Below are 144,179 nucleotides of genomic sequence, written 5' to 3' on the forward strand. Positions count from 1 at the left end.
TAATCGAACACCGCGTGGTAAAGTGCGCCATTACTCGATTCCCCTCCCACCTTCCCTGGTGCCTTTTTTGCTCCAATAACAGCGCAGGGTAGGTGGGACAGGAAATACGACACCGGTGACATTGAAAAAAGTAGGAAAAACCCATTGGCTGCCGAAAACATGTGACCTCTGATTTAAAAGAACAGCGCCGCCCAGCTTCGCGTCATTCTGAGCTTACAATTCACCGGGGACGGAGGTTTCCGTCCAGCTAGCTAGGGCTTAGATTCTGGGTAGGCAGGGACAGGCTAGGATAGGAAGGAGAAGACAACCAACAGCTCTTATAAGAGCTAAATTCCAGGGAGAAGCTTGTCAGTGTAACGTGGCACTGACGGGCTCAATCGCCACAACCCAGCTGTCCCAGGATCCTGAATGGAATACACTGACAGTGTATTCCCGTATACCCTATATATACACCCCCGATCCCCGTTCCAACGGTGTGCCCCCCACCTTCACCCCAGAAATACACTGGAAGTCCCCTAGCAATAGAATTGGGGCTATATACACCCACTATGTTTGCTACTGCCATATAGTGCCATTATCTGACTGGGAATGCAAAGAATATATTGGGGTTACAAATACCCTTATTTCTTGCTACTGCCATATAGTGCCAGTTTCTGACTGGGAATTCAAAATGCGCAAGGCTCCCGGAAAGGGACGTGGACGAGGCCGTGGGCGAGGTCGGGGGAATGGTTCTGGGGAGCAAGGTAGCAGTGAAGCCACAGGGCATCCCGTGCCTACTCCTGTGGGGCAGCAAGCATTGCGCCGCTCCACAGTGCCAGGGTTGCTTGACACATTAACTAAACTGCAGGGTACAAACCTTAGTAGGCCCGAGAACCAGGAACAGGTCTTGCAATGGCTGTCGGATAACGCTTACAGCACATTTTCCAGCAGCCAGTCAGCCTCTGCCTCCTCTCCTCCTATTACCCAACAGTCTTGTCCTCCTTCCTCCCAAAATTCCCAATCTTCACAGAACAATAACCCCAACTGTCTCTGCTCCCCAGAGCTGTTCTCCGCTCCTTTCATTGTCCCTCAACCTGCCCCTCCATTTCGCGATTCCACGGACCTAACAGACGAGCATCTGTGTCCAGATGCTCAAACACTAGAGTCTCCTCCATCTCTGTTCGATTTGGTGGTGGATGACCAGCAACCCACCCTCATCGACGATGATGTGACGCAGTTGCCGTCAGGGCATCCAGTTGACCTGCGCATTGTGCGGGAGGAGGAGATGAGACAGGAGTTGGAAGAGGAAGTGGTGGATGATGAGGACACTGACCCGACCTGGACAGGGGGGGTGTCAAGCGGGGAAAGTAGTGTGGATGTTGAGGCAGGTGCAGCACCAAAAAGGGTAGCTAGAGGCAGAGGTCAGCAGCTTAGGCGAAGCCAGGCCACACCCAGAATCTCCCAAGATGTTCCAGTTCGTACCCAGCCCCGAAAAACTCCCACCTCGAGGGCACGTTTCTCGAAGGTGTGGAGTTTTTTCAATGAATGCCCTGAGGACAGATATAGTGTTGTCTGCACAATTTGCCTCTCGAAATTGATTAGGGGCTCTGAGAAGAGCAACCTGTCCACCACTTCAATGCGCCATCATTTGGAATCCAAGCACTGGAATCAGTGGCAGGCAGCAACGGCAGGACAAAGGCCGCCCGCCGTTCAAGCCACTGCCTCTGCCTCTGCCACTGCTCACAGTGCTGGCGATGCACTCCAGAGGACGAGCCAGGACACCACTTCATCTGCCTCCGCCACTTTGTTGACTTCTTCCTCATCCTCCCCTGTTCCTGTCTTATCTCCTTCTCCTGCACCATCAAAGGCACCATCAGGCGCTTCTTTACAACAACCCACCATCTCTCAGACATTGGAGCGGCGGCAGAAATACACTGCTAACCACCCACACGCGCAAGCCTTGAACTCCAACATCACTAAACTGCTGGCCCAGGAGATGTTGGCGTTCCGGCTTGTTGAAACTCCCACCTTCCTGGACCTGATGGCAACTGCGGTACCTCGCTATGCCGTCCCTAGCCGTCACTACTTCTCCCGGTGTGCCGTCCCCGCCTTGCACCAGCACGTGTCACTCAACATCAGGCGGGCCCTTAGTTCCGCGCTTTGCACAAAGGTCCACTTGACCACCGACGCGTGGACAAGTGCATGCGGACAGGGACGCTACATTTCACTGACGGCACACTGGGTGAATGTAGTTGAGGCTGGGACTGCTTCCCAAACTGGCCCGGTGTACCTCGTCTCCCCACCTAACATTCCTGGCAGGGACACGAGAAGAACACCCCCCTCCTCCTCCTCCTCCATCGCCTCCTCCTCCGCCACCGCCTCCTCCTCCGCTGTTAGATTGACCCCAGCTACGAGTTGGAAACGTTGCAGCACTGGCGTTGGTAGACGTCAGCAGGCTGTGCTGAAGCTGATCAGCTTGGGGGACAGACAGCACACTGCCTCCGAGGTGAGGGATGCCCTCCTCGATGAGACGGCAATATGGTTTGAGCCGCTGCACCTGGGCCCAGGCATGGTCGTTTGTGATAACGGCCGGAACCTGGTAGCAGCTCTGGAGCTTGCCGGACTCCAACATGTTCCATGCCTGGCCCATGTCTTCAACCTAGTGGTGCAACGTTTCCTAAAGAGCTACCCCAATGTTCCAGAGCTACTGGTGAAAGTGCGGCGCATGTGCGCCCACTTTCTCAAGTCAACAGTAGCCGCTGCTAGCTTAAAATCTCTCCAGCAACGCCTGCATGTGCCACAACACCGGCTTTTGTGCGATGTCCCCACGCACTGGAACTCAACGTTTCAGATGTTGAATAGAGTGGTTGAGCAGCAGAAACCTTTGATGGAATACCAGCTACAAAACCCTAGGGTGCCACAAAGTCAGCTGCTTCAGTTTATCATCCATGAGTGGCCATGGATGAGAGACCTTTGTGACATCCTACGGGTGTTTGAGGAGTCCACAAGGAGGGTGAGCTCTGAGGATGCGATGGTGAGCCTTACAATCCCGCTCTTGTGTGTTCTGAGAGAATCCCTGATTGACATCAGGGATAACTCAGATCACACAGAGGAGTCAGGGATAGCATCCGATCCGTCACAGCTGGAGAGTAGGTCCACACATCTGTCCGCTTCACTGCGTTTAATGGAGGAGGAGGAGGAGGAGGAGGAGGAGGAGGAAGAAGAGTTGTCCGATGATGTGATGGTGATACAGGAGGCTTCCGGGCAACTTCGAATCGTCCCATTGTTGCAGCGCGGATGGGTAGAAAGGGAGGATGAGGAGGAAATGGAGATTGAACTTTCCGGTGGGGCCAGAGGAGTCATGCCAACTAACACTGTGGCAGACATGGCTGAGTTCATGTTGGGGTGCTTTACAACCGACAAGCGTATTGTCAAAATCATGGAGGACAACCAGTACTGGATCTTTGCTATCCTTGACCCCCGGTATAAAAACAACATCTCCTCTTTTATTCCGGTAGGGGGGGGGGGCAATCGCATCAATGCTTGCCACAAGCAATTGGTGCAGAATATGATGGAGATGTTTCCAGCATGTGACGTTGGCGGCAGGGAGGGCAGTTCCTCCAGTAGGCAACCAAGTTCTCACCGGTCCACACAAACAAGGGGCACACTGTCTAAGGTCTGGGACACCCTGATGGCACCCCCTCACCAAAGTGCCGCCACGGAGGGTCCTAGTGTCACCAGGCGTGAGAAGTATAGGCGCATGTTGCGGGAATACCTTTCCGACCACAGCCCTGTCCTCTCCGACCCCTCTGAGCCCTACACGTATTGGGTGTCGAAGTTGGACCTGTGGCTTGAACTTGCCCTATATGCCTTGGAGGTGCTGTCCTGCCACCAGCGTCCTATCTGAGAGGGTGTTCAGTGCAGCCGGTGGCATCATCACTGACAAGCGCACCCGTCTGTCAGCTGAGAGTGCCGACCGGCTCACTTTGATAAAAATGAACCACCACTGGATAGAGCCTTCATTTTCGTGCCCACCTGTGTAAAGCACCCCAACATGAAACTCCATGTCTGTACTCAACCTCTCCAATTCCTCCGCATCCTCATACTCATCCACCATAAGCGTTGCACAATTCTGCTAATACTAGGCTCCCTCCACCCTGATTTCCCCCAACTCTGCTGGTTAGAGGCTCCCTCCACCCTGATTTCCCACAACTCTGCTGGTTAGAGGCTCCCTCCACCCTGATTTCCCACAACTCTGCTGGTTAGAGACTCCCTCCACCCTGATTTCCCCCAACTCTACTGGTTAGAGGCTCCCTCCACCCTGATTTCCCCAACTCTGCTGGTTAGAGGCTCCCTCCACTCTGATTTCCCCAACTCTGCTGGTTAGAAGCTCCCTCCACCCTGATTTCCCACAACTCTGCTGGTTAGAGACTCCCTCCACCCTGATTTCCCCCAACTCTACTGGTTAGAGGCTCCCTCCACCCTGATTTCCCCAACTCTGCTGGTTAGAGGCTCCCTCCACTCTGATTTCCCCAACTCTGCTGGTTAGAAGCTCCCTCCACCCTGATTTCCCACAACTTTGCTGGTTAGAGGCTCCCTCCACCCTGATTTCCCACAACTCTGCTGGTTAGAGGCTCCCTCCACCATGAATTTCCCAAAACTTGGCTGTTTAGAGGCTCCCTCCACCATGAATTTGCCCAAACTTGGCTGTTTAGAGGCTCCCTCCACCATGAATTTGCCCAAACTTGGCTGTTTAGAGGCTCCCTCCACCATGAATTGGTCCAAACTGGGCTGGTTAGAGGCTCCCTCCATCATGAATTTGCCCAAACTGGGCTGTTTAGAGGCTCCCTCCACCATGAATTTGGCCAAACTGGTGCTTTTAGAGGCTCCCTCCACCATGAATTGGTCCAAACTGGGCTGGTTAGAGCCTCCCTCCACCATGAATTTGGCCAAACTGTGGTTTTTAGAGGCTCCCTCCACCATGAATTTGGCCAAACTGGGGTTTTTAGAGGCTACCTCCACCATGAATTGGTCCAAACTGGGGTTTTTAGAGGCTCCCTCCACTATGAATTGGTCCAAACTGGGCTGGTTAGAGGCTCCCTCCTCCATGAATTTGCCCAAACTTGGCTATTTAGAGGCTCCCTCCACCATGAATTGGTCCAAACTGGGCTGGTTAGAGGCTCCCTCCACCATGAATTTGGCCAAACTGTGGTTTTTAGAGGTTCCCTCCACCATGAATTGGTCCAAACTGGGCTGGTTAGAGGCTCCCTCCACCATGAATTTGCCCAAACTGGGCTGTTTAGAGGCTCCCTCCACCATGAATTTGCCCAAACTGGGCTGTTTAGAGGCTCCCTCCACCATGAATTTGCCCAAACTGGGGTTTTTAGAGGCTCCCTCCACCATGAATTTGCCCAAACTCTGCTGTTTAGAGTCTCAATCCACCCTGACTTTCAAAACAAATGTTGGTGCCAACCTCAACTTACTACAAGGGCCAAATTCACTGCTGGTGACAAGCTCTCCTCACTGCAAGTGCCAAATACACATGTTTCAAGGTGTTTTCCTACTGTCTGAGAGGTGGTATTGAGTGTGTAAAGTGTGTAGTTGTTAGGCTGTGATGTTGGGGTAATAGAGGGTCTTTGGTGTGTTAGATGCCCCCAGACATGCTTCCCCTGCTGTCCCAGTGTCATTCCAGAGGTGTTGGCATCATTTCCTGGGGTGTTATAGTGGACTTGGTGACCCTACAGACACGGATTTGGTTTCCTCCTTAACGAGTATATGTTCCCCATAGACTATAATGGGGTTCGAAACCCGTTCGAACACACAACATTGAGCGGCTGTTCGATTCGAATTTCGAACTTCGAACATTTTAGTGTTCGCTCATCTCTAGTCGTGATTGGTGAAGACTAAAGAACACACTATTATTTGTTGCAGGAATCCAGTGTTTCACTGACACACATTGTGAAACAGTAAGTTTGCATGTTTGTAGCATAAAGTCTCCAACAAGCCAGTGTCCCTTCTCAAAGATGTAAGCTGGCATGGAGGGTTATACACATGACGCCACCATACCCCAATGCTTGGCCTCCCCTTGTGTATTGTGTCACTGTATAGAACCCAGCCCAGCAAATAGATAGGTTTGGGTCAACTGAATTTCATATAGTTTTACTCTTATCAAGATACTGACAAGATATTGCTGTTTTTGTCAATATGCAAATTAGTTATTTGGAGCAACAATGGAGAAGCCATTGCTCCAAAAAGGTAAGTGTCAGTGTCCTTCGTGGTTAGCAAAGACAAAAATGTTGATATCTTGGCAAAAGAAACACTAATATACAAAGTGAATCACCATTTCATTGAGTTGACCCTAACCTATCTATCTGCAGGGCTCACTTTAAAGGATGGGTTCTGCTGACAGACTCCTTCTAAGGCAAACAAAGGGGTTGTTTCCACCACCTTTCAGTTCTGTTACATTCACCACATGTGAAATATCCCATTATTTTCTGATCCATCCACATTCTGGGTCAGATAGAGATGTAATGGCTCTGTAGTAACCAAACACAAAAAGTTCAAAGAAGAACAAACTTTTCTTATTTAACCCCTAATAAATGGAAAGTTAATAGGATTCTATTGAAAAAGTCAATGAAGTCAATGGAGCGAGGGTCATTTCCCCAAGTCGTTTCATATCTACTTAATAGACCTAATGTAATGTTAATAATACAGTAGACTAAACAACAAATACCAGGTACATGTCCAATATCTGGCTTCAGACAATGAGAAAAAGCAGAGAAAGACAAAGATAAAGATATTAAGCAGAATGAGCAGAATATAGGGGACCAAAACCAGAACTGTGTCTGTGGTGGTCAGAGCTCTTGTGGCACCAGCAAACAAGGATTTATCTTTGAGATCTTCCAGGCCATCCTAATATCTTTTTTTTTTTTTTTTTTTTTTAATTAAATGCAGACTGCGAGCCCCACATAGAGCTCACAATGTACATTTTTCCCTATCAGTATGTCTTTTTGGAATATGGGATGGAAATCCATGCAAACACGGGGAGAACATACAAATTCCTTGCAGATGGTTTTTATGCCCTTGGCGAGATTTGAACACCAGGACCCAGCACTGCAAGGCTGCAGCGCTAACCACTGACCCACTGTGTGGCCCCTTGCCCTCCTAATATCAGAGAGGAGGACACCTATAGGCGCCCCAGTGTCGGACTATGATGTCTAGAGCCCACCTGTGGAACTGATTGTAGGGACTCATCCTACCATTCATGGTATACAAGCCATTAATAAAGTCACACCACTTTTCTGGCCCATCAGATTTGTCTCCATTTACACCAGTTTTCTGCTCACCCTCCATACAATGTGCACCACTGCCGTACCTAAACCCATCACTATGCATTGTATGGCGAGCAAGCAGTGTGTCTCCTGGTTTTGGTAACCATCATCATCTTTAGGGGTTGCAGCTGTTGGACCCCACCAGATGTAACATTGATGGCCTATTAGAAAGGTGGATGATCCCATGTGACAGCCAGGCGGTCGTAAAATAAAAAAAAAAAAATATCATACTCACTTTTCCCTGGCACTCTGTTGTCCATTGTCCGTGTCCATTAAGTCTCGTACCAGACACTTCTTGCTCCTGCACCTCATGTGACTGCTGAGACCAATTAGTGACATCTGCAGCCAATGGTGAAACGCTGGTGACGTATGTGAGTGATGTCTCCGGTCACTCTCCAGTGGTCATATGAAGGAGAGGACTTCTAGTAATGAGGAGCTGGCATGAGACTGAACGGACAATGGTGGTGGATAATGGGGCACAGGGGAGAGGTGAGTAACAAGTGTGCGTATTGCTTTCTGTAATTTTACATGTCTCTGGATGCCACAGGGGTAACTCCAATCCATGGCCAACCCCACTAATATTTGCCCCTAATGCCCCACACACTAGAATTATTATTATTATTATTATTATTATTATTATTATTATTATTATTATTATTATTATTATTATTATTATTTATTTATATAGCACCATTAATTCCATGGTGCTTTACATTTGGGGGTTACATACAATACACAGAATATACAGGTAGATATAATGCTAACAATGACTGACTGGCACAGTGGGGTAGAGGGCCCTGCCCGCGAGGGCTTACAATATATGAGGGAAGGGGGGTAGAGACAGAAGGAGAGGGGGAGACTGTACAGATGGTGGTGCGGTGATAGTGTTATTGGAGGTTGTAGGCCTTCCTGAATAGGGGAGTCTTCAGGGCCTTCTTGAAGCCTGTGATTGTGGGGGTCAGTCTTATGTGTCGTGGTAAGGAGTTCCAGAGTATGGGGGATGCACGGGAGAAATCTTGGAGACGGTTGTGTGAGGAGTGGATGAGGGCAGAGCGGAGTAGGAGGTCATTGGAGGATCTGAGGTTACGTGTGGGCAGGTAGCGTGAGATTAGGTCAGAGATATATGGAGGGGACAGGTTGTGGATGGGTTTGTATGTTAACGTTAGTAGCTTGAACTCAATTCGCTGGGCTATAGGTAGCCAGTGGAGGGACTGGCAGAGGGGAGCAGCCGATGAAGATCGGGGGGTGAGGTGGATTAAGCGAGCAGCGCAGTTTAAGGTGGACTGGAGGGGGGCGAGGGTGTTTGCTGGGAGTCCATGGAGAAGGGTGTTGCAGTAGTCTAGGCGGGAGATTATGAGGGCCTGGACAAGCATCTTGGTAGTTTCCTGGGTGAGGAAGGGGCGAATTCGGTGGATGTTCTTGAGCTGGAGGCGGCAGGAGGTGTTGAGGGCTTGAATATGTGGCTTGAAGCATAGGTCAGAGTCCAGGGTTACCCCAAGGCATCGGGCCTGTGGGACAGGGGTAATTGTGGTTCCATTAACTTTGATAGATGGGTCAGGTGGAGGGGCCATACAGGATGGGCTGAAGATGATAAACTCTGTTTTATCCATGTTGAGTTTGAGAAAGCGGGAAGAGAGGAAGGAGGCTACGGCCGCTAAACAATCTGGAACTCTGGCCAGCAGGGAGGTAATGTCTGGTCCAGAGATGTAGATTTGGGTGTCATCGGCATAGCAATGGTACTGAAAGCCATGAGATTCTATGAGTTGGCCCAGGCCAAGGGTGTAGATGGAGAACAGGAGGGGTCCTAGGACGGAGCCCTGGGGGACACCTACAGAGAGAGGGCGTGGTGAGGGGGTGGTGTGCGAGTGGGAGACGCTGAATGTGCGGTCGGTGAGGTATGAGGAGATCCAGGAATGGGCCAGGTCTGAGATACCAAGGGATGAGAGAATTTCTAACAGGAGGGAGTGGTCAACTGTGTCAAAGGCAGAGGAGAGGTCGAGGAGGAGGAGGACAGAGTAGTGGCCACTCACAGGATATTGGCTCCCATCACTACCTCCACACACTATAATGAACCCATCACTGGTCATCACCAGGGTATCACCACAGTGGCTGCCACAGGGGTCACGACCTTAGGGGACCCCAGTGGGCCCAGACTTCTTTTTTTTATTTTTTTTATATAATAAGCTGTTACGTGTTGGAGTAACCTCAGCAGGTAATAAGCCCTATTTACTTATGATCCCCACTGCTGCTCATGGCCACCTCCTCTCCCTCTCTGCCCTCTAGGGGGTCCCATTGACATGATTGTTAAGTGAACAAATACTGCTATTATTATACTTGAGGGTCTCTACAGACCCCAGAGTATAAGGGTTGGAGGGTCCAGCACTGATATCCCTACTGTGCTTGGGCCTCAGTAGGGAGGTCACAGATGTCACAAGTGTCTGGCCAGTGTTGCGACCCATAATGACATGTTTGTAATGTCATTAAAAGACCCGACGGTATAATAATAGTTTGAGGGTGGTGTACCACAAAGATTTTGAGTACTGCTGAACCCAAAATTTAGCTAAATTTGCAACAAACATCATTGAGGCCACCATGGGACATTATAATGTGTGCAGGGGCCACTATGGGGGATAATACTGTGTGCAGGGGCCACTATGGGACATAATACTGTGTGCAGGGGCCACTATGGGACATAATACTGTGTGCAGGGGCCACTATGGGGTATAATACTGTGTGCAGGGGCCACTATGGGGTATAATACTGTGTGCAGGGGCCAATATGGGACATAATACTGTGTGCAGGGGCCACTATGGGACATAATACTGTGTGCAGGGGCCACTATGAGACATAATACTGTGTGCAGGGGCCACTATGGGGGATAATACTGTGTGCAGGGGCCACTATGGGACATAATACTGTGTGCAGGTGCCACTATGGGACATAATACTGTGTGCAGGGGCCACTATGGGACATAATACTGTGTGCAGGGGCCACTATGGGACATAATACTGTGTGTAGGGGCCACTATGGGACATAATACTGTGTGCAGGGGCCACTATGGGGTATAATACTGTGTGCAGGGGCCACTATGGGGTATAATACTGTGTGCAGGTGCCACTATGGGACATAATACCGTGTGCAGGGGCCAATATGGGACATAATACTGTGTGCAGGGGCCACTATGGGACATAATACTGTGTGCAGGGGCCACTATGGGGGATAATACTGTGTGCAGGGGCCACTATGGGGTATAATACTGTGTGCAGGGGCCACTATGGGACATAATACCGTGTGCAGGGGCCAATATGGGACATAATACTGTGTGCAGGGGCCACTATGGGACATAATACTGTGTGCAGGGCCACTATGGGGGATAATACTGTGTGCAGGGGCCACTATGGGGTATAATACTGTGTGCAGGGGCCACTATGGGACATAATACTGTGTGCAGGGGCCACTATGGGGGATAATACTGTGTGCAGGGGCCACTATGGGGACATAATACTGTGTGCAGGGGCCACTATGGGGGATAATACTGTGTGCAGGGGCCACTATGGGGTATAATACTGTGTGCAGGGGTCACTATGGGACATTATATCGTGTTATGGGACCTCTATGGACATTACACAGTGTGAAGGGGCCTCTATGGGATGGTCTACTTTATGGAGGCAACTTTGAGATATGATAGTGTGTGTAAATGGGGCATTATACTGGGGGGGGCAGTAAAACAGTCCCTATGTCATAGGGGTGTACGTCAAAAGTTTGCTATGGGGCTCAGTCTTTGAGAGCAGCAATGGGAGTCATACTACTAATAATAAGAACAATATGATTAATGATGTAAATGATGAAAACAATGATAATAAATTCCATGGAGATTCTATCTCTGTCTCTCTACATCGGAGCTCCGGGGATGTCTGTGAGTCTCTCTCAGGACCTATCAGGTATGAAAACAAGAAAAGTGAAGCTATAAAATACCTGTTTATGGATATAGTATACATTATATATACAGCAGGACTCCGTATACTGCCATATACTCTCCTAATATTACCATATAACACACAGGATTATACACAGCTGTCACACATAGAAACAGATATGGGAAACCTCCACAACCAGGAAAACCCGGGAGTAAGTACTGAACGTGTTCATTAATGTACAGATATAGCAGAGCTGGATGTATCACATACGTAGCAGGGGATTCCACCATTCATTGTAACCACAGAGCACAGGGCAGTGCCCACAAAGTCCTCATGGCAGAACCAGTGCTGGACAGACTGGAGGATACTGGGACCACTTCTTACACGATGTCTCTTACTCACAGCTTACACCACAACTTCTCAGTTTTTCTTTTTTTGGCTTCCATCCCATTGGAGGATTAGTGAGAATTGTCGCCTTTAAAGGTTTTTCTTAGATTGCTATGACTTTACAATGGGTTGGGAAGACTTTAACCAAACTAAAGCTACGTTAAGGGAGGACACATCTGTACACACAACGGTATCACCTAAAGGCTTTAGACACGTTTTGGTTTCTTCCCATCTATATTTCTTTCTTTTCCGGAAATCCCTGTCTCTTTGGCCAAATAATACATTTATTTGGGTTTAATATATTTCAATTATCATCATGTGTGACATGGTGGAGCGTGGCTGGCTGTCATCCGCCTACCTAATGTGGGTTATGTATCCTCTATATAAAAATCGGAACTTCCTTGAACTCGAGGCCTATGGATTCTCTCTATTCTCCTTATAGATCCTATGAATGTTGTGTCACATCCACGTAACACCATTTATTACGGTGTCTTATTCTTGTATTTATTACCATGTTTTCAGACAAAATATTTTTAACTATTTCATTTCTGAAGCAAACCTGTCCTGTATCCTCCTACATTGCAGGCTGCTCAGTGCCATTCAGATGGCTGAGGCTGGAATCCTCATCTCTGCTCTTCTGAACAAGGCTCTAAGATGACGCCTCTATAATCTAGTAACATAAATGGAGGTTAGCTTTGTGAACATTCATCAGATCAGAGATGTGGACTGTAGGCCGAGCCTATTGTTGTCACCTCTGTAGACACGTATAGTATAGTCAGTATATCCCCTTGCTTTAATGTATCAGTAGATCACGTTGCTTTACAAACTCTCCTAACATGTAACAGGGTCTACAATGGTTAGTCTTACGTAGTGCATGGGAGGCTCAGCCGTACTCTGTTGGGACCAGTCCAGTAAAGGAAGGTAGGGGTAACAATATGGCATCAGTGAGCTTAAAATCTGCCAAGGAGGCATGCTGGGAATTTCTTGAGCCTGCACATATGCCAGTGCTAAGGATGTCAGGGAATGTAATCAGATTGCTACGAAATGCCGCAGACTGTAAGTTGACAATACCAACAATTGGTGTCAGATTGGAAAAAAAAAATTGTCTTGTCATGAAATTTTGTTTCTTTTTTTTTTGGTTTCAGACAACGCTTATAAATAACGTCACCTCCGTTATTCTCCTGGGATTGACAGATTTTCGTGGTTTCAGGATCCCGTTCTCTTCACTGCTGGCTCTTATATATGGTGCAACCGTTTCTGGAAACCTTTTAATCATTCTCCTATTTCTACTGAGTAACTCCCTTCGGGCCCCCATGTACTTCTTCATTACTCAGCTATCCATCTTTGACCTCCTGCTGACCTCAGATATTGTCCCCGTCCTGCTTCACTCCGTCCTGTATGGCGGGAGTACTATGACTCTCATCGGCTGCATTGTCCAGTTTTCTTTCTTTGTCATATCAGACTCCTCGGAATGTCTTCTCCTGTCGGTGATGTCTTATGACCGGTATGTGGCCATCTGTAACCCCCTCCGCTATCACTCCATCATGAGTTACGGGTTCTGTGTGACGTCAGTCAGTGTCATTTGGGTGATGGGTTTTATGGTGATGTTGATGTATGTGCTTTCTATCAATAGTTTACATTTCTGTGGACCTCACATCATTGACCATTTTTATTGTGATTTCCAACCCATAATGCAGCTCTCCTGCTCCGACACAACCATCATTTATGTTGAGATCTTAATCATTGGAGTCATAAATGGATTTTGCCCTTTCATAGTCATTGTTATGTCCTATGTGTACATTGTCCTCACCATCCTGAAGATCCCATCCAATACCGGAAGACATAAAGCCTTCTCCACCTGCAGCTCCCACCTCACTGTGGTCTCCATGTTATATGGAACATTACTTATCGTTTATATGTTTCCAATAAGAGAAAATTCTCCAACCCTGAGTAAGGTCTTGTCTCTAAGTTATACTGTGGTGACCCCACTGCTTAACCCCGTTATATACACCCTGAGGAACAAAGACGTTAAGGAAGCTGTTCGTAGGATTAAACTCGTCTCCTTAATTGGCAAAGACTTTTAAAGTATGGATAGTCCACATTTGCCTAATCCTGGGAGAGTCCATTGGATTCAAAGTCGGATAATAAATAGATATCAGAGGGTTGTTGTTAATGATGTGAATTTCGAGGACAGATGAGTTATGTATCTCAGGAGTCTCAGCATGTTATTTACAGTATAGGTTTGGTGGGGGTAGATTTGTGCTTTGTCAATGACAAAAATAAGTCTGTAATAGAGTGGAAAGACCTGAAGAGGTCTCCAGAGATGAACAAATTATCCATATTTTCCAAAAATTTGAGGGTTGGCCAAATACAAAATTTTGGGATTTTGTCATCTTTTACAACCCTGGTATCTTCCAGCCTTCAGCATGCTGTCAGCTATGTAAGGTTTCAAGAAAAATGATTGAAATCCTAATCCCAGTATCTAAAAGTTCAAATGATATTTCTAACCAAAAAGACCTGAGATAGACCACCAGGGTATCCTATAGTGTAGGGAGTGATGCAGATACCAATGATTTATTAGTGCATTGGGAAGGTACGGTGGCAATAGGGTTATGAGGTATTAATCCTGTATCCCTTACATGCTTGCGGGCACAAAAAATGAAAACCAGATCCTCTTAACAAGTGGCTATATATGGAAACCAGTGGGCCCTATAGAATAGGTTGTCTGCTGGTTTTCCACCAGAAAAATGCAGAGAGAAAAGTCCAGCTCACCATATTTCTCAAGCGGAATGGTGGACGGGATCCCTGAACAGAAACCGAGCACTGTTGTGAATCCAGCCTGATTAGGTATGTGTTAGCACTGTGCGGCAGGTGCAGCCAAGGTATTAGGGCCGCAGCCTGTTCTGCTGTTACTGCTCAGTCCAGCTTAGCAGGGGTTAATCCCTTTGCATCCGGTGAGTGTGGTCGGTCTTCTGACTGACAGTGGTGTCAGCCTATGAGCACCTGGCTTGGGCACCTGGGCTGGCTGTTCAGGCTTTCCTCCATTTAAGGAGGCAGGGTTGGGCAGCCCGATGCTCTAGCAAGTGCCATATGGTGCACATCTGTGCAAGATCCTCCCTTTAGACAGTATGGTGGGAATCTCCGACCTTGGGCAGGCTGCTACCTGTGTTGCTGTACAGCAAGAGGCTGTAGTGGGTGCAGCCCAGAAATCTACTGGGAGTATATGGTCATAGTTTGTTTAAGTTTGTCTTGCAGTGGAGTAACTGCAAGACTTTTGTATTCATTTGTGGCTGCTCTCTGCTGCAGAGATTTCATCTATAAGTTACTTTGTGTACCCAGATGGTGGTGTAGTGCGGCAGTGACATTAACTTTTGGGGTTTGTTTACATCAGGGAAGCTCTGCGGTTCAGGGCCCAGTTGGACTCCGCAGGATATTATTGTTTAGTTTTTTTATAGTATCCTGCTATTCGTAACAGTATGTTCATGGGAGGGGAATTGCCCTAAAGAGCCCAAAGGTGCACAGGATCATCTTGGATGAGACTGTAAGGTGTAAAGATTCTTAAAGGGCCAGCATACCCAACAGGTAAGGACTAAAGTATAGCAATCTCAACAAGGGAGAACAGGGCAGCAGGCAGAGAGAGGATGTCATTGGCCACAGCCAGGTGACACAACTGTGCAGTACAAATATACAGTTTTGTCAATTGTTGGAGTATAGCCATATCATTCGTATGAACTTGTGATTCTCGCTCATTGAGGTGATCCAAGTGTAATTCTGACGTGTAATACAGATGAAAAAAGGTGCTGTGGTAAGCGAATAGAGATGAGCGAACACTAAAATGTTCGAGGTTCGAAATTCGATTCGAACAGCCGCTCACTGTTCGAGTGTTCGAATGGGTTTCGAACCCCATTATAGTCTATGGGGAACATAAACTCGTTAAGGGGGAAACCCAAATTCGTGTCTGGAGGGTCACCAAGTCCACTATGACACCCCAGGAAATGATACCAACACCCTGGAATGACACTGGGACAGCAGGGGAAGCATGTCTGGGGGCATAAAAGTCACTTTATTTCATGGAAATCCCTGTCAGTTTGCGATTTTCGCAAGCTAACTTTTCCCCATAGAAATGCATTGGCCAGTGCTGATTGGCCAGAGTACGGAACTCGACCAATCAGCGCTGGCTCTGCTGGAGGAGGCGGAGTCTAAGATCGCTCCACACCAGTCTCCATTCAGGTCCGACCTTAGACTCCGCCTCCTCCGGCAGAGCCAGTGTGTGCTTAGCACACACATTCAGCTCTACTTCATCAGGCTAATAGAATACATTGGCCAATCAGCGCTGGCCAATGCATTCTATTAGCTTGATGAAGCAGAGTGTGCACAAGGGTTCAAGCGCACCCTCGGCTCTGATGTAGCAGAGCTGAGGGTGCACAAGGGTTCAAGTGCACCCTCGGCTCTCCTACATCAGAGCCGAGGGTGCGCTTGAACCCTTGTGCAGCCTCGGCTCTGCTACATCAGAGCCGAGGGTGCGCTTGAACCCTTGTGCACACTCTGCTTCATCAAGCTAATAGAATGCATTGGCCAGCACTGATTGGCCAGAGTACGGAATTCGGCCAATCAGCGCTGGCCAATGCATCCCTATGGGAAAAAGTTTATCTCACAAAAATCACAATTACACACCCGATAGAGCCCCAAAAAGTTATTTTTAATAACATTCCCCCCTAAATAAAGGTTATCCCTAGCTATCCCTGCCTGTACAGCTATCCCTGTCTCATAGTCACAAAGTTCACATTCTCATATGACCCGGATTTGAAATCCACTATTCGTCTAAAATGGAGGTCACCTGATTTCGGCAGCCAATGACTTTTTCCAATTTTTTTCAATGCCCCCGGTGTCGTAGTTCCTGTCCCACCTCCCCTGCGCTGTTATTGGTGCAAAAAAGGCGCCAGGGAAGGTGGGAGGGGAATCGAATTTTGGCGCACTTTACCACGTGGTGTTCGATTCGATTCGAACATGGCGAACACCCTGATATCCGATCGAACATGTGTTCGATAGAACACTGTTCGCTCATCTCTATAAGCGAAGCAATCCAATGGCCAACACAAAATCACATCAATTATGTTTGTTTGGATATGTACTATTGTGTGCCTCAGAGTATATAGATGTTTTGTTAACTCGTAAATTGTCCTATTAAATGGGCTGATCCACTCTTTGTGATCAAGTGTTGGTTGAGTGCAGCCTGCAAGTCCGGGACTTTTCTTCCAACTTCCACAGAGGAAAGGTAGAGATATTAACAAGAACACAGCCACTGTACTCCAGCCATGGGAATAGAATGACTAAAACCAGAGAGAGATTTTGAGTTAGAAAAAGTGCCTATTGTAAAGTCTGAGACCAAGTGTACCCGGGTCTCAGAGCATTGACCCCACTCAGCCACAGGATCGATAAGGACTCTGGTATTGAAGGATTAAGAGACTGCCACTTTGAGACAAAGGAGATTTCTAGGCACAGGATCCTGGACCTACAATCCACCAAGTTCAACCCATTCTCCCAGGACATTATGTGAAAGCTGTTGTTACCTTACTACAATGTTGATGCAATAAATTTATGTGACCTGTTTTCATGCCAGTACAACACCATGGGCACTCCAACTCCCATCTGGATCAAGAGGGCAGGAGACCATTACGGCACGCCTCGGAAGAAGACTTCCACTACCATTAGGAACATCATGGGTCCTCTAATCTCTACATTACTCCAAGAGGAGAGCTGGAGGAGTTAATCACCTGTGTGACAACTGCGGTTTCTACCACTACTACTCGCTATGGGAGTATACAACACACACATACAGTTATAAACAATGGTGTAGCAGAGAGTTATTAGTTCCCTGCCCCGTCACCTACTCCAGTACGTCTCAGGCTAGTTCAGGCTTGTGGCCTAACAAAGGTTAAGAGACGACAGACGGACCAATGGTGACACTACATTGTTTTAGAAACCTAAATTATGTGGGGGCCACACATAATACAATACAATGTATGGGGTGACATAAAAAATAACAAAAAATAACTTTTTGATGATATTCTAATTTTTGAGATGCACTAGTGTGTGTGTGTACAGTAACAGAAATCCTGCTCGTCTGAGCTGGTAACTAAACAAAGGAACCCTAATTGTATGTGTGGCTTGCTTCAACCACATGGTCCACAAAAAAGGCAAAAACCAAGGCAATAGTTAAAGGGATTCTACCATTAAAGCAACTTTTTTTCTAATTACCACATCGGAATAGCCTTAAGAAAGGCTATTCGTCTCCTACCTTTAGATGTGGTCTCCGTCGCGCTGTTCCTTAGAAATACCGATACTTACCAGTATGCTAATGAGGTCTCAGCAGCAATGGAGGCGTCCTTCTTCTTCATCTGACTCCTCCCCTTGTCTTTCGTCTTCTTTCTTCATCATGTCTGACGCCTGCGCAGTCGACTCTGACAGCAAGACCCTGTTAGAAACGACTGCACATGCCGGCGGCCGTTTTTCCAAGGCTGTAATGGCGCGCATGCGCAGTACGCTCCTCATGTCTTCGCTGAACAGAGTGTACTGTGCATGCTCAGTAAGGTCCGTACAGCCCTCCGACACGCGAGTGAACTCATTCAGGCTTCGGAGGGCTGTACGGACCTTACTCTGTCAGAGCCGACTGCGCAGGCATCAGACATGATGAAGAAAGAAGACGACAGACAAGTGGAGGAGGCAGATGAAGAAGAAGGATGCCCCCATTGCTGCCGAGACCTCATTAGCATACTGGTAAGTACCAGTATTTCTAAGGAATGGCGCGACGGAGACCACATCTAAAGGTAGGAGACGAACAACCTTTCTTAAGGCTATTCTGACGTGGTAATTAGAACAAAAGTTGCTTTAATGGTAGAATCCCTTTAACACTGGCCTCCCACCAGTTGTCAGGGTGTTAGGACAGAACCTGGATTCTCTTCTCTCTCCCAGGAACTGCCCAGGACTGAGGTTTGACAGCCTTTTATAGGCCTCATAATGAGGCTCAGCTCCACCTGTCCTTAAAGACTCCTTCTTGTGGTAGGATAAGAAGTAGTTAACAGAAAGACTATCTCACAGCTGAGGTTCTGTTACAGATCTGTGTTGTGACCTTACTTACCATACATAAGTGAGGAATCTGGGGGAGATATAGCGACCTTACAGAACTTTACTTGAAAGAGGCTCAAGAAGAAGCCCATTAAGGTCATGGAGTGGCCTAGCCGGTGTCCAGACCTTAATCCCACAGAAAACCTATGGAGGGAGCTGAAGCTCTGAGTTTCCAAGCAACAGCCTCAAAATCTTAATGATTTAGAGATTATCTGCAAAGAGGAAAGAACCAAGATTCCTCCTGACTTGTGCACAAACCTCATCATCAACTACACAAACCTCTGACTGGTGAGCGCGCCAGCAAGGGTTTTGCCACCAAGTATTATGTCTTATTTGCCAGAGGGGTCACATACTTATTTCTCTATGCAAATAAATTTATAAAATTTTTACAATGTGGTTTGGTGACTGTGAGTGGATGATCACTATACACTTTGATACACTAAGGAAAATATACAAACACTAAGGCTTGGTTCAAATCTGCATTTGGTATTCCGTTTGGGGGATCGCTTGGGAACACCCAATGCATTAAAAAGCAGTGAGCAATGAAAGAACACAGACCCCCATTGACTATAATGGGGTCTGTGTGTCATGCAAAGAGGAAAGTAGTTTTTGAAGTACTTTTCTCTCTGTATGATATATGCGGACACTGCACTGAAAACACACAGACCCCATTATAATCTATGGGGTCCGTGTTTTTTCATTGCTCACCACTTTGTAATGCATTCTGTATTCCATTCGGATGGTCCCCCAGCGGACTCCCCAAACAGAATACTGAACATAGATGTGAACCAAACCTCAGTTTCTTATCTTTACACCATACATCCTAGTTATCATGGTATTTAACTCTATCTCTCTACTTTACCATATAACGCTTTATTATGTGTCTATGTTTCTGAATCTTCTCTCTCTTCTCTTCTACAGTTTCTTCTTTCTGGATACATGTTCCATCCAGCTTTTTATAAGTTTCATCAGCAAAATCTTACAGTTGCACCAACTTTGCCTGCCAAGTATTGGAGTCAGTTACAGCAATAACAAACACATTACGGGTTCACCCAATTGTATAGGATTCCAACACACATGCAGACCAATTGGGAGTCAATTAACACTATACAGAATTCTAAAACTTACAAACACACATGACTTGTATGCGTTTAAATTAGTCGCTAGCAAACAGAGCCATCCCACATCTCCTGCAGTTTTTTGTTATTTAACAGACATCAAGTTAACAGTACCGACTGACTGGGGTCTGCCAATCGGAATGGTGCCACGACATCTGAGTATTGAGTGTCCATTGTCACAATCTAAGCACCCAAAAGGGGACTGGACTTGTTTTTTTGTCATCTTCCCCTACACTAACCATCTTTGCTAACACAGACATGGCAATTTCTCTATAACACTCTTAAAACACAACAAACAATTCCCACTTCTGACACCAAGTGTAGGCAAATGGATCTTTCTTTTAACTATTTAACTAAACAATGGACAAAGAATGAGAATAATAACCAGAATATAATAAAATAATAAGTGTTTAATAAATGAAAAGAGATAATACTTAGCTGAGGTTACAGATGATGTAATAACTCACTAGATGGGGAGCCCCCCCTATATATTATGCACTGATATATACCCATAGTTCGATGACTTCCAGAAGTGTATGGCACACATTCATGACCCAATGCCGAAGCTAAGCTAAAACCTTAATTTCAGAATCTTTATACCACTTTGAACTATGGAGTGGGCTTCCAGCTGTCTGGACCAATGGACAAGAGTGACAAAGAATTAACAGGAAACCTAAGTACGGCCATATAAAGAGTGACAAAACCATCAGCAGGAAAAAACCCATACCCAACATTTGTCCAAGGATTTTGTGCATTGAGGAAACCTGGGTAAGGCCACAACAAGGAAATGTGGTCAAAGGGTCACAATACATAGAGATTTATGAGTAAGACATTAACCCTGAGATATCACATCAGTAAAACCATATGATCTTATGGAAAGATATGTCCTATTACAATCATGCTGAGTGAAGGCAAAGTTGCTACATCTGTGCAAGTCTCTTCCTCTCTTCTAACCATGTTTCAGTTTATGGAAAGCGTCTTTAAAGTCTTTGTTCCTCAGGGTGTATATAATGGGGTTAAGCAGTGGGGTCACCACAGTATACATCAGGGACAAGACCTTATTTACAGTCAAGGTTTCCCCTTTTGTAGGAAACATATAAACAATGATGAATGTCCCATAAAGTAAAGAAACCACAGTGAGGTGGGAGCTGCAGGTGGAGAAGGCTTTGTGTCTTCCGGTATTAGATGGGATCTTCAGGATGGTGAGGACAATGTACACATAGGACATGACTATGATGATAAAAGGGCAAAATACTTCCAAAACTCCAAAGATAAAAATCTGTATATGGATTATGGTTGTATCGGAGCAGGAGAGTTGCATTATGGGCTCAAAATCACAGTAGAAATGGTCAATGATGTGCGTTCCACAGTAATACAGGTTATACATGGAGATAACATATATCAGCATCACCATAAAACTAAATAACCAAATACTACTAACAGACATAAGACAGAATCTCTGGCCCATGATGGAGTGATAGCGGAGCGGGTTACAGATGGCCACATACCGGTCATAAGACATCACCGACAGGAGAAGACATTCCGAGGACTCGGGAAAAGTGAGGAGGGAAAACTGCACAATACAACCAATCAGAGACATAGTAATTCTTCCATTCAGTATAGTGAGGAGAAGGGTCGGGACAATGTCTGTGGTCACCAGGAGGTCACACAAGGAGAGCTGAGTAAGGAAGAAGTACATGGGGGACCGAAGGGATTTACTCACTATATACAAGACCATGATAAGGAGGTTTCCAGAAATGTTCGCACAGTATATAAGAACCAGCAGGGAGAAAAATGGGAATTTGAAATTATAAAGATTTGAGAATCCAAGTAAATTAACAAAAGTAACATTATTTGTAAGTTTTTCCTGGGGAGAAAATGTAATTTACAATAGTTACTAATTTTGCTAAATATTTATGTCTAAGAATATTATTATTATTATTATTATTATTATTATTATTATTATTATTATTATTATTATTATTATTATTATCCCATTAATTCCATGACTCTTTACATTTGAAAAGGGATTTACATAGTACAAGTACAATAAACACAAAGTGACTTATAATATCAGGTCAGTAATATCTATAATGTAAAGGTTGTGGGTGGCTTTGCATGTCGTAACTAATATCTTGAATTGAATTTGTTGGACACTGGGTAGTTAGAGAAGGGATTGGCAGAGGAGACACAACGGGAGAGGGGGATCACCAGAAAGTGGTCGGATTAGAGGGGAGTAAGAATAAGGGTAGTTAGCTGAGAAGCCAACGAGAAGGATGTTGCAGTAGTCTAGACGGGAGATGATAAGGGCCTGGACTAGAATTTTTGTAGATTCGGGGGTGAGGAGAAGCGGATACAAGAGATGTTTATAAGATGTAGGTGGAAGGAATTATTAAGTATTTCAATATGGATCTAAAGACAGGGCAGAATTGAAGGTCACCCCAAGCATCAGACGTATGAGACAGATGAGAAAGTGGAACCATCACCTTGAATGATTGGTCAGGTTGTGGGGCCTCAGTGAGATCAGGGAACGGTGATGAATTCTGCTTTATACAAGATAGAATTTAGGAAGTCAAGGATAAGGAGGAGGCCACAGCTGATAGCAGAGCGGTAATATCTTGGCCAAGGGGATACAACTCAGTGTTACCAGCATAAGAGTGATATTGACAACCATAGGGTTCTATGAGCTGCGATACAACCAAGGTACATACAAGGCTTAACCCAAAAAAATGTTGACATTTTTATGCCCAATAATATCCCATCACCTCCGCTTTGTCTTGTAGGATCTCCATCTCTATGTCCACTTAGAAATAATATATAGCCAGGTGTGTAATCCTAGAATATGGCAGGGACAGCGACACTACATGGTTAGAGCTGTAGACACGTCCAGACGGTATGACAGGCATCTTATAATGTGTAGGATGACAGTCATTGTCTCGCTGCATTTATAAAGCTTCTGATACCGGCTAAATCCAGAGAGAAATCCAAACACATCCCCATGTGATATTCTAGTGAGAGATAATCTGCCGGGACTAATGTCATTAGTTACACGATAATTACTTCAGTTATTCTAATATAATGTGAACAGAACAAATTGTGAGAAAAGATAAACTAACAACAGAGAATCAGATTGTATCTTTCTTAAACAAAGTAAAATTATAAATTGCTGAATTAAACTTGAATATGAAATATCTGAGTTATCCTTAGTATAATTCTTAAAACACAAAACAAAAACAAAAAAAAAAACAAACCTACATTTGACCTTAATTTTTACATTTTTTTTACATTTCTTAAAGTGATCTCAATAATTTAGCCAAGTAACATTCATCTTCTGAAGCCCCAGAATATCTGCTTAGAAGCTGATTCACACAACAATGTAAAAATATACACTGTCTGGACGTGTCTATATGCCACAACCCAGCGGAGGAGAGCAGAAGTTGGGAGTTGTAGTGGCGTTGACTGTGCCACCTGCTAGGCCGAGCACACTCCTCATGCACCCCAATCCCTATCCAAAGCTGAACATAATCAAGGGGGTTCCTGCAGCTCTACCGGATGGTGGTGTTGGTAGTAGTATTCCCCCGGGGCACTTCTAGTTGGAGGGGAGACTTGTCTCAGCTGCTGTGATGATTTTTTGAAGAGCCCTGATGGTAATGCAGGCATGACGCAGGAGTCCAGGATGCTGTGAAAGCCAGGTAACTGTTTATTAACTCAGATAAACAAAAAAAACTGCAGCTTGTTGATGGAGTTGTAGTACACAGTCCAATTCCCCACCTTGGTTTTTAGGAGTCTGCCTAAGAATGTTACTACTACTACTACTACTACTACTACTACTACTACTACTACTCCTCTCATGCCACTCCCAAGGATGTTGAGGGTAGTAGTGGAGCAAGAAGTCACGATAGGGGTCTGGTTACCTGGATTCTAGGTCCGCATAAGTTCTTCCTGTCAGATGCACAGAAATATTCCCTGTCTCAGAGTAGTCTCTGAATGAGCCTGGGGAAAATAACTAATCCTCCTACAGGCTGCACTGGTGGCCATGGAACTCCAGTCTGGGTATTCTCCCTGCACAGCCCAGCATGCACTGAACAGGGTGACTTCTCTCTCTAGACTGACCTTCAATGGTCACCGGGGAGACAATTGTCTCCCAGAACCCCACCCAGTCGCCTGTGATAAGCCAGGGTTGAACCAAGGCAAGGGTTTTGTACTGTGAAGGGGGAAAAAGGATGGGAAAGCTACAAATAAAACATGTAACACAGAACATAGAAGATGGGACATACCAACATAACCTCTGCCAGGGTTCTGCACATCTAAATGCACATCATTACCATGTCTACCTTTTAGGGAAAGTGACAAGGTTAGGACAGAAATTAATAAAAAATTATGAATTATGCCTTGTACAACTGGCCCTATCACGTGCAGGGTGAGGGATCTTGTCTTGCATCTGTGCAGTGTACAATGAAATATCAAGACTATCAAGGAAATCTAGAGAGAAATGTGCTGCCCAGTGTTATAATCAGCAGGCTAACTAAGAAATAAATAAACAATAACCTGCAGAGCCCAATTGGGTCCTGAACCGCTGAGCCACCATGGTGTGAACAGGACCCGATAGTTAGCATCACTGCCGGACTACACTACTAACTGGGGGTTTCTCTGTTAATTTTACAGAGGCGGCCTCTGCAGCACAGAGCAGCCGCTAATGAACCAGAGTCTAGCTACACGCCTGTGCTAGACTGAGACTGTGCGCCCTCAGTTGCTACACTGAGCAGCACCTAAACGCAGCTACCTGCTATAGCTTATTAGCCAGGAAAACCTGCAGATAAAGGGATAGGGTAAATTGGGGAAGGGAGACCCACTTCCACAAACATAAAGACATAAACACACTTGTTGCAAGGTCAAACAAGCAAGACACAATTACAGCTAACACCACTAATTGTGGGACCAGTGCTGCACCCACAGTCATAAGGCTAGGGTAGCGGGCTGACAAACTTGCCTCCTTAAATGGAGGAAGGACAGTTCCAATCAGCCAGCCTAAGCCAGGCGATCATGGGCTGACACCACTGTCAGTCAACAGACTGACCACGCCCACTGGCTGCAAAAGGATTAACCCCAGCTATGCTGGACTGCCAGCAACAAGGAGGAGGTGACAGCCAGCAAGATCCTAAGACGGAGGAACGGGCTGCGACCCGATCCCTCGGCCGCACTTTCCGCACTGTCCTAGCACTGTCCTAACACTACCCATCCGCAACAGTGCATCAACGACATATATCTCGGGTTTTGCTTAAATTTCGCGTGAACCTGATCTGTGGGCTCCCAAGTGCGGCCCTCCGGGCCATAACGTGCCCAGTCTATCAGGTAAAACAATCTGTTCCGAAGTTTCTTGGCTTCCATTATTTCTCTCACCTCTAAGCAGTGGCGTAACTACCACCATAGCAGCGGTAGCAGCTGCCACAGGGCCCGGGACATTAGGGGCCCGGTGACAGCTGCTACCGCTGCTATCATTATTCTCGGAGGTCTTTTCGGACCCCCGAGTATAATGATCGGGGCCCCCTGTTGGTGGAATACTTTCCACCAACAGGGGGCCCCGAAGCTGCAGCAACGGCTGAGACACAGGAGCTGCAGCTCTGGCTCCTGTCAGCGCTTCAGGACGTTCCCCCTCTCTCCCCCCTCCCTTTCTCTGCTGTCCTCTGCCCACCAATGAGAGGAGGAGGCGGGGCTTATCCCTGCCGAGCTCCTGCCGTCCTGCACTGGAGGAAGAAAGGAAGAAGGAAAGTGAAACTAAAGCTACACAGGTACGTACTGGGGTTACTTATTAATGTCAGGCATATGGGGTGATTACTTGTGTTTTAATAACTCCATGTGCCTCATATTAATAGCAGTTAACCCCATCATCTCCCTCACATTAACCCCTGTGTGCCTCACCATAAGAGTTACTGATATGTGAGACATATGGGGGTAATAATAATGAAGATACTTTATTATTACCTCCATGTCTCTCACATATCAGTAACTCTTATGGTGAGGCACACAGGGGTTAATGTGAGGGAGATGATGGGGTTAACTGCTATTAATATTAGGCACACGGAGTTACTAAATTGTAATGCACATGACCAGATTTTTTATCCACAATTTGTCCTGGTATAGCGGTCAGTGGGTGACGTGACAGTATTTAGTCCTGTAGGGGCCACTAAGGGACATAATACTGTGTGCAGTGGCCACTATTGGGTATAATACTGTGTGCAGGGGCCACTATGGGAGATAATAGTGTGTGCAGGGGCCACTATGGGACATAATACTGTGTGCAGGGGCCACTAAGGGACATAATACTGTGTGCAGGGGCCACTAAGGGACATAATACTGTGTACAGGAGCCACTATGGAACATAATAGAGCGCGCAGGAATGCGTAGGAGGGACTCGGTCGAGATCTTCGGTGTCGGGGGGGCCCCATGTCAAAAGTTCGCCACGGGGCCCCGCCATTCCTAGTTACGCCACTGCCTCTAAGTCATCCTGAGGGGACTCAGACTCCTCAGGAAGATGCCTAGAACATTGCGTCAGGACTAGAGGTTTAAGAAGAGAAATATGGAAGGTGTTGTTGATCCACCAGGTAGTTGCAATTTAAATGTCTCCTGATTCACCTGGGACAGGATTTTGAATGGGCCCACAAACCATGGAGAAAACCGCAGAGATGGGACTCGGAGATGGAGATGGTGGGAAGAGAGCTAGACACAATCCCCCCGGGGACAATTGCATCCCTGGCCTATGTCTGATGTCAGCTGTCACTTTCATCCTGCCTTTGGCCTGACTCCTGTCTTTGCGCCTGATCCCAAACCTCCCGTCACAGAAAAAGAGGAACCTGAGTCTTCCCAGGTGGCACCTGACTTAGATTCATCAGATTGACCACTACATGCTTCCTGGAGGGAATGACAAGCATGGCCTCAGACTCATCTTTAATATAAGCCAACATGGCCTGAGTCTCGGGAAGGGAGAGAGGGTAAACCCTGCCCTGAGGTGGCATTGCCCCTGGTAACAGGTCTATAGTGCAATTGCATGGCCTGTGCTCTGGCAGAGTCTCAGCAGCTTTCCTAGAAAAGATGCCTGAAAACTCTGCATACTGAGGAGGCAAACACTCCACTTCTGGAGGTCTCATTGGAGAGGTAGCTGGTGGTATGGGTACCTTACATCTCTCCTGGCACTCTGGACTTCATCTAATGATCTCCTGCTGCCCCCAGTCTATGACCGGGAAGTGCCAATGCGACCACAGGAGACCTAACAACACTGCTTCTGCTAAGCCCTCCATAATGTAAAAGGAGAGCTGCTTAGTGTGCAGTACCCCACTCCACAGAAACTCCGGTGGTGTCTCAAACCGGATCTGCAACCGGAGCTGGGAACTGTCAAGTACTGTAATGTCAATGGGGTCTCAAGAGCTCTCTTGGGAATGCCACTATCCTGGGCCCCAGGCCCCAGAGTCTACAAATGCTCCTGGAGGGCTCCTGGAAACCAGATACGAGCAAAGGATTTTAGTGTGCCAAATAGCCCCCCCCCCCTCGACGGACACTTGGAAAGCTTGCCTCTCGGTGGGACTCGACCATTGAGGGGCAATATGTCCTGGCCTGTTTCAGCAGTAACAGACCACCTCCCTTGTTTTCCTTCTCCTGCTGCCACCAGAAGAGGAAGCCCGGGAGGTGTATATGGGCTCCATGGACCCTGCAACCGATGGGGCAATGGATGATTCAAAGACCCCCGCTCCACTCTCCTATTGGAAAGTCTGCCACTGAGCTCTGGCCTTGCAGCAACCGCAAGAGCTGAGAGGCGTAAGTGGACAAGGGCACAGGGCCATGAAACACCAGGCGTAGTGCTTTAAACAGTGAAGCTAGCGTAGCCAACTCCGCCGCTCCATGTTCTTTTAAGGGGATGACCCAAGCCAATGTTCTTCCAGTGAGCAAGGAAACAACAAAGGCCATCTTAGATTTCTCATCTGGGAAGAGACTGGGACAGGCCTCTATGTAGGTGGTACACTGATGGATGAATCCCCGACAACCCCGCGGCTCACCCACGTACTTCTCCAGGGGCAAAAGAGGACACGGTGACGCCGCAGGGGCTGGCAGACTACCAACCAACTGAAACATAGCCTGAACTAAGCCCTGAGCCAGAGTGGAAAGGTCTGTGGGGGCAGCCGAGGGGGAGATTACTGCGACCGACTCTCCACCGTGCTCGGGTACAGAGCAGCCACTAAACAAACCAGAATCTGGCTACACGCCTATGCTAGACTGAGTGCCCTCAGTTACTTCACTGAGCAGCACCTGACAGCAGCTACCTGCTATAGCTTATTAGCCAGGTATACCTGCAGATAAAGGGTTAGGTTAAATTGAGGAAGGGAGATCTCTGTGTTAAGCCCCAACCCTTCTCCTGTGTAAGTGAATCCATGCAGGCGCACTCAGACATGGATCCAGTATGTGGTGCTATTTTGGTTCTGACTTTTGAATTAGTAGAGCTCACAAACTTCATTATAGTCAATGGTAGATATGCCCCGCCTCTGCTCATGCTAAGCCCAGCCCCCTCCCCTGTTTTAATGAGCCCATAATGGTGGACTTAGTTGGTCTTGCAGATATTTCTATAGGGATGGGACTAAATAGCCTTCTCCATAATGACTTAGACATGGACCCAGTAGGTGGCGCTGTCTTAGTTCCAGGCATGTAAGTCCTTCATCTTAGTACAGTTCATAGACTCCATTATAGTCAATGCTAGTTAAGCCCCGCCCTTTTCCCCTTTTTCAGTGACTCCATGCTGGTGCCCTTGGTTGGTCTTGCAGATGTATCTATGGGGTTGTGACTACATCCCTTCTCCATAAGGACCTGGCCATGGTCCCAGTAGATGGCACTGTCTTGTCTCACACCTACACAATCTTTACCTTGTGTGTTATCACAGAGAGAGGTCCAAGTCAAAAAAAGTAAAAAGTCATCCCTGACCTGGCTGACGTGACATGGACACGGGTGACCTGAGATCTTCTGACATCAGGAGGTCCCTACTATGTCTGGTATCTAATCTCTGCTGTATCTAAGCTGGGGATTTATTTATATAAATTTGTTTATTTTTATTTTGTAAAAACTGCTATGTCAAATTCAACTCTACAAATAAATGTGACTTCTCCTTTAAGATCTAGAACTCAGTAAGTGTCGCCTCCCAGGGGGTGGAACGTCTGGGCAGTGTTCACACCAGGAAGTGGAAGACAAGCATGTCAGAGAATGTGCAGGAGATCCAGTGGCGGCTCCGTCAGTGATCTGTCCTGGAGATCCCTCCTGATCAGTGATCGACACCAGGACAAGAGGATGTAATAAGAGGGCGGCGTGTAGTGTATAATACAGAGGTAAAGAAGGAAAGGCCTGAGCTGCAGCGACCACCGGGGGCAGCGACAACTTCTGGGAGAGAATTCTAATAAGTTACAAAGTAACAAAACTTTAGTGAAGTTCTACAGAGCGAATATCTCTATATACAGTATCTCTATGTATGTTTATGTATCTCTATGTATCTCTGTGTATCTCTGTGTATCCCGAAAGATACTTGTTACATTCTTTATACATTGTTTCTCTCTATCAAAGCCTGACTGCACTCACTGTATATAGAGGTCTCATGTCCTGACTGCACTCACTGTATATAGGGGTCTCACGTCCTGACCGCACTCACTGTATATAGAGGTCTCATGTCCTGACTGCACTCACTGTATATAGGGGTCTCACGTCCTGACCCCACTCACTGTATATAGAGGTCTCACGTCCTGACCGCACTCACTGTATATAGAGGTCTCATGTCCTGACCGCACTCACTGTATATAGAGGTCTCATGTCCTGTCCGCACTCACTGTATATAGAGGTCTCATGTCCTGACCGCACTCACTGTATATAGAGGTCTCATGTCCTGTCCGCACTCACTGTATATAGAGGTCTCATGTCCTGACCGCACTCACTGTATATAGAGGTCTCATGTCCTGACCGCACTCACTGTATATAAAGGTCTCATGTCCTGACCACACTCACTGTACAGTCCTATGAAAAAGTTTGGGCACCCCTATTAACCTTAATCATTTTTAGTTCTAAATATTTTGGTGTTTATAACAGCCATTTCAGTTTGATATATCTAATAACTGATGGACACAGTAATATTTCAGGATTGAAATGAGGTTTATTGTACTAACAGAAAATGTGCAATATGCATTAAACCAAAATTTGACCGGTGCAAAAGTATGGGCACCTCAACAGAAAAGTGACATTAATATTTAGTAGATCCTCCTTTTGCAAAGATAACAGCCTCTAGTCGCTTCCTGTAGCTTTTAATCAGTTCCTGGATAAAGGTATTTTGGACAAACAATTCAAGTTCAGTTAAGTTAGATGGTCGCCGAGCATGGACAGCCCGCTTCAAATCATCCCACAGATGTTCAATGATATTCAGGTCTGGGGACTGGGATGGCCATTCCAGAACATTGTAATTGTTCCTCTGCATGAATGCCTGAGGATTTGGAGCGGTGTTTTGGATCATTGTCTTGCTGAAATATCCATCCCCGGCGTAACTTCAACTTCGTCACTGATTCTTGAACATTATTCTCAAGAATCTGCTGATACTGAGTGGAATCCATGCGACCCTCAACTTTAACAAGATTCCCGATGCCGGCATTGGCCACACAGCCCCAAAGCATGATGGAACCTCCACCAAATTTTACAGTGGGTAGCATGTGTTTTTCTTGGAATGCTGTTTCTTTTTGGACGCCATGCATAACGCCTTTTTTTTATAACCAAACAACTCAATTTTTGTTTCCAAAATGAAGCTGCCTTGTCCAAATGTGCTTTTTCATACCTCAGGCAACTCTATTTGTGGCGTACGTGCAGAAACGGCTTCTTTCTCATCACTCTCCCATACAGCTTCTATTTGTGCAAAGTGCGCTGTATAGTTGACCGATGCACAGTGACACCATCTGCAGCAAGATGATGCTGCAGCTCTTTGGAGGTGTCTGTGGATTGTCCTTGACTCTTCTCACCATTCTTCTTCTCTGCCTTTCTGATATTTTTCTTGGCCTGCCACTTCTGGGCTTAACAAGAACTGTCCCTGTGGTCTTCCATTTCCTTACTATGTTCCTCACAGTGGAAACTGACAGGTTAAATCTCTGAGACAGCTTTTTGTATCCTTCCCCTGAACAACTATGTTGAACAATCTTTGTTTTCAGATCATTTGAGAGTTGTTTTGAGTAGCCCATGATGCCACTCTTCAGAGGAGATTCAAATAGGAGATCAACTTGCAATTGGCCACCTTAAATACCTTTTCTTATGATTGGATACATCTGGCTATGAAGTTCAAAGCTCACTGAGGTTACAAAACCAATTTTGTGCTTCAGTAAGTCAGTAAAAAGTAGTTAGGGGAATTCAAATCAATAAAATGATAAGGGTGCCCATACTTTTGCACCGGTCAAATTTTGGTTTAATGCATATTGCACATTTTCTGTTAGTACAATAAACCTCATTTCAATCCTGAAATATTACTGTGTCCATCAGTTATTAGATATATCAAACTGAAATGGCTGTTGCAAACACCAAAATATTTAGAACAAAAAATGATTAAGATTAATAGGGGTGCCCAAACTTTTTCATAGGACTGTATATAGAGCACTGATGTCCTGACTGCACTCACTGTATATAGAGGTCTCACGTCCTGACCGCACTCACTGTATATAGAGGTCTCATGTCCTGACCGCACTCACTGTATATAGAGGTCTCATGTCCTGACCGCACTCACTGTATATAGAGGTCTCATGTCCTGACCGCACTCACTGTATATAAAGGTCTCATGTCCTGACCGCACTCACTGTATATAGAGCACTGATGTCCTGACCGCACTCACTGTATATAGAGGTCTCACGTCCTGACCGCACTCACTGTATATAGAGGTCTCACGTCCTGACCGCACTCACTGTATATAGAGGTCTCACGTCCTGACCGCACTCACTGTATATAGAGGTCTCACGTCCTGACCGCACTCACTGTATATAGAGGTCTCACGTCATGACCGCACTCACTGTATATAGAGGTCTCACGTCCTGACCGCACTCACTGTATATAGAGGTCTCATGTCCTGACCGCACTCACTGTATATAGAGGTCTCATGTCCTGACCGCACTCACTGTATATAGAGGTCTCAAGTCCTGACCGCACTCACTGTATATAGAGATCTCATGTCCTGACCGCACTCACTGTATATAGAGATGTCATCTCCTGACCGCACTCACTGTATATAGAGATCTCATGTCCTGACCGCACTCACTGTATATAGAGGTCTCATGTCCTGACCGCACTCACTGTATATAGAGGTCTCATGTCCTGACCGCACTCACTGTATATAGAGGTCTCATGTCCTGACCGCACTCACTGTATATAGAGGTCTCATGTCCTGACCGCACTCACTGTATATAGAGGTCTCATGTCCTGACCGCACTCACTGTATATAGAGGTGTCATGTCCTGACCGCACTCACTGTATATAGAGGTCTCATGTCCTGACCGCACTCACTGTATATAGAGGTCTCATGTCCTCACTGTATATAGAGGTCTCATGTCCTGACTGCACTCACTGTATATAGAGGTCTCATGTCTTCACTGTATATAGAGGTCTCATGTCCTCACTGTATATAGAGGTCTCATGTCCTCACTGTATATAGAGGTCTCATGTCCTCACTGTATATAGAGGTCTCATGTCCTCACTGTATATAGAGGGTCTTTTAACGTCATAAGTCCATACAGTGCATATGAAAGGGTCGGAGCAACAATGATTTTGCTACTGAGAGAAAAACATGTGATTTATACTAAAATAAGTGCGCTGATTCCAAATATGAACTTGGAATTTGGCTGACACCTCTGGACTTTAAGTTATACATGTAAAGCTTATTCAGTTATAATATTGATGCATTATATGTCAGATATATTCCTGGGCAGCCTGAAGAAGGAGCCGTCGTGTGCTGTGAAATCTACAAATGGAATGTATGGTTAGCCAATGCAGGTATCGGATATGCGTGACTTCTGCCCTCTTCACACACTAGTATCCCATATCACACGACTTCTTCTGGCTAACACGATGCTATGCTCTTCTTCCCTAAGTGATATCCGACCCGCACCGAACTAAAGATGGGGCTGACATTGCAGAACGTCCTGGTGAGGGCTCTGAAGAAGCTGACGGAACTCGGTTTCCAGAGATTTATAGAGAAACTGAGTGTCTGGAAAGTGAGAGAAGAATATAAGAGTATTCCTAAAGAGGAGCTGAAGGGGAAAGATCCAGAAGAAGTTGTCAGCCTGATCAATGAATATTATAAGTATGTCTATGGGGCGGAGGTGACCCTGGATGTCCTGGAGGACATAAAGGAGATAAAAGTCCGTGAGGAACTCCAGCGTGACCTGCAGGAAGGTAAGAAGTGATAATCTGATACTAAACAAAATCCTCACATCTAGATCCAGAAGTAGGGTTGAGCAGATCTTGAGATTTTAGGGTCGATTTTTAAAATCCGATTTCCGATCATTTTCCAGCCGATCCTGATTATGAAGTTTGATTGATCGCCAATCGGGATCTGATCTTTCCTGATCCCGATCGCTCAACCCTAATTGTATATTATATATACAGTAAGGTTGAGCCAATCGTGAGATTTCAAAATCCGATTTTCAATGATTTTCCAGATCATTTTCCAGCCAATCCCGATCGTGAAATTTACTTGATCACCGATAGGGATCCGATCTTTGCCAATCCCGATCGCTCAACCCTACCCAGAAATCTACCATATCTTCCTGATCTGAGGTCATGCCGGGAATGACGCCATCCTCCCAGTTTGTGACTTTGGATATAAACTGCAGCGAAAAAAGTTCCCCGTGAAATTTAATGCAAAATTTGTCAAAAAATTGTCTCGCTGGATTCAACCAAAATCTTCCAAAAGTTTTGGGCTCAATTAGAGCTCAGATTTCTGGGGGTTTGTTTCTCACAGTCGCTGTTGTGTACTGGTGTCTCTTCAGTGGTTTATGGAAACCCTCACCTGTCCTGGCCAACCTCACAGCATCAGGCTGATCCTCTGCCAGCCTCACCTGGATGACATGGCCGCCTCTGGGGTATGCTGAGGTCAGCGATTGGGCCTCGGTGGTCAGATGGGGCGCATTAACATCATGACGCTTGTTGAAGTCAATAGACATGTAATACCGTCACTCACCACTATAGGGACCCCACTAGTGAATATTTGTTGTATTTCCTGGGTGTGATTTATTTAGTTGTGGGGTGCTATGCATGGGCCACTGAATGTGGTCATAGATAGGCTCGGACTGGGGGCAAAACAACACAGTCTCATTATACTTGGGGTTCCCAGTGGTTGGATCCCTCCGAATTGCATCTTATCCCACATTCATGTACAAGGTTCCTAATATATTAGTCTGATACCTAAATCCATATTCTGGTGGACTAACATGTGACTTTCATTGTTATATTTTGGCAGTGGATGTTGCTGGACATGGACTCGGAACGGTGATGTTCACAGGTAGGAGGATCATAGTCACATAAATGTCCAGGTTTAGGGCTAAAGGTGAAAGGTAGGTCTGGGTCATGCTCTAAATACTTGAGGATGTCGATTCTGATTCTTACCTAATGGTGACCAGGAACTATTGGAAAATGGGTGGGCTTACTCTTCACTATTACATATAAGGGGCAGCGGTCGAGTGGTATCTGTTCTGACAATCTACTAGTCACAGATTTCATCAGGACCGGAACAGAATTCTACCAAGTGATTGCCATGTATTATAATAACTACAATAATCCATTCTTGTTGACCCAGCTGACCCAAGAGTGAGGCCACAAATTCATTTTTTGTGGTGTGATATGTGGACATGGCAGTGATTTCTACTGGAGGGAGGATGAGCTAAGACTGGTGTTCAATAAGCCAACTTTAATAAAGTCCCCGACTACTGTGTGCCAGAACTCAAACAGATTTCAGATATAACTCCTATCAGCTATCTGGCATGAGTTATAGTAACTCTGATGGAGCGGAGTGTCCCAACCCCAGCCCAATAACAATAGGAAAGCCACTGAATGTTTCATGAAAGTTTTTGGAAAGTCATGAGCTAGTTCCTCATGAAGAAGGTGGCCATGCTATTGTGTCCTTCTAGACTTTCTCGGGTGATGGTCAACTTTACAGTGCATGAAATACATTGTTAAAGGGAGTCTATCCCCAGATATATCCCCCAAACCTGTAAATAGATAGGTTAGGGTCACCTGAATCAATCAGTGTCTTCCTCTCGTGAATCTGTGGCTCCCTTGCCAAAATATCCCAATTTTTGTCAATATGCAACTGAGCTCTTTGAAGGTTTTGTCACTTACTGCTTGGAGAAATGGTAACTTGGTCCAAAGAGCAAACCTATCTATCTGTAGGGCTGGATTAATATTCTGGATTATGGTGACCCTAACCTATCTATCTACAGGGCTGGGTTGATATTATGGGTTCTGGTGTCACATTCCCATTAACTACATTTCCTCTGTAGATAGTGAAATGGTGTCTGGGGCCATTCAGTTTATCACTAATATTATTATTATTATTATTATTATTATTATTATTATTATTATTATTATTATTATATTTTATTTCTAGAGCGCCAACATATTCCGCAGCGCTGTACAATTTGTAGGGTTCAAATACAGACAGAAGGTACATTACAAAGAAAATCATTTCACACAATGGGACTGAGGGCCCTGCTCACAAGAGCTTACAATCTATGAGGTAGAGGGGGCGACACAAGAGGTAGCAGGGGCGGCATTGCTTATACAGTGTTCAGACACTTCTGTAATAGAGGTGACTGTCATTACACAAACATAAAACTGTATGAGCCATCACCAGTCGTGTCCTGTAACATGTGGATGGAGCTTGGACAGATAAAGTTATCCTGAGTTGACATCATATCATGTGGTGAAATGTGGGAGCGGGGACAGAGGAGGGTTAGATTTTGGAGATTCTAATTACGGTATGGAAGGGATTATATTAGGAATTGTGATCGGCTTGTCTGATAAGATGCGTCTTTAGTTTGCGTTTAAAGCTGTAGAAATTGGGAGTTAATGTGATTGTCCGGGGTAGAGCATTCCAGAGAAGTGGTGCAGCTCGGGAGAAGTCTTGTATACGAGCGGGGGAGGTTCTGATAATAGAGGATGGAAGTGTTAGGTCATTGAGTGAACGGAGAGAGCCTAGGAGTTATAGTAAGGCCTGAGACTACAATGGATATATCAGGGACAGATCTATTAGATGGTGGAAACAGTAGTAGTTCAGTCTTAGAGCGAGGACATGATATTAGAGACAGCAGAGAGACACCACTACTCTAGCTGTATAGGTGGATCCTCCCTAGAAGTACACTTTACATGTAGGGCTCTAAATTTCCCATATGTCAGATGTTCCTGGATGTAATGACAATATGCTGATATGTCTTACTCTCATGAGTCTTCCTTCCCTCTACAGACAGGGTAACCTTTATAGAAAATCACCGGTCTGAGCTTGTTTGTAAGATAACAGAAGTAGATCCAGTTCTACGAGATCTCTGGGACCAAGATCTACTGAGGGAGGAACAGTACAAAGATGTGATGGACAAGAGAAGATCCTCGGAGAAAATGAGAGAGCTGTGTGATGTTATCAGACACTGGGAGGATACTGGAAAGTATACGGCTTATAGGAGTCTCAAACAACACCATGAAGAAGTCATCAAAGACCTTGAAGCAGAAGAAAGGAAGAGCAGAAACCCTCCATACGTCTGGTGTGAGTCTACAACATTAACATTAACTGAACCATCAGTAAAGCACAAGAGAGGACCATTTCAGGGATTATGGGATATAATATTGACTTCCCCTTCTTATCTATGTGTCTCGATGAGCCTGGCTAGTATAGCACCCTTGTTAGTGTCACTATACACCATCCCCTGCTCTACGGTATCACCACCTTTTTCCACTTTTCGGGGATCATTACTTTTCGTTTTCCACCCTAATAAGGTTTAGCCAGTCTTTTACCACATTTCTCTTTTCCCTTTAGGTAGAGATCACTTTGTGAACAGACACCAATATCACCTGATTCACAACATTAGGGAGGTGAATGCAGTTATTGATGATCTCCGATCCAACCACCTCCTGACTGCAGAACAATGTGAAGTTTTACGAGTGATGACCAGACCTAAAAACAAGATGAGATACCTATGGGATATTTTCCGTCATCAGTCTGACACAATGAAGGATCAATTCTACATTTCTCTCTGGAGATACAACTACACGGTCATCAATAACCTGGAAAGACCATCTAAGGAACCGAGACATGAAAGCCCTTTACCTGACTCCACACCATATGGTAAAAAGCAAGAATGGGTCTATATATCCATAACTCACTGTCTAATATTATGTATGTCCTTCACACTCCAGCAGAGACTACTTAAGACCTACCTGCATGTCACTTATTCCATTTGCGTCCTTTAACCTCTGCTATTTGCCATCTTTCTTCCATGGGCTTGCTCTACGTTGTGCAGCCATAATGGCATACAACAACTTCCATCAGTTTCTCTTACCTCAGGCACTCTCACTGGCCTCTTCTTTCAGTCCGGCCACTGATGCTGGACCCAAAATGCCCCTGATGTCACCTGGACCCAGCTTCTGTAGACTTTATGTTTAGGCCTTGTCTACTAGACCACAACTCAAGCTTGAGGCCTAGAAAGGAGCAAGGAAGTACATGGCACTTATATCATAAAGCTCTCTGCTCTCTGAGGATAGGAAAACCTGATGTAGCTGTTAAGCTGAGATCACACAGGGTATTTTGGTCAGGATTTTGAGACAGACTTTGCCTCAAAATTCTGACCAAAAAACCCATCTCCCATTGAAATCAATGGGAGCCGGTCAGTTCTTTTTTCCGGGAGCCGTTTGTTCCGGCTCCCCGAAAAAAGAAGCGACATGCTCATTCTTCAGGCGGATGCCACGGTCGGACGTCTGCCTGAAGACACCTCTCTCCCAACTAGGCTCATTCATTTGGGCCTAATCCAGGAGTGGAGTGCCGTGACCCGTTTCTTAAACTGAAATCTGATGCAGCCTCCGCGTCAAATTCCATTCCAAAATACCCCGTCAGAATCTAGTCTTAGGAGGTGTTGAGAGCTATAGTTATGTGAGGGTGAACACTTAGGATGAATAGACTCCAGATGACCAGAAAAATCAACAACAGAGATGATTGTCTGATCTGGCAACAAGCACAATCAACTCCCACACTTTCCTTGTCCAACATCCAGGCACAGAGGGCGCCACTGCATGGCAGGCAGAGGGAGGACAAATATAGCCAGGTGACCAATGGTGTGACCCTCAACCCCCCCCCCCCCCCATCAAGAAAGTAGTAGGTGCCTCTTCTAAAGCAAATACATTTTTAGTTAATAATTAGGATTGAGCGAAAAGATCGGATCCTGATCGGCGGTCAAGCAAATTTCACGATCGGGATGGGCTGGAAAATGATCTGAAATCAGAATTTGAAATTTCATGATTGGCTCAGCCTTAAAAGTGACTTTTCCCATAGAGAATAGGGTTGAGCGATCGTGTTCGTAAAAGATCAGATTCCGATCTGCAATTGAGAAAATTTCACAATCGCGATTGAAATTCCGAACACGATCTTTTTAGGTGGGATCAAGATCGGTGATTATTTCCCACAATGCTTTGCTACTGGCCAAGCATTGTGGGAAAAGCTAACAATGTTAGCCTTCACACTGAGTATACGCTCCACTCGTTCTGTGAAGGCTTCACTGCGGTTCCATAGGAATGAATGGAAGCAGCCGACACACAGCCTTAACCCCCTACGTGCCGGCTGCGTCCATTCATACTAATGGGAGACTAGCTACTAACTACTTACCTGCAGAGATGGCTGGTCCGGTGCCCGGTGTTCTCGTTCTTCGCCTCTCTGCCCCTGCCTCCCAGGTTAGTATTTAAAGAACTAGGAAGAAGGCAGGGCTTGTGGCTTAGGAGAGTGTGGGCGGGTACAGGGTCCAGTACCCGCCCACACTCTCCTAACCTGGGAGGCAGGGGGCAGCAAGGCGTAAAAGAACGAGAACACCGGGCACCGGACCAGCCATCTCTGCAGGTAAGTGGACACCAGGGGGGACTGAGGAGCCAGAGGATTAAAAAAAAAAATCCTCTGGCTACTTAGTGATTAAAAAAAATCACTAAACGGCGTGGATTCTAACAATTAAAGCATTCAATTGTTAGATTCCATGTTGTAAAGTGAATAGGATTGTTTTCAAAATCCAATCTCCGATTAGTAAAAAAAAATCCCATTGACTTGCATTGGGATCGGAATTGGGATCGAGATCGGGTTCAAATGAAAAATGATCGGAAATCGGATTTCAAAATCGATCCTGAAAAGTCAAGATCGGCTCAACCCTAATAGAGAAGCATTGACTAGGGATCTGGAAAGATTGGATCCCGATCGGCGATTGAGCAAATTTCACAATCGGGATCGGCTGGAAAATGATCAGAAATTGGATTTTAAAATTGATCCTGAAATCTCAAGATCGGCTCAACCCCAGTGATGATTAATAAAATGATATCTCTGCAGGATACAGAAATACAATGTGAATCCAGGCACAGAGAAGAAAAGGAATAAATTCTGCAATGTAAGTGAACAAGAATAATCCCATCTAATAATATAATCCTTATTTTCTTAGTACAACAAAGAATACCTCCACATGAGGAACCAGCCAGCCCTGATATAAAGATGGCGCTGATGTTCCATGAGGTCCTGGTGAGGGCTCTGAAGAAGCTGGAAAATTCAAGTTTCCAGAGGTTCCTAGAGGAACTGAGTGTCTGGGCTGTCAGAAAACAATATAGAAATATTCCTGAAGATGATCTGATGGAGAAAGATCCAGAACACGTCACTGGACTGATTATTGAATACTATGGGTGTGCCTATGGGGCGAAGGTGACCCTGGCTGTTCTAGAGAACATAAAGGAGAAGAAAGTCCGAGAGGAACTCCAGGAGGATCTGATTGGAGGTAAGAAGTGAGAATCTGCGTCTGAGCCGTATATTATGGCTAGTTATTATAATTCTGATCATATAGATCCATAGGTCTAACATCTCCTCTTCTACATGCAGAGTAACATCAGGTCATTATAAGATAAGATAATCCTTTAATGGTCCCACCATAGGGAAATTCAATGTGTCCAGAATCCAACTATGCTATTACAACCCTGGGATCATGATCAGCATTGAGGTCTACTGTGTAGCCATGTAAGGTCAGCTGACTGAGCAGGTGCAGACAATGAAGGGAGGAGTCCTGGATAAAGTGTCCTAAGTATCTGATATAATGGAAGTGTCATTTTTTGCAAGAGATGTAACAAAATACCCAGGGCTGGCTGTAGGTCTTTGTCGGGGCCTTAGGTGACAGAGTCTCAGTGGACCTCCGGTCAGTCATGGTAAAGGCACAATGAGGTAAACCCAGTTAGAGCGGACATTCATACAGGACATCACATCTACTTGTTCTGCTCAGAATTTGTTGGAGGTGAATGCCAATGGAGGGTGCGCCTTACTCATATAGTACTGTAAGCACTGGTCGGATGTATACAGCCATACAATTACCATACATATAGAACACTTTGTATACAAATCTTTAATTAGTGAACCAATTCATTACCCGAATATTCCAAAATCATGAAACTGAATACATTGTGATTCGTCTTGGTCAAACTAAATTGGCTGTCGTAGCATTGTGCTGTGAAAGTACAGAGATGACACCTAATATCACCTGACAGACCTCAGCCAATGGTCAGTGGTAGGTGGACATCTTACAGTGCTGATATCATCATTCATAGTTACATAGTAGATGAGGTTGGATGAAGACATCAATCCATCTAGTCCAACCTATAACCCTACAGTGTTGATCCAGGGGAAGGGAAAAAAACAAACAAACCATGAGGTTCATGCCAATTGCTCCATTTCAGAAGAATAAATTCCTTCCTGACTCCAATCTGTAATATATAAGATACTATTGGAAGGAACACAAGTAGGGTTGAGCGATCGTGTTCGGAAAAGATCGGATTCCGATCGGCGATCGAGAGAATTTCACGATCGCCATCGGAATTCCGAACACGATCTTTTTATGTGGGATTGAGATACGCTGTATACTCAGTGTGAAGGCTCCACTGCAGTTCCATAGGAATGAGTGGAAGCAGCCGGCACACAGCCCAAACCCCCTGTGTGCCGGCTGCCTCCATTCATTCGAATGGAGGGCTAAACTAAACATCTCTAGCAGCTACTTACCTCTAGAGATGGCTGCTCCGGTTCCCTCCTTCTTCTTGCCTCGCTGCCCCGCCTTCAAGGTTAGTGTTTAAAGCGCTAGGTAGGCGGGGCTTGTGGCTTAGGAGAGTGTGGGCGGGTACAGGGCGGGGAGACGTGACGTCTCCCCTCCCAGTACCCGCCCACACTCTCCTAACCTGGCAGGGAGGGGGCAGCGAAGAGAGAAGAGAAGTGTGGAGCGGCAGCGAGGACAAGAAGAAGGAGAAGCAGCGGAGCAGCCATCTCTGCAGGTAAGTGGACACCAGGGGGGACTAAGTAGCCAGAGGATTAAAAAAGAATCCTGTGGATACTTTAGTGATTCACTACACAGCTTGGATTCTAACAATTAAAGCGTTCAATTGTTAGATTCCATGCTGTATAGTGAATAGGATTGCTTTTAAAATCCGATATCTGATTAATTAAAAAATCCCATTGACTTGCTTTGAGATCGGAATTGGGATCGAGATCGGGTTCGAATGAAAAATGATCGGAAATCGGATTTTAAAATCGACCCTGAAAAGTCAAGATCGGCTCAACCCTAAACACAAGACGTCTCAGTGATGGTGGAAATAGGACATAGACATTTTACTCATCAGTGCATGGTCCAAGGAAATGACTCCATTTACTTCTGGAAAACAAAAGCAGAAACCGTTTTGATTTTCTGCCTGAAGACACCTCCCTCCCGACTAGGCTCATTCATTTGGGCCTAATCCAGAGTGGAGTGCCGCAACCCGTTTCTTGGACTGAAATCTGAGGCAGCCTCCGCGTCAAATTCCATTCCAAAATACCCCGTCTGAACCTAGTCTTAGGAGGTGTTGGCAGCTATGCTTATGTGAGGCTGCACACTTAGGATGAATAGACTCCAGATGACCAGAAAAATCAACAACAGAGATGATTGTCTGATCTGGCAACAAGCACAATCAACTCCCACACTTTCCTTGTCCACCATCCAGACACAGAGGGTGCCACTGCATGGCAGGCAGAGGGAGGATACCAGCAAATATGGCCAGGTGACCAATGGTGTGAGCCCCAACACCCCCCCCCCCCAATCAAGAAAGTAGTAGGAGCCTCTTCTAAAGCAAATACATTTTTTTGTTAGTAATAATTAGGGGTGAGCGATCGGGTTCGGAAAAGATCGGATCCCGATCAGCGGTCAAGCAAATTTCATGACCGGGATCGGCTGGAAAATGATCGGAAATCAGATTTTGAAATCTCAAGATCGGCTCAACCCTAAAAGTGACTTTTCCCATAGAGAATGGGGTTGAGCGATTGTGTTCTGAAAAGATCGGATTCCGATCGGCGATCGAGAAAATTTCACGATCACCATCGGAATTCCGAACACGATCTTTTTAGCTGGGATCAAGATCGGTGTTTATTTCCCACAATGCTTTACTAATGGCCACACATTGTGGAAAAAGCTAACAATGTTAGCCTTCACACTGAGTATACGCTCCTCTCATTCTGAACAGAGTGTATACTCAGTGTGAAGGCTGTGCTGCGGTTCCATAGGAATGAATGGAAGCAGCCGACACACAGCCTTAACCCCCTGCGTACCGGCTGCGTCCATTCATTCTAATGGGAGACTAGCTACTAATTACTTACCTGCAGACATGACGTCTCCCCTCACAGTATTTCGGATTTCAAAATCGATCCTCAAAAGTCAAGATCGGCTCAACCCTAATAGAGAAGCATTGACTAGGGTTGAGTGATCGGGATCTGGAAATATCGGATCCCGATCGGCGATTGAGCAAATTTCACAATCGGGATCGGCTGGAAAATGATCGGAAATTGGATTTTAAAATTAATCCTGAAATCTCAAGATCGGCTCAACCCCAGTGATGATTAATCAAATGATATCTCTGCAGGATACAGAAATACAATGTGAATCCAGGCACAGAGAAGAAAAGGAATAAGTTCTGCAATGTAAGTGAACAAGAATAATCCCATCTAATAATAAAATCCTTATTTTCTTAGTACAACAAAGAACACCTCCACATGACAAACCAGCCAGCCCTGATATAAAGATGGCGCTGATGTTCCATGAGGTCCTGGTGAGGGCTCTGAAGAAGCTGGAAAATTCAAGTTTCCAGAGGTTCCTAGAGGAACTGAGTGTCTGGGCTGTCAGAAAACAATATAGAAATATTCCTGAAGATGATCTGATGGGGAAAGATCCAGAACACGTCACTGGACTGATTATTGAATACTATGGGTGTGCCTATGGGGCTAAGGTGACCCTGGCTGTTCTAGAGAACATAAAGGAGAAGAAAGTCCGAGAGGAACTCCAGGAGGATCTGATTGGAGGTAAGAAGTGAGAATCTACATCGGAGCGGTATATTATGGCTAGTTATTTTAATTCTGATCATGTAGATCCATAGGTCTAACATCTTCTCTTCTACATGCAGAGTAACATCATGTTCTGTAGATCTCTCTGCTCCCAAGACTTATCTTTGCTGTTTTATTGTGAGGTCAATATAAGATAATCCTTTAATAGTCCCACCATGGTGAAATTCAGTGTGTCCAGAGTCCAACTATGCTATTACAACCTGAGGATCATGATCAGCATTGAGGTCTACTGTGTAGCCATGTAAGGTCAGCTGACTGAGCAGGGGCAGACAATGAAGGGAGGAGTCCTGGATAAAGTGCCCTAAGTATCTGATATAATGGAAGTGTCATTTTTGCAAGAGATGTAACAAAATACCCAGGGCTGGCTGTAGGTCTTTGTCGGGGCCTTAGGTGACAGAGTCTCAGTGGACCTCCAGTCAGTCATGGTAAAGGCACAATGAGGTAAACCCAGTTAGAGCGGACATTCATACAGGACATCACATCTACTTGTTCTGCTCAGAATTTGTTGGAGGTGAATGCCAATGGAGGGTGCGCCTTACTCATATAGTACTGTAAGCACTGGTCGGATGTATACAGCGATACAATTACCATACATATAGAACACTTTGTATACAAATCTTTAATTAGTGAACCAATTCATTACCCGAATATTCCAAAATTATGAAACTGAATACATTGCGATTCGTCTTGGTCAAACTAAAATGGCTGTCGTAGCATTGTGCTGTGAAAGTACAGAGATGACACCTAATATCACCTGACAGACCTCAGCCAATGGTCAGTGGTAGGTGGACATCTTACAGTGCTGATATCATCATTCATAGTTACATAGTAGATGAGGTTGGACGAAGACATCAATCCATCTAGTCCAACCTATAACCCTACAGTGTTGATCCAGGGGAAGGAAAAAACAAACAAACCATGAGGTTCATGCCAATTGCTCCATTTCAGAAGAATAAATTCCTTCCTGACTCCAATCTGTAATATATAAGATACTATTGGAAGGAACACAAGGCATCTCAGTGATGGTGGAAATAAGACATGGACATTTTACTCATCAGTGCATGATCCAAGGAAATGACTCCATTTTCTTCTGGAAAACAAAAGCAGAAACCGTTTTGATTTTTCTTTTTATTGTTTGCCCTGGGCCCATCAGCCGTCTTCAATATGGGACAAGAATCGGCTAGGCATCTTCATTCCAGCTGAGATCTAAGTGAAGGCGGATACAAGCTGTTTATTAAGTCTTTACACTCCTATGGGCCTCCTCTTACGATGTTCTGGGGTTTAAACAGATCCCAGATGATATTAATAATCTCTTTTGATTTTGATCCCATTCAAAACTTGTGGGCAAACTTTTTGAATAATCATAAGACTCTTTCCAGGTTTGTCCATCACTAGAGACTCTTCTAATGATGAAGTCTCCGAAAATGTTCTCTTTATGGGAGCAGAATGCAGCACCACATAGGGACAATTACATTGTATGAATAACTTCTGAACTGGAAATGATTTTCTGATCGTAAGAACAGATGATGAACCAGAAAGAACCTGGATGATCCTGTAAATTATCCCTGCATGGGAGCTCATACAGCAGCAAGGTGTGACAATTTGCAGAATTTCAGAAAGCCTTTGTGGCACATCGTCACTGTGACTACCCTTCCAGCTGAAAAGTCGGGACTATCTTCCAAGTGTTCCATCTTGCAGTGATCTACTTCATTGTTTCTATGGTTTAACCCATTAACAATTCTTAAGTGGTGTTGAATAACCCAAACCAAAGCCCCTATATTAGTGTGCTCACCTGGATTGGCTGTATATATACACAACCACTATGATAGCATGGATATGACGATTCAATGCCCATTGGGTTCCATTCTTTGGATAGCCAATACCGTATGGTAGCCAATTCCCATTGAGATCGGACACACAGATAACAATATCCAGGCTCTGTGCTGCCCTCACGGGGTTTCCAAGGGATATATCAATAATCCATCTGTTTTGGGATAAGACTAACAAAACCCCTTTGTCCGATCAAATAATTGGTAATGTAATATTCCATTTTAACTCTTTCTGTGCCAAGATCTTTTTAATATTAGCTCCTCTACTCCCCTATGTAACTTTATCCACCTTTCTAAATGTTTGCAATTTCCAATGACCTTGATGATGTTCCCTATATAATGTGAGATTTGGGTAATATTGCTACTATTGTCTCATGTCTCTTCTATCTACAGTCAGGGATCACTTTGTGACTAGACATGAAATGGAGCTGATTGATAATATAGAGGAAGTGAATGACGTTATCGATGATCTCCAACCCGTCCGTCTGCTGAGTAAAAAACAGTACAAACGTATAAATGTGATGACCAGTCCGAGGGACAAGATGAGACATCTATATAATATAATCAGACACAAGTGTTACACAATGATGGATCAATTCTACTTTTCTCTTCGGAAATACAACTACTCGTTCATCAATAAGCTTGAAAAAAGAGATAAGGAACCAAAATCTATAACTAGTCAGACACCAGAAGGTAAAACTTAGTTATTAGTAATGTAGATATTTGTGAATTTACAGATTTATTTGCTTACAGTGTGATAAGTGTAATATAAACTCCTTCCTGACATCTGCCATAATAGTCTTCAAATATGGTGCCCGCTGGGCTGGGTTATACAACAGACACCCGGAGGCGATTCCCTTTCTTTTGTGACCAATAATCCCCAATCCCCTTCCATCTGCCACCCATTGACTTTCATGTTCTAGGCATGGCGAGATAGTGAGAGCCTCCTATCTCCATGACCGCTCCGAGACCTGGTCTAGTAGTGTATTTATTAAGGATTGCCCTAAGGCGGGCCCCTATAGATACATGACCTAGGACAGAAATAAAAATAATTACATGATAGACATCACTGTATCCAAAAATGTCCAAATGATTAAAAATCTAATAAGATTGATCCCATATGGTCAACTCCATAGCGATAAAAATTTTTTTGAAAGAGTCAAATCGCAGTTTTTCGCTATTTTGCTCTGCTACACAAGTTGAAAAAGGTGAGAAAAACATTCCCAAAAGTGGTATAAATAAAAACTATATCTTGTGTCACAAAAAGCCAGCTTACCCATCTTAGGGCGGGTTCACATCTGCGCCTGGTCTCTACCTTAGCCTATCCGGCAGGTTTCTGTCTTCTGCCCCAAGAAATCGGACAGATGACGGAAACCCAGAGGTCAGTTTTCAAACCCATTCCCTTGAAAGGGTTTGCAAAGTGATCGCCTGTTGTTTTTTTTAACCGGACGCAAAGACTTTGTTCCCGGCTAAAAAAACGGTTTTGAAGACAGAAGATGCTCACAGGCAGAACTTTGCAAACCCATTCAAGTGAATGGGTTTGCAAACTGACTGCCGGGTTTCTGCCCCCTGTCCAGTTTCTCGGGGCAGAAGATGGAAACCCGCCTGATTGACTAAGGTGGAGACCGGGCGCAGATGTGAACCTGCCCTTACACACGGTTTACCAAATTTTGTATAAGTACAATCCCAACGGTCTTGATTATCTTAATATATTGAACAAGTCATCAACCAGGTAAGGACATCACCAAAATGAATGAACCCCGCTATATAAGTGAGGCGGGTTGTAGATCTTGAACTACTGGATGGTATTTGGATCCACAAGATCTCCAAGATGAATCTGGGGAACCTTGGGGTATATATAGGAGCTTGTGAGTAGACGTAGGCACGTAAATGCTCTGAAGTACCTTGGGAGAGGCAGGTGATCTTGGCTGCTTTTTGCCATAGATGGGTTGACTATAAGGGGGCATTACATGGAGGAAGTTGGTGTTGATTCTGCCACGATAACTCACAGCAGAATCAGCGCTGAAAAAAAAAGACTCCCATTGACTTCAATGGTTTTCGTCTTCTGCGTGGACCACATCAAAATCAATGGGAGGCCAACTTTCTCCGTGTGAATGCCCCTTAGATATCTGCTGCGGACCTCCTACTGGAGATCCATCCTGTGTGACCTTAGCCTTGGTTAGCTCATGATCTTACGATAGGTTTCGGATTTTATGGGTTATGATCAGCGTCACAGTTTAGAGTCGTAACTGTTAATTTCCATGCAATGTTTTTTACATTCACAGTTTGATCGAACAATGAAATGGGCCAGTATGTATTCTGGAAGAAAAATCACAGCAAACCCGATAAAAATGCAAAGTGTTTTCATTGTGTCCAGTGTAGAGTCCGTTGTTCTCATTCTCTGAAGGATCAACGTAACAGATTGTAGAGCGAAACTAGACTAACAGAAATATTCTTCCAACCAGGTCAAAATATCTCGCCGATGTTGTCTACATTGACACAAGAAGGTAAAGAAGCCAATGATCCCCAGACCAGATGTGTGAACATGACCATAGACGACTTCAGCTGTAAACTGTGTGGGAAGGTAACATTACTACTAGGGTTGAGCCGATCTTGAGATTTAAGGATCGATTTTAAAATCCGATTTCCGATCATTTTCCAGCCGATCCCGATTGTGAAATTTGCTCGATCGCCGATCGGGATCCGATCTTTCCCCATCCCAATTGCTCAACACTAATTGTATATTATATGTACAGTAGGGTTGAGCTAACCTTGAGATTTCAAAATCCGATTTCTGATCATTTTCCAGTCGATCCCAATTGTGATTGTGAAATTTGGTTGATCGCCGATCGGGATCCGATCTTTCCCAATAGCTCAACCCTAGTTACTACGACTGAAACATCACCCTATTATATTATATTATATTATTGTTCAACTAAACTTTCCAACTCCTATTGTAGCTTGACTACAATGGGGTCCGCTGGGTCTCATCTGGTTTCTGCCTGAAAAATCTACATTTTTCAAGCGGAATGGGGGACAGAATCCCCGAACGGAAACTGAGCACGAGTGTGAACCTAGCCTTAGTTGGCTTAGTTTCCAAAAAACATTTTGATACAAAAATTGGGCCCAATTTGAGTGCAGTTTCTAATGGATAGTTTATCAGATTAAGCCACAACTCTTTCTACAAGCCCTGCCCACACTCTGGGGAGACCTCGGGAGTGGTGACTACTGAGAATTATACTCTCCGCTTACTCCCAGGCCCTGCTGGTAACCAATGAGGGCTGACATTATTATTGCTAGTCATTAGAGATGAGCGAACAGTGTTCTATCGAACTCATGTTCGATCGGATATTAGGCTGTTCGGCATGTTCGAATCGAATCGAACACCGCGTGGTAAAGTGCGCCATTACTCGATTCCCCTCCCACCTTCCCTGGCGCCTTTTTTGCTCCAATAACAGCGCAGGGTAGGTGGGACAGGAACTACGACACCGGTGACGTTGAAAAAAGTAGGCAAAACCCATTGGCTGCCGAAAACATGTGACCTCTAATTTAAAAGAACAGCGCCGCCCAGGTTCGCGTCATTCTGAGCTTGCAATTCACCGGGGACAGAGGTTTCCGTCCAGCTAGCTAGGGCTTAGATTCTGGGTAGGCAGGGACAGGCTAGGATAGGAAGGAGAAGACAACCAACAGCTCTTATAAGAGCTAAATTCCAGGGAGAAGCTTGTCAGTGTAACGTGGCACTGACGGGCTCAATCGCCGCAACCCAGCTTTCCCAGGATCCTGAATGGAACACACTGACAGTGTATTCCCGTATACCCCATATATACCCCCGATACCCGTTCCAACGGTGTGCCCCCCCACCTTCACCCCAGAAATACACTGCAAGTCCCCTAGCAATAGAATTGGGGCTATATACACCGACTATTTTTGCTACTGGTATAGTGCCATTGTCTGACTGGGAATTCAAAGAATATATTGGGGTTACAAATACCCTCATTTCTTGCTACTGCCATATAGTGCCAGTTTCTGACTGGTAATTCAAAGAATATATTGGGGTTATAAATACCCTCATTTCTTGCTACTGGTATATAGTGCCATTGTCTGACTGGGAATTCAAAGAATATATTGGGGTTACAAATACCCTCATTTCTTGCTACTGCCATATAGTGCCAGTTTCTGACTGGTAATTCAAAGAATATATTGGGGTTACATGCACCCACAATTTTTGCTACTGGTATATAGTGCCATTGTCTGACTGGGAATTCAAAGAATATATTGGGGTTACGTGCACCCACAATTTTTGCTACTGGTATATAGTGCCATTGTCTGACTGGGAATTCAAAGAATATATTGGGGTTACGTGCACCCACAATTTTTGCTACTGGTATATAGTGCCAATTTTTAACTGGGAATTCAAAATGCGCAAGGCTCCCGGAAAGGGACGTGGACGAGGCCGTGGGCGAGGTCGGGGGAATGGTTCTGGGGAGCAAGGTAGCAGTGAAGCCACAGGGCGTCCCGTGCCTACTCCTGTGGGGCAGCAAGCATTGCGCCACTCAACAGTGCCAGGGTTGCTTGCCACATTAACTAAACTGCAGGGTACAAACCTTAGTAGGCCCGAGAACCAGGAACAGGTCTTGCAATGGCTGTCAGAGAACGCTTACAGCACATTGTCCAGCAGCCAGTCAGACTCTGCCTCCTCTCCTCCTATTACCCAACAGTCTTGTCCTCCTTCCTCCCAAAATTCCCAAGCTTCACAGAACAATAACCCCAACTGTCCCTGCTCCCCAGAGCTGTTCTCCGCTCCTTTCATTGTCCCTCAACCTGCCTCTCCACGTCACGATTCCACGAACCTAACAGAGGAGCTTCTGTGTCCAGATGCTCAAACACTAGAGTCTCCTCCATCTCCGTTCGATTTGGTGGTGGATGACCAGCAACCCACCCTCATCGACGATGATGTGACGCAGTTGCCGTCAGGGCATCCAGTTGACCGGCGCATTGTGCGGGAGGAGGAGATGAGACAGGAGTTGGAAGAGGAAGTGGTGGATGATGAGGACACTGACCCGACCTGGACAGGGGGGATGTCAAGCGGGGAAAGTAGTGTGGATGTTGAGGCAGGTGCAGCACCAAAAAGGGTAGCTAGAGGCAGAGGCAGAGGTCAGCAGCTTAGGCGAAGCCAGGCCACACCCGGAATCTCCCAAGATGTTCCAGTTCGTACCCAGCCCCGAAAAACTCCCACCTCGAGGGCACGTTTCTCGAAGGTGTGGAGTTTTTTCAAGGAATGCGCCGAGGACAGATATAGTGTTGTCTGCACAATTTGCCTCTCGAAATTGATTAGGGGCTCTGAGAAGAGCAACCTGTCCACCACTTCAATGCGCCGTCATTTGGAATCCAAGCACTGGAATCAGTGGCAGGCAGCAACGGCAGGACAAAGGCCGCCTGCCGTTCACGCCACTGACACTGCCTCTGCCACTGCCTCTGCCTCTGCCACTGCCACTGCTGACTGTGCTGGCTATGCACTCCAGAGGACGAGCCAGGACACCACTTCATCTGCCTCCGCCACTTTGTTGACTTCTCCCTCATCCTCCCCTGTTCCTGTCTTATCTCCTTCTCCTGCACCATCAAAGGCACCATCAGGCGCTTCTTTACAACAACCCACCATCTCTCAGACATTGGAGCGGCGGCAGAAATACACTGCTAACCACCCACACGCGCAAGCCTTGAACGCCAACATCGCTAAACTGCTGGCCCAGGAGATGTTGGCGTTCCGGCTTGTTGAAACTCCCGCCTTCCTGGACCTGATGGCAACTGTGGCACCTCGCTATGCCGTCCCTAGCCGTCACTACTTCTCCCGGTGTGCCGTCCCCGCCTTGCACCAGCACGTGTCACTCAACATCAGGCGGGCCCTTAGTTCCGCGCTTTGCACAAAGGTCCACTTGACCACCGACGCGTGGACAAGTGCATGCGGACAGGGACGCTACATTTCACTGACGGCACACTGGGTGAATGTAGTTGAGGCTGGGACTGCTTCCCAAACTGGCCCGGTGTACCTCGTCTCCCCGCCTAACATTCCTGGCAGGGACACGAGAAGAACACCCCCCTCCTCCTCCTCCGCCACCGCCTCCTCCTCCGCCACCGCCTCCTCCTCCGCCACCGCCTCCTCCTCCGCTGTTAGATTGACCCCAGCTACGAGTTGGAAACGTTGCAGCACTGGCGTTGGTAGACGTCAGCAGGCTGTGCTGAAGCTGATCAGCTTGGGGGACAGACAGCACACTGCCTCCGAGGTGAGGGATGCCCTCCTCGATGAGACGGCAATATGGTTTGAGCCGCTGCACCTGGGCCCAGGCATGGTCGTTTGTGATAACGGCCGGAACCTGGTAGCAGCTCTGGAGCTTGCCGGACTCCAACATGTTCCATGCCTGGCCCACGTCTTCAACCTAGTGGTGCAACGTTTCCTAAAGAGCTACCCCAATGTTCCAGAGCTACTGGTGAAAGTGCGGCGCATGTGCGCCCACTTTCGCAAGTCGACAGTAGCCGCTGCTAGCTTAAAATCTCTCCAGCAACGACTGCATGTGCCACAACACCGGCTTTTGTGCGATGTCCCCACACGCTGGAACTCAACGTTTCAGATGTTGAATAGAGTGGTTGAGCAGCAGAGACCTTTGATGGAATACCAGCTACAAAACCCTAGGGTGCCACAAAGTCAGCTGCCTCAGTTTCACATCCATGAGTGGCCATGGATGAGAGACCTTTGTGACATCCTACTGGTCTTTGAGGAGTCCACAAGGAGGGTCAGCTCTGAGGATGCGATGGTGAGCCTTACAATCCCACTCTTGTGTGTGCTGAGAGAATCCCTGATTGACATCAGGGATAACTCAGATCACACAGAGGAGTCAGGGATAGCATCCGATCCGTCACAGCTGGAGAGTAGGTCCACACATCTGTCCGCTTCACTGCGTTTAATGGAGGAGGAGGAGGAGGAGGAGGAGGAGGAAGAAGAGTTGTCCGATGATGTGATGGTGATACAGGAGGCTTCCGGGCAACTTCGAATCGTCCCATTGTTGCAGCGCGGATGGGTAGACATGGAGGATGAGGAGGAAATGGAGATTGAACTTTCCGGTGGGGCCAGAGGAGTCATGCCAACTAACACTGTGGCAGACATGGCTGAGTTCATGTTGGGGTGCTTTACAACCGACAAGCGTATTGTCAAAATCATGGAGGACAACCAGTACTGGATCTTTGCTATCCTTGACCCCCGGTATAAAAACAACATCTCGTCTTTTATTCCGGTAGAGGGGAGGGCCAATCGCATCAATGCTTGCCACAAGCAATTGGTGCAGAATATGATGGAGATGTTTCCAGCATGTGACGTTGGCGGCAGGGAGGGCAGTTCCTCCAGTAGGCGACCAAGTTCTCACCGGTCCACACAAACAAGGGGCACACTGTCTAAGGTCTGGGACACCCTGATGGCACCCCCTCGCCAAAGTGCCGCCACGGAGGGTCCTAGTGTCACCAGGCGTGAGAAGTATAGGCGCATGTTGCGGGAATACCTTTCCGACCACAGCCCTGTCCTCTCCGACCCCTCTGCGCCCTACACGTATTGGGTGTCGAAGTTGGACCTGTGGCTTGAACTTGCCCTATATGCCTTGGAGGTGCTGTCCTGTCCTGCCGCCAGCGTCCTATCTGAGAGGGTGTTCAGTGCAGCCGGTGGCATCATCACTGACAAGCGCACCCGTCTGTCAGCTGAGAGTGCCGACCGGCTCACTTTGATAAAAATGAACCACCACTGGATAGAGCCTTCATTTTCATGCCCACCTGTGTAAAGCACCCCAACATGAAACTCCATGTCTGTACTCAACCTCTCCAATTCCTCCGCATCCTCATACTCATCCACCATAAGCGTTGCACAATTCTGCTAATACTAGGCTCCCTCCAACATGATTTCCCCCAACTCTGCTGGTTAGAGGCTCCCTCCACCCTGATTTCCACCAACTCTGCTGGTTAGAGGCTCCCTCCACCCTGCTTTCCCACAACTCTGCTGGTTAGAGGCTCCCTCCACCCTGATTTCCCCCAACTCTGCTGGTTAGAGGCTCCCTCCACCCTGATTTCCACCAACTCTGCTGGTTAGAGGCTCCCTCCACCCTGCTTTCCCACAACTCTGCTGGTTAGAGGCTCCCTCCACCCTGCTTTCCCACAACTCTGCTGGTTAGAGGCTCCCTCCACCCTGATTTCCACCAACTCTGCTGGTTAGAGGCTCCCTCCACCCTGCTTTCCCACAACTCTGCTGGTTAGAGGCTCCCTCCACCCTGATTTCCACCAACTCTGCTGGTTAGAGGCTCCCTCCACCATGAATTGGTCCAAACTGGGCTGTTTAGAGGCTCCCTCCACCATGAATTGGTCCAAACTGGGGGTTTTTAGAGGCTCCCTCCACCATGAATTTGCCCAAACTGGGCTGTTTAGAGGCTCCCTCCACCATGAATTGGTCCAAACTGGGGTTTTTAGAGGCTCCCTCCACCATGAATTGGTCCAAACTGGGGTTTTTAGAGGCTCCCTCCACCATGAATTGGTCCAAACTGGGGTTTTTAGAGGCTCCCTCCACCATGAATTGGTCCAAACTGGGGTTTTTAGAGGCTCCCTCCACCATGAATTGGTCCAAACTGGGGTTTTTAGAGGCTCCCTCCACCATGAATTGGTCCAAACTGGGGGTTTTTAGAGGCTCCCTCCACCATGAATTTGCCCAAACTAGGCTGTTTAGAGGCTCCCTCCACCATGAATTGGTCCAAACCGGGGTTATTAGAGGCTCCCTCCACCATGAATTGGTCCAAACTGGGGTTTTTAGAGGCTCCCTCCACCATGAATTTGCCCAAACTGGGCTGTTTAGAGGCTCCCTCCACCATGAATTGGTCCAAACTGGGGTTTTTAGAGGCTCCCTCCACCATGAATTTGCCCAAACTGGGCTGTTTAGAGGCTCCCTCCACCATGAATTTGCCCAAACTGGACTGTTTAGAGGCTCCCTCCACCATGAATTGGTCCAAACTGGGGTTTTTAGAGGCTCCCTCCACCATGAATTGGTCCAAACTGGGGGTTTTTAGAGGCTCCCTCCACCATGAATTTGCCCAAACTGGGCTGTTTAGAGGCTCCCTCCACCATGAATTGGTCCAAACTGGGGTTTTTAGAGGCTCCCTCCACCATGAATTGGTCCAAACTGGGGTTTTTAGAGGCTCCCTCCACCATGAATTGGTCCAAACTGGGGTTTTTAGAGGCTCCCTCCACCATGAATTGGTCCAAACTGGGGTTTTTAGAGGCTCCCTCCACCATGAATTGGTCCAAACTGGGGTTTTTAGAGGCTCCCTCCACCATGAATTGGTCCAAACTGGGGGTTTTTAGAGGCTCCCTTCACCATGAATTTGCCCAAACTAGGCTGTTTAGAGGCTCCCTCCACCATGAATTGGTCCAAACCGGGGTTTTTAGAGGCTCCCTCCACCATGAATTGGTCCAAACTGGGGTTTTTAGAGGCTCCCTCCACCATGAATTTGCCCAAACTGGGCTGTTTAGAGGCTCCCTCCACCATGAATTGGTCCAAACTGGGGTTTTTAGAGGCTCCCTCCACCATGAATTTGCCCAAACTGGGCTGTTTAGAGGCTCCCTCCACCATGAATTTGCCCAAACTGGACTGTTTAGAGGCTCCCTCCACCATGAATTGGTCCAAACTGGGGTTTTTAGAGGCTCCCTCCACCATGAATTGGTCCAAACTGGGTATTTTAGAGGCTCCCTCCACCATGAATTGGTCCAAACTGGGGGTTTTTAGAGGCTCCCTCCACCATGAATTTGCCCTAACTGGGCTGTTTAGAGGCTCCCTCCACCATGAATTGGTCCAAACTGGGGTTTTTAGAGGCTCCCTCCACCATGAATTGGTCCAAACTGGGGTTTTTAGAGGCTCCCTTCACCATGAATTTGCCCAAACTGGGCTGTTTAGAGGCTCCCTCCACCATGAATTGGTCCAAACTGGGGTTTTTAGAGGCTCCCTCCACCATGAATTGGTCCAAACTGGGGTTTTTAGAGTTTCCCTCCACCATGAATTGGTCCAAACTGGGCTGTTTAGAGGCTCCCTCCACCATGAATTTGCCCAAACTGCGCTGTTTAGAGGCTCCCTCCACCATGAATTGGTCCAAACTGGGGTTTTTAGAGGCTCCCTCCACCATGAATTTGCCCAAACTGGGCTGTTTAGAGGCTCCCTCCACCATGAATTGGTCCAAACTGGGGTTTTTAGAGGCTCCCTCCACCATGAATTTGCCCAAACTGGGCTGTTTAGAGGCTCCCTCCACCATGAATTTGCCCAAACTGGGCTGTTTAGAGGCTCCCTCCACCATGAATTGGTCCAAACTGGGGTTTTTAGAGGCTCCCTCCACCATGAATTGGTCCAAACTGGGGTTTTTAGAGGCTCCCTCCACCATGAATTGGTCCAAACTGGGGTTTTTAGAGGCTCCCTTCACCATGAATTTGCCCAAACTGGCCTGTTTAGAGGCTCTCTCCACCATGAATTGGTCCAAACTGGGGTTTTTAGAGGCTCCCTCCACCATGAATTTGCCCAAACTGGGCTGTTTAGAGGCTCCCTCCACCATGAATTGGTCCAAACTGGGGTTTTTAGAGGCTCCCTCCACCATGAATTGGTCCAAACTGGGGTTTTTAGAGGCTCCCTCTACCATGAATTTGCCCAAACTGGGCTGTTTAGAGGCTCCCTCCACCATGAATTTGCCCAAACTGGACTGTTTAGAGGCTCCCTCCACCATGAATTGGTCCAAACTGGGGTTTTTAGAGGCTCCCTCCACCATGAATTTGCCCAAACTGGGCTGTTTAGAGGCTCCCTCCACCATGAATTGGTCCAAACTGGGGTTTTTAGAGGCTCCCTCCACCATGAATTGGTCCAAACTGGGGTTTTTAGAGGCTCCCTCCACCATGAATTGGTCCAAACTGGGGTTTTTAGAGGCTCCCTCCACCATGAATTTGCCCAAACTGGGCTGTTTAGAGGCTCCCTCCACCATGAATTTGCCCTAACTGGGCTGTTTAGAGGCTCCCTCCACCATGAATTTGCCCAAACTGGGGTTTTTAGAGGCTCCCTCCACCATGAACTTGCCCTAACTGGGCTGTTTAGAGGCTCCCTCCACCATGAATTGGTCCAAACTGGGGTTTTTAGAGGCTCCCTCCACCATGAATTGGTCCAAACTGGGGTTTTTAGAGGCTCCCTCCACCATGAATTGGTCCAAACTGGGGTTTTTAGAGGCTCCCTCCACCATGAATTTGCCCAAACTGGGCTGTTTAGAGGCTCCCTCCACCATGAATTTGCCCTAACTGCGCTGTTTAGAGGCTCCCTCCACCATGAATTGGTCCAAACTGGGGTTTTTAGAGGCTCCCTCCACCATGAATTTGCCCAAACTGGGCTGTTTAGAGGCTCCCTCCACCATGAATTGGTCCAAACTGGGGTTTTTAGAGGCTCCCTCCACCATGAATTGGTCCAAACTGGGGTTTTTAGAGGCTCCCTCCACCATGAATTGGTCCAAACTGGGGTTTTTAGAGGCTCCCTCCACCATGAATTGGTCCAAACTGGGGTTTTTAGAGGCTCCCTCCACCATGAATTGGTCCAAACTGGGGGTTTTTAGAGGCTCCCTCCACCATGAATTTGCCCAAACTGGGCTGTTTAGAGGCTCCCTCCACCATGAATTGGTCCAAACCGGGGTTTTTAGAGGCTCCCTCCACCATGAATTGGTCCAAACTGGGGTTTTTAGAGGCTCCCTCCACCATGAATTTGCCCAAACTGGGCTGTTTAGAGTCTCCCTCCACCATGAATTTACCCAAACTGGGCTGTTTAGAGGCTCCCTCCACCATGAATTGGTCCAAACTGGGGTTTTTAGAGGCTCCCTCCACCATGAATTGGTCCAAACTGGGGTTTTTAGAGGCTCCCTCCACCATGAATTGGTCCAAACTGGGGTTTTTAGAGGCTCCCTCCACCATGAATTTGCCCAAACTGGGCTGTTTAGAGGCTCCCTCCACCATGAATTTGCCCAAACTGGACTGTTTAGAGGCTCCCTCCACCATGAATTGGTCCAAACTGGGTATTTTAGAGGCTCCCTCCACCATGAATTGGTCCAAACTGGGGTTTTTAGAGGCTCCCTCCACCATGAATTTGCCCAAACTGGGCTGTTTAGAGGCTCCCTCCACCATGAATTTGCCCAAACTGGGCTGTTTAGAGGCTCCCTCCACCATGAATTTGCCCAAACTGGGCTGTTTAGAGGCTCCCTCCACCATGAATTGGTCCAAACTGGGGTTTTTAGAGGCTCCCTCCACCATGAATTGGTCCAAACTGGGGTTTTTAGAGGCTCCCTTCACCATGAATTTGCCCAAACTGGCCTGTTTAGAGGCTCTCTCCACCATGAATTGGTCCAAACTGGGGTTTTTAGAGGCTCCCTCCACCATGAATTGGTCCAAACTGGGGTTTTTAGAGGCTCCCTCCACCATGAATTCGCCCAAACTGGGCTGTTTAGAGGCTCCCTCCACCATGAATTTGCCCAAACTGGGCTGTTTAGATGCTCCCTCCACCATGAATTGGTCCAAACTGGGGTTTTTAGAGGCTCCCTCCACCATGAATTGGTCCAAACTGGGGTTTTTAGAGGCTCCCTCCACCATGAATTGGTCCAAACTGGGGTTTTTAGAGGCTCCCTCCACCATGAATTGGTCCAAACTGGGGTTTTTAGAGGCTCCCTCCACCATGAATTGGTCCAAACTGGGGTTTTTAGAGGCTCCCTCCACCATGAATTGGTCCAAACTGGGGTTTTTAGAGGCATGAATTGGTCCAAACTGGGGTTTTTAGAGGCTCCCTCCACCATGAATTCGCCCAAACTGGGCTGTTTAGAGGCTCCCTCCACCATGAATTTGCCCAAACTGGGCTGTTTAGAGGCTCCCTCCACCATGAATTGGTCCAAACTGGGGTTTTTAGAGGCTCCCTCCACCATGAATTTGCCCAAACTGGGCTGTTTAGAGGCTCCCTCCACCATGAATTGGTCCAAACTGGGGTTTTTAGAGGCTCCCTCCACCATGAATTGGTCCAAACTGGGGTTTTTAGAGGCTCCCTTCACCATGAATTTGCCCAAACTGGCCTGTTTAGAGGCTCTCTCCACCATGAATTGGTCCAAACTGGGGTTTTTAGAGGCTCCCTCCACCATGAATTGGTCCAAACTGGGGTTTTTAGAGGCTCCCTCCACCATGAATTCGCCCAAACTGGGCTGTTTAGAGGCTCCCTCCACCATGAATTTGCCCAAACTGGGCTGTTTAGAGGCTCCCTCCACCATGAATTGGTCCAAACTGGGGTTTTTAGAGGCTCCCTCCACCATGAATTGGTCCAAACTGGGGTTTTTAGAGGCTCCCTCCACCATGAATTGGTCCAAACTGGGGTTTTTAGAGGCTCCCTCCACCATGAATTGGTCCAAACTGGGGTTTTTAGAGGCTCCCTCCACCATGAATTGGTCCAAACTGGGGTTTTTAGAGGCTCCCTCCACCATGAATTTGCCCAAACTGGGCTGTTTAGAGGCTCCCTCCACCATGAATTTGCCCAAACTGGACTGTTTAGAGGCTCCCTCCACCATGAATTGGTCCAAACTGGGGTTTTTAGAGGCTCCCTCCACCATGAATTGGTCCAAACTGGGCTGTTTAGAGGCTCCCTCCACCATGAATTGGTCCAAACTGGGGTTTTTAGAGGCTCCCTCCACCATGAATTTGCCCAAACTGGGCTGTTTAGAGGCTCCCTCCACCATGAATTGGTCCAAACTGGGGTTTTTAGAGGCTCCCTCCACCATGAATTGGTCCAAACTGGGGTTTTTAGAGGCTCCCTCCACCATGAATTGGTCCAAACTGGGGTTTTTAGAGGCTCCCTCCACCATGAATTTGCCCAAACTGGGCTGTTTAGAGGCTCCCTCCACCATGAATTTGCCCTAACTGGGCTGTTTAGAGGCTCCCTCCACCATGAATTGGTCCAAACTGGGGTTTTTAGAGGCTCCCTCCACCATGAATTGGTCCAAACTGGGGTTTTTAGAGGCTCCCTTCACCATGAATTTGCCCAAACTGGCCTGTTTAGAGGCTCTCTCCACCATGAATTGGTCCAAACTGGGGTTTTTAGAGGCTCCCTCCACCATGAATTGGTCCAAACTGGGGTTTTTAGAGGCTCCCTCCACCATGAATTTGCCCAAACTGGGCTGTTTAGAGGCTCCCTCCACCATGAATTTGCCCAAACTGGGCTGTTTAGAGGCTCCCTCCACCATGAATTGGTCCAAACTGGGGTTTTTAGAGGCTCCCTCCACCATGAATTTGCCCAAACTGGGCTGTTTAGAGGCTCCCTCCACCATGAATTTGCCCAAACTGGGCTGTTTAGAGGCTCCCTCCACCATGAATTGGTCCAAACTGGGGTTTTTAGAGGCTCCCTCCACCATGAATTGGTCCAAACTGGGGTTTTTAGAGGCTCCCTCCACCATGAATTGGTCCAAACTGGGGTTTTTAGAGGCTCCCTCCACCATGAATTTGCCCAAACTGGGCTGTTTAGAGGCTCCCTCCACCATGAATTGGTCCAAACTGGGGTTTTTAGAGGCTCCCTCCTCCATAAATTGGTCCAAACTGGGGGGTTTTAGAGGCTCCCTCCACCATGAATTTGCCCAAACTGGGGTTTTTAGAGGCTCCCTCCACCATGAATTGGTCCAAACTGGGGTTTTTAGAGGCTCCCTCCACCATGAATTTGCCCAAACTGGGCTGTTTAGAGGCTCCCTCCACCATGAATTTGCCCAAACTGGACTGTTTAGAGGCTCCCTCCACCATGAATTGGTCCAAACTGGGGTTTTTAGAGGCTCCCTCCACCATGAATTGGTCCAAACTGGGTTTTTTAGAGGCTCCCTCCACCATGAATTGGTCCAAACTGGGGGTTTTTAGAGGCTCCCTCCACCATGAATTTGCCCTAACTGGGCTGTTTAGAGGCTCCCTCCACCATGAATTGGTCCAAACTGGGGTTTTTAGAGGCATGAATTGGTCCAAACTGGGGTTTTTAGAGGCTCCCTCCACCATGAATTTGCCCAAACTGGGCTGTTTAGAGGCTCCCTCCACCATGAATTGGTCCAAACTGGGGTTTTTAGAGGCTCCCTCCACCATGAATTGGTCCAAACTGGGGTTTTTAGAGGCTCCCTCCACCATGAATTTGCCCAAACTGGGCTGTTTAGAGGCTCCCTCCACCATGAATTTGCCCTAACTGGGCTGTTTAGAGGCTCCCTCCACCATGAATTGGTCCAAACTGGGGTTTTTAGAGGCTCCCTCCACCATGAATTGGTCCAAACTGGGGTTTTTAGAGGCTCCCTTCACCATGAATTTGCCCAAACTGGCCTGTTTAGAGGCTCTCTCCACCATGAATTGGTCCAAACTGGGGTTTTTAGAGGCTCCCTCCACCATGAATTGGTCCAAACTGGGGTTTTTAGAGGCTCCCTCCACCATGAATTTGCCCAAACTGGGCTGTTTAGAGGCTCCCTCCACCATGAATTTGCCCAAACTGGGCTGTTTAGAGGCTCCCTCCACCATGAATTGGTCCAAACTGGGGTTTTTAGAGGCTCCCTCCACCATGAATTTGCCCAAACTGGGCTGTTTAGAGGCTCCCTCCACCATGAATTTGCCCAAACTGGGCTGTTTAGAGGCTCCCTCCACCATGAATTGGTCCAAACTGGGGTTTTTAGAGGCTCCCTCCACCATGAATTGGTCCAAACTGGGGTTTTTAGAGGCTCCCTCCACCATGAATTGGTCCAAACTGGGGTTTTTAGAGGCTCCCTCCACCATGAATTTGCCCAAACTGGGCTGTTTAGAGGCTCCCTCCACCATGAATTGGTCCAAACTGGGGTTTTTAGAGGCTCCCTCCTCCATGAATTGGTCCAAACTGGGGGGTTTTAGAGGCTCCCTCCACCATGAATTTGCCCAAACTGGGGTTTTTAGAGGCTCCCTCCACCATGAATTGGTCCAAACTGGGGGTTTTTAGAGGCTCCCTCCACCATGAATTTGCCCTAACTGGGCTGTTTAGAGGCTCCCTCCACCATGAATTGGTCCAAACTGGGGTTTTTAGAGGCATGAATTGGTCCAAACTGGGGTTTTTAGAGGCTCCCTCCACCATGAATTTGCCCAAACTGGGCTGTTTAGAGGCTCCCTCCACCATGAATTGGTCCAAACTGGGGTTTTTAGAGGCTCCCTCCACCATGAATTGGTCCAAACTGGGGTTTTTAGAGGCTCCCTCCACCATGAATTGGTCCAAACTGGGGTTTTTAGAGGCATGAATTGGTCCAAACTGGGGTTTTTAGAGGCTCCCTCCACCATGAATTTGCCCAAACTGGGCTGTTTAGAGGCTCCCTCCACCATGAATTGGTCCAAACTGGGGGTTTTTAGAGGCTCCCTCCACCATGAATTGGTCCAAACTGGGGTTTTTAGAGGCTCCCTCCACCATGAATTGGTCCAAACTGGGGTTTTTAGAGGCTCCCTCCACCATGAATTGGTCCAAACTGGGGTTTTTAGAGGCATGAATTGGTCCAAACTGGGGTTTTTAGAGGCTCCCTCCACCATGAATTTGCCCAAACTGGGCTGTTTAGAGGCTCCCTCCACCATGAATTGGTCCAAACTGGGGTGTTTAGAGGCTCCCTCCACCATGAATTTGCCCAAACTCTGCTGGTTAGAGGCTCAATCCACCCTGATTTTCAAAACAAATGTTGGTGCCAACCTCAACTTACTACAAGGGCCAAATTCACTGCTGGTGACAAGCTCTCCTCACTGCAAGTGCCAAATACACATGTTTCAAGGTGTTTTCCTACTGTCAGAGAGGTGGTATTGAGTGTGTAAAGTGTGTAGTTGTTAGGCTGTGATGTTGGGGTAATAGAGGGTCTTTGGTGTGTTAGATGCCCCCAGACATGCTTCCCCTGCTGTCCCAGTGTCATTCCAGAGGTGTTGGCATCATTTCCTGGGGTGTCATAGTGGACTTGGTGACCCTCCAGACACGGATTTGGGTTTCCCCCTTAACGAGTATCTGTTCCCCATAGACTATAATGGGGTTCGAAACCCGTTCGAACACACGAACATTGAGCGGCTGTTCGAATCGAATTTCGAACCTCGAACATTTTAGTGTTCGCTCATCTCTACTAGTCATTCAGGCGAGTGGTAGCCAGCCAGGGACAGGAAGGGGTAGTTATAACTGTGACACTGCCCCCCCCCCCCCCCCCCCGTGTTTGCCCCTGTATATACAGAAAAGTGAATACATCAGAGGCAAAAAGTAAAGTGTTCTCTATCCTGGTATTGCCCATTACTTCATCTTAGTATTGTCTTGGTCAATGTATCTCTTTGCAGAGGACACAGGATTCGGCAGAGTTGGTCACTCCGATTACTACTGGCCACATGTACCGGTAAGTTCTACCTTCTGTATCTTTGCTGCAGTTGGTTTTATATTATCTAGTACGATTGCTGCAATACCAAACGTCTATTTTTTTTGTCTGGGTTTTACTTATTTTTCCACAATATGACAAAAAAAGAGTAATCACTTTGATGTCAACTTTTATTTTATTGGCTGTAGCTCCTGTGATGTGTCAGTGCCATACTTGTACACCCATGAGTAGGGTTGAGCCGATCTTGAGATTTCTGAATCGTTTTTAAAATCCGATTTTTGATCATTTTCCAGCCAATCCTGATCGTGAAATTTGCTCGATCGCCGATTGGTATCCGATCTTTCCCAATTGTTTAACCCTACCTGAGCATTAAAGACGCAGCCTAGTTTGAGAATTAAGACATAGTGGATTTGTTAGTTTGTTCCATCTCCATATTCCAAAATTCATATTTTTTTAATTCTCCCGTTGACGTAGCCATACAAGGGCTTATTTTTTGTAACAAGTAGTATTTTTAAATGGAATTATTTTGGTGTTTTAGCTATTATTAATTTTTTTTTTGGAGAGGGACAGTGTGAACAAATCTGCAGTTCTGTCACTTATTTTTTTTCAGGTTTTTTTTTTCAAATATTAAGTCTGCTTTAAAAATGACATGATAAGGCTTCTTCCTTCAGTGTCTGGCAGGTTTGGGGTAGTCTTCAGTGTGGGTTAGTAATACTGGGGTCATCCTGATGGTCCAGGGATGATATTGCTGCACACATTTGGCACAAGGTTCGCCGTTGCGTCCTTGTTCTCCAGTGTGTGTGAATGTAGGCAGGGCAGACAGGGGGGCAAGGGTAGGGATGCCTCGGACGGACAAATTCATCATAACTCACAACAGCTTTCTAGGGTTAGTTATAATGGAATATAGTGTTGTAATGCAGGAGACACATTCTGCAAATAAAGGATGTTTGCTTTGCTGCCTGGATCTCCATTAAGATAAGATAACCCTTTAATAATTACAGTATGTTACAGCAGCATAGTAATATAGATACAGGATAATACACAGTAATATATTACAGAAGTAGACACACATAAGCGGAGAAGAGAAGATATAATAGGAGTCCATAGCAGCTAAGGAAGAGAAGAAAGAAAGAAGGAAGACTTCAGGATCATTTAGCTTTCTGTGCAGAGTGTCTTCGCTTGGTCTGATGTAGATTATACAGCCTGGTTGGAAGGAATGACCTATGATTGGTCCTTCTCACACTTGGGATAAAGCAGACGGTCACTTACAGTGCTTCCAAGTGTTGTCAAGGTCCCATACATGGGGTGGGATTTGTTCTCCCGCATGGAGGTCACCACAGACAGTATCCTTCTGTCACCACCACCTGTACTGGGTCCAAGGGGCTCCCCAGGACAGAGCTGGCACTTCTGATGAGCCTGTCAAGTCTATTTCTGTCCCTGGTTGATATACTGCTCCCCCAGCAGGCCACTCTGAATGCACATGTGTCATATATCACCGCTTACCTTCCTCTTATAATTTTAGATTAGATCTGACATCCCCCGGCCTCTACCGCTGCCAGAAGACGGGGATCAAGTTCCTTGTGAAATGTCCAGTTATTATTGAATATAAACTTGACTCTTGGTATGATAAATTGAGAAACCTTTCATCCAATGCCGGTGAGGTTGTGGGCCCCCTGTTTGACATAAAGACACGTGGTGACTCCAATGCTGTGTCAGCAGTGTACCTACCTCATTACCTGTGCTTAAAGGGTAAGTCTATTGTTATAATAGGCACTACACGTTTTGCATCCTTCCTAAAAATAAAATAAAATAGGGCCAAGCCACAATAAAAAGTTCTGCTACACCAAAAATACCAATAAGGACACAAAAGACTCTGGAACATATTTATACAAAATATTCACATCCACATGAACAAATCTAAAAGTGGAGAAACACAATATCCCATAAACCAGAGCTACTAAGTAAGTCGGCATATTTACAAGACATTATACATTGAAAGGGCAATAAAAGCAATACATGACCCATCTCAATCCCCCATCCCATTAAGAAAACCCATAACAGGGATCCGTCATACAAGGATATAAGGGAAGGACATCTCAATGGATCCCAGACATACAGACTAGGGTTGAGCGATCGGGATCGGAAAAGATCAGATTCCGATCCTGATCTTTTTTGGCGAGATCGAGGTCTCACGTTAGTTCCCACAATGCTTGGCTACTGGCCAATCATTGTGGGAAAAGCAAACAATGTTATTAGCTTTTCCCACAATGACTGGTGAGTAACCAAGCATTGTGGGAACCAACATGAGACCTCGATCCCACCAAAAAAGATCGGGATCGGAATCTGATCTTTTCCGATCCCGATCGCTCAACCCCAATACAGTCTGATAAGTTGCACTGTGCCCGAATGAGCATTTCGTACCAGAGAAGAGGACATAGTGTAGTCAGTATGTTTTGTATTTTGTCAATATATCGAAATCCTAATTGCAAAATTGTGACATTATTTGTTCAACAAAAAATTCTATTAGCTCCTCCTTCTTCATACCATGTAATATTTGTCTCCTATAGGATTTACTGAAGACACAGCATTGATTAAATGTGCACATTTTAGAGATGGAAACCTGACACTGGAGACTCCGACACAGATCGATCCGATTTACATTACATTAGAGAATCCCACCTTTTCCTGTCTGGGGTCTTGGAAACTACTTCGAAATAAAAAGACCCCAATACATGGAATTGTCCTTATATACTTCAAGATACAGTGTAGAGGTGACCCGTATGAGGAATCCAAGATCCATCTTTATGTACTTCCCCTATATAATAAATGCGGAAGAGGTAAATCCTGACTTATCAAACAGCAGGGAGCTGAGATCCAAAAATTGTTGAAATTTTATTGAAAACTTGTATAAATATTCATTTTATAATAAGTTTTATGCAACTAAAACTAGATAATAATCCTTAAGAGTCTACAGGTTGTCACAATTGGTATTGGCTATAACTGTAAGACTGAGGCCCTGCGTTGCCCCAAACGCAACTTTTTTTGGTTGGAGATTTTGCTAAATTTTTAAGGCCAAAGCCCAGACTGGATTGAGCAGAAGGTAGAAGTATAATATTTCCCATTTATTTTGTAGCCATTCCTGGCTGCGTTTCTGCTCCGAGGGACCTCCGCCTAAGACAAATGGAAACATTTTAATGAAATTTCATCAAAACCTTCATTACAAAATGAGAATTAGGAACTAGAGATGAGCGAACAGTAAAATGTCCGAGGTTTGATATTCGTTTCGAGTAGCCCCTCAATATTCGACTACTCAAATCGAATATTGAACCCTATTATAGTCTATGGGGGGAAAATGCTCGTTTCAGGGGTAGGCTACGTTCGATCAAATTATACTTACCAAGTCCATGAGTGAGGGTCAAGCTGGATCCTCCGAGCAGTCTTCTCCTTGCAGCGTCTTCCGGCTCGTCATTCACTCTGCCAGGCATCGGGCCTGGGCAGAGCCGACTGCACATGCCCGCACTACAAGAGGACAGGCGCAGTCGGCTCTGCCCAGGCCCGATGCCTGGCAGAGTGAATGAAGAGCCGGAAGACGCCGCGTGGAAGCTGCACGGAGAAGACTTCTAAAGGTAGGAGAAGAACCAGCGTTGATTCGCTGACTGTATAGCATTCGGCCAATCAATGTTGGTTCTGCATCAAACTTTTACATTCGAATAGCGAGTGGTACTCGATTGAGTACGAGTATTTTGAATACCGTAGTATTTGATCGAATACCTACTCGATCAAGTACTACTTGCTCATCTCTATTAGGAACCCCTCCTAACACGTCCTGGAAGTGTGCCCCATTTTCTTGAACTTGATTCTGCATATTGCTGAACCAACAGCAATTCTTTTCAGTTTGTGGAGAGTTTGTGTCTTGTTACTGTAAACTTTCCCTTTTAGGAGGTCTCACAAGAAATAGTCTGGTGGGGGTCAAACCAGGTGACCACAATAGTAAAAGTCCCTTCTATTCAGCCATGAACTAACCCAATATGTGTCCACCTGACACCAGTTGAGGTGAAGATGAGGCCCCAAGAACTATCATACCCCAAATCACCCACCCACACACCCTACTCCCATCCATACACACGTCCATTGTCCACATGCCACCAAATGAGAACAACGAGACCCCAAGGACTATTGTACCCCCAAACCAACCACCCTCCGACCCATCCACCCACTCCATTGCCGTCCCTACCCAACCCCCTTTTCCTCCGCCCTACCCACCACTCTCTTCGCTTTGGCAATACTAAATGTATATTCGGACGTTCCAATAAAGCTTTTTTTTATTTGATTCAATTTGATTTGATATCCATAAATTAAAAATTAACATCATGCAAGAGATTAGTGTAGTGACGCAATATGGAGAGTCCAGTTCATGTGTGTTTATCCGAAATGAGTTCTGAAATTTGTTATGAAATTAGCTAACCAGTTCTTAACGGGTTTTGTTACAAATGTTGGCAAAATCTTGGACTTACCACTCAAAAATTAGTATTATACTTTTTTCTATCTTAAGATGCCAAATTATAGTAAGCGTAGGCCAAGAGCCCCACTCGCCCTCCCTCGCCTCTCCTGAGCTCCCTCATGGCATCCAGTGTTCTTCCCTTGCTGTCTTTTGGCTTATTCTAGCCTCCTAGGTGGCGTTGTGACATTAAAAGGGTAAAACCGCCGGGTTTTTTTTTTTAACTGTTTCACCTCCCATAAAAATTTGGATCAAAACAAGTTATTTCCCAAAATGGCAGAAGTAAAAAGTAAATCTGTCCCTTGAGAGAAAAGTATTCATAAATATAAAATAGTTATTGATATCAGAATATGGCATCCTAAATTTTGTTGTTTTTTTTGCAAAGTTTTGGAATTTTTTGATGGGTCAAAATATAAAAAAAAAAAAAACTCTATAAATTTGATATTGGCGTTATCATACTGACCCACAGAATACAATTGACATGTTATTTCGACTATACAGTGAACGCCATAAAAATGAAGCCCCATAAGAAAGTGTTTCCGGCCTACCAGTAAATCGTATGGAATACTAAATGGTATCATTAAAGACTTATCCCGCAAAAAATAAGTCCTCATACAGTATTATCAACAGAAAAATAAAACCTTTTTGGAATGTGGGGAGCTAAAAAAAATAAATAAAAAATAATAATTGCCCGATTTTTTTTTTTTTCAGAGCCTTGACATAGAAAACAAAAAATTTGGATTTCAAAGAATAAAAAAACACAAGCACACCACGGAGCCTGTATATAATGATAGAAAATACCTTGTCAAGGGGCATCCGGGAGTATTGGCTCATCCTAAGGTAGCGTATGTTCTAGGATCTGAAAGGTCTGAATGTTGGTTTACGTGTCTCCGAGAAGTCATAAATGTAGGCGATGTATAAGATAACTAAGGTTGAGCCGATCTTGACTTTTCAGGATCGATTTTAAAATCCGATTTCCGATCATTTTTCATTTGAACCTGATCTTGATCCCAATTCCGATCCCAATGCAAGTCAATGGGATTTTTTTATTAATCGGAGATCGGATTTTAAAAGCAATCCTATTCACTATACAGCATGGAATCTAACAATTGTTAGACTCCTACCTGTGTAGTGAATCACTAAGTAGCCAGAGGATTTTTATTTAATCCTCTGGCTACTTAGTCCCCCCTGGTGTCCACTTACCTGCAGAGATGGCTGGTCCGGTGCCCGGTGATCTCGTTCTTCTTCACCTTGCTGCCCCCACCTCCCAGGTTAGGAGAGTGTGGGCGGGTACTGGGAGGGGAGACGTCACGCCCACACTCTCCTAAGCCACAAGCCCCACCTTCCTAGCTCTTTAAACACTATCCTGGGAGGCGGCAGAAGCGAGAAGAGTAGCGTGGAGCGGCAGCGAGGCGAAGAAGAAAACCAGGCACTGCAGACCAGCCATCTCTGGAGGTAAGTAGCTACTAGAGATGTTAGTTTAGTCTCCCATTAGAATGAATGGAGGCAGCCGGCGCGCAGGGGGTTAAGGATATGTGCCGGCTGCTTCCATTCATTCCTATGGAACCGCAGCGGATCCTTCACACTGAGTATACACTCTGCTCAGAATGAGCGGAGCGTATACTCAGTGTGAAGGCTAAGCAAAGCATTGTGGGAAATAGTACCGATCTCAATCCCACCTAAAAAGATCGTGTTCGGAATTACGATCGCGATCGTGAAATTTTCTCGATCGCCGATCGGAATCCGATCTTTTCCGAACATGATCGCTCAACACTAGGTTAAACTTAAGGTTAAGTTTACACAGAGATTTTTGGTCAAGATTTTGAGGCCATATCCGCCTCAAAATCCTGACCAAAAAGATGTTCAGGAGTTTTTTCCGGGAGTCAGAACAAGCCAAGAAGCGAGGCGAAACGGCCTGAAGACACTCCCTCCTCTGGACTAGACTTATTCATTGGGACTAATCCAGAGCGGAGTGCGCGGCTTGATGCCGGTGCAGTGCACTGGCTTTCAGTTGTGACTACCCGGTTTTTGGTCCGGAACCTAAGGCGACCTCGGCCTCAGGTCCCGGAACAGAAAAACCCTGTCTGAACTTACCCTAAGGGTTTCTTTACCTGTCAGCAGAACCCGGCATATCATCCGAGCCCCACAGATAGATGGGTTAGGGTCACCTGTTTTCCCCTATGACTCACTGCCTCCACTTATGAGATGTACCTAGCTATTTGTAGCAATGAGGCTATTACTAAATTCCCCTCGGGGGCAATGATATCATATAAGAAAATAAGTGATATCTCTTAATTACTGGCCTTTTTTTTTACTTGGATGAGCATATTTTGTTCTAATCGGTGTGTGTGTGTGTGTGGGGGGGTTAAATTAGATTTAGAATAGTAATTTTATCTCTTAAGAAGTTGAATGATAAGAACTTGAATAAAAGAATAAGATTTACTTGAGTCGCTTAGGAATCTTTTTGGTTTTCTCTCTAATTTTAGTATTTTTCCATATTTCAGACTCTGAAGTTCCATTCGGAACCGTTTCAGTTTACGGAGATCAGACTTCTGGAAAAAGATGTGAATGTTTTCTTATGTGTATCTGAAGAGGATAAGGAGGACTCGGTCTGGGACTCTCACCTGACACCGAGTACGCCCCAGATGTTAACCTAATTCTGATTTCTCAGATTATTTATTCATTTATTTCAGATATATTTTTCTTTTATTTTTGTAGGTGATTTAAGGGACATTACACAATTGTTATCTCCTCTCACCATCCATGAAGGTAGAGTAATTGTTACATACTGAAATTCTTCTCTAACATGACAGGGTATTCTGTGATGACATGTCAGGTAATTCCGATCAGCTCGGTTTTACAGTTCATGAGATTTAGACGACTACAGACACCCAATCCATGGTATAATCCTACAGTGATGATGCTGTAAAAGGAGAAAAATAAAATCCTATCAAGGAGTGTCAAATTCCCCATAATGTGTGAGTGTCGGAGGAAGGAAGGGGGGAAGTGGGGTGATTTAAGGTAATTTAATTAGAGGTGTTAGGGACATCAAGGGGTCCCCATAATAGAGTATGTTGCTGAGTTCCAAACTAAATATCAGGCCTGAAGAAAGCATGCCCATTATCAGGCCTGGAGAAGTCACACACACACACACAGCTGATGGTGTATCAAATGAGTTCTAATTTAATGGTGCACAAAGAAAGTTTAAATACAATACAGACAAGAGCAGGTTGGACTATTCTAATAATATAACATGGTTGGCATAACATGATTTGTTGTAGAGTTAGAAGATAAACCTGGCACATGACTATTGGATGAGGTCTAATGTAATCTGCATCTCATTATTACTTTCCAAACTGGAATGGACTTTGTCCTTAAACAAAGAAAGTTTCAAAATACTTATGTGTGAACTAACATGTCACACTATGTCTATATGTATATATCATGGAAAAAGAGATAAGATGTCATATTGGTGCTAAATGACTCTCAGTGACCTCCATATACCATGGAGATAAGAGATATACAAATAACCAGCTGTGACTTACTTATACAGTTTATGTGTGAAAGGTTACAAGATGGCTGACGAAATACAAAGATGGAGGATTTTTACTCTTAACAGAGGTATAGCCAGCAAGATACTCAGCTGTATAGCTAGAGTTATAACCAGTAGGATGCTCGACTGTATAGTTAGAGGTATAACCAGTTGGATTGTCTTCTGTACAGCTAGAGGTATAACCAGTAGGATGCTCGACTGTATAGCTAGAGGTGTAACCAGTTGGATTGTCTTCTGTACAGCTAGAGGTATAACCAGTAGGATGCTCGACTGTATAGCTAGAGGTATAACCAGTAGGATGCTCGACTGTATAGCTAGAGGTATAAATGGTAGGATGCTCAGCTGTATAGCTAGAGGTATAACTGGTAGGATGCTGAGCTGTATAGCTAGAGGTATAACCACTAGGATGCTCGAAGATCACTGAGGGAGTAATTAGAACATAACTTTTAATAGATTCACATAGAAATTTAGATTTAGCAGATAAGTCCTAAAAACAAAGTGTGTAGGCGGGTTGGACCTTAGGATGTATAGCTAGAGGTATAACCAGTAAGATGCTCGGCTGTATAGCTAGAGGTATAACCAGTAGGATGCTCAGTTGTATAGCTAGAGGTATAACCACTAGGATGCTGGGCTGTATAGCTAGAGATATAACCAGTAGGATTGTCTGCTGTACAGCTAGAGGTATAACCAGCAGGATGCTCAGCTGAATAGCTAGAGATATAATCAGTAGGATGTTGAGCTGTATAGCTAGAGGCATAACCAGTAGGATTCTGGGCTGTATAGCTAGATGTATAACCAATAGGAAGAGAGATTGTGATCCTGCTGTATAGAGCACTAGTGATACCACCTGTGGAATATGGTGGACAGTTCTGGAAACTGCACCTATGAAAAGATATAAATATAGTAGAACAGGCCAAAAGATGGCCTACAAAGGACTTGAGCATTAATCATATCTAAAGATGTTGTGGTCAGTATTTATCATTGTATATGAGGATTAATCTGGCACAGATGGTATGACACTTGTAACTGATAACCCCTAAATATTGACCCTCGTTGTACCCCACCGGTCATTGTGATGCAATATGGGTATGTTACTTTGTTGTTAGCTTATTGCTAAATTCTACACTTATTAACCCTGTTTTTTTGTGCCCGGCCATTCCTGATATTGGTGCTGGTGGATCAAGGGTGTTGGGGCAGCAATTTTTTCTACCTACACTGAAAGGCAGCTTTATCCCTAATTCAGGTCAGTGACTAGTGAAACATCTTTTTTATGAAGTCAAAGGTTATCTCAGACGCAAAGCAGAGAATATGCATTAAAGTACAGCGTGGACAAAGTATTTCCTGGGAATACTCTGCCTAGTAGTGAAGTGCCCACTTACTCTCTTTTGCTTTTCTCCTGCAACCCCCTCCCTTATCCACTTAGTGTACAGACTCCTTGTTCCCCTGCAGTAAGGGTCACTCCTATTCCTTTATCTTACTTCTTATTCTGGATTTATATTGAAATAATGGATTTGATTGGCTTTTGTTCTGTTCTGTTATGAGATATCACTCTGTAGCAGGTTATCAGTGACAATAAAACTTTAGTACATCTGTATGTAGCCTGGTCCAGATGTGTGTGGTTTACCTGAGGACCATTGTACGGCTCCTAGGTGCAATGGTAACCGATTAGTGCACCCTATTATGTCACTGGGTGCCAATAGCCAAACATATTGAGTCTCCTACATTTGTGAAACACCTATTGGCCTCTCTTATCTGTAGAATGTAAAGGAGATACGTCTATATTGCCTATACTGGAGATAAGTATAATCCCTGAGCTATAGCTTCAATTTCCATTGACTTTTATGGGGAGTACAGTAACATGCATGGCAGCCATTTGTGTTTGTTATAAACTTTTGAAGAGAGTCTGTCACTAGAGTCCACCATTTCATCCCAGCCCTGGATATACTGTAGATAGGTTAGGGTCACCAGAGCCCAGCATTTCATCCCAGCCCTAGATATAGATTAGTTAGGCTCACCAGAGCCCAGCATTTCATCGCAGCCCTAGATATTGATAGGTTAGGCTCACCAGAGCAGAGAATTTCATCCCACCTTTGGATATAGATAGATTAGGATCACCAGAGCACAGCATTTCATCCCAGCCCTGGATATAGATAGGTTAGGGTCACCAGAGTGCAGAATTTCATCCAGTCCTGGATATAGATAGTTTAGGGTCACCATAGCGTAGAATTTCATCCCAGCCCTGTATATACAGTAGATAGATTAGGGTCACCAGAGCACAGCATTTCATCCAAGCCCTGGATATAGATAGGATAGGGTAACCAGAGCACAGCATTTCATCCCAGCCTTGGATATAGATAGGTTAGGTGCGCCTGAATCAAACAGTGTTTGTCCCTTGGGAATTGCCTTTGTGACTAGGATATTACATTTTTTGTCTATATTCAAATAAGCTCTTTGGAGCAACAAAAAATGGTCCTTGTGCCTCCAAAGTAATCCTAACCCACTGTTTTTTGCCATTTTCCATCCCTCCCTTCTCTGATTGACATGGCCAGGCAGTGTATAACCAATCTTGCCTGGCTTTGGCATTCTGGGCATTTTCATGGTACATGTGACTCGGAATAGGAAGTACTTGCACTTTCACTGAGAATAGGAGCATTGACGAGTGCAACAAAATTCAAGGCCAGTCAAGATTAGGTAGACACAGCCTGGCCCAGTCCATAAGAGGTAGTGACAGAGGTTAGCACAGTGTGGTGGGAGGATTGCTTCTATAGAGTAAAGGGAACACCCTCATTTTGCCAAATATCTCGGCACTAGTTCAACTGACCCTAACCTATCCATTTCTGGTGCTGGGGTGATATGCTGGGTCTGGTGACAGATTCTTTTAAATTTAATTTCAAATAACCTTTTTGTAGTTGCAGGTGCTGGTCCATCTCCGGAGCACTTTGTGGATAGACATCGAGAAGCTCTAATACAAAGAACATCAAACCTTAGTCTAGTCCTTGATAAAATCCTGGGCCAGAGATTGCTGACCCAGGAGCAGTATGACACTGTGCGTAGTATAAGACCGCACCAAGAGGCCATGAGGCAGCTCTACAAGTACATGACAATCTGGGGCGACAGCGACAAAGAGATGTTTTATCAAGCCCTAAAGATGACCAACGAGCCGCTCATCAGAGATCTGGAAAATAAGGACACCATTAAATTATGAAAGCCTACAGACTTAGCCAATATGTCTGGAGTAGAAAAGACAAACAGTTCTAAAAAAAAATCCCTAAAGGGGTAAAAGGTAACACTGCAAATTACCTCAATTGCCTCTTTCATCCTCAAGTTATCACATTGTAGTGCATTGTGGGAACTCCGATGTAACGGAGAGCTGTAACTGAGCCAACGCCGCTCACTGTTTGTTCATGGAGATTAATATTAGAGATGAGTGAAGTCTCAGGATTCTGCCAAACCCAAATTGTTTGAGATTCACTATTAAGAAATCATTATTACATTCTGGTCTCTTCAGCCCTAGTGGAGGCCTAGAGGAGATGTGGACAAAAAGAAAAAACATAATTTGTATTTCTCCTCGCCTCTGCTGTGGCTTTTTCGGCGTCCGATCTTTACCCTATCTTTTGACCTATCTGAGTTCACATGCTCGAGGGTCACTGATAAAGCCTATAATTAACCCAGGGAGTCAATTTGCAACAAACCTTCAAAAGTTTTGGAGTCATCTCACCAATTTCGAAACGAATTTTGCATGTATCACCTGAAATGGCTCCTGCCAAATGAAAGCAAAGTGGTTAAGAGAAGAAGGATCACATGACTTAGAGGAACAAGTCCATGAAGGCATTGCAGGCAGCCCCTTCAGACAGTCATGATGGATTATGGGTCCAAAGTCACTGAGGATCATAACCAATACAACCAAAAGGATGCCATGTTGGGTGAATAGAATACATGATGAGACTAGAGATGAGCGAATAGTATTTAAAACTCTAGTTTCGAATACCTCGCTCCATAAGAACGAATGGGAGCAGCCGGCGCTTAACCCCTTTGCGATCGGCCACTCCCATGCATTCCTATGGGAGCGGAGGTACTGGAATCTAGGATTCAAATACTATTCGCTCAACACTAGATGGGACAGTTTTACTTCCTCAACTGACTGAACTACCAAGTTCTTTCATTCCTAGAGTGAACCCATTTTTGGAAAATACCTTGAACCCATGGACTTATGGTTCACATTGTCCTAGTGGCAGGAGCCATGGAAAGTCTTGTGTTTGTAAGACGTGCGGTAGAATTTCAATGAACTATTTTCTGGTACAATGTATATCAATGTATTTAATATTTAATGTATTTTTATAGGGGGAATGGAAAAAATGGTTTCACTGTTTATTGTGTCATCAGTAGATTATTGATGAATTATTTTATATTATATTTTTGTATACTATTTGTTAGATATATGGATATCATGTTCTGTATATATTTACTGTATGCATACATAACATTGATTTTTATTGATTTTGAAAAAATAAACTGTCAATCTTTTGTCATTTTTCTTATTTTCTTCCTCTTTGTCTCTTTTATACATTTTTTTTTTAAATTTAATTGTGGATGTCCTGAATCCGAAACACACACTGCTCAGTATGCGGAGTTCTATAACGAGCTACAACAAAATAGCGCTTGGAGTTGCGCAGTACCGCTCAGAACGGAGCGGAACCGCACACGACCAAGAATTCAAACGCAGCAGCGCGATCTGGCCGGAAGGACATCCAGAGAGGAGGAGGGTCAGATGGGGCACAATCAATAGAGGGGCATGAATAAAGGCATGATGTGGGGTGGGGGTGCTCGCAGGCCCTGGGAAATTCCCAGTGTGCTTGGTGGGCTCATTTACCCTCTTCGGACCCAATCTCCAATCCTCTCAAGACCTCCTTCTTTGCTCTGCTCGTATCCACCACACAACCACTCCCAAGATGTGTTTTCAACATCCGCCATACTCTGGAACTCAGAACCGTGACACATAAAACTATCCCAAAATTGCGACCTTCAAGAGGTCCCTCAAGTTCCACCTGTTCAGAGAAGCCTATAATCTTCTATAACTCCACTCCACCAACTGAACAGTCTCTACCTACACCTGCTCTCTCCCTTTTCTCAGATTGTAAGCTCTTGCGGGCAGGACCCCCTCTCACTATGGAGAGGACATACATGTCTAGAGGTAATTGAGGAGACAGAGGCGTTCTCTGGATGACAGAGGGGTCTAAGAGTCCATCCACACGGAGGAATTTGACGTAGAATCGGCGTCAGAATCCACACGGAAAAAAAAGCCTACCCATAGAACTCTCGCTCCAGAATCTGCACCAAATTCCTTTGTGTGAATGGAACCTAAAGGGGTTAGAGGGGTCTGGAGGAGATAAATGTTTTTCATTTTGGTTCAAAATTGTTTATTACACACTGGAAGCGTTTTATTATATTTTGCAGTGGAGGTGCGGAAACATAATCAACAGTGCATGACAAACCTCCAAAGTCAAGCACAAAACCTTTCAAAATTCAGCTTAGAACCAGATTATGTCTAGTCATTACATATCTAGAGCAATGTTCTCGGCACCAGACTTTACCTATTAGATACAGTGTTGGCCAAAAGTATTGGCACCTCTGCAATTCTGTCAGATAATACTCGTGTTCTCCCAGATAATGATTACAAGCACAAACTCTTTGGTATTATCTTTATTTAATTTGTCTTCAATGAAAACCACAAAAAGAATTGTCAAAAAGCCAAACTGGATAGAATTCCACAGCAAACATAAAAAAGGGGGTGGACAAAAGTATTGGCACTGTCTGAAAAATCATGTGATGCTTCTCTAATTTGTGTAATTAACAGCACCTGTTACTTACCTGAGGCACCTAACAGGTGGTGGCAATCACTAAATCACACTTGCAGCCAGTTGAAATGGATTAAAGTTAACTCCACCTCTGTCCTGTGTCCTTGTGTGACCACATTGAGCATGGAGAAAAGAAAGAAGACCAAAGAACTGTCTGAGGACTTGAGAAGCAAAATTGTGAGGAAGCATGAGCAATCTCAAGGCTACAAGTCCATCTCCAAAGACCTGAATGTACCTGTGTCTACCGTGCGCAGTGTCATCAAGAAGTGTAAAGCCCATGGCCCTGTGGCTAACCTCCCTAGATGTGGACACAAAAGAAACATTGACCAGAGATTTCACCGCAAGATTGTGCGGATGGCGGATAAAGAACCTCGACTAACATCCAAACAAATCAAAGCTGCCCTTCAGTCCGAGGGTACAACAGTGTCACCCCGTACTATCCAGCGTCAGCGTCTGAATGAGAAGGGACTGTATGGTAGGAGACCCAGGAAGACCCCACTTCTTACCCACAGACAGAAGCCAGGCTGGAGTTTGCCAAAACTTACCTGAGAAAGCCAAAACCGTTCTGGAAGAATGTTCTCTGGTCAGAGGAGACAAAAGTAGGAAAAGGCCTCAACATAGAGTTTACAGGAAAAAGAAAAGAGGCCTTCAAAGAAAAGAAGACGCCCCCTACAGTCAGACATGGCGGAGGTCCCTGATGGTTTGGGGTTGCTTTGCTGCCTCTGGCACTGCACTGCTTGACCGTGTGCATGGCATTATGAAGTCTGAAGACGACCAACACATTGTGCAGCATCATGTAGGGCCCAGTGTGAGAAAGCGGGGTCTCCCTCAGAGGTCAGGGCTCTTCCAGCAGGACAAGGACCCAAAACACACTTCAGGTCAGCACTAGAAAATGGTGGTGAGAGAAAGCCCTGGAGACTTGTAAAGTGGCAGCAATGAGTCCAGCCCTGAATCCCATAGAACACCTGTGGGGGAGGGGGAGAGATCTCTTGGTGGCAGTTTGGAGAAGGCCCCCTTCACATCTCAGGGGGGACCTGGAGCAGTTTGCCAAAGAAGAAGGGTCTAAGATTCCAGCAGAGCCTTGTAAGAAACTCATTGCTGGTTAGCGGAAGCGGTTGTGCGCAGTTATTGTGTCTAAAGGTTGTGCTACCAAGTATTAGGCTGAGGGCGCCAATACTTCTGTCCGCACCAGTTTTGGAGTTTTGTGTAAAATGATCAATGATGTGACTTTTTTTTTTCATTCTCTCTTGTGTTTTTTCATTGCAAACAAAATAAATGAAGATATTACCAAAGAGTTTGTGCTTGTAATCATTATCTGGGGGACAGTGAGGATTATCTGACAGAACTGCAGAGGGGCCAATACTTTTGGCCAACACTGTATTTCTTACATTTAGTTTTACCTTACCTTTTATTTCTTACATTTAGTTTTTTAGTTTTTAACTTTTTTTCTTCCTAAAATTCGAATGCATTTGATAAACTTTTACTTTTTTTCTGAAGATACTTTTGTCATCTCTCGGTAAGAAATAATTATCAGAAGTTTTCTCTCCTTAGTGAGCTGTGACTCAGGGGACGTGGGAAGCAAAAACTTTCTACAGACTTGTCTATTGTCACTGTGTGTATATATACAGGTAGAAACTTGTGGCTCGTGTACATGTCCGGACATTCATGGTCATGTGTCTGATCTCTACACTGAAGGCTGCTGTGTGTCATATAGGATTGGATTTTATTTTTTGCTTTGATTTATTATTAGCACAAAAAGTGAAAATTGTCTTCAATAGAACGGCGGAGAAATGTTTTGACCGGAAAATGGAAACGTCAGTAAGTACAAAATCCTTGTGTGGTGATGATTGTATAAGTGTATAGAAAATAATCTCAGACTGGTCAGAAGTAGGGTTGAGCCGATCTTGAGATTTCAGGATCGATTTACAATCATTTTTCAGCCGATCCTGATCGTGAAATTTGCTTGATCGCCGATCGGAATCTGACCTTTTCCGATCCCGATCACGCATCCCTAGTCAGAAGGCTCCTCACATTGCTTGTACGTCATTATCAAAATATTGGACATGTCCCGACACCTAAAGAAATCTGCTTAGAACTTTTTACATTACTGGGCATTTGGTGGCATTGTGAGGTTGTTACACCTCCCCGACCTCACTCTGCTTCCCAGTCCTTCACCTACAACATTCCCCTTGTCATTTTGGTTATAAGATAAGATAATCCTTTAATGGGGAAATTTCAGTGATACAGTTTCATAGATGGTACAGTAGTATATAACAAGAGAGAAACACATGCAAGCTCATGGCAGATAGAGAAATCCTAGGAATCATAGCAACTAAAAAGAAAGAAACACAGACACACTGCAGGATCATTTAGTTCTCTGTGCGGAGTGATGTTAATAATACAGCCCGACCATGGTTGGAGGACATGAGGAGGGGTCACAGCATGTAGATATAACAGGCAGAAACGTTTTTTTTGCAGACGTGGGGGACATAGGCAGCTATCATGATAACATGTGGCAGTTCCTTTGGTAGGTAGTGAGATCTCCTGCTCACAGCTGATAGTTCGGTATTTTGTATCAGCACTATTGTCCATTAACCACAAAAAATGCCCCAAATATCCTTCATCACAAGCCCTCCTCCACTTCCTCCTCCTTTCTTCTTACCACTGTGTTCTACTGCCCAGACAGGTCTGAAGCCATCCAGGTAGACAGGGTGCTGCTCTCTTGCCAAGCTTCCATAAACACATGGGGTAGGTGGGTGATGGTAAGTTCCCAGGTTGTAGCAGAGTCCCATGTGTCCACAGTAATAGAGAGAAATACCAGTCAGCTGTAGCATCTTCACACATCAGCAATAGACTCCAAAAATCATCTCCTTGAAAGAAGAAGTCCACACTTCCATGTAGGTTTCTCCTCCATGCCGCATGGTGACCGTGCTGTCCTTAGCTCCTGGGGGGATGGTAACAGGCACATGTGCAGGTCTCCAGGTCTTGAGTTTTGTCCATGCTTAACAATAGAAACAAAAGGAAAAAAAAAATACTGCACAGGGTCTTCCATTCGATTTATAGTTGCTAATTCATAGTGCTAGTTTGCTTAGTTAGAGGATTCTTGAAGATACAGAGAAAAAGAGTGAAAAGGGAAGATAAAGGTTGTGCTCAGCTTGGAGCTCTGTATCAAGGCAGCCACTCAGTGCGGACATCTTATGTCCAATGTTGTATTTCTTGTGCTGTACTTTTCATTAGTATTTGACAGGGAACGCTGTGGCAATGTAACGTTCAATTGTTAGAATTCTATGCAATATAAGTTAGGAAGATTCTTGATATGAGAAGATGCAAAAAATAGGACAAGATTATTCCAGTAAGTCATCCTGTGTAGCAAAAAGGGATCTTGCTCTGCTCTAGCACCATCTGTTAGAAGCTAGCCACATTGGCACTAGAGCAACTTCCCTTTTTCCCACCAATCGCACTTATTTTTACATAATCTGGTCTCCTGACCCCACATGGTGACCTTATATCATGGCGGAGACATAGTAGTCCTTCTGACATTGGAAAATGGTAATTTATCTAATTTCTTACACAACTTGAGACCATTTTGAAATGTCCTACACCAGTAAAACAGATTTTTATTGATATTTGATGTACAGAAACATCGTAGTAAGCACAATAGTGTGTATGGGCATGTGTATATGGTGTGGGGGTTCTTTCTGTGACCTTGTACTCCTATACAGTCAGGCTTCATATTCTGACGTACCAAACCTTAAACCAATGTTCATGCAACTCTGAGAAGTTCATTGAACAAAACCATAGACTTGCTACTTGATCTATGTAGAGCCCCAGGACAGTCACATCGGTGGCTATTACATCTTTACTTTGAAGTCTAATTAGGTTTCTTGTACTTTCTTCTTCTACTTGCAGACCAATCTGACGGTGGTCACAGAGTTTTTCCTCTTAGGATTTCAAGGCAGTCAAATATTAAGAAATCTTCTCTTCCTTCTGTTCCTTCTTCTTTATGGAGCAACAATATGCGGGAACCTCCTGATCATCACCCTGGTGTCCACCAGCAAGATCCTCCAGACTCCAATGTACTTCTTCATTTCACAACTCGCCATCAGTGACATCTTGTTACCTACAGATATTGTCCCCAACATGCTGCATATATTATTGTATAATGGGGGAACCATTACTTTTGCATTTTGCTTCACTCAGTTTTATTTCTTTTGTGCCTCGGAAGTATTTGAGTGTTTCCTCCTGACAGTGATGTCTTATGACAGAAATGTGGCCATCTGTAATCCTCTCCGTTACACTTCTATTGTGACAAATGGGTTTTGTGTTAAATTGGTCGCCATGTGTTGGTTGTTTGGCTTTTTTGTTTCATTTACTATCACCATAACTCCATCAAAGCTCACTTTTTGTGGACCCAATGTCATCGACCATGTATTCTGTGACCTTGTGCCCTTCCTAGAACTCGCCTGTTCGGACACCTTCTTTGTTTATTTGGAGATTTATGGTTTGGGAGCTCCAATTATAATCATTCCAACCACCATCATTGTAGTGTCTTATGCTTCCATTGTTTCTTCCATCTTAAGGATCCCATCCAGTACTGGTAGACAGAAAGCCTTCTCCACCTGTAGCTCCCACCTCATTGTGGTCTCCATATTCTACTGGACCATATTCATTGTTTATGTTGTTCCAACAAGAGGACAATCGTTGATCATCAGTAAATTCCTCTCCCTGCTATATACCGTGTTTACTCCTCTGATCAACCCCATTATATACAGTCTGAGGAACAAAGATATTAAGAAAGCCGTACAGGAGCCATTTTCTAAATGTCACACTAAGAGGTTCCCCGGTAGGAATGATTTGTCATAAAACTGATGAGTGAGATAAGAAAGTGCGATGGGATTTACAGCTTGTCCACCCCCCACCAATCTTATTACAACAATGTTTGGCGACTCTCTCCTTCCCGATCTTACTCAACAAGAAATTCCAAAGCCTTGGCCTCAATGGTGACTCAGACAACAAACTACTTATGTGTGTCCTGCAGGATCAGGACCCGGGCAGAGCTGGAATGATTCTAGCGGGGGATTGGCAACATATCCCAGATTTTTATATTTTCTTACACCATGGTGATAACGTTTTTTTTTTTTTTTTTTTTTTTTTTTTTTTTTTTAAATTTACAATAGCATTTTAAGACATTTTATTTTCTAAAATTTGGGGACGACACTCTTGTATCTGTACTACGTTAAACTAGTTTGACAATGGCTTCACTACTCCCAGGTGGTCCATTTTGTTCGCTTGCTCTATGGGTCCCTTACGGTTACTCTTCCCACTGCCTTGTCTACTAGAGGCCTTATCTCCTCCACTTATCAGCTTCTGTCCTCCCACATTGGAGATTCCCCCTTGTGCCACTATAATATATGTCTAAATAGGAGGAGATGGTGGGTAGACCTATCTCTCCAGGACAGTGGCAGATTGTATGGTCTCATGCGCAGAAGTCCTCTCAAAGTGTGAGTTTCTTAGAGACCCAGTATAAGCTGTTGATGCATTGCTATCATACCCCTGCTCGTCTTAACACATTGAACCCTGCGATTCCCCCAGGGTGTTGGCGCTTCCAAACTGCAGTGGGTACCCTTTACCACATTTTCTGGACGTGTCCTCTTATTTTGGGCTTCTGGAGGGACTTAGGACTCTGAAAGCTGCTCTCTTTATTCAGGCGGTCCCTCTTGATCCCCTTTTACCTTCTTGGTCTCCCTCCTAGACGCCTGGGTCAGAGGTCGTCCAGACTTTTTCTATACCTTTGCAAAACAGCTAAGACTCTCATAGCTAAACATTGGATGAGTGTAGCCCATCCCCCTCACTGGTCCTGAATTTCTGGCCAGGATGAAGGATGTGCGGACCCTTGAGTAACTGACTGCAAGTCTTAATAATACCCTTGACACCTTTCAGTCCATTTTGGTCTTATTGTATTCTGCTGGGGTTTTTGAGTCTGTACCTGCCTCACCCCATTCCTTCCTCTTATTCCTTTTCTTTGTCTTCTGTCTTGTTTTTGTCCCCCCCCCCCTCTTTTTCCCCATTTTTTCTTTCCTTATCTTCAATCAGCCCTTGGGCTTTGATTATGTAATTGCATTTTACTGTTCAAAGGTTGTGGATATTTGCCCCTCCCCCCATTTCTGTTTTTGGAATTTGTATTGAAAATATCTTTAATAAAAATTACAGGTGAAAAAAAAAGAAAAAAAAAAACCAAAACAGACATGTGGGACATTATAAATCCCGGACTTCTGTCCTAATACATTTTATATTGACTTTGATCTGCAATTCCTTCTTATCCAATAAATCTTCAGTAACTGTGTTTGGGCCGCTGCATAAATACGCAGGTCGGGTTCAATGGTCAGACGTTCTTGTTTCTTGGCTGAGTACAGTTACAATTATTTCAATATGTCAGACCCACTACAATAGAGAGCGAGCGAGAGAGCAAGGACCTCTCCAGGTCTAATACCTACCAGTACTGCGGTCAAGGTCCCATGTAAGGCCTGAAGTATGTATTGGTATTATGTTGGAGTACGTATAATTTATTGAATTATTTTTAAGAACATTTTTAGAGAACAATACAGCTGGTATGTGTTATAAATGATACAGTGGGGCAGATTTATTAAGATGGAGTTTTGTAAACCAGACAGAATAAAGGACCCTATAGGGCAAGACATCTTATGTATCAAGAGTTTCTCTTCAGATCCCAGAGTGTAATAATCAGAGGAACCAGGGGAAGTGCGGACAAGATAAAAACATTGATCCTGGGGCTCGGAAACACAAGAGATGTACAGTATTAATTGTACCCAAAACATCTACAGTACTATGGCTGTGGCTGGAGAAGGTGATTGACTCCCGTTAATGATGGATCATTCAGGCCAAAGATTTGTATTGGTTTCAATAAATGTGACAAAATAAAAGTGCAAATCTACTTTACACTATAATACATGGGTGTATGACACTGTCAGGACTCCTAGGACTATATATATCTCCCTATATCTCCCTATCTTATAAAAATGAATTCTTGTCTGTCTGTCTGTCTGTCTGTTCTCTAATGCGAACCAAACGACTGGACCGATCTTCACCAAATTTGGTGCAGAGATACTTCAGGTATCCGGGAAGGTTTAAGACGAGACTCCAACTCGCTCGGACGTACCGTTGCTGAGATACAGCATTCCAAACACAGTGCCCCCCCCCCCCTTAGCCAATACAAACCTGCAAGTCTTTCACTCATATTCCAACTGCAATACACACGGTCACTGCACATGCACAATACAACACTGATATCCAACCTGAGATACACGCATCAGAGGATTAGATACACAGATCAGCACACAGTATCACATGCCAGAGGATTAGATACACGGGTCTGCACACAGTCCCACAAACCAGAGGATTAAATACGCACTTCTGCACACAGTTCCACACACTGAAGGATTTGATACGTGCATTTGCACACGGTTTCTTATTCTTATTCTTATGGTAGAGTTGGAAGGGACCTCAAGGGCCATCGGGTCCAACCCCCTGCGAGTGCAGGTTTTCCTAAATCATCCCAGCTATGTGTTTATCCAGATTCCGCTTGAAGATTTCCATTGATGGAGCGCCCACCACCTCCCGTGGCAGCCTATTCCACTCTCTCACTCCCCTCACTGTCAGAAAGTTTTTCCTAATGTCTAATCTGTATCTCTTTCCCTTTAGTTTCATCCCATTGCTTCTTGTACTTCCTTGTGCTAATGAGAATAGGGTAGATCCCTAGATGCCAAAGGATTAGATACAGGCGTCTACACACAGTTCCACACTCCAGAGGATTAGATACGTGCGTCTGCACACATTTGTACACGTCATAGGATTAGATACACGCGTCTGCACACAGTTCCACACTCCAGAGGATTAGATACGTGCGTCTGCACACATTTGTACACGCCATAGGATTAGATACACGCGTCTGCACACAGTTCCACATTCCAGAGGATTAGATACGTGCATCTGCACACAGTTGTACATGCCATAGGATTAGATACACGCGTCTGCACACAGTACCACATGCAGTAGGATTAGATACGCGCATCTACACATAGCTCCACACGCCAAAGGATTAGATATGCACGTCTGCACACAGTACCACACGGGGGGGGGGGGGATTAGATACGCGCATCTACACACAGTACCACATGCCATAGGATTAGATACGCGCGTCTACACACAGTACCACATGGCGTAGGATTAGATACGCGCCTCTTCACACAATTCCACACGCCGTAGGATTAGATATGCGCCTCTTCACACAATACCACACGGGGAGGATTAGATATGTGCATCTGCACACAGTACCACACCAACAAGGATTGGATACTTGCATCTAAACACAGTACTACACGGGGAAGGATTAGATACAGCTTTACTCCAGGTATCCATAACAACTGATCACAGGTTTTTCACTGACATCCAAAATGAGATACACATAATCACATGACGCTTATGGACATACACAGAAACCACATACAAAATACATCAGTGCAAAATTGGACAATTCTTATGGGGCCAGTACACAAACATAACATGTAATATACCCGTGCGAAGCCGCGTCCTCCTCTAGTTATAAAAATGTCCGTCTGTCCGTCCTCTAATGCGAACCAAACGACTGGACCGATCTTCACCAAATTTGGCACAGAGATACTTCAAGTATCCGGGAAGGTTTAAGACGAGAGTCCAACTCGCTCGGACGTACCGTTGCTGAGATACAGCATTCCAAACACAATGCCCCCCCCCTTAGCCAATACAAACCTGCAATTCTTTCACTCATATTCCAACTGCAATACACACGGTCACTCCACATACACAATACAACACTGATATCCAAACCGAGATACACGCATCAGAGGATTAGATACACAGATCAGCACACAGTATCACACGCCGGGGGATTGGATACATGCGTCTGCACACAGTACCACATGCCAAAGGATTGGATACACGCATCTGCACACAGTTCCACACACCAGAGCATAAGATATGCACATTTGCACACAGTACCACATGCCGTAGAATTAGATACGCGCCTCTTCACACAATACCACACAGGGGAGGATTAGATACGTGTGTGTGCACACAGTACCACACTTTGGAGGATTAGATACATGCCTCTGCACACAGTACCACAAGCCAGAGAATTACATACACGTCTCAGCACACAGTACCACACAGGGAGGATTAGATACACGCGTCTGCACACAGTACCACATGCCGTAGGATTAGATACGTACCTCTTCACACAATACCACACAGGGGAGGATTAGATACGTGTGTCTGCACACAGTACCACAAGCCAGAGAATTACATACACGTCTCAGCACACAGTACCACACGGGGGAGGATTAAATATGCGCATCTGCACACAGTACCACATGCCAGAGGATTAGATATGTGCATCTGCACACAGTACCACACAGGGGAGGATTAGATACGCGCATCTGCACACAGTACCACATGCCAGAGGATTAGATACGCGCATCTGCACACAGTTACACACGCCAGAGGATTAGATACGCGCGTCTGCACAAAGTACCACATGCCTCAGGATTAGATATATGCCTCTTCACACAATACCACACAGGGGAGGATTAGATACATGTGTTTGCATATAGTACCACAAGCCAGAGAATTATATACGCGTCTCAGCACACAGTACCACACAGAGAGGATTAGATACACGCGTCTGCACACAGTACCACATGCTGTAGGATTAGATACGCGCATCTACACACAGTTCCACATGCCGTAGGATTAGATACGCACCTCTTCACACAGTACCACACAGGGGAGGATTAGATACATGCCTCTGCACACAGTATCACAAGCCAGAGAATTAGATACGCGCATCAGCACACAGTACCACACAGGGAAGAATTAGATACACGCATCTGCACACAGTACCACATGCCAAAGGATTAGATACGTGCGTCTACACACAGTTCCACATGCCGTAGGATTAGATACGCACCTCTTCACACAATACCACACAGGGAAGGATTAGATACGTGTGTCTGCATACAGTACCACACTTTGGAGGTTTAGATACAAGCCTCTGCACACTGTACCACAAGCCAGAGAATTAGATACGCGTCTCAATACACAGTACCACATGCCGTAGGATTAGATACGCGCGTCTACACACAGTTCCACTCGCCGTAGGATTAGATACACGTCTCCTCACACAATACCACACAGGGGAGGATTAGATACGCGCATCTGCACACAGTTCCACACATCAGAGGATTAGATAAGCATGTCTGCACACAGTACCACATGCCGTAGGATTAGATATGTGCGTCTGCTTACAGTTCCACATGTCAGACGATTAGATATGCACATCTTCACACAGTTGTACACGCCATAGGATTAGATACACACGTCTGCATACAGTACCACATGCTGTAGGATTAGATACATGCATCTACACACAGTTCCACATGCCGTAGGATTAGATACACGCCTCTTCACACAAGACCACACAGGGGAGGATTAGATACGTTTGTCTGAACACAGTACCACACTTTGGAGGATTAGATACATGCCTCTGCACACAGTACCACATGCCAGATAATTAGATACGCGTCTCAGCACACAGTACCACACTGGGGAGGATTAGATACGTGCATCTGCACACAGTACCTCATGCCAGAGGATTAGATACACCTGTCTGCACACAGTACCACACGCCAGAGGATTAGATACGCGCGTCTGCACATAGTACCACATGCCGTAAGATTAGATATGCACGTCTGCACACAGTTTCATTTACTGGAGGATTAGATACATGCCTCTTCACACAATGCCACATGGGGAGGATTAGATACACACATCTGCACACAGTACCACATGCCGGAGGATTAGATATGTACATCTGCACACAGTACCACACCAACAAGGATTAGATACTTGCGTCTAAACACAGTACTACACGGGGAAGGATTAGATACAGCTTTACTCCAGGTATCCATAACAAATGATCACAGGTTTTTCACTGATATCCAAAATGAGATACACATAACCACATGAAGCTTATGGACATACACACAAACCACATACAGAATACACCAGTGCAAAATTGGACATTTCTTATGGGGCCACTACACAAACATAAAATGTAATATGCCCATGCGAAGCCGGGTCCTCCCTCTAATATATATATATATATATATATATATATATATATATATATATATATATATATATATATATATATTACATAGTGTATGACACTGTCAGGGCTCCTAGGACTATATATATCTATAATACATAGTGTATGACACTGTCAGGACTCCTAGGACTATATATATATATCTATAATACATAGTGTATGACACTGTCAGGACTCCTAGGACTATATATATATCTATAATACATAGTGTATGACACTGTCAGGGCTCCTAGGACCATATATATATCTATAATACATAGTGTATGACACTGTCAGGGCTCCTAGGACTATATATATCTATAATACATAGTGTATGATACTGTCAGGACTCCTAGGACTATATATATATATATATCTATAATACATAGTGTATGACACTGTCAGGACTCCTAGGACTATATATATATCTATAATACATAGTGTATGACACTGTCAGGGCTCCTAGGACCATATATATATCTATAATACATAGTGTATGACACTGTCAGGGCTCCTAGGACTATATATATCTATAATACATAGTGTATGACACTGTCAGGACTCCTAGGACTATATATATATATATATCTATAATACATAGTGTATGACACTGTCAGGACTCCTAGGACTATATATATATCTATAATACATAGTGTATGACACTGTCAGGGCTCCTAGGACCATATATATATCTATAATACATAGTGTATGACACTGTCAGGGCTCCTCGGACTATATATATCTATAATACATAGTGTATGACACTGTCAGGACTTCTAGGACTATATATATCTATAATACATAGTGTATGACACTGTCAGGGTTCCTGAGAAGTTATGTAAAATTTAAAGTGATTTGTACGTCTATTGAGATAATGAATGGTTAATCTCTTAGTTTATGCATACATTGCACTGACATCCTCTTTTAGACATTTAAAATTATCCTTTCATTACAGAAATGTTTGTGCCTGTGGTTTTTGAGACTCACATAGTCGTTATATTGAGAATATGATGGTTTATAAATGCTAGGAGTTGAGCACAGGGAACATGTCCAAGATGGCCCCCAACTTAGGTATACCAATATTATGACTATATGATGACCATTATCAGCTCTACACACGGTGATTCCAATTCAGAAACATTTAGTGACTTTCAGGTGACGTCTCTGACTAATCGATAACATTTCCATTCCATTTCTCTTCCATCTGAACCCTCATGGCCACTTCTTCCAGTCTTTGTAAAGTTTGCAACTCAGACATCTTTGACATCTCCTCACTTTTCCTGGCACCTGTTACATTGTTCTCACCTGCACACCCATCCTGCTACTACCCCAAATTAAAAACTTGTGTTCAGACTGCTGACAAGATTCGCCAATTGCGAAGGCGAAGCCATTATGCGGTGGGGCTCTGGCTCTAGCTTACTGTTACGGTCAGCAGGATATAGTAAAAAAAACTAAATAATATCCTACAGAGTCCAGCTCGACTGAGTCACAGGGCACCTTGGTGTGAACAAGGCCGACAGTTAACTTCACTGCCGGGCTACAACACCAACTGAGTGCTGCTCTGATGGCTTCTCAGAGAACGCTCTTGTCATTCAGAGCAGCCACTAGTGAAATATAAAGTCTTGCAGTTACGGCACTGCAAGAAAAACACAAACTTAACCGTGTTCTCCCTGTAGTTTACTGGGCTGCACCCACCACAGCCACCTGCTGTACAGCACCACAGGTAGTAGCCTGCCTAAAGAAAGAGATTCCACAATACTAACTAAGGAAATGGCTTCCCACAATTGTAAGCAAAAGGGTGGAGATTCACACTACTTACCTATATGGGGCAGCTAGCTGCAAACCATGTCTTGCACAGATGTGCACATATGGCATTTGAGGCTAGAGCACCAGGCTGCCCAAACCTGCCTCCTTAAATGGAGGAAAGGCGGGCCCTGATCACCCATCCCAGGTGCACAAGCCATGTACCCATAGGCTGACACCACTGTCAGCAGACCAACCACGCCCATCGGCTGCAAGGGAATTAACCCCATGCATGCTGGACTGAGCAGTTACAGCAGAACAGGCTGCGACCCTGATACCTTGGCTGCACCTGCTGAATAGTCCTAACAGCGGTTTACAAGTCAATTATTTTCAGGATGGGTTTTAACTAGATCGGTGTCTGCAGGTGATGGTAACGTTGATGCGCACCGTTCCACCATGTGACTGCTAACATCCAATTCTCTGAGCATGTATCTCAGTTTGGATATCAGTGTTGGATACACTAGGAGTTACACTGTGTGAATGTGGAGTGACCATGTGTATGGCAAATGGAATATGAGTGAAAGACTTGCAGGTTTGTATTGGCTAACGCCGGTCTTTGTCTTGTGAATACTGTAACTCTGAAACGGTATGTCTGAGCGAGTTGAGGCCTTGTCTTAAACCTTCCCAGACACCTGAAGTATCTGTGTGCCAAATTTAGTGAAGATCGGTTTAGTCGTTTGATCGCACATAAAGAACAGACAGACAGACAGAGAGAAACTCATTTTTATAATATAGAGAGATAAGACTATCCCCCACATTCACTACCTTCAAGAGGATCCTGAAGAATTCATCATTTGATAAATATACATGAAAATTAGTTTCTGCCAACAAGAATGCAAGATTGTGGGCATCACTGTTTGCAGAGGTCGCCTTGTCGGGCAGGTGGGCTTGTCCAATTTATCAAAATGTTAACCAAGAACCTGCTCAGGAGGCTGAGGGCCTTTGGAGTCCAGGGGACACTTCTTAGGGCCTTCTTCAACTCTGTGGTTGCTTCAGCTATCTTTTTCGATGTGGCCTGCTGGGGGAGCAGTATATCAACCAGGGACAGAAATCGACTTGACAGGCTGATCAGGAGGGCCAGCTCTGTCCTGGGGAGCCCCTTGGACTCAGTACAGGTGGTGAGTGACAGAAGGACACTGTTTGTGGTGACCTCCATGCAGGAGAACAAATCCCACCCCATGTATGGGACCCTGATGGGACTTGGCAGCACTGTAAGTGACCGTCTGCTTCACCCCAAGTGTGAGAAGGAGCTATCGCAAGTCCTTCCTTCCAACCGAGACCAGGCTGTATAACCTACATCAGACCAAGCGAAGACACTCCGCACACAGAACTAATGATTATGACGGTGACCATGAGGTCTTCCTCTTTCTCTTCCATTTTTCCTTAGCTGCTATAGCCTCCTAGTATATCTTCTCTTCTCAGCTTATGTGTGTCTACGTCTGTAATATATTACTGTGTATTATCCTGTATCTGTATTACTAGGCTGCTGTAACATGCTGAAATTTCCCCAGTGTGGGACTATTAAAGATTATCTTATCTCTTATTTCCATGTATTGTATATACAGTAAGAATTAGCAGTGATGGTCTTGGTGCTGGATGAGCGCTGGTGAGACTTTTTGTGTTTGCATTTCTATTCCAGATATGATTCCATACACCATTTTTGGTTTACAAGGTTTGGCCATATTGACCATTTCTGTGTGTTTGTTACAACCAGTTGGTTATTAAATGGGTGAATCCAGGCTTGGGCGTGGTAGATCTTCTGCCAGAGGTGCGAGCAGAGAACATACATTATGGATGATAGAGAGGTCTACAGTGGTGGGAGCTACATCTTCTCGATGGACAGAACAGAAGGATATAAAGGGTGCAGAGAGGTCGGGAGAAGACAAAGGTGTCATTATGTGCATGGCCAAATGTCTTCAGCCATCCGTGGAACCACATTCTTACAAATACATACCCCGAGCAGCTTTTACTTTCCTTAACTTTGCTCTTTCTAGAATTATTTGAAAAAGTTTTACTTTTTGCTGAAGAAACTTTTGTTCTCTCTCGATAAAACCTAATTATAAGAAGTTTTTACTCCTTAGTGAAATGGAGCACAAGGGACACAGGAGGCAATGGCAAAAACTTTCTGTAGAGTTGTCAACCGTAATCTATTCCCATCCCTGTGTATGTATATATACAGGTAGTTATATATGTCATGTGCCTGATCCCCTCACACAAGATCTCCTCATTGGACGCTGCTGAATTCACCGCTTTGTATTTATTTAATTTTTTGATAGATTATAAAAGCAAAAGGTGAAACGTGTCTTCAAGAAAATTGTAAAGAAATGTAACAGGAAAATGGAGAAGTCAGTAAGTAGAAACTCATTATTTAGTAATAGTGGTCGTAATCACAATGGTGGTAGTCGTGATGGTGGTAGTAGTCATAGAATTAATGGTAGTAGTCATAGTCGTAATGGTGGTAGTAGTCATAGATATAATGGTAGTAGTCGTAGTTGTAATGGTGGTAGTAGTCATAGATATAATGGTAGTAGTCATAGTTGTATTGGTGGTAGTAGTCATATATATAATGGTAGTAGTCATAGTCGTACTGGTGGTAGTAGTCATAGATATAATGGTAGTAGTCATAGTCGTGATGGTGGTAGTAGTCATATATATAATGGTAGTAGTCATAGTCGTACTGGTGGTAGTAGTCATAGATATAATGGTAGTAGTCATAGTTGTATTGGTGGTAGTAGTCATAGATATAAGGGTAGTAGTCATAGTTGTAATGGTGGTAGTAGTCATAGATATAAGGGTAGTAGTCATAGTCGTAATGGTGGTAGTAGTCATAGATATAATGGTAGTAGTCGTAGTTGTATTGGTGGTAGTAGTCATAGATATAATGGTAGTAGTCATAGTCGTACTGGTGGTAGTAGTCATAGATATAATGGTAGTAGTCATAGTCGTAATGGTGGTAGTAGTCATAGATATAAGGGTAGTAGTCGTACTGGTGGTAGTAGTCATAGATATAATGGTAGTAGTCATAGTCGTACTGGTGGTAGTAGTCATAGATATAATGGTAGTAGTCATAGTTGTATTGGTGGTAGTAGTCATAGATATAAGGGTAGTAGTCATAGTTGTAATGGTGGTAGTAGTCATAGATATAAGGGTAGTAGTCATAGTTGGAATGGTGGTAGTAGTCATAGATATAATGGTAGTAGTCGTAGTCGTAATGGTGGTAGTAGTCATAGATATAATGGTAGTAGTCATAGATATAAGGGTAGTAGTCATAGATATAATGGTAGTAGTCATAGTTGTATTGGTGGTAGTAGTCATAGATATAAGGATAGTAGTCATAGTCGTGATGGTGGTAGTAGTCATAGATATAATGGTAGTAGTCATAGTCGTGATGGTGGTAGTAGTCATAGATATAATGGTAGTAGTCATAGATATAAGGGTAGTAGTCATAGATATAATGGTAGTAGTCATAGATATAAGGGTAGTAGTCATAGATATAATGGTAGTAGTCATAGTTGTAATGGTGGTAGTAGTCATAGATATAATGGTAGTAGTCATAGTCGTAATGGTGGTAGTAGTCATAGATATAATGGTAGTAGTCATAGTCGTAATGGTGGTAGTAGTCATAGATATAATGGTAGTAGTCATAGATATAAGGGTAGTAGTCATAGTCGTAATGGTGGTAGTAGTCATAGATATAATGGTAGTAGTCGTAGTCGTAATGGTGGTAGTAGTCATAGATATAATGGTAGTAGTCATAGTCGTAATGGTGGTAGTAGTCATAGATATAATGGTAGTAGTCATAGATATAAGGGTAGTAGTCATAGTCGTAATGGTGGTAGTAGTCATAGATATAATGGTAGTAGTCGTAGTCGTAATGGTGGTAGTAGTCATAGATATAATGGTAGTAGTCATAGTCGTAATGGTGGTAGTAGTCATAGATATAATGGTAGTAGTCATAGTCGTAATGGTGGTAGTAGTCATAGATATAATGGTAGTAGTCATAGATATAAGGGTAGTAGTCATAGATATAATGGTAGTAGTCATAGATATAAGGGTAGTAGTCATAGATATAATGGTAGTAGTCATAGTCGTAATGGTGGTAGTAGTCATAGATATAAGGGTAGTAGTCATAGTCGTAATGGTGGTAGTAGTCATAGATATAATGGTAGTAGTCATAGATATAATGGTAGTAGTCATAGATATAATGGTAGTAGTCATAGTCGTAATGGTGGTAGTAGTCATAGATATAATGGTAGTAGTCATAGATATAATGGTAGTAGTCATAGATATAAGGGTAGTAGTCATAGTTGTAATGGTGGTAGTCATAGATATAATGGTAGTAGTCATAGTCGTAATGGTGGTAGTAGTCATAGATATAAGGGTAGTAGTCATAGTCGTAATGGTGGTAGTAGTCATAGATATAATGGTAGTAGTCATAGTTGTATTGGTGGTAGTAGTCATAGATATAAGGGTAGTAGTCATAGTCGTAATGGTGGTAGTAGTCATAGATATAATGGTAGTAGTCATAGTCGTAATGGTGGTAGTAGTCATAGATATAATGGTAGTAGTCATAGTTGTATTGGTGGTAGTAGTCATAGATATAAGGGTAGTAGTCATAGTCATAATGGTGGTAGTAGTCATAGATATAAGGGTAGTAGTCATAGTCATAATGGTGGTAGTAGTCATAGATATAAGGGTAGTAGTCGTACTGGTGGTAGTAGTCATAGATATAATGGTAGTAGTCATAGTTGTAATGGTGGTAGTAGTCATAGATATAAGGGTAGTAGTCATAGTCGTAATGGTGGTAGTAGTCATAGATATAATGGTAGTAGTCATAGTCGTAATGGTGATAGTAGTCATAGATATAATGGTAGTAGTCATAGATATAAGGGTAGTAGTCGTACTGGTGGTAGTAGTCATAGATATAATGGTAGTAGTCATAGTCGTAATGGTGGTAGTAGTCATAGATATAATGGTAGTAGTCATAGATATAATGGTAGTAGTCATAGTCATAATGGTGGTAGTAGTCATAGATATAAGGGTAGTAGTCGTACTGGTGGTAGTAGTCATAGATATAATGGTAGTAGTCATAGTTGTAATGGTGGTAGTAGTCATAGATATAATGGTAGTAGTCATAGTCGTAATGGTGGTAGTAGTCATAGATATAATGGTAGTAGTCATAGATATAAGGGTAGTAGTCATAGATATAATGGTAGTAGTCATAGTCGTAATGGTGGTAGTAGTCATAGATATAAGGGTAGTAGTCATAGTCGTAATGGTGGTAGTAGTCATAGATATAATGGTAGTAGTCATAGATATAATGGTAGTAGTCATAGATATAAGGGTAGTAGTCATAGTTGTAATGGTGGTAGTCATAGATATAATGGTAGTAGTCATAGTCGTAATGGTGGTAGTAGTCATAGATATAATGGTAGTAGTCATAGATATAATGGTAGTAGTCATAGTCATAATGGTGGTAGTAGTCATAGATATAAGGGTAGTAGTCGTACTGGTGGTAGTAGTCATAGATATAATGGTAGTAGTCATAGTTGTAATGGTGGTAGTAGTCATAGATATAAGGGTAGTAGTCATAGTCGTAATGGTGGTAGTAGTCATAGATATAATGGTAGTAGTCATAGTCGTAATGGTGATAGTAGTCATAGATATAATGGTAGTAGTCATAGTCGTAATGGTGGTAGTAGTCATAGATATAATGGTAGTAGTCATAGTCATAATGGTGGTAGTAGTCATAGATATAAGGGTAGTAGTCGTACTGGTGGTAGTAGTCATAGATATAATGGTAGTAGTCATAGTTGTAATGGTGGTAGTAGTCATAGATATAATGGTAGTAGTCATAGATATAATGGTAGTAGTCATAGTCGTAATGGTGGTAGTAGTCATAGATATAAGGGTAGTAGTCGTACTGGTGGTAGTAGTCATAGATATAAGGGTAGTAGTCATAGTCGTAATGGTGGTAGTAGTCATAGATATAAGGGTAGTAGTCATAGTCGTAATGGTGGTAGTAGTCATAGATATAATGGTAGTAGTCATAGATATAATGGTAGTAGTCATAGTCGTAATGGTGGTAGTAGTCATAGATATAAGGGTAGTAGTCATAGTCGTAATGGTGGTAGTAGTCATAGATATAAGGGTAGTAGTCATAGTTGTAATGGTGGTAGTCATAGATATAATGGTGGTAGTAGTCATAGATATAATGGTAGTAGTCATAGTCGTAATGGTGGTAGTAGTCATAGATATAAGGGTAGTAGTCATAGTCGTACTGGTGGTAGTAGTCATAGATATAATGGTAGTAGTCGTAGTTGTATTGGTGGTAGTAGTCATAGATATAATGGTAGTAGTCATAGTCGTAATGGTGGTAGTAGTCATATATATAATGGTAGTAGTCATAGTCATAATGGTGGTAGTAGTCATAGATATAAGGGTAGTAGTCGTACTGGTGGTAGTAGTCATAGATATAATGGTAGTAGTCATAGTTGTAATGGTGGTAGTAGTCATAGATATAATGGTAGTAGTCATAGATATAATGGTAGTAGTCATAGTCGTAATGGTGGTAGTAGTCATAGATATAAGGGTAGTAGTCGTACTGGTGGTAGTAGTCATAGATATAAGGGTAGTAGTCATAGTCGTAATGGTGGTAGTAGTCATAGATATAATGGTAGTAGTCATAGATATAATGGTAGTAGTCATAGTCGTAATGGTGGTAGTAGTCATAGATATAAGGGTAGTAGTCATAGTCGTAATGGTGGTAGTAGTCATAGATATAAGGGTAGTAGTCATAGTTGTAATGGTGGTAGTCATAGATATAATGGTGGTAGTAGTCATAGATATAATGGTAGTAGTCATAGTCGTAATGGTGGTAGTAGTCATAGATATAAGGGTAGTAGTCATAGTCGTACTGGTGGTAGTAGTCATAGATATAATGGTAGTAGTCATAGTCGTAATGGTGGTAGTAGTCATATATATAATGGTAGTAGTCGTAGTTGTATTGGTGGTAGTAGTCATAGATATAATGATAGTAGTCGTAGTCATAATGGTGGTAGTAGTCTAGTTATAAGGGTAGTAGTCGTAATGAAGTCAACTTAAATTTCTTTTACAGTTTTCATCTACTTTCAGACCAATCTGACGGTGATCACAGAATTTTTCCTCTTAGGATTTCAGGGCAGTAAACTATTAAGAAATCTTCTCTTCTTCTTGTTCCTTCTTGTTTATGGAGCAACACTATGTGGGAACCTCCTGATCATCACCCTGGTGTCCACCAGCAAGATCCTCCACACCCCAATGTACTTCTTCATCTCACAACTCTCCATCAGTGACATCTTGTTGACCACAAACATTGTCCCCAACCTGCTCTGCATTCTCCTCAATAATGGGGTCACCATAAGTTTTCCAAATTGTTTCACTCAGTTTTATTTCTTCTGTGTCTCAGAAGTATTTGAATGTCTTCTTCTGGCTGTGATGTCCTATGACAGATATGTGGCCATCTGTAATCCCCTCCGTTACTCCTCCAATATGACAAATGGATTTTGTGTAAAATTGGTCACCATGTGTTGGTTGTTGGGATTTTTTGTCTCATTTACATTCACTATAACTCCATCAAAGCTAATTTTCTGTGGATCCAATGTCATCGACCATGTATTCTGTGACCTTACTCCCTTCATAGACCTTGCCTGTTCGGACACCTTCTTTGTTTACTTGGAGATTTATGGTTTGGGGGCTCCAATAGTTATAATTCCCACCACAATCATTGTAGTGTCTTATACTTCCATTGTTTCTTCCATCCTTAGGATTTCATCCAATATCAGTAGACATAAAGTCTTCTCCACCTGTAGCTCCCACCTCATTGTGGTCTCCATATTCTTTGGTACTATATTTAGTGTCTATCTTGTTCCAACAAGAGGACAATCATCGACCATGGGTAAGATCCTCTTCCTGCTATATACTGTGTTTACCCCTCTGATCAACCCCATTATATACAGTCTGAGGAATAAAGATATTAAGAAAGCCGCACAGGAAACAATTCATAAACTTTCACATTAATTGGGAAGGATTTTTATTCCTGACATGGGGCAATTGGCATCAGCCTCAAGGGGAAGATCAATACTATAGGGTTATAAATAAGATTTAATGGATATATAATCTATATGCTGATATATTATATGGCTCTAGTTAGCAATTTTTTTTTTCTTCCAAAAGCCATAACATTTTTAATTTATTTTTAGAATTTCCCCTTTCACAGAGCAGTTCGGGAGTTAATATTTGAGGGACAAATTATATTTATTCTACACAATGTAATGGAAATCCCAAATGAAAGAGAAAAACTGCATTTGCACAAATTTCTTATGGGCTTTGTTTTTACGTTTTTCACTGTGCAGCCACAATGATATGTTACTTGTAACAGCCATGATGTCCTTATTGTGGTCAGGTTATCTTCTCATGCATGTAGTGTCCTCCTGATAACCAGCCATGATGTCCTTATTGTGGTCGGGTTATCTTCTCATACATGTAGTGTCCTCCTGATAACCAGCCATGATGTCCTTATTGTGGTCGGGTTATCTTCTCATACATGTAGTGTCCTCCTGATAACCAGCCATGATGTCCTTATTGTGGTTGGGTTATCTTCTCATACATGTAGTGTCCTCCTGATAACCAGCCATGATGTCATTATTGTGGTCGGGTTATCTTCTCATACATGTAGTGTCCTCCTGATAACCAGCCATGATGTCCTTATTGTGGTCAGGTTATCTTCTCATACAAGTAGTGTCCTCCTGATTACCAGCCATGATGTCCTTATTGTGGTCAGGTTATCTTATCATACATGTAGTGCCCCCTCCTGATAACCATCCATGATGTCCTTATTGTGGTCAGGTTATCTTATCATACATGTAGTGCCCCCTCCTGATAACAAGCCATGATGTCCTTATTGTGGTCAGGTTATCTTCTCATACATGTAGTGTCCTCTCCTGATAACCATCCATGATGTCCTTATTGTGGTCAGGTTATCTTCTCATACATGTAGTGTCCTCTCCTGATAACCAGCCATGATGTCCTTATTGTGGTCAGGTTATCTTCTCATACATGTAGTATGAATAATTCAATAGATATTGATCAAACTTGAGTGGAATCCAGGGAAGGTGATCAAAACAAAACTGTTCTATTCATCTCTCCTGGGCATCTGTGATTAGGCCTCAGTAGTCTTGTGGGCCACATCAACATCATGGCACTTTGACCTTGCATTATTACAGTAGCTACCCTATGTGACTTCTAAAGCCCAATCAGTGGCCTCAGCAATAATCCTTAATGTACATTTCGTCACCTGGAGGCCAGAAGGGGCCTGAAGATGACGGTTCACTAGCTGCCCCCTTTAATGGCCCCCATACAGTATATTGGACTTTTTCAGGCCCCAACACATAATATTACTTCATTGTTTTTGGCCCCGCACATCTGTTGCCTCTGTGGCTTCATGTTTGTCTCTATAGACTGATATGTAGGGTAATGTTTATTATACGATGCCTTGGGATGTTGCCCCTTTTCCTCTTTTTATATTCGCATGACCTTTGTCTCTATGATAATTTATTAATAAAGCTTGAATTGTTTCCATTGGTTAGGTGTGCATCTGCTTCATGTAGGTCATATAATATATGGAAGTGAGGGGGGTAATAATGACAACCGCCGATCCTACCGTGTGGATTGCTCATGGCCGAACATTTCAAGTAAATTATGCAAACATTTAATGGATGTACGAGGGGTGAATCGGATATTTGGGTCCGTTACTAATATTCTGCCTTCCAGACATTAGAAAGTTGTCACATCCTTTGAGTAAATCAGTCAATGTTCTAAACTTTCTGATATTCCTTGTTTTTATTCACTAGAATGAACAGTTGTCTTAGAACATTTAATGTCAATCCTGTAACATTCCGGGTACACAATGGAATGGTGATGGTTGGTATCACATGTTAGTTATGGGGGAACCTTACAAGATTTTGAAGTTCTGTTGTAACATTAGTTCAGCCATGGCATCTTCCAGCCCTCTGTTCTCCTTTCTGGGCCATCATCCATGTTTTCCTACCCCAAGGTCACTGCTGAGACCTGTGATTGGGCCTCTGTGGTCATGGGAAGGACATTGATGTCGCACAGTAACGCTGGAGGATGGCGTGATGGAGCTCACGTAAGCTGAGTGGTTTATTTGTAACATTTTTACACAGCTTTGCTCACCTCTGATTATTATACTTGGGGCGTCTCTTCAATAAACAACTTTGAGGGACTTTTGGATGTGAACCCTAAAATATTGGGCTTGGCTGAACCTGAAATTTTTGGAAACTTTAGAAAATGTATTAAACCACAGAATATCCTCAGCAAAAAATTTTAATTTCCCCAATTACCTGGAAATCACTATCAAGTTTCCCTATTCTGAGACCATTCCTGATGCTCTAGGGAGTAAGTCGGTGTATACAGTATACTACGGTATGATGCTGCTGGGTACAATGGGGGACAATGGGGGACAATGTGGAGCATCACAGGTGCTCAGTCCTATTCTTGCTCCTAAGATGCTCTACATAGTTACTTCTGAAGGTGGCCTCAATGACAAGCTGTTTGTGTTTAGTTGTTGCCATTCTGTACTGTAGGTCAGAGGAGATAACCTGTCAGCTTTTCATTGTTATGTCTGTACAAGGCTTTGTAACAACAGCCTTGAAAGACTAAAATTTCCGCACATACAGACACACATGGGATAGTTCTCATATCACTGAGTGATAACTTGTCACAAAACCATATAAGCTGCTTAACCTCGTGATAGAGATACATGGACGTGTCCAGCCAATAATAATAATTAGAGATGAGCGAACAGCGTTGGATCGAGTACATGTTTGATCGGATATCAGGTTGTTCGAGATGTTCGATTCGAGTCCAACACCAGGAGGCAAACTCACAAAATATTTGTATCCCCTCCCACCTTCCCTGGCACGTTTTTTGCACCAATAACTGCGCAGTGGAGGTGGGACAGGAACTACGACAACGGAGGCATCGAAAAAAAATCAGAAAAAGTAATTGGCTGGCTAAATCAGGTGACCTCCACTTTATACGAATGGTGGATTTAATATCCGGTTCATATGAGACTGTGAACTCTGTGACTGTGAGACAGGGATAGCTGTACAGGCAGGGATAGCTAGGGATTACCTTTATTTAGGGGGTAATGTTACTCACCAGCTCTTTGGGGCTCTATCTCGTCGGGATCTCTGTCAGCTTGCGATATGCGCGAGCTGACTTTTTCCATAGGAATGCATTGACCAGCGTTGATTGGCCGAATGCCATACAGAGTACAGCATTCGGCTAATCAAAGCTTGTTCTGCCAGAGAAGGCGGAGTCTAAGATCAGTCCACAGCAGTCTCCATTCTGGTCCGATCTCAGATGTAGCAGCGTTGAGCGCACGCTGAGCTCTGCTACACCCTCAGATGCAGCAGAGCTGACTGTGTGCTGAACCCTGCTACATCTCAGATGTAGCAGAACTGGCTGTGACTGCAGTATAAGACATGATGTACAGCAGAATAGTGACTGCAGCTCTGTATGTGAGGAGGCAGAGTCTAAGATCGGACTAGAATGGAGACTGCTGTGGACCGATCTTAGACTCCGCCTCCTCCGTCAGAACCAGCGTTGATTGGCTGAATGCTGTACTCTGTATAGAATTCGGCCAATCAATGCTGGTCAATGCATTCCTATGCTGAGATGTAGCAGTGCTGGCCGTGCGCTCAGCACTACTACATTGGAGATGAAGCGGAGCTGACTGTGCGCTGAACCCTGCTGCACAATCTGTGAGGTAGAGGGGGTGACACAAGAGGTAGCAGGGGCAGCATCGGGGGTAGCATTGCTTATACAGGGGTCAGAAAATTTTGTAATAGATGTTACTGTCATTACACAAACATAAAACTGTAGGAGCCGTCACCAGTCGTGTCCTGTAACATGGTGCTGTAGTTGTATGACGTTGCAGAGTGCACAGCTGCCTGAGCAGGGAGCCGTTTGTTCTAAGCATCTGGGCATCCCAGAAAGAAGGCAGGGGTGGATTGGTATAGTTTACATCCTCAGTATACAGCTATGGGAGCTGCCATGATGTGGCTTCCTCTTGACCATGAGATCCACCAGAATCCAAGAGGACACCAGTCAGCTCGGCGATGTAAGCTAGGGGGCTGCATAGCTCCTGTAATTGGGACCAATGGTTCGAGAAATCAGCAAACAAAGTTAAAAATACCCCCAAAGTCTATTATGGCTGTATGGGGGGTACAATATATAAACTAATACGTAAGAGGAACGCCGCTGTCTCTCTGCCTGTCACACTATTAGATAGCAGCATGTCGGGGCTCAGGGGGACCTGCTTATATAATAGTAATAAAGCTTATACAGGGAATGCCCCGGCCCGGACTGTATGTCCCTAAATAACCCCTTCATCTTACGTAACGATTGGTTCTCCATCTGTATATGTACAACATGCCAAAGGTCCAGAGGAATCAAAGGAAACTTGTATTATGTTCTTTTATTAATATCTTAAATGTTTATAACAATGTTTCGGCTCCTTGTATAGTCTTACATCATACATAGAATAAACATCAGGTCCATAGGACAGACTCCAGTCTTTATCATGCCCAAGAGGTTGTGACTGATGTTCATACAGCGACACAATCTCAATGTCAATTTGTCGAAAAGTCACAAAACACAAAATATAGGATACCAAATGTATCAAGAATAAGAAACAATTATAGAAATGTAGAAATAAAGACATTAACCAACATCATTCACATCACTAAAAAGAATAACCGACCTCCAGAGCCGGGACATTGTATAAAGTGCGTCATTTCCATTTCAGCTTCTTTATTTGTATCCAAAATCCAACCTTATGCTACATTGTTATATTATATTATATTACATTCTATATACAGAGGGGGCTAGAAGATGGTTCTAAGTCATTATGAGAGCCATACGTTTCTGGAAAGCTTCCTTAAAGTCTTTGTTCCTCAGGGTGTATATAATGGGGTTAAGCAGTGGGGTCACCACAGTATACATCAGAGACAAGACCTTACTCAGGATCAGGGATCCTCCTTTTGATGGAAACAAATAAACAGCTATGATTGTCCCACAAAATAAGGAGACCACAGTGAGGTGGGAGCTGCAGGTGGAGAAGGCTTTGTGTCTTCCGGTATTGGATGGGATCTTCAGGATGGTGATGGTGATGTACACATAGGACATGACTATGACTATTAGAGTTCCCACTATAACAAAAGATCCCATTATAAGGTTACTTTTATGAATTATGGCTGTATCGGAGCAGGTGACCTGTATTAGGGGTTCACGGTCACAGTAGAAATGGTCGATGACGTGAGGTCCACAAAGTTGAAAGTCATACATGGAGATCAGATTAACCGATGATATGATGAAAAACAATAACCAGATTATACTGACTGACATGACACAGAACATGTGATTCATGATGGAGTGATAGTGGAGCGGGTTACAGATGGCCACATATCGGTCATAAGACATCACTGACAGGAGGAAACATTCAGAAAACTCTGTGGTGGAAAAGAGACAGAACTGGACGATGCAGCCGATGAGAGTCGTAGTACTACCGCCATACAGTACAGAGAGGAGAAGGGTGGGGACAATGTCTGTAGTAATCAGGAGGTCACACAACGAGAGCTGAGTAAGGAAGAAGTACATGGGGGACTGAAGGGATTTACTCACTACATACAAGATTATTATAAGAAGGTTTCCTAAAAAGATCCCACAGTATACAAGAACCAGCAGAGAGAAGAAGAGAAATCTGAAGTTCTGAATATTTGGAAATCCTAGAAATTTGATGGAGGTGACATTATTTCCCGAGATCATCTGGAGAAGAGAAATGATTCTATTTGATGTTAAGAGGTTGTCAATATCTAGATGTTATCAGGGCTCAAAAACTGAAAGCAATATGCAGAGAAAGCGAGAGAAGAGAATATGTCTGGCCGGGAACAGGGACTGAATCCTCAGCCTGGGAAGAGGTCTATAACCTAGACAACCGGGTGCCAGCACCGAGAAGAGAGATGTACTTGTATGTGGTGAGCGGAACAAGATAACTGTAGTCATGTATAGAGTAAAAGACTGCAGCTTTATATGATCCTGGAGATGGTAATACCCCTAAGAGATTCTATACTTTCTAGTATTGTTTCCTCATCTTGGCCGTGCACTCACCGCTCTATTTGGGATTATATTTTGCCTCTTACATGTTACGGCACATTTACATATTCACTTTGAAATTTTCTTTCATCCTTAAAAATCCTCCACTGCAATATAAAGTTTCTCTAATTCCTTTCTTCTTTCCGTCCTTGAACAAGGGAAAAATGAATTGCCAATTTATGTCAAAGAGAGAGACTTGCCCAACTTCTCGGGGCCTGATTCCGGTAAATCAGGTGTTACAGGATTTCTATTATTCTGCAGAAGCAAATGTCAATAAAGTAACATCAAGTTACAAGTAAAGTGATCACGTTTTTCAGATTAAGAAAGTATCCATGTTTATTGCGAGATGTCTCCTGCTGAGGGGATTTGTTCGGATGTTACAATGTTACTGAATTGTTTTGTGATACATTGTCTTAGCTCACTTTCGTTAGGGACAATGTATCATAAAACAATTCAGTAACATTGTAACATCCGAACAAATCCCCTCAGCAGGAGACATCTCGCAATAAACATGGATACTTTCTTAATCTGAACCTGATCACTTTACTTGTAACTTGATGTTACTTTATTAAAGAAACTAACAACAGATTTGAGTGTAGGCCTCCTGTATGCCGAAACATGGCCATGGGCCATCCTTACTTTCTCTTCTGAAGTGAAATGAGTGAGCTCAGTAGTGCAGGAGACAATAAGATCATCTACAATATACTTTACCTTTGTAGTGTCAGAGTCAAAGCCTTAACGTGTCTGCAGAAGACAATAAACTGTGCACATAATATGACAACAATCTACCATGTGGCCAATTTATACCTTCAGTGTTCAATGATCTATATCTGGAGATTCCACCGGGGGCGCTGCCGGGCTCCTCTGTGTGCAGATATAATACACAAATTAAAAGTAATTAACCAATAGAGACAAAATCTTAAAGGATTAAAACATAAAACAATAATGATGAAAAACAACATCTGAAGACATCTCATATGCTCAACATAGATGTAATACCCTGAAAACTCAGACTGAACTTCTGGTATCTTGTGTAGGGTTATTTTCTGTAACAGTGGTGGTGCACTGCAGCGGACATTGCGTCACACCAGGTGGCAGCACCGGTCATCTTACTTCACTGGCATACCCAAACCTCCTCACTCCAGGCTGGCATGCCCTTGCTCTCCTCTGATGACAGTGGTCCCTTAAGGTGCACACATCACCTCTTTCGACCTCTTAAAGGAAAAGCATCACACTGGTAACTATGTCCCTAGAGACTCCTATGTAAGTTTGCTCAGCCTCGCACCCTGCACCTGACCAATAATTCCTGATCACTGAACCCATGATGCTTGTCCTGACCATTTCTGTCCTCACCACAGGTGTTAAAGGATGAATACTGGGGAGATTGCTTAGAAAGGCCCTTAGAGAAGACCCAAAGTTAAACCAGCTTGATATGACAGTAGGTCCACAACTCCCTGACACTGATATTTTCTTTGATCTCAATTCTTGTTATTCTGTTCTCACACAGGGATTATCTGGGATTTTCAAAACTACTGTAACAGTACTTTAAGAGTAATAGATGAACAGCTAAATACTAGAGATAGAACCTCAGGAGTAAGAAGCAACTGTGATCAGACATATGCAGGATTCGGTTCACAGGGGAAGCAGATCAGCCATGGTCAGATGTATGCAGGACTCAGTACACAGGAGCAGTGGATAATCCGTGGTCAGACATATGCAGGACTCAGTACACAGGAGCAGTGGATAATCCGTGGTCAGACATATGCAGGACTCAGTACACAGGAGCAGTGAGTTGGCCATGGTCAGACATATGCAGGATTCAGTGCACAGAAGCAGTGGATCAGCCGTGGTCAGATGTATGCAGGATTCAGTACACAGAAGCAGCGGATCAGCTGTGGTCAGACGTACACAAGACTCAGTACACAGGAGCAGTGAATCGGCCATGGTCAGACATATGCAGGATTCAGTGCACAGAAGCAGTGGATCAGCCGTGGTCAGATGTATGCAGGATTCAGTACACAGAAGCAGCGGATCAGCTGTGGTCAGACGTATACAAGACTCAGTACACAGGAGCAGTGAATCGGCCATGGTCAGATGTATGCAGGACTCACTACACAGGAGCAGGGGATAATCCGTGGTCAGATGTATGCAGGACTCGGTACACAGGAGCAGTGGATCATCCGTGGTGTAAGGGAATTGCTAGGACAGCAATTCCCCAGTAACGGTTTCAATCCTGGGACGGACACAACAGACAGTGAGCCCTAAGCTGAAGCCCCCAACTTTACCTTCCTATTGCCAGGCCCTATCCTACATAATAGGTGGCAACCACAAAGACAGTCCCTACCTGTATAGGTGAGACACAAAACGTAGACAAGACAAACAACAACAAATGGGAGGTCAGCTAGCCAGGGTTCGGTAACAGTTGAGCAATGCAGTACCAAATCAGAGTCCAAAAGAATAGTCAGTAGGGAAAGCCAGAGGTCAAGGATTAGAATGCAAGCAAAAATAGGGACAGTAAAGAGCAAGTATGCAAGGCAATAGCAAGAATTGGTGTGAATGAGAGCCAAGGCTAAATAGGGAGGAAGAACCCGCCCCTGGAGTTGACAGGAAGGCAGGCTGTCAACCACAGGGCAAGGCCAAATTAACCATTAGAGGAGCAGAGATAAACAATGGCAGAAGATGAGTGTGGTGCAAATACTATCACAGCAGTAGAGCCGTGTTCAGACAGTGCGACCAAAAACCCTAAGCCATGAACCAAACTGCACACGCCTCCTGCGCCACAGCACGCGAGCAGAGGATGGCAAAGAGACCCAAACAGGCAGAGATGTTACACGTGGTCAGATGTATACAGGATTCAGTACACAGGAGCAGTGGATCAGCCATGGTCAGATGTATACAGGATTCAGTGCACATGAGCAGTAGAGTGGTGATGAGGATAAGGGCAAACAGGAAGCAGACAGCCAGAATAATCAGGCAAAGATGGAGTAAACTGTGGGTTAATATAGGGATTGCTAAACTGTGCCTGGCCACAGAGCACATGAGATCCATAAGTCAATCACTCCAATGTAAAAGACCAGGCTAAGCAAAGAACAATCAGGTTTCTCCCACAGTGGTCAAGACTGGGAAGTCAAAGATTCAAGACCATGTGACCTCAGTTCCTGACAACTTCCCACCGTACAACACCACGGGTTCGGCAGTGCTTATGTCACCTACATTGTTCCCATGACCACTGCAGCCAATCATTAGTCTCGTGCTGTACTTGCACACATAATCAATGAGGAAAGAGGTTAACAAAATGGTCATAGGAAGTATAGGCAAGTGGAAATCTTTATCACGGGTGACTTAGCTAAGGTGGTGTGAGATTGTGCGCATAAGGAGCACCAAGACCACAAGTGCTATTACAGTCTAAATCAGGGGTGCTCACACTTTGTCAGCATGTGAGCTACTTTATAACATGACCAAGTCGAAAAATCTACTACCCACTTCTTTTGGGTGGGACCGGGGCGGGCATGTGGGTGGGGCCGGGATAGGCCTGTGGCCGGGGAGGGGTGTGTCTGTGGGCGGGGCCTGTGGGCACGGCCGGGCGGAGCGGGCAAGCAGGAGACAGCAGCGTTCTGTGGCCACCCAGGGATCCCCGCTGTCTGCTTGTTCACAGCGCAGGCTGACCGTTATCTCTGGACACTGGCAGGCTGGGGCTGCGGCTGCCCCGCCTGCCAGTGTCTGTAGATGACTCTCAGCCTGCGCTGTGAACAAGCAGCACCCCAACCCCCTCCATCCTTAAGAGCGGCCTGCAAGTGTCCGGAGTGCTTGTTCACAGCGCAGGCTGAGAGTCGACTCTCAGCCTGCACTGTGAACAAGCAGACACCAGGGATCTCTGGCTGCATCCCGCGATCGACCCATATGTCCATTGCGATCGACCGGTAGATCGCGATTGACGTATTGGGCACTCCTGGTCTAAATGATATCAAGAAAGCAAGTGTAGGGGTGTATTTAGATAAACTCTCTATGCCATAGTAAGAAGTGGATTTTGGCAGGCCACCGGGGTCCATCCTTGGCATGGGTGGCAAGGAGCGGACATCCTGTGGAAGCGGGAGCCAAGATGGAATGTCATTCAGAGGAATGTACAGTGCAGCCCATGCTGAAGCTAGATCCTCAGGAACATGTATAATAATTTGTCTGCCTTTTCTTGAGATGAGTGCGCTGTCATTTGGAAGGCAAGCCCTGGGCTCAGTGGAAGAGAGCAAACGCAGAACAATAGTCGCCCGGCGTTGCCGACACTGCCTCTTCCACTGTTTACACCAGCCTGGACACCTACACATCTGTCTGACACATTGGGGACACATTGGGGAGTTCACCCTCATCCGCCCTTTTGGCCTGCACCATCATGCGCCTCTTCCCAGCCACTCCCCATCTCCCAGGCGTTTCATTGCAGGCAGAAGTACAGCGCAAGCCACCCACATGCCCAAGCATTTAACGGCCTCATCGAAAAACTGCTGGCCCTGGGGATGTTGGCGTTTATGCTTCTGGATACCCAGGCCTTCCGTCAGCAGATGGCAGCTGGGGCACCTCCCTATGCTGGGCCTAGCCATTACTACTTCCCTTGGTGTGCTGTCCCTGCCTTGCACCTGCATGTGTCCCATAACATCAGTCGGGCCCAGAGCTCCGCGCTTTGCTGCAAGGTCCACTTGACCACCGACGCATCGACAAGTGCCTGTGGTCAGGGATGTTGCTTATCTTTAATGACAGGCAGGGTGAATGTAGTGGAGTCTGGGCCCTCCCAGTCCAAAATTCATGGCAGGAGTTATCTGAAAGCCTACTGCGCTGCAACCTCCACCCCAGCTACTAGTGGCAAATGCTGTAACACTGGTGTGGGGAGATGTCAGCAGGACGTGCCGAAGCTCATCAGCTTGGGGGACAGTCAGCACAGTGCCTCCGAGGTCAGGGATGCCATCCTGCCTGAGATGGCAATGTGTTTTTCCCTGCTGCACCTGGGGCCAGGCATTTTTGCGTATGTGATAATGGCTGGAACCTGGTAGCAGATCTGGAGCTTGCCAGACTCAAACACGGTCCACACATGGCCCACGTTTTCAACTTGTTGGTGCCATGTTTCTTTGAAACCTACACCATTGTGCCTGATATACTGGTCAAAGTGCGGCCATTTTCGTAAGTGAGAAGTAGCCTCTGCTAGGCTGAAAACATTCAGAGCACACTCCTCTCATCTTCACATCGTTGGCTGGTGGAGGAAGATGAGGGGGATGAAGTGGCATTTCATGTCCCTGTCCCACACGAGGCTAGAGGGTGCAGTTCAGTGCATCCCATTGCTTCACCACAGATGGTGTGAAGGGGAGTGTAAATGGAGGAAATGGAGAGTGACCCTTACAGTTGGGGGCAGCAAAGTCATGCCAAGTAACACACTGGCACACATGGCTGACTTCATGTTGGGTTGCTTTTCAAGAGACAATCGCATAGTCCACATCATGGAGAGCAAACAATACTGGATTGAACAAAAAATTGGATTGAGCTGATATAGCCTGACTGAATTTCTGGGTCGCCCACCTAAGTTTTGGGGTTACACACCATGAAAAACTGAAAAGAGCGGACATAGCCTGACTGAAATTCTGTCTCTCCCACCTAGGTTTTGGGAGTAGACACCTTGGATATCTGGATTGAGCGTACATAGCCTGACCTAATTGCTCTGAACCCTTGTTTTTGGGGTTACACAGCCTAAAAAGCTGGTTTGCTCGTATTTAGCAAGAAGTAACTGCTGTGGATCGCTGCTATTTTTCAGAACACACCAAAATTCAAGGCTTTTTCCAGCTCTATATGAACTAGTCACTGCTGTGGATTCTGGCTATTCTGTGTGCGGACAGCAAAAAATGAAAGCTGTTTCTCCGCTATATATGAACTTGTATCTGTTGTGTATCCCTGTTTTCCACCATCCGGGGACAGCTGGACTGATGTCCCTACAGTGTATAGCTCTGAGAAGAGCTGTTGGTTTTCTTCTTTAGTTCTTCCCTGCCTATCTGAAGCTAATCGCTATCTAGCCCTCAGCGAATAGGGCGGCGGCCGTTCTTATAAATGGGAGGTCACCTGATTTCGGCAGCCAATCGGTTTTTTCAATTTTTTTCATTGCCTCCATTGTTGTAGTTCCTGTCCCACCTCCTCTGCACAGTTATTGGTGAAAAAAACGCACCAGGGAAGGTGGGAGGGGATGCAAATTTTTACTGTGTATGCGGCCTGGTATTCGATTGTGAACGAATACACCGAACGCCATGATATTCGATCGAATACCTATTTGATCGAACGGCATTCGCTCATCTCTAGTCACTAACATAAACTTCTTTTTAAGGAGTAGCTTTCTGCTCACCCCTTGCTTGCTGCTCACCCTGGCTTTAACCTTAATCTAGTGGCTCTCTCAGCTCTGTGAGCGAAGGTTATGTGCCCTTATAGAAGTAAACGTCAGGAAGCAGTGAGGTTCTGAGATATGATTGGTGATTGGGGCCCCTGCAGTGTGACTGAGAAGATAGGGCCCAGGGATGAAGGATACTGAGTGGCCTGACTCTACATGTAGACGTCTTCTCAGCCACCCAGTGTGTCTACTGATAGAAAGTTTCCCCAGTACATTATACTGACACGTAGTCTGGTTGTGATGTGTTTTACACCTGTCATTGTGATCGTATTACATTCTATTCTTTTATTTCAGTATTACATACCTCCCAACTTTTGAAGAAACGAAAGAGGGACAAAATGTGCGGCGCGCTAAGCGGCAAATTTAGCCCCGCCCACTTTTGTGTTGACTCCGCCCACTCGTTAATTTTTCATGTGCCCGCACACAGTATAATCCTCCGACAGTCACCTGTAAATTATATGTCCCCCCTCTATCTCTCCCCCAGTTTCATATACACCCTTCATCTGCCCCCAGTTTCATGTCCCCCTTCCATCTCTGCCCCCAGATTCATGTCCCCACATCTCTGCCCCCAGTTTTATGTCCCCTCCATCTCTGCCCCCAGATTCATGTCCCCACATCTCTGCCCCCAGTTTCATGTCCCCTCCATCTCTGCCCCCAGATTCATGTCCCCACATCTCTGCCCCCAGATTCATGTCCCCCCTCCATCTCTGCCCCCAGATTCATGTCCCCCCTCCATCTCTGCCCCCAGATTCATGTCCCCCATCTCTGCCCCCAGAATCATGTCCCCCATCTCTGCCCCCAGATTCATGTCTCCACATCTCTGCCCCCAGATTTATGTCCCCATCTCTGCCCTCAGATTCATGTCCCCCATCTCTTCCCCCAGATTCATGTCCTCTCCATCTCTGCCCCCAGATTCATGTCCTCTCCATCTCTGCCCCCAGATTCATGTCCCCCCATCTCTGCCCTCAGATTCATGTCCCACATCTCTGCCCCCAGATTCATGTCCCACATCTCTGCCCCCAGATTCATGTCCCCTATCTCTGCCCTCAGATTCATGTCCCCCCATCTCTGCCCCCAGATTCATGTCCCACATCTCTGCCCTCAGATTTATGTCCCCTATCTCTGCCCTCAGATTCATGTCCCCCCCATCTCTGCCCCCAGATTCATGTCCCACAACTCTGCCCCAGTGTCATATCCCCCCATCTCTGCCCCAGTGTCATTCCGTCCTCTCCATCTCTGCCCCCAGTGTCATGCCGTCCTCTCCTTCATCTGCCCCCAGATTCACGTTCCACCTCCACATTAAACTTACCTTCTCCTCCGCTCCCTCGCCGCTCTCTGCGCGCCTCTCTCGCTGACACATATGCGGCTGAAGCGAGGAGCTGACCTGTGTCAGCTCCTCGCTTCGCCGCTGCCGCCGGCTCCTGGTTTGCAGACGCGATGTGACACATCGATGTGTTACATCGCGTCTACAAGCCAGTAGCAGCGGCGAAGCGAAGAGCTGACACAGGTCAGCTCCTCGCTTCAGCCGCATATGTGTCAGCGAGAGAGACACGCAGCGGCGAAGCGAGGAGCTGACCTGTGTCAGCTCCTTCCTTCAGCCGCATGTGTCAGCGAGAGAGGCGCGCAGTGGCGAAGCGAGGAGCTGACCTGTGTCAGCTCCTTGCTTCAGCCGCATATGTGCTCAACTCAGATCTGCGTCCTCTGGATGCAGATCTGAGTTGAAATCGGGACATACCTCCCTCCAACCGGGACCGCGGGACATGTCACCCAAATCGTGACTGTCCCGCGGAAATCGGGACGGTTGGGAGGTATGGTATTATCTTGATTGTATATTTTGGGATTTCCTCTCCTGGCAGAGACATCCAGTCCCCGAGTGACTTATTACTGAACACAAACAGATATAATAATAATAGCCCCGGCCCATCTAATAATTACATGTAACACAATATATAAGGCGTCTTAATACTCGGTATCTCGTGGTCTGCTTATGCCGTGTGGAGATTCTGCCGTCACATTTCTTTCTTCATTTACCATAATAGATGGAAGACATTTTTTGATTATTTTTATATCTAAGAATTTATCTTGATGTTTGGAAAATTCTGTAGTTGAGAGACAAGACATGAGGCCAAGTGTAAGGTCTGATGATGGATGGGAAATATTAACATTTCAATATTGATTACAAAAGTGCTTCAATGTAGCAGCTCTAAAAAAAAAATCTGAGAATATTTTTGTTTTTGCCCTTCTGCAGTTACATTTCTGTTGTAATTTTTGGATGAGAAGAATCAAAGGTGAAAAGAAATTGTATAAGTCTCCACACACCTGAAAAGGTGGTCTCTCCCTAAGGATAGACGTTATCCCCACAATCTGGTCTCTCGGCCTCTCACTTCTACCAAATCAGTTCTCTCTAGACTGTGCTGATGAAGTCCAACCAGACGGAAACAGTGCCGTCCGTAGCTGAGAAATTGATTTGGTTATAACCCCGCATTATGCAGTAAAGACTTCTGGGAAAGTCGGGCATGTTGTTCAGGGTGCTTCCCATAGAGGGCAGCATAACAGAGGCACTGTCTCCCTGTTTACATCTTGGGAGACAGATTTGCATATTCTTCTGACGTTCTTGCAGAATTTGCACAGGTTTCCCAGCTACTAGATCAATGCTATACATCCATGATAACATTGGTCAGGAGTCCTGGCCTAACTATATGGTCACAGCTAAGACTGGGGTCACAAATTGTAAATTTATGACCCCTGCCCTCTGGTGCTCTGGAGTGGTGTATTTATGATACTCATCCTTCCATTGTCAGAAAGGGAGATAGTAACTCTTTCTTGGTAGCTGATCGGTAGCCCAAAGTCAGGAATGGGTTCTCAGTGGGAAGCTCTGGCACAAAAGAGGGCATCTTTACTATATGGGCGCACCAATGGGATGGAAATGATGGGAAGTTTGTCTGCACACTTGTCATGAACAAGTCTTCGGGGTGGTCTAGACCCAGACAGAGGAAGGAAGTGAAATATAAACACTTCAAAATAGCATGTATGTATGATGGTGTGGGGAGAAGTTGTGCAATTTGAGCTTGTGAACACGGGCCCATGAATCTCTAGTTACAACCATGGCCGGCAGAGTGACCATTGTCAAAATGAAGATACTCTTCTTATAGTTTCCAAAGATGATAATTGATCTCCAATTAAATAAAGGATTCTAATATATCTTGAAACCAATTCAATACAATATCATGATCTGCCTACAAAAGCCTTGAAAGAGTGCAATCCCCCCTCCGACACTGGGTAGTCACACGTAGACATACATAGGATAGCCCCTTAATATACAGAGATCTGAAGATGTCCAATCAATAGGACAAGTAAGGGAGGACATATGTACAATTCCTCAAAAACAAAAAGAATTAATGTAAACATAAGCAAGCAAGTAACCAAGAGTTCAATTCACAATGACTAGACCATGGTCCGGGGGTGGTCTGGGCATCACAGCTCTCAAAAATATCATTCAGTAGTTTTATTAGACCAAATGAATACTTGGTGGAGCCTAAGAGATGGACTGAGATAGAACAGGTGTCCTTGGGTCGCACTTCAACCTCTCCCTCAAGTCAGGCATGCCCCATGTACCCCACTGCTAAGCATGGAGGCCTCATGGACGTTCTTCTTCCTAACATCTTCCAGCACCGATCTACTAGGAATGATACTTGTACCACTGGTTTGCCTCAATATATCTACCAGACATGAACATTGATAATTGGATTTCCAATGGATTGGCTTTACCATATATAAATTTACTTCCATTGTCTGAAAATATAAATTATACCCAAGGGTCTAAATATCTGCTAATAAGACGTCATCTACTAATGGGGATGGAGCATTTACTTACATCACTGTGTATATAAAAACACATCCCATTGTTCATGGAACAGGTGGATGAACCTCGTAAATATTCAAGAAATGAATCTTATGAGGTTTCCCATCTCTACTGACCACATGGTCTACTCCAACTCCAGGTATGGAGACCACAGAATCCCTCCTTGTACAGGTGTCTGTATTGTCCTCCCCTTTCCATCAGTTGGATCAGTCTATTGACTCAATCCCATATAGCAGCTGGGGCCATATTGTGTATGTCAGGTCTTTCCCGTCTGAGCCTTTGGCTTTGGTCCTCTACTACATGTTACTATTCTATTTGCCTTGTTGCCCCTGTGTAACTTAAAAAATCTTTAATAAAAGTCTAAAATTAAAAATAAATAAATAAATAAATAATAGAAAGATTCTGAATAATATTCCTTTACAAATTTGAATTCCTTTAAGACGATATTTCAATCGGTTAATTAGAATTATTTTGCGTCTTGTGTCTGTACACCGGGGAACCTCGGGAGGATCTCTATGGAATCCCCAGATATAGCTCCTTCTACACATGAAGGTATAAATGGCTGTGTTACCAGCTTTATACAATTCTTTGCCTATTCCTTCGGCTGCACCGATATGTGTGAGACGTCTTATACTCTAAGGACAATACATTAAGGCTTTGGCTCTGACATTCTAAGACGTACAGGGTTTTATCACCCACACACACGGACATTGTACACACTGCAGATACAGCGGAGGTAAGCCGACCTGCACCGGACATCAGTCTAACGTAAATGTAGTAACGTCTCTATACAACAGACATGATATAAGATGAAAAGGAACCGTTCTAGATGGTCAGTGTCTGCTAAATATTAGTAAATACGATGCTGCACATAAGAGCGTTGGATTGGATGTCAGCCATTATTGATAATGTAGCGTCCAGGTAGAACACTACTAAAGGGTTAATAAGCAGGTACCTGAGCGCTCCACCTTTATTACATGTTACTGCTGTTATCTGGTAGTTTACAGGCTGAGGCTGTAACACTGTGACAGAAGAAAACAGTGACGACCTCCATGAGAGTGTGAACTGGGCATCAGCGAGGCAACAAAAACTCAGCTGAGAATCTATAGTCTGTGATACTGGAGATGAAATGTACCGAGCCCTGGCAAGAACTAACCAAGCCAAAGGGGCCACACAGTGGCTCATTGGTTAGCACTGCAGCCTTGCAGCGCTTGGTCCTGGTGTTCAAATCCCACCAAGGGCAAAAACCATCTGCAAGGAATGTGTATGTTCTCCCCATGTTTGCATGGATTTCCATCCCATATTCCAAAGACATACTGATAGAGAAAAATGTACATTGTGAGCTCTATGTGGGGCTGTATATGGGGCTCACAAGCTACATTAAAAAACAAAAAAACAAAACTAACTGAGCCTCATACCTATGACGAGATCTATCAGGCTCTCAGCTAGGAGTAGCACCTTTATTGTACCAGTGATGGTAAGGTTATAGAACTGAAAAGAAAGATCACATTTTGAGAGAAGTGAACCTGGGAAGGAGAAAGCAATAGAGATGAGCGAACAGTGTTCTATCGAACACATGTTCGATCGGATATCAGGGTGTTCGCCATGTTCAAATCGAATCGAACACCGCGTGGTAAAGTGCGCCAAAATTCGATTCCCCTCCCACCTTCCCTGGCGCTTTTTTTGCACCAATAACAGCGCAGGGGAGGTGGGACAGGAACTACGACACCAGGGGCATTGAAAAAAATTGGAAAAAGTCATTGGCTGCCGAAATCAGGTGACCTCCATTTTAGACGAATAGTGGATTTCAAATCCGGGTCATATGAGAATGTGAACTTTGTGACTATGAGACAGGGATAGCTGTACAGGCAGGGATAGCTAGGGATAACCTTTATTTAGGGGGGAATGTTATTAAAAATAACTTTTTGGGGCTCTATCGGGGGTGTAATTGTGATTTTTGTGAGATAAACTTTTTCCCATAGGGATGCATTGGCCAGCGCTGATTGGCCGAATTCTGTACTCTGGCCAATCAGCGCTGGCCAATGCATTCTATTAGCTTGATGAAGCAGAGTGTGCACAAGGGTTCAAGCGCACCCTCGGCTCTGATGTAGCAGAGCCGAGGGTGCACAAGGGTTCAAGTGCACCCTCGGCTCTGCTACATCAGAGCCGAGGGTGCGCTTGAACCCTTGTGCAGCCTCGGCTCTGCTACATCAGAGCCGAGGGTGCGCTTGAACCCTTGTGCAGCCTCGGCTCTGCTACATCAGAGCCGAGGGTGCGCTTGAACCCTTGTGCACACTCTGCTTCATCAAGCTAATAGAATGCATTGGCCAGCGCTGATTGAAGCAGAGCTGAATCTGTGTGCTTAGCTCAACTACTCCACCGGTGTAGTTGAGCTAAACACACACATTCAGCACTGCTTCATCACGCCAATAGAATGCATTGGCCAGCACTTATTGGCCAGAGTACGGAATTCGGCCAATCAGCGCTGGCTCTGCTGGAGGAGGCGGAGTCTTAGGTCGGACCTGAATGGAGACTGGTGTGGAGCGATCTTAGACTCCGCCTCCTCCAGCAGAGCCAGCGCTGATTGGTCGAGTTCCATACTCTGGCCAATCAGCGCTGGCCAATGCATTCTATTAGCGTGAACTGAGTTTGCACAGGGGTTCTAGTGCACCCTTGGCTCTGCTACAACAGATTGCTACATCTGATGTAGCAGTGCCGAGTGTGCATCAGATGTGTAGTTGAGCAGAACTGGCTCAGCACTGCTAAGTCTCTGCATTCGCATAGGAATGCATTGGCCAGCCTTCGGCCAATCAGCGCTGGCTCTGCCGGAGGAGGCGGAGTCTAAGGTCGGACCTGAATGGAGACTGGTGTGGAGCGATCTTAGACTCCGCCTCCTCCAGCAGAGCCAGCGCTGATTGGTCGAGTTCCGTACTCTGGCCAATCAGCACTGGCCAATGCATTTCTATGGGGAAAAGTTAGCTTGCGAAAATCGCAAACTGACAGGGATTTCCATGAAATAAAGTGACTTTTATGCCCCCAGACATGCTTCCCCTGCTGTCCCAGTGTCATTCCAGGGTGTTGGTATCATTTCCTGGGGTGTCATAGTGGACTTGGTGACCCTCCAGACACGAATTTGGGTTTCCCCCTTAACGAGTATATGTTCCCCATAGACTATAATGGGGTTCGAAACCCATTCGAACACTCGAACAGTGAGCGGCTGTTCGAATCGAATTTCGAACCTCGAACATTTTAGTGTTCGCTCATCTCTAGAAAGCAAGCCTGGGTAGAAAAAGCTTTATTCCTGGTGACTCAGGAATTCCTGTAACCACATCCTTCAATGATTGAGCTAATATGATGCAGAGCTGTTCTCACTATTCTGCTGGTGCAGTCACTGTGTACATACATTACATTACTTATCCCGTATTATACTCCAGAGCTGCACTCACTATTCTGCTGGTGCAGTCACTGTGTACATACATTACATTACTTATCCTGTATTATACCCCAGAGCTGCGCTCACTATTCTTGTGGTGCAGTCACTGTGTACATACATTACATTACTTATCCTGTATTATACTCCAGAGCTGCGCTCACTATTATGCTGGTGCAGTCACTGTGTACATACATTACATTACTTATCCTGTATTATACTCCAGAGCTGCGCTCACTATTCTGCTGGTACAGTCACTGTGTACATACATTACATTACTTATCCTGTATTATACTCCAGAGCTGCGCTCACTATTCTTGTGGTGCAGTCACTGTGTACATACATTACATTACTTATCCTGTATTATACTCCAGAGCTGCGCTCACTATTCTGCTGGTGCAGTCACTGTGTACATACATTACTTATCCTGTATTATACTCCAGAGCTGCGCTCACTATTCTGCCGGTACAGTCACTGTGTACATACATTACTTATCCTGTATTATACTCCAGAGCTGCGCTCACTATTCTGCTGGTGCAGTCACTGTGTACATACATTACATTACTTATCCTGTATTATACTCCAGAGCTGCGCTCACTGTTCTGCTGGTGCAGTCACTGTGTACATACATTACATTACTTATCCTGTATTATACTCCAGAGCTGAACTCACTATTCTGCTGGTACAGTCACTGTGTACATACATTACATTACTTATCCTGTATTATACTCCAGAGCTGCGCTCACTATTCTGCTGGTGCAGTCACTGTGTACATACATTACATTACTTATCCTGTATTATACTCCAGAGCTGCGCTCACTGTTCTGCTGATGCAGTGACTGTGTACATACATTACATTACTTATCCTGTATTATACTCCAGAGCTGCGCTCACTATTCTGCTGGTACAGTCACTGTGTACATACATTACTTATCCTGTATTATACTCCAGAGCTGCGCTCACTATTCTGATGGTGCAGTCACTGTGTACATACATTAAATTACTTATCCTTTATTATATTCCACAGCTGCGCTCACTATTCTGCTGGTACAGTCACTGTGTACATACATTACATTACTTATCCTGTATTATACTCCAGAGCTGCACTCACTATTCTGCTGGTACAGTCACTGTGTACATACATTAAATTACTTATCCTGTATTATACCCCAGAGCTGTGCTCACTATTCTGCTGGTGCAGTCACTGTGTACATACATTACATTACTTATCCTGTATTATACTCCAGAGCTGTGCTCACTATTCTGCTGGTGAAGTCACTGTGTACGTACATTACATTACTTATCCTGTATTATACTCCAGAGCTGCACTCACTATTCTGCTGGTGCAGTCACTGTGTACATACATTACATTACTTATCCTGTATTATACTCCAGAGCTGCGCTCACTATTCTGCTGGTACAGTCACTGTGTACATACATTACATTACTTATCCTGTATTATACTCCAGAGCTGCACTCACTATTCTGCTGGTACAGTCACTGTGTACATACATTACATTACTTATCCTGTATTATACTCCAGAGCTGTGCTCACTATTCTGCTGGTACAGTCACTGTGTACATACATTACTTATCCTGTATTATACTCCAGAGCTGCGCTCACTATTCTGCTGGTGCAGTCACTGTGTACATACATTACATTACTTATCCTGTATTATACCCCAGAGCTGCGCTCACTATTCTGCTGGTGCAGTCACTGTGTACATACATTACATTACTTATCCTGTATTATACCCCAGAGCTGCGCTCACTATTCTGCTGGTGCAGTCACTGTGTACATACATTACTTATCCTGTATTATACTCCAGAGCTGTGCTCACTATTCTGCTGGTCACTGTGTACATACATTACATTACTTATCCTGTACGGACCACACATATCAGCAGCTTCACTACCTCTGAGCACTGGAAATTACTACAGGTGACAGGAGTAGAACCAGCTATGCAATAGGTGCAGCGTTGGAGCTCTGACTACTGTGTAGTGGTGGCCCCAGAGTCCTGCTGTTCCATTGAATAAGGTCACAAAAGGAATGGGAAATATATAGAAAGCTCTTATACTCCTACCTTCTGCTCAATCCATTCCTGGATTTAAAACAAAAACCAAAAAACAAAATGTGCAACAAAAAAAGCTGCGTTTCTGCAACATCGGGCCTTAGCCTCAGTAAGTATAACAGTGTAACTAGTGGACAGAGCAGACAAACACTTCACTGGGGACATAACTTCAAGGGGGCTCAAAGTGGTTACACCCTGGCCCAGGAGCCATTAAAGGGGTTCTCCCATCTCAGCCTTTTAGCCAGACAGCGTGCAGTGTCTGTTTCTCACTTCCTGTATTTCTCTCCCTCCTGCTGAACGGGACAAACACTTCTGCAGATCAGATAATTTGCAGATTCTTGTACAGAGCAGGCTCAGTGTTATCTGTGTGTTTACTTAGAGAGATGACAGACCAGTCTTTATCAGCAAACTGCAATTAGCTGAAGCCGCCAAGAGCAGTGATGTGAGTGATGTGACTTGTCCTATAGGTCCGTGGTTATAGCAATACGTGTAAACATTGGGAGGAATAAATTCACATAACAGGCAAACAAAGCAGAATTTCTAAAGCAATATATTTAGAAAAAGGCTCCAATTTACATAAACTACCAGTGTAGATAGGAACCTTGAGATGGGACAACCCCTTTAAGGCCTGTTTATACTTGAGAAAAGGAAGATAAATTGGAAGTAGACATCCGCACACACACACACACACACACACACACACACACACACACACACACACACACCCTCCCCAGCTAATTTTGTTTGAAAACTGAAGCAGCAATTCCACTGCGGTTTTCTGCTGCTGTTCGAACCTTTTCAGAGGGATGTCTTGCGCTGCAGACTCTGTAGCTTGATGAACCACAGAAATTGCAGCAATATCGTGCAGGGCACTTATATTTTCCACTTCTTGCTCCAATCTCTGCCCCCTATTGAAAACAATGGAACACAAAATCATGGGAAAATCTGCCGCTGATTTTGGGGTGGCAGATTCTACCATGACATCGGGCCTCATGAGATACCTCTTACAAATATGAGTCCAGTACTATAAACAATACATTATGGTTGGGGAGTTGGTGTAGATTTTGCATTGTTGGCCTGGACCTTCATGTTACTCTTCAGTACTTCATCTGTATCTCAAATTTGTTCAGAAGTTAAATGTGATGACAACAATAAGATTCTTGACATTCATTCATCTTCTTCAGATGGTCTCAGGAAATAACATCACCTCCATCGTTCTTCTGGGATTTCCAAGTCTTCAACATTTCAGATTTGTCTTCTTCTCACTATTGATTGTTGGTTTTTTGGGGACCATTTCTGGAAACCTTCTCATCATGGTCTTGTATGCAGTGAGTAAATCCCTTCGGTCCCCCATGTACTTCTTCATTACACAGCTCTCGTTGTGTGACCTCCTGGTGACTATGGACATTGTCCCCGTCCTGCTTCGCACTGTCCTGTATGGAAGGATGACTATGACTCTTGTCGGCTGTATCACCCAGTTTTCTATTTTTGCCACCTCGGAGTCTTCGGAATGTCTTCTCCTGTCGGTGATGTCTTATGACCGGTATGTGGCCATCTGTAACCCCCTCCGCTATCACTCCATCATGAGTCGTAGGTTTTGTGAGACCTCTGTGAGTATAAATTGGTTAATAGGTTTCATTGTATCACTGGTCGATGTGAATTCTGTGAATAGTTCTCACTTCTGTGGACCGCACATCATTGACCATTTCTACTGTGACATAGAACCCATAATGCACCTCACCTGCTCTGAAATATCCATACTTCATAAAGTGATCCTGGGATTTGTAGTTGTTATTGCACCTTTTATAATCATTGTCATGTCCTATGTGTACATTTTCCTCACCATCCTGAAGATCCCATCCAATACCGGAAGATACAAAGCCTTCTCCACCTGCAGCTCCCACCTCACTGTGGTCTCCATATTCTACGGGACATTAACAATTGTTTATTTGTTTCCTTCGAGAGGAGATTCCCTGACCCTGAGCAAGGTCCTGTCTCTGATGTATACGGTGCTCATTCCACTGCTTAACCCCATTATATACACTCTAAAGAACAAAGACTTCAAAGACGCTTTTCAGAAATTAAAGGGAATGTCACCAAAAATGACCTACTTTTGAAACCACGTTTTTAAGAATTTTAGATTTTGTTTTATTTTTTGTGTCGCTGTCTGTCGTTACTTTTTCTCTACTACTATATCCTACAATGTATCAAGGCTGGGATAACATCTGGGTTGTCGTCTACGTTTGGAGACTGTATTGCAGTGATCGCTAAAAATCAAAGGCAAAAAAGTTCTACAAATTTGACTTATTCATCTGTTTCGTTTCAGTTTAGAACAAAGGAAAACTGATGGGCTCCAATAAAGTCCATGGAGGTCGTCCGTCACCATTGCTGTCCTCTTGTTATTACTGTCTAATTTATGAAAATGATAATGGATCTCCAATTAAACCAAGGATTCCAATATTTCTTGAACACAATATCATGACTTGCCAACAAAAGCCTTGAAAGGGTGCAATCCCCCCTCCGACACTGGGTAGTCACACATAGGCAGACATAGGATAGCCCCTTAATATACAGAGATCTGAAGATGTCCAATCAATAGGACAAGTAAGGGAGGACATATGTACAATTCCTCTCCTTTACAAACATATCAAAGTTACAAAGAATTAGTGCAAACATAATATAGCCAAGCAAGTAACCAAGAGTTCAATTCACAATGACTAGACCATGGTCCGGGGGTGGTCTTATCAGACCAAATCGATGCTTGGTGGAGCCCAACCATAAACAAGAGATGGCCTGAGATAGAACAGGTGGCGTCACACTTCAACCCTCCTCCTAAAATCAGGCATGTCCCATGTGTCCCACTGCTAAGCATGAAGGTCTCCTGGACCTCCTAGACATTCTTGCTTATTCCAGCACTGATCTACTAGGAATGATACATTTACCACATTTTTTGCCTCAATATATATATACCAGACATGAACATTGATAATCGGATTTCCAATCAACTGGCTTTACCATCTATACATTAACATCCATTGTCTGTAAATATAGATTATACCCAAGGGTCTAAATATCTGCTAATAAGACGTCATCTACTAATGGAGACGGAGCATTTACGTTCTTTGCTACTCCCAAGTCTACATAATAGCACATCCCATTGGTCAGTAGGAAATGAACCAGGTGGATGAACCTCGGAAAAATTCAAGAAATGAATGAGGTTTCCCATCTCTACTGACCACATGGTCTAATCCAACAAGTAGAAAAAATGTGAAAGGTTCACAGCTCACCCACAATGAAAAGAGTCGGCTAAACCTTTATGTGCACGAAAGATATACCCCCGGCTAGGGCAATAATGTAACCAGAAAAACAAACAATCTTCAGCACAAAAAAAAAAAAAAAAAAAAAAGGTATTTTTTTTAAAACATAATATTTATTTCAAAAACATTAAAAATTAGTACCAGATGTAGAAAAAATAAAGCACTTTGATGGTAGATTCCATAGATAAACGCATGTTTTGAGAAAAGTCAACCAGCCTATGCGTTTCAGGACATCCGTCCCTTACTCATGGCGATGTACTCAATGCCCAAACCCTCAAAGCAATATAAAGTTTAGCACACAGGTGTCAATACTACATGTGATTACCATTTAATTAAAAACAACTAAAACCAAAACAAAACAAGCAAAACCAATGTAAACAAATACAAAATATCAAAAAAATGTAAATAAAGATGATCCTACAAAGAAATATTAACCCAAGAAAAATAGCAGAGTCAATCCACAGCATTGTCCTCGACAACATAAAAGAAAATAAAGAAAATTAAGAAAAAATAAAGAAGAAAAAAAGAAGGAAAAGAAAAAAACGCATAAAAATCGCACACACAATACTAAATAGCCACCTATATAACATATGAGCAATGAGTGGGTGAGCTGTGAACCTTTCACATTTTTTCTAGTGTTGGACTTTCGGTGTGGTTTTCACGAGCTCCCAGGTGCACCATCATTTAGGTGCTGCTTTTTTCATACCCACCTATTTGTGTTTTTTTTTAGAGTCATGGCTTCTTTTTGTACCAGATTGTAGCTTTTCTTGATCTAGTAGTAAGATCATATTTTGGTATTTTCCATTTTTTTCATTGTATCCTGTGAAACATGGAGAGTATATCCAAAAAGGATACGAGACTCAAGAGATTGGCAGAGGCTTTTGACAACATTGATGATTCAGATACAGATGAGGATTGTAAGAATTTGTTGCATAAATACTCCAAGTTTTTGACTATTGAGACCAAAACATGGTGGGATCACAATGCCTTAAAGCTTTACCATGGGAAAGCCATGATTCCAAGGGGCTTAAGGATCAATAAATTCTCTACTACCGTCTTTAACGAGGATTTTAAGTCCAAATGGGAACGCATACTCTCACAATGTTCATTGGATCTTATGGATCTGATTATCCAGGAGGAGGAAAACAGGATGAAGGAATGTGGGATTGAGCTTGCTAAGATCAAGGAGGAAATGGTCAAGTATGAAGGCTCTAAAACATATCTGGACTTATTTCCCAAGATTGAGTCTCAAATAAAAGACTTGGAGGAAAATATTATCAAAACCAAAAAAACAAAATTTGCACGTGATAAACGTGATTACGAGTCAGGAGAAGTGTATAAGTGGCGAAACCCCATGGATGACTATACACCTAAATCCATTTTGAAAAAAGGTAGAGGACGCTATTATCGGAACAAAAACTCCACACCACGAAAGGTGTCATTCAGTTCATCTGAATTGGACTTTCCGGATAATGCCAATTTTTCAAACAATTCTGGGAATTCATCTGATGTATCCATTAATAACTCTCGTACTTCAAAAAACGGAGGGCGGGACGCAAACACCGCTCCCGAAACAGAAAAAAGACCAAGATATTGGACAAGAAAGAAACAACATCCTCATTGAATGAGCAAAATTTGCCGACCACCTATATGGACACTGTTCAGACTTACAGTGTGTTGAACCTGTCTTCATTTGAATTAACGGCAGATATGCTGTCGTTACTTAGTAGGGGGCTCAATTTTGTGCCGACTGCTAATTTCAATTTGTTTGAGACTATTTTAGATTTGAACAAGTTTGTTCGTTCACTCACAGTGAAACGTCATTTTTTCGAACACGATAATTTAGAGGGCTGTGGGGATAGTCTTGTCTCCAGTAGTGGTATTGTGGACAATGAATATGGTAACCTCTTGTTTGCAGAACAAATGTGTTTACTTAATTTGAAAAGCTTGCAGGATTCTTCTGATACATCGCATGTTCTTTATGCAACTAATGTCAAAAAAAACAATCCTTTTTACTATCCCGTTATGTCTAGGACGTCTTGTTTTGATATTTTTCAATATGCGGTGGAAAGGGATTTAAGGGTTTTGGCTAACTCCACCAAACATACACACTTGAAAAATAATCTGTCTAGAAAAGAGAAACTTGCACTTGATCTGTTATCACGTAATGATTCTTTGATTATAAAAATGGCAGATAAGGGGGGTCTTGTAGTTGTAATGAATAAAACAGATTATTATGACAGTGCCATGTCAATATTGGGTGATTCTTCGACTTATAGGGTTCTTAATTCGAACCCCACTTTGACTTTTTCAAAAGTCTTGGAGAATTTATTATCAGAGGGTGTGAAGATGGGGATTATTCGGGAAGATCAGAAAGATCACCTTATTATTGATCACCCGGTAATCCCCATCTTCCATGGCCTACCAAAGGTCCATAAAAACATTAGCCCCCCTCCATTACGCCCAATCATAGCGGGCATCCATTTGCTTAACGAGCGTGTTAGCGAGTGGGTGGACTCATTACTTCAACCTTTGATCCAAAAGATTCCTGGCTATCTGCGGGATACGAAACAAGTTTTGAAAACATTTCAGAATTTTAAGTGGGAATCAGATCTGGTGTGGATTTCCTGTGATGTGGAGAGCTTATACTCGTCCATTCCACATGACCTGGCTCTATCAGCCCTTTCTAGAGATGAGCGAACACTAAAATGTTCGAGGTTCGAAATTCGATTCGAACAGCCGCTCACTGTTCGAGTGTTCGAATGGGTTTCGAACCCCATTATAGTCTATGGGGAACATAAACTCGTTAAGGGGGAAACCCAAATCCGTGTCTGGAGGGTCACCAAGTCCACTATGACACCCCAGGAAATGATACCAACACCCTGGAATGACACTGGGACAGCAGGGGAAGCATGTCTGGGGGCATAAAAGTCACTTTATTTCATGGAAATCCCTGTCAGTTTGCGATTTTCGCAAGCTAACTTTTCCCCATAGAAATGCATTGGCCAGTGCTGATTGGCCAGAGTACGGAACTCGACCAATCAGCGCTGGCTCTGCTGGAGGAGGCGGAGTCTAAGATCGCTCCACACCAGTCTCCATTCAGGTCCGACCTTAGACTCCGCCTCCTCCGGCAGAGCCAGCGCTGATTGGCCGAAGGCTGGCCAATGCATTCCTATGCGAATGCAGACTTAGCAGTGCTGAGTCAGTTTTGCTCAACTACACATCTGATGCACACTCGGCACTGCTACATCAGATGTAGCAATCTGATGTAGCAGAGCCGAGGGTGCACTAGAACCCCTGTGCAAACTCAGTTCACGCTAATAGAATGCATTGGCCAGCGCTGATTGGCCAATGCATTCTATTAGCCCGATGAAGTAGAGCTGAATGTGTGTGCTAAGCACACACATTCAGCACTGCTTCATCAAGCCAATACAATGCATTAGCCAGTGCTGATTGGCCAGAGTACGGAATTCGGCCAATCAGCGCTGGCTCTGCTGGAGGAGGCGGAGTCTAAGGTCGGACCTGAATGGAGACTGGTGTGGAGCGATCTTAGACTCCGCCTCCTCCAGCAGAGCCAGCGCTGATTGGCCGAATTCCGTACTCTGGCCAATCAGCACTGGCTAATGCATTGTATTGGCGTGATGAAGCAGTGCTGAATGTGTGTGCTTAGCACACACATTCAGCTCTACTTCATCGGGCTAATAGAATGCATTGGCCAGCGCTGATTGGCCGAATTCCGTACTCTGGCCAATCAGTGCTGGCCAATGCATTCTATTAGCTTGATGAAGCAGAGTGTGCACAAGGGTTCAAGCGCACCCTCGGCTCTGATGTAGCAGAGCCGAGGCTGCACAAGGGTTCAAGCGCACCCTCGGCTCTGATGTAGGAGAGCCGAGGGTGCACTTGAACCCTTGTGCACCCTCAGCTCTGCTACATCAGAGCCGAGGGTGCGCTTGAACCCTTGTGCACACTCTGCTTCATCAAGCTAATAGAATGCATTGGCCAGCGCTGATTGGCCAATGTATTCTATTAGCCTGATGAAGTAGAGCTGAATGTGTGTGCTAAGCACACACATTCAGCTCTACTTCATCGGGCTAATAGAATGCATTGGCCAGCGCTGATTGGCCAGAGTACGGAACTCGACCAATCAGCGCTGGCTCTGCTGGAGGAGGCGGAGTCTAAGATCGCTCCACACCAGTCTCCATTCAGGTCCGACCTTAGACTCCGCCTCCTCCAGCAGAGCCAGCGCTGATTGGCCGAATTCCGTACTCTGGCCAATCAGCACTGGCTAATGCATTGTATTGGCGTGATGAAGCAGTGCTGAATGTGTGTGCTTAGCACACACATTCAGCTCTACTTCATCGGACTAATAGAATGCATTGGCCAATCAGCGCTGGCCAATGCATTCTATTAGCGTGAACTGAGTTTGCACAGGGGTTCTAGTGCACCCTCGGCTCTGCTACATCAGATTGCTACATCTGATGTAGCAGTGCCGAGTGTGCATCAGATGTGTAGTTGAGCAAAACTGACTCAGCACTGCTAAGTCTCTGCATTCGCATAGGAATGCATTGGCCAGCCTTCGGCCAATCAGCGCTGGCTCTGCCGGAGGAGGCGGAGTCTAAGGTCGGACCTGAATGGAGACTGGTGTGGAGCGATCTTAGACTCCGCCTCCTCCAGCAGAGCCAGCGCTGATTGGTCGAGTTCCGTACTCTGGCCAATCAGCGCTGGCCAATGCATTCTATTAGCCCGATGAAGTAGAGCTGAATGTGTGTGCTTAGCACACACATTCAGCTCTACTTCATCAGGCTAATAGAATACATTGGCCAATCAGCGCTGGCCAATGCATTCTATTAGCTTGATGAAGCAGAGTGTGCACAAGGGTTCAAGCGCACCCTCGGCTCTGATGTAGCAGAGCTGAGGGTGCACAAGGGTTCAAGTGCACCCTCGGCTCTCCTACATCAGAGCCGAGGGTGCGCTTGAACCCTTGTGCAGCCTCGGCTCTGCTACATCAGAGCCGAGGGTGCGCTTGAACCCTTGTGCACACTCTGCTTCATCAAGCTAATAGAATGCATTGGCCAGCACTGATTGGCCAGAGTACGGAATTCGGCCAATCAGCGCTGGCCAATGCATCCCTATGGGAAAAAGTTTATCTCACAAAAATCACAATTACACACCCGATAGAGCCCCAAAAAGTTATTTTTAATAACATTCCCCCCTAAATAAAGGTTATCCCTAGCTATCCCTGCCTGTACAGCTATCCCTGTCTCATAGTCACAAAGTTCACATTCTCATATGACCCGGATTTGAAATCCACTATTCGTCTAAAATGGAGGTCACCTGATTTCGGCAGCCAATGACTTTTTCCAATTTTTTTCAATGCCCCCAGTGTCGTAGTTCCTGTCCCACCTCCCCTGCGCTGTTATTGGTGCAAAAAAGGCGCCAGGGAAGGTGGGAGGGGAATCGAATTTTGGCGCACTTTACCACGTGGTGTTCGATTCGATTCGAACATGGCGAACACCCTGATATCCGATCGAACATGTGTTCGATAGAACACTGTTCGCTCATCTCTAGCCCTTTCTAGTCATCTACGCAAATATTCAAATTTTTCTGTTGAGCTGTGTGAATTTGTTGTTCTTTTGACAGACTACCTATTAAAGCATAATTTTTTCAAATTTGACAGAAATTTTTATTTACAGGTTCGCGGGGCCCCTATGGGGTCCCGTTTTTCACCCACCCTGGCCAATATATACATGGCATGGTGGGAGGAAACTTTTGTTTACAGTAATGCAAATCCATATGGGGGGCATCTGCGCTGGTACGGCCGCTACATTGATGACCTACTTTTAGTGTGGTCGGGCGGTGTGGCGGCCGTACCAGCGCTGATGGAGTATTTTAATAACAACATTATGAACTTGAAATTCACCTATAGAGTTGAAAGATTTTCCATTGATTTTTTGGATGTCTCCCTTGTGGGTGACTTGGAAAGAGGCATTGTCTTGTCAAAAGTTTTCCGGAAAGATTTATCAGGCAATACGGTCCTACACACGACTAGTTGTCATCCCCGTCATACTATCAGGTCAATTCCAGTGGGAGAACTTCTTAGGACTAAACGAGCCTGTTCTCTAGACTCTGATTTTCAAATACAAAAACGGGAAGTCCACACCAGATTGAAACATAGGGGATATCGCAATTGGCAGCTACAGAGAGCTTCTGCCATTGTAGAAAAAAAGCCTAGGGACTTCCTCCTATCAGATAACATCAGTGGTAGGGAGAATGGTAAATTTGTGGATAGTATCTTTTTTTGCACCAGCTATAGCAGGGACTATGATGAGGTAATAAGGATAGTAAAAAAACACCTTCCTATTTTGAGACAGGATGATATAGCCACTAGGATCTTGGAGAGGGGGTGCAGGTTTATTTTGCGTCGTGGGAAATCCTTAGGCAGTGTATTATCTCCGAGCATGTATACTGACTCTAATATGGTTGGCAGTAGGACTTGGCTTGATGTACAGGGCTTCTTCAAATGTGGTGCACCAAGGTGCCAAGTTTGTCGTTTTGCTGAGAAATCTGCCTTCTTTGAGAATATACACACTCATAAAAAGCATCGTATTAAGCACTTTCTTAATTGCAAAACTGATCACGTTATTTATTTGATTTGGTGCAACATCTGCCATTTGTATTATGTAGGGTGTACGATTCGACCTTTAAAGGTCCGAATCTCGGAACATCTGTCAGATTGCAGTAAGACCACTACCAGTAACACCTCTGGGGCTTCTAAGCACTTTATTACTCACCATGGGGGTAACATTTCCTCTTTTCGTTTTTGTGCAATCGAACGTGTTGAATGCCCAGCTCGAGGTGGTGACTGGCGTAGAAAAGTGCTTAAACGGGAGGCTTATTGGATTTTTGAGCTTGGTACAAGAGCACCTAAGGGGTTAAACTTTAAATCTGATTTAATTTATTTTTATTAATGTATCATTTAATTGTGGTGTTCATGAATTTCGGTTTGTTCACACTGCTATTTATTTCACATACATTTTTGAATTTGGTTCTTAGTTCCATTATATTTGTTTCATGATTTTTGATTTAGGAAGTTTCTATTTATTTATTTTTATTGGTATACTCGTCTTGGATGCAATAGTTTGGTTCTGATCATGTGATGTGTCACATGACCGGTTTCATTGGCATACTCCCTTCTGATACAAGGGTCGGGTCCCGGTCATGTGATGTATCATGTGACCGTTGTCTAGGTAACTCTCTGTTTCTCTATCATGGAGGAACTTGAATTGCGCCTTTCTCTCTCTTTGTGGTGTATTTCGGAATTGTAGTGTCAAGAGGGGAATTCTTAGGCGTCTTTCTGACTTCACACGCTGGGGTGAGTACCTCTTTGCGGTTTAACTTTATGGGTTGTTTTTCATTAACATGCCCACGATCACTCATCCAGTGGATTATGGAATTTGTTTTGCCAATTTGGTTTATTTCTTTTTTTATTTTTTGCTCATATGTTATATAGGTGGCTATTTAGTATTGTGTGTGCAATTTTTATGCGTTTTTTTTCTTTTCCTTCTTTTTTTCTTCTTTATTTTTTCTTAATTTTCTTTATTTTCTTTTATGTTGTCGAGGACAATGCTGTGGATTGACTCTGCTATTTTTCTTGGGTTAATATTTCTTTGTAGGATCATCTTTATTTACATTTTTTTGATATTTTGTATTTGTTTACATTGGTTTTGCTTGTTTTGTTTTGGTTTTAGTTGTTTTTAATTAAATGGTAATCACATGTAGTATTGACACCTGTGTGCTAAACTTTATATTGCTTTGAGGGTTTGGGCATTGAGTACATGCGTTTATCTATGGAATCTACCATGTAAGTGCTATATTTTTTCTACATCTGGTACTAATTTTTAATGTTTTTGAAATAAATATTATGTTTTAAAAAAATACCTTTTTTGTGCTGAAGATTGTTTGTTTTTCTAATCCAACAAGTGTTCAGGAATAGAGTGCAATAAGTGTCCAGGAATAAGTGTAAGTTCACATGGGTATTTTGGTCCGGAACCTGAGACGGAGGCCGCATCATCGTTCCAGACCAAAAAATGGTAGCTGCTAGAGATGAGCGAACGCCGTTCGATCGAATAGGTATTCAATCGAATATCAGGCCATTCGAGGTGTTAGATTCCAACCAAATACCACGTGGACCTGGACAGGGGGGATGTCAAGTGGGGAGAGCAGTGTAGATGTGGAGGGAATTTCAGCACCAAAGAGGGTGGCTAGAGGCAGAGGCATGGCCAGAGGAAGAGGAAGCTGCTTCATCAAAGCCAGGCCACAGCCAGCAGGGCCCAAAATGTTCCCTCTTGTAGCCAGCCTAGAAAAACTCCCAGATCGAGGCCACAGTCTTCGGTGGTGTGGAGATTTTTTAATGTATGTGTGGAGGACAAATATAGTGTGGTTTGCACACTTTGCAACTCAAAACTGAGTAGGGGCCCTAAAAAGAGCAACCTTACAACCACTGCCATGCGCCGTCATTTGGAATGCAAGCATTGGGCTCAGTGGCAGAGAGCAAACGCAGGACAATTGTCGTCCGGCGTTGCCGCCACTGCCTCTCCCACTGTTGCCAGTGCTGGTGCTGCAGTCCAGACCATCAGCCAGGACACCTCCACATCTGCCTCCGCCACTTTGGAGACTTCTCCCTCATCCTCCCCTATTCCTGCCTCAGCTCCTTCTCCAGCCATAGCTCCTTCTCCTGCACCATCATGCGCATCTTCCCAGCAACCCATCATCTCTCAGACGTTTGCAAAAATACAGCGCTACCCACCCACATGCACAAGCCTTAAATGCGCACATCTCCAAACTCCTGGCCCAGGAGATGTTGCCGTTCCGGCTTGTGGAAACTCAGGCCTTTTGTGACCTGATGGCAAGTGCGGCACCGCGCTATGCTGTCCCTAGCTGTCACTACTTCTCCCTGTGTGCCGTCCCCGCCTTGCACCAGCATGTATCACGCAACATCAGGCGGGCACTAAGTTCCGTGATTTGCACAAAGGTCCACTTGACCACCAACGTGTGGACAAGTGCATGCGGACAGAGACAATACATTTCACTGACGGCACACTGGGAATGTTGATGAGGCTGGGACCGGGTAACAATCTGGGGCGGTCTACCTCATTTCCCCGCCCAACATTCCTGGCAGGGGCTCTGAAAAACCACCCCCCTCCTCCTCCTCCTCCTCCACCTCTGCCATCAGCTACCTGCTGGAAACGCTGCAGCACTGGCATGGGGAGACGTCAGTAGGCCATGCTGAAGTTCATCAACTTGGGGGACATACAGCATACTGCCTCCGAGGTGAGGGATGCCCTCCTCGATGAGACATCAACATGGTTTTCGCCGCTGCACCTGGACCCAGGCATGGTCGTGTGTGATAACGATTGGAATCTGGTAGCGGCTTTGGAGCTTGCCAACCTCCAATACGTTCCATGCCTGGTCCATGTTTTCAATTTAGTTGTGCAATGTTTTTTTAAAAAAATTTAGCCAAGCTACTTGTGAAAGTGCGGCACTTGTGCGCCCACTTTCGCAAGTCCACAGTAGCCGCTGCTAGCCTCCGAAGCCTCCAGCAACGCCTCCATCTGCCAGAACACCGGCTGATGTGTGACGTCCCCACATCCTGGAACTCAACATACCACATGTTGAGTAGAGTGTGAGAGCAGCAGAGACCCTTGATGGAGTACCATCTCCAAAACCTAAGGGTTCCTCAGAGTCAGCTTCCGCAGTTTCTGCACCATGAGTGGCCATGGATGGCAGACTTATGCGAGATCTTGTGTGTCTTTGAGGAGTCCACCAAGAGGGTCAGCTGTGATGATGCAATTGTGAGTGTCACAATCCCGCTCCTGTGTGTGATGCAAGAATCCCTCATCGCCATCAAAGATAACACATTGGATGCCGAGGAGTCAGGCATAGGAGCACAACCATCCCAGCAGGATAGTCAGTGCACACTCTTGTCCGCTTCATGGCATATATTGACGGAGGAAGAGGACGAGGAGGATGACGAAGTGGCAGATCTCATTGTCACACAGGAGGCTAGCGGGGCTGTTCATTCTGTCCCATTGCTGCAGTGTGGTTGGGGCAAAATGGAGGAGGAAGAGGAGGAAATGGAGAGTGACCATTCCGGTGGGGGCAGCCAAGTGACACCAAGTAACACTCTGGCACACATGGCTGAATACATGTTGGAGTGCTTTGCAACTGACAAATGCATTGTCAAAAACCTGGAGAGCAACGACTACTGGATTTTTGCAATCCTTGACCCCCGGTATAAAAATTGGGGAGGGCCAGTCGCATGAGTGATTGCCACAAGCAACTGGTGCAGAATATGATGGAGATGTTTCCATCAGCTGTCGTTGGCGGCACACAGGAGAGTTCCTCCAACAGGCCACAAACTGTCATCTGGTCCACACCTGGCAGGGGCACACTCTCCAAGGTCTGGGACACATTAACGGCACCCACTCGCCAATGTACCGCCACTGAGGGGCCTAGTGTCACCAGGAGGGATAAGTATAGGCACATGTTGTGGGAGTACCTGGCCGACACCAGCCCTGTCCTCTCCGATCCCACTGGGGCCTATACTTATTGGGTCTCCAAGTTGGATTTGTGGCTGGAACTTGTGCTGTACGCATTGGAGGTCCTTTCCTGCCCTGCCGTCAGCATGCTATCAAAAAGGGTCTTCAGCACTGCCGGTGGCATAATTACGGATAAGCGCAGCCGGCTGTCAGCTGACAGTGCTGACCAGCTGACCCTGATCAATATGAACCGCCACTGGATAGACCCATCATTTTCATGTCCACCCGTGTCAAGCACCCCGACATGAATTTTCCTGTATGTGCTCACCCTCTACAATTCCTCCTCCTCCTCATACTCCTCCTCCATCAGCGCTGCACAATTCTGATCCTACTAGGATCAATCCACCCTGATACCCCCAACTCTGCTGCTTAGAGTCTGAATCCACCCTGATTCCCCCAAACTCTGCTGGTTAGAGGCTCAACTCACTCCAAGGGCCAAAAACACTGCTGGTGCAAGGCTCAACTAACCCCAACGGCCAAAAAATAAAACACTGCTGGTGCAAGACTCTACTCACTTCAAGGGCCAAAAATCATATTGGGTACATTAGATGCCCCCAGACATGCCTCCCCTGCTGTCCCAGTTGCATTCCAGAGGTGTTGGCATCATTTTCTGATGTGATAGTGGACTTGTGACCCTCCTGAGTCGAATAGTGGTTTCCCCTGAAAAGAACGTTTTTTCCCCATAGACTATAATGGGGTTCGATATTCGTTCGAATAGTTGAATATTGAGGGGCTATTCAAAACGAATAATGAATATTTCACTGTTCGCTCATCTCTAGTAGATGCGACTGAATTCCCATGCACTACACCAGCATACAGTCGCGGCACTCCGCTCCGGATTAGGCCCAATGAATGGTCCTAGTCCGGAGGAGGGAATGTCTTCAGGACGAATTACGATGCGAAACGGCCTGAACAATGAGTTTGTCACTTCTTTTTCCGGAAGCTGGAACAAACCAGCTCCCGGAAAAAAGAACTGACTGGCTCCAATGGGAGCCGTCTTTTTGGTCAGGATTTTGAGGTGGATACGGCCTCAAAATCCTGACCAAAAATCTCTGTATGAACTTACCCTAAGATCGCTCCTTGTATAAGTGTCTGTATTGTCCTCCCCTTTCCATCAGTTCGATCAGTCTATTGACTCAATCCCATGACCCTCCTTCGTATAGCAGCTGGGGCCATATTGTGTATGTCGTGTCGTTCCCGTCTGAGCCTTTGGCTTTGTTCCCCTACTACATGTTACTATTTCTATTCCATGTACTTGTATTCTCGTTTGCCTGGTTGCCCTTGTGCAGGTTATGTTTTTTTTGTTATATAAAATCTTCAATAAAAGTCTAAAATTAAAAATAAATAAATAATAGAAAGATTCTGAATAATATTTCTTTACAATTTTGAAATCCTTTAAGACGATATCTCAATCGGTTAATTAGAATTATTTTACGTCTTGTGTCTGTACACCGGGGAACCTCGGGAGGATCTCTATGGAATCCCCAGATATAGCTCCTTCTACACATGAAGGTATAAATGGCTGTGTTACCAGCTTTATACAATTCTTTGCCTATTCCTTCGGCTGCACCGATGTGTGTGAGACGTCTTATACTCTAAGGACAATACATTAAGGCTTCGGCTCTGACATTCTAAGACGTACAGGGTTTTATCACCCACACACACGGACATTGTACACACTGCAGATACAGCGGAGGTAAGCCGACCTGCACCGGACATCAGTCTAACATAAATGTAGTAACGTCTCTATACAACAGACATGATATAAGATGAAAAGGAATAGAGATGAGCGAATAGTGTTCTATCGAACACATGTTCGATCGGATATCAGGGTGTTCGCCATGTTCGAATCGAATCGAACACCGCGTGGTAAAGTGCGCCAAAATTTGATTCCCCAGGAACAGGAACTACGACACCGGGGGCATTGAAAAAAATTGGAAAAAGTCATTGGCTGCCGAAATCAGGTGACCTCCATTTTAGACGAATAATGGATTTCAAATCCGGGTCATATGAGAATGTGAACTTTGTGACTATGAGACAGGGATAGCTGTACAGGCGGGGATAGCTAGGGATAACCTTTATTTAGGGGGGAATGTTATTAAAAATAACTTTTTGGGGCTCTATCGGGTGTGTAATTGTGATTTTTGTGAGATAAACTTTTTCCCATAGGGATGCATTGGCCAGCGCTGATTGGCCGAATTCCGTACTCTGGCCAATCAGTGCTGGCCAATGCATTCTGTTGGCATGATGAAGCAGTGCTGAATGTGTGTGTTTAGCTCAACTACACCGGTGGAGTAGTTGAGCTAAGCACACAGATTCAGCTCTGCTTCAATCAGCGCTGGCCAATGCATTCTATTAGCTTGATGAAGCAGAGTGTGCACAAGGGTTCAAGCGCACCCTCGGCTCTGATGTAGCAGAGCCGAGGGTGCACTTGAACCCTTGTGCACCCTCGGCTCTGATGTAGCAGAGCCGAGGGTGCGCTTGAACCCTTGTGCATCCTCGGCTCTGCTACATCAGAGCCGAGGGTGTGCTTGAACCCTTGTGCAGCCTCGGCTCTGCTACATCAGAGCCGAGGGTGCGCTTGAACCCTTGTGCAGCCTCGGCTCTGCTACATCAGAGCCGAGGGTGCGCTTGAACCCTTGTGCACACTCTGCTTCATCAAGCTAATAGAATGCATTGGCCAGCGCTGATTGAAGCAGAGCTGAATCTGTGTGCTTAGCTCAACTACTCCAACGGTGTAGTTGAGCTAAACACACACATTCAGCACTGCTTCATCATGCCAACAGAATGCATTGGCCAGCACTGATTGGCCAGAGTACGGAATTCGGCCAATCAGCGCTGGCTCTGCTGGAGGAGGCGGAGTCTAAGGTCGGACCTGAATGGAGACTGGTGTGGAGCGATCTTAGACTCCGCCTCCTCCAGCAGAGCCAGCGCTGATTGGTTGAGTTCCGTACTCTGGCCAATCAGCACTGGCCAATGCATTTCTATGGCGAAAAGTTAGCTTGCGAAAATCGCAAGCTGACAGGGATTTCCATGAAATAAAATGACTTTTATGCCCCCAGACATGCTTCCCCTGCTGTCCCAGTGTCATTCCAGGGTGTTGGTATCATTTCCTGGGGTGTCATAGTGGACTTGGTGACCCTCCAGACACGGATTTGGGTTTCCCCCTTAATGAGTATATGTTCCCCATAGACTATAATGGGGTTCGAAACCCATTCGAACACTCGAACAGTGAGCGGCTGTTCGAATCGAATTTCGAACCTCGAACATTTTAGTGTTCGCTCATCTCTAAAAAGGAACCGTTCTAGATGGTCAGTGTCTGCTAAATATTAAATACGATACTGCACATAAGAGCGTGGGATTGGTTGTCAGCCATTACTGATAATGTAGCGTCCAGGTAGAACACTACTAAAGGGTTAATAAGCAGGTACCTGAGCTCTCCACCTTTATTACATACATTACATTACTTATCAAATCAAATCAAACAAGCTTTATTGGCACGTCCGAATAGATATTTGGCATTGCCAAAGCTAGTAAAGTGTGTGTGTGTGTGGGGGAGTTGGATTCGGGTGGGTGAGTGGTGGGTATGGGGGGGTGGGGTGGGTGGTTTGGGGTATAACAGTCCGTGGAGTCTCATCTTCCTCTTCGTTGGTGACCGCTATATGGGTGGCTGGGGGTGGGGCGGATGGTATGGGGTATAACAGTCCGTGGAGTCTCATCTTCCTCTTAGTTGGTGACCGCTATATGGGGAGGTGGGGTGGGGCGGGTGTTTTGGGATAAATATAACAGTCCGTGGAGTCACATCTTCCTCTTGTTTGGTGACAGCTGGACACGTATTGGGCAGCGATCTCCACAGTGGTCTCTTCTTCTCCCAGTAGGATGTAGAGTTTCCTCTTCTCGTCTGCAGATATGAAGCCTGGGATGTGGGCAGAGAGTCTTTGGTAGTAGACGGCCCTCACAGCTGAGTATTTGGTGCAGTGTAGCAGGAAGTGGGTCTGGTCTTCTAGGGCCCCCTGGTCACAGTGCTGGCACAGTCTGTTCTCCCATGGCTTGTACGTCTGCCTGTATCGCCCTGTCTCTATCTCTAGGTTGTGGGCGCTCAGTCTGTACCGGCTCAGGGTCTGTCTGTGCTTGAGGTGGCGTATTCTCTCCAGGTAGGTGGCCATGGTGTAGTCCCTTTGTAGGGATTGGTACACGGTGAGTTTCTTGGAGTTATTTATTTCGTTTCTCCATTCTTCAATGTACCGCTCTCTGTTTGCCTCTGTGGTCGCCTTTATTTCGGCCTTGGTTATCATCTGTTGGTGTTTTTGGTTTGGTGGTTGGCTGTTTGGTTGGTGAGTGTCTGGTTTGCTCAGGTGGCTTAGCCATGCTTGGTGGTGGTAGGAGTCGCTCCCCTGGATGTGTGCCTGGAAAGCTAGCGCCCTATTCTGTATAGTGAGCCATAGGGGGAGTCTGCCTAGCTCTGCCCTGCAGGCCATGTTGGAGGTGTTGCGATGGACATGGAGCAGGTATTTGCAGAACTCCAGGTGGAAGTTCTCTGTTGGACTGGAATCCCAGTTTGACTGGTCTGGGTAGGTGGCTGGGCCCCAAACCTCGTTGCCATAGAGAAGGATCGGGTAGATGACTGCGTCAAATATTTTCAGTCAGACCCTCACCGGTGGTTTGAGGTGATACAGTTGTCTTCTGATGGCGTAGAAGGTTCTGCAGGCTTTTGCTTTCAGGGTTTCTATTGCTGCTTTGAAGCTTCCTGATTGGCTGAGCTCCAGCCCCAGGTAGGTGTAGCTGTTGGTTTTCTCCAGTGTGGAGCCGTTCAGTGTGAATTGTGGGGTGGTGGAGGCTTTATTGTGACCCTTCTTCTGAAATACCATGACTTTGGTCTTCTTCTGGTTGATGGGTAGGGCCTATGTGGTGCTAAATTTTTCCAGCACTGACAGGCTTTCTTGGAGGTCTTTCTCGGTGGGGGCCAGGAGTAGGAGGTCATCGGCGTATAGCATGAACTTCACCTCCCGATCGTTCAGGGTGAGGCCTGGGGTTGGTGAGGCCTCCAGGGCTGTAGCCAGTTCATTGATATAGATGTTGAAGAGCGTTGGGCTCAGGCTACAGACTTGTCTGACCCCTCGGGCCTGTTGGAAGTAAGCTGTCCTTTTCCCATTCACCTTCACACTGCACTGGTTTCCGGTGTAGGAGCTCTTGATGACGTCGTACGTTCTTCCTCCTATTCCACTCTCTAAGAGTTTTAGGAGTAGGCCTGGGTGCCATACTGAGTCGAACGCCTTCTTAAAATCTACGAAGCAGGCGAATATCTTGCCTTTTCTGGTGTTGTGGACGTGCGCCTTGATGAGGCTGTGCAGGGTGTAGATATGGTCTGTTGTGCGGTGGTTTGGCATGAACCCTGCTTGGCTCTTGCTGAGGACCCCGTGTTGTGTGAGGAAGGTGAGGATTCTGTTATTGATGATGCTGTTGAACAGTTTCCCCAGCTCCAGAGCTTCACTCACTATTCTGCTGGTGCAGTCACTGTGTACATACATTAAATTACTTATCCTGTATGGACCACACACAGATCAGCTGTTTTACTACCTCTGAGCACTGGTAGCTACTACAGGTGACAGGAGTAGAACCAGCCAAGTAATAGGTGCAGAGTTGGAGCTCTGTCTACTGTGTAGTGGTGGCCCCAGAGTCCTGCTGTTCCACTGAATATGGTCAGAAAACCCCTGGTTTCAAAAGGAATGGGAAATATATAGAAAGCTCTTATACTTCTACCTTCTGCTCAATCCATTCCTGGCTTAAAAAAAACCCCAAAAAACAAAATGTGCAACAAAAAAAGCTGCGTTTCTGCAACATCGGGCCTTAGCCTAAGTATGTATAACAGTGTAACTAGTGGACAGAGCAGACAGACACTTTACCGGGAACATAAATTCAAGGGCCCCTCCCCAGCTCATTTTGCTCAAAAACTGAAGCAGCCCTTTGCCATTCCACTGCGGTTTCTACTGCTCTTCGGACCTTCTCAGAGGGATGTCTTGTGCTGCGGACTTTGTAGCTTAATGAGCCACAGAATTTACAGCAATATCTTGCAGGGCGCTTATTTTTTCCACTTCTTGCTCCAATCTCTGCCTCTTCTTGAAAACAGTGGGAGACAAAATCAGGGTAAAATCTGCCGCTTATTTTGGGGAGGCGTCCACCTCAATATCAATGGCAGATTCTACCATGACATCGGGCCCATGAGATTCCTCTTACAAATATGAGGAGACCAGTACTATAAACAATACATTATGGTTGGGGAGTTGGGGTAGATTTTGCATTGTTGGCCTGGACCTTACTCTTCTGTACTTAACCTTTAAATGTGATGACAACAATAAGATTCTTGACATTCATTCATCTTCTTCAGATGGTCTCAGGAAATAACATCACCTCCATCGTTCTTCTGGGATTTCCAAGTCTTCAACATTTCAGATTTCTCTTCTTCTCACTATTGATTGTTGGTTTTTTGGGGACCATTTCTGGAAACCTTCTCATCATGGTCTTGTATGCAGTGAGTAAATCCCTTCGGTCCCCCATGTACTTCTTCATTACACAGCTCTCGTTGTGTGACCTCCTGGTGACTATGGACATTGTCCCCGTCCTGCTTCGCACTGTCCTGTATGGAAGGATGACTATGACTCTCGTCGGCTGTATCACCCAGTTTTCTATTTTTGCCACCTCGGAGTCTTCGGAATGTCTTCTCCTGTCGGTGATGTCTTATGACCGGTATGTGGCCATCTGTAACCCCCTGCACTATCACTCCATCATGAGTCGTAGGTTTTGTGGGACATCTGTAAGTATAAACTGGTTAATAGGTTTTATCGCATCACTGGTCGATGTGAATTCTGTGAATAGTTCGCACTTCTGTGGACCAAACGTCATTGACCATTTCTACTGTGACATAGAACCCATAATGCACCTCACCTGCTCTGAACTATCTGTAATTCATAAAGTTTTCCTGGGGTTTGTACTTGTTGTTGCACCTTTCATAGTCATTGTCATGTCCTATGTGTACATTGTCCTCACCATCCTGAAGATCCCATCCAATACCGGAAGACACAAAGCCTTCTCCACCTGCAGCTCCCACCTCACTGTGGTCTCCATATTCTACGGGACATTAACAATTGTTTACATATTTCCTTCAAGAGGAGATTCCCTGACCCTGAGCAAGGTCCTGTCTCTGATGTATACGGTGCTCATTCCACTGCTTAACCCCATTATATACACTCTAAAGAACAAAGACTTCAAAGACGCTTTTCAGAAATTAAAGGGAATGTCACCAAAAATGACCTACTTTTGAAACCACGTTTCTAAGAATTTTAGATTTTGTTTTATTTTTTTGTGTCGCTGTCTATCGTTACTTTTTCTCTACTACTATATCCTACAATGTATCAAGGCTGGGATAACATCTGGGTTGTCGTCTACGTTTGGAGACTGTATTGCAGTGACCGCCAAAAATCAAAGGCAAAAGAGTTCTCCAAATTCGACTTATTCATCTGTTCTTTTCAGTTTATAAGTCCTTATAGTCTATGGAGTTCGTCAGTCACCATTGCTGTCCCCTGTTTTAGAGGTCCTTGTATCTATTGTTTTGGTTCTCTGATGGACCAGAACAACGGACACTCCAGTGCAGATGTTAATATGGTGTATCTCTGGTAAGGAAAGGGTGTATTCTGGAGATGTTTTTGAGGTGGAGGTGACATGAATCTGCGATGATTCAATATGGGGAGTGAAGGAAAGGTCTGCGTCAAACATGACCCCGAGGCAGCGGGCCTACTGCCTAGGAGTTATAGTAAGGCCTGAGACTGCAATGGATATATCAGGGACAGATCTATTAGATGGTGGAAACAGTAGTAGTTCAGTCTTGGAGAGATTTAGTGTCAGATAGAGTGAGGACATGATATTAGAGACAGCAGAGAGACAGTCACTGGTGTTCTGTATGAGTGCAGGGGTGATGTCACAGGAAGATGTGTATAATTGGTGATACTTCTATGACTGGAATGATATCTTCCATTAGCAGCACAATGATGTTTTCTTTTTTCTTCAATATGTTAGGTTGCCCATTGCCTATTGTGATTCTTAATGTACTTGAATACTATCACTTTGTATGTTACATATTTTTCACTGTCTGATGGAGATCTGTGACCAAATCGTTACATCCTCTGCCATTCAATTAATAAATAAGTTTTTATAAGTATCTGACTTGCCTGAGGGTGCGAGGCTTATTCTATTGTTCTATTGGGCTGGACCCCTACCTCAGCACCCCAACTACTTCACCTCTCTGTGCATGTTTCGTGCAGAAACCGAGTGGAAACCACACCACATGGACCCCATTATAGTGTATGGAGTCTGCGGGTTTCCTTAAGTAGCTGCTGCGTATAGGTTCCTGTTCAGGGGTCCTCAAGTGGACTCCCCGAATAGAAATCCAAACACCAGGCCTAAAACCATAATAAAGGTAATATTGTTATCTCACAACAAACGCGGTAAAAACAAAATGTCAGCGTCGCTTGAAATGATATTTTTTCCCACAAAAAAACCCCCCAAACCTGGAGTGGATTAGCCAGAATCTCATCCATTTTGCAGGTATTGTGAAACGCCACATTTTTTTTTTTTTTTTTTTGCTGTAGTATTTCCAGTATGACCAAATTGCGGCATCTTCACAATGTGGGACCCCTGGCCAAAAAACAATGCAGCTTTCCTACAACGTATTATATTCCTAGGACAAGAAGGTAACAAGGAAATAAACAGATCATCTAAATCCCTTGGAATATCTGTAGAAAGATCTTACAAATGCTGTTGGGAGAAGAGAAGGTGCCCCCTAAATATGGGAGACCCACAGCCGTCTGCAAAAGAAGAGGGGCCCGAAATTCTAGCTGAGAGGTGTAAGAAGCTTGTGGATGGAGATAGGAAGCCATAGATATCACTTATTTCTTCCAAAGGGTTGACAATAGAGATGAGCGAGTAGTACTCGATCGAGTAGGTGTTCGATCAAATACTACGGTATTCGAAATACTCGTACTCGATCGAACACTACTAGCTGTTTGAAGTTTAAGGTTCGATGCAGAACCAGCGTTGATTGGCAGAATGCTATACATTCAGCCAATCAACTCTGGTTCTTCTCTTACCTTTAGAAGTCTTCTCCGCGCTGCGTTCCCGCGTCTTCTTCCAGGTGGAATTCACTCTGCCTAGGCATCCGGCCTAGGCAGAGCCGACTGCGCATGCGCGGGCATGCACGCGCATACACGTGCATGTGCAGTCGGCTCTGCTCAGTTGAACAGTGAGAATCGGATTTCAAACCTCGGACATTTTAGTGTTCGCTCATCTCTAGTTGACAACTAAATATTAAGTTGAGGGCGTCAGTCAGTCATTGTGTCCGGCCATTTTTGGAGTTTTGAATGAAATATATTTTGGCTTTTTTTCTTCTACTTTCTTTGTGTTGGTCTAATACATCCAAAGGAAATTAACCTGTTTATAACAATTAATGTATGCAAGGACCAAAAGAATCATCTGCTCCACTTGCACAATAGATTTCAATTGTTTATTATTAATGTAAGTCAATGGGATTTTTTTACTAATTGGAGATTGGATTTTAAAAACAATCCTATTCACTATACAGCATGGAATCTAACAATTGAACGGTTTGATTGTTAGAATCCACACTATGTAGTGATTTTTTTAATCACTAAGTAGCCAGAGGATTTTTTTTTTTTTTAAATCCTCTGGCTACTTAGTCCCCCCTGGTGTCCACTTACCTGCAGAGATGGCTGGTCCGGTGCCCGGTGTTCTCGTTCTTCTTCGCCTCGCTGCCCCCGCCTCTCAAGTTAGGAGAGTGTGGGCGGGTACTGGGAGCAGAGACGTTACGTCTCCCCGCCCTGTGTCCGCCTACACCCTCCTAAGCCACAAGCCCCGCCTTCTTCCTAGCTCTTTAACACTAACATGAGAGGCGGAAGCAGCGAGGAGAAGAAGAATGAGAACACCGGGCACCAGACCAGCCACCTCTGCAGGTAAGTAGCTACTAGAGATGTTAGCTAGTCTCCCATTAGAATGAATGGACGCAGTCGGTGCCGGTGTTTGCCGGCTGCTTCCATTCATTCCTATGGAACCACAGCGGAGCCTTCACACTGAGTATACACTCCGCTCAGAATGAGTGGAGCGTATACTCAGTGTGAAGGCTAACATTGTTAGCTTTTCCCACAATGCTTGGCCAGTAGCAAAGCATTGTGGCAAATAATCACCGATCTCAATCCCACCTAAAAGATGATCACTTAACCCTACTGGGTACAATTTGTCCCCCAATGAAAAGTTACAAATAATAGACTGCTTACCTGCTGTGGATGGCTGGATGCGTATCACCCCTTTTTTATAAACATTGGTGGGCATGGGGAGATGTTTTCCCGCATAAACTGCAGTCCACGTGCAATGGCTCGGCGTCGGGGTCGGTGCACTGGGCTTGCGTGAGTGAAAACTGCCTGCGCATGCGCGCCCACAGTCTCAGCTCCGCTGATATTTCACCCGGCGCCTGAGCATTACACAGGTGCCCGGCCGTTCCGTACATTCTATATACAGC

General features: G+C 44.9%; 5 protein-coding genes across 5 annotated transcripts; 4 read left to right on the forward strand and 1 right to left on the reverse strand.

Moving 5' to 3' along the window:
- The first annotated feature begins 12,658 nt into the window (after positions 1-12,658).
- LOC142204277 (olfactory receptor 5P64-like) lies at positions 12,659-13,698 on the forward strand. Its single transcript, XM_075275585.1, has 2 exons — positions 12,659-12,670; positions 12,760-13,698. Exons 1-2 carry the CDS (start codon positions 12,659-12,661, stop codon positions 13,696-13,698), a joined length of 951 nt encoding a protein of 316 aa, XP_075131686.1.
- Positions 13,699-29,065: 15,367 nt separating this feature from the next.
- On the forward strand, positions 29,066-74,039 carry LOC142204278 (uncharacterized). Its single transcript, XM_075275587.1, has 15 exons — positions 29,066-29,219; positions 32,988-33,291; positions 34,358-34,399; positions 36,359-36,652; positions 36,923-37,231; positions 39,573-39,899; positions 43,154-43,480; positions 45,745-46,044; positions 47,817-47,935; positions 62,749-62,804; positions 64,306-64,532; positions 65,351-65,589; positions 69,786-69,915; positions 70,000-70,050; positions 73,744-74,039. The coding sequence occupies exons 2-15, from the start codon at positions 33,015-33,017 to the stop codon at positions 74,037-74,039; spliced, it is 2,994 nt and encodes a 997-aa protein (XP_075131688.1). The 5' UTR covers positions 29,066-29,219; positions 32,988-33,014.
- A 654-nt stretch (positions 74,040-74,693) lies between these two features.
- LOC142204279 (olfactory receptor 1468-like) lies at positions 74,694-81,552 on the forward strand. Its single transcript, XM_075275588.1, has 4 exons — positions 74,694-74,757; positions 75,966-76,025; positions 78,440-78,507; positions 80,599-81,552. The coding sequence occupies exons 1-4, from the start codon at positions 74,694-74,696 to the stop codon at positions 81,550-81,552; spliced, it is 1,146 nt and encodes a 381-aa protein (XP_075131689.1).
- A 21,103-nt stretch (positions 81,553-102,655) lies between these two features.
- LOC142204280 (olfactory receptor 5G26-like) lies at positions 102,656-103,414 on the reverse strand. Its single transcript, XM_075275589.1, has one exon. The coding sequence runs from the start codon at positions 103,412-103,414 to the stop codon at positions 102,656-102,658; it is 759 nt and encodes a 252-aa protein (XP_075131690.1).
- Positions 103,415-125,348: 21,934 nt separating this feature from the next.
- Positions 125,349-140,915, forward strand: LOC142204281 (olfactory receptor 4B13-like). The gene is made up of 3 exons (XM_075275590.1): positions 125,349-125,615; positions 139,983-140,578; positions 140,762-140,915. The coding sequence occupies exons 1-3, from the start codon at positions 125,349-125,351 to the stop codon at positions 140,913-140,915; spliced, it is 1,017 nt and encodes a 338-aa protein (XP_075131691.1).
- The last annotated feature ends 3,264 nt before the right edge of the window (positions 140,916-144,179 follow it).

This window comes from Leptodactylus fuscus, chromosome 5 (assembly GCF_031893055.1).
Source record: "Leptodactylus fuscus isolate aLepFus1 chromosome 5, aLepFus1.hap2, whole genome shotgun sequence".
Taxonomy (NCBI): Eukaryota; Metazoa; Chordata; class Amphibia; order Anura; family Leptodactylidae; genus Leptodactylus; species Leptodactylus fuscus.

Excerpts from the sequence above, each read along its gene's own strand:
- LOC142204278 (XM_075275587.1), top strand. The coding sequence starts at position 33,015 with ATGGGGCTGACATTGCAGAACGTCCTGGTGAGGGCTCTGAAGAAGCTG. Across the intron at positions 37,232-39,572 it reads ACCTGACTCCACACCATATG|TACAACAAAGAATACCTCCA; the intron begins GTAAAAAGCAAG and ends TTATTTTCTTAG. Across the intron at positions 69,916-69,999 it reads GGACTCTCACCTGACACCGA|GTGATTTAAGGGACATTACA; the intron begins GTACGCCCCAGA and ends TTATTTTTGTAG.
- LOC142204279 (XM_075275588.1), top strand. The coding sequence starts at position 74,694 with ATGGATTATGGGTCCAAAGTCACTGAGGATCATAACCAATACAACCAA. Across the intron at positions 74,758-75,965 it reads CCAAAAGGATGCCATGTTGG|ATTGTAAGCTCTTGCGGGCA; the intron begins GTGAATAGAATA and ends CCCTTTTCTCAG. Across the intron at positions 78,508-80,598 it reads ACCGGAAAATGGAAACGTCA|ACCAATCTGACGGTGGTCAC; the intron begins GTAAGTACAAAA and ends TTCTACTTGCAG.
- LOC142204280 (XM_075275589.1), bottom strand. The coding sequence starts at position 103,414 with ATGTACTTCTTCCTTACTCAGCTCTCGTTGTGTGACCTCCTGATTACT.
- LOC142204281 (XM_075275590.1), top strand. The coding sequence starts at position 125,349 with ATGGGGATTATTCGGGAAGATCAGAAAGATCACCTTATTATTGATCAC. Across the intron at positions 125,616-139,982 it reads TTAAGTGGGAATCAGATCTG|ATGGTCTCAGGAAATAACAT; the intron begins GTGTGGATTTCC and ends CATCTTCTTCAG. Across the intron at positions 140,579-140,761 it reads ATTCATAAAGTTTTCCTGGG|AGGAGATTCCCTGACCCTGA; the intron begins GTTTGTACTTGT and ends ATTTCCTTCAAG.